This window comes from Rhinoderma darwinii, chromosome 9 (genome assembly GCF_050947455.1).
Source record: "Rhinoderma darwinii isolate aRhiDar2 chromosome 9, aRhiDar2.hap1, whole genome shotgun sequence".
In the NCBI taxonomy this organism is placed as follows: domain Eukaryota; kingdom Metazoa; phylum Chordata; class Amphibia; order Anura; family Rhinodermatidae; genus Rhinoderma; species Rhinoderma darwinii.
Window position 1 is genome coordinate 97,039,948 of NC_134695.1, and position 144,179 is coordinate 97,184,126.

General features: G+C 40.7%; 1 protein-coding gene and 1 long non-coding RNA gene across 2 annotated transcripts; one reads left to right on the forward strand and one right to left on the reverse strand.

Annotated features, from left to right (window-relative positions):
* Positions 1 to 2,378: 2,378 nt before the first annotated feature.
* CDH11 (cadherin 11) lies at positions 2,379 to 117,633 on the forward strand. The gene is made up of 12 exons (XM_075838640.1): positions 2,379 to 2,832; positions 76,971 to 77,353; positions 86,038 to 86,332; positions 87,896 to 88,015; positions 90,439 to 90,606; positions 90,710 to 90,897; positions 93,172 to 93,425; positions 103,472 to 103,605; positions 105,926 to 106,047; positions 107,066 to 107,186; positions 109,212 to 109,463; positions 116,335 to 117,633. The coding sequence occupies exons 2-12, from the start codon at positions 77,129 to 77,131 to the stop codon at positions 116,832 to 116,834; spliced, it is 2,379 nt and encodes a 792-aa protein (XP_075694755.1). The 5' UTR covers positions 2,379 to 2,832; positions 76,971 to 77,128; the 3' UTR covers positions 116,835 to 117,633.
* Positions 38,436 to 42,873, reverse strand: LOC142660520 (uncharacterized). The gene is made up of 3 exons (XR_012850504.1): positions 42,787 to 42,873; positions 40,103 to 40,343; positions 38,436 to 40,006 (listed from the first exon to the last, which is right to left on the reverse strand). It is a non-coding gene; the product is annotated as an uncharacterized LOC142660520 (long non-coding RNA).
* Positions 117,634 to 144,179: the final 26,546 nt, after the last annotated feature.

A 144,179-nucleotide genomic window follows, 5' to 3' on the forward strand; every position in this document is an offset into this window, starting at 1 on the left:
GACCCGCATCTATTCGATATTTATGGCATATCCGAGATAAGAATACCCCTTTAACCTCCTAAGGTTCAGCATTGGAGAAGGTAATAACTATCAGCTCCTTTGGAAGTAACTCTTCATTTGCCATTTTTACCACCACGGCATGTACATAGAACTTAAAGAGGCTCTGTCACCAGATTTTGCAACCCCTATCTCCTATTGCAGCAGATCGGCGCTGCAATGTAGATTACAGTAATGTTTTTATTTTTTAAAAACGAGCATTTTTGGCCAAGTTATGACCATTTTTGTATTTATGCAAATGAGGCTTGCAAAAGTCCAAGTGGGCGTGTTTAAAGTAAAAGTCCAACTGGGCGTGTATTATGTGCGTACATCGGGGCGTGTTTACTACTTTTACTAGCTGGGCGTTCTGACGAGAAGTATCATCCACTTCTCTTCAGAACGCCCAGCTTCTGGCAGTGCAGACACAGCCGTGTTCTCGAGAGATCACGCTGTGTCGTCACTCACAGGTCCTGCATCGTGTCGGCCACATCGGCACCAAAGGCTACAGTTGATTCTGCAGCAGCATCGGCGTTTGCAGGTAAGTCGATGTAGCTACTTACCTGCAAACGCTGATGCTGCTGCAGAATCAACTGTAGTCTCTGGTGCCGATGTGGCCGACACGATGCAGGACCTGGGGCAGGAAGTGAGTGACGTCACAGCGTGATCTCTTGAGAACACGGCTGTGTCTGCACTGCCAGAAGCTGGGCGTTCTGAAGAGAAGTGGATGATACTTCTCGTCAGAACGCCCAGCTAGTAAAAGTAGTAAAAACGCCCCGATGTACGCACATAATACACGCCCACTTGGACTTTTACTTTAAACACGCCCACTTGGACTTTTGCAAGCCTCATTTGCATAAATACAAAACTGGTCATAACTTGGCCAAAAATGCTCGTTTTTAAAAAATAAAAACGTTACTGTAATCTACATTGCAGCGCCGATCTGCTGCAATAGCAGATAGGGGCTGCAAAATCTGGTGACAGAGCCTCTTTAACCGGGGTCTGCATATTAGCTCATTGGTTAACACTGATTCATTGGGGTCCTGGGTTCAAATCCAAACCAGTGCAAAAGCTGCATGTAGTTTGTTTGGTCACCCAGCATTAGTATGTATCGGGGTTCTCTGGTTTTGTGCAGCACTAAAAAAAACATAGTAATAGGTTGTGTGTTTAATATAGGGCATTAAGATTGTGAGCTCTTCTGGGGAGTGCAACTGATGTGTTTGACGACAATCTCTGCACAACGCTGTGGAATATGTTGGTGCTATATGAGCAACAGGGAATAAATAAAGGACCTTATATCTGTATAGTACTGACCTACAGTCCTTGCTTTTGAACATTAGATTGTTAGCTCTGTGGGTCAGCAGATTGTAATATGGAACATAGAAAGAGATTCAACTGATTCAATAATAAATACAAATGTGTAAAACGCAACAGGATTTTCCCTGGCACAAATGTGTATACAAATGAAACCATTCCAATTAGGGGAACAATTCTTACATTTTATTATTCCATTTATAATTCATTATTTCTTTATTTATTTTCCTTTTATTTACTATCATTTTTAATGGACATTATTTTATTTCTTCTTATTATTATTATTATTATTTTATTTTGTTTTTATTTTATTTATTTATGAATTATTATTGTTTCTGTGTTATTATTTTATTTGTTATTTTATTTGTCTGAATTATTATTTTCATTTATTTTTACTTTATTTACTGTTATTTTATTTATTTTTATTTTATTTATTATTTCATTTTATATTTATGTATTATTATCATTATTTTGCATTGTAATTTGCCATTTCTGTTTATATTGTGAAATGCACAACAAACAAGATAAAAAAAAAACAAGCTATTTCTACTGATCTGCACTAGATCAGTTGCGTTTTTATGAATGGGAAGAAGCCATGATTAGCATATCTTGGACAGCCAGTATAAATCCACTAGCCCAAATAGTCTACTTGTCTATTGATCAGTGTACAGAGTCTCTAAACCCTGCACCTTCTCTTGGCTGCTGCTTCTCTGCATCCTCTGTGGTGTTAACCTGTCTTAGCCCAGCAGCAGCTCTTGAACTCAACACTTTATACAGTTTATTTGGCAGCCCCCCCCCACTCCTCTGCCTCCACCCCTCACTAACCCCCCCCCCCCCAACATTCAATCCCTACAAATGAATTCTCAATATATGCAAATCTAAAACCCCTTGGATGTAATAAAAGCAAACAGACATCCCACCCACAGTATATCCCCTTGGCGAAGATTGGCTCCCCAAGATGCCATTAACACCCCCCACCCCACCACTACCACCAGAGTTGAGGTGCTGCTCACATCCTGGGTGCTGCTCAGGGCTCCCCCTTTTCCTCCATAGGCTGCACAATTTGCTTTGCATCAATTCCATCTTTCCATCACTTTATCCATGATAGCATCATCAGTAAGTGAGATGCAGTGAGGGGGTTGAGGGTCACCTCTGATGGACACAACTCCTCATCTTCACAAGTCAGGAGAGAGGCTGTGAGACCCCTGCCTCTTGCAATTATTCATGTGATTCTGTTCTCACTGGCCCCCTCTCCTTCCCTCCGTCAGCAGCTTGCTCTCAGCCCTAGCCTTCCCCCTCCTTCTCTGTCTCTCTCTCTCTTTCTCTCTGTTGCATTCCTTGCCAGAAGCTCCAAGCTTCACTAGGATCTCCTTGCTGGGCTGGAGTGTACAGGACTTTAAGATGCTGTTGGGTGTCCACAACATCTCCATGTGACTGGGACCTTACAATTTCTTCTCTAGGGTGTCATCAGAAGAAGCCACCAAGGTAAGGACCTTCCACCCAGAAGGGATCTCTGTCTGTCTCCTTGTCTATTTGCATCTCTGTCCTCTTGCGAGTTGAGGGCTTCTTCAGGATACCACCGGGAATCTGGTGAAGCTGGCAGCTAGAGATGTGTTCACTCCTGGAGGAACTTATAAGCCAGGTTGGGCTAGGAGCAACTGTTTGTCCACCAAGCCATTCCTTAGAGCTCCTTGAGAACCTACAGTGGAGCTTTGGTACCTTCTCATTCCTACTTCCCAGAAAGAGGAGAGATCTTATGGCTGCTCTTGGGCATTTCGGTTCTAATCTCAAATTATGGCTGTGTTTTATTTCACTGGTTTCTCCTTATTTTTATTTCATGTATTTTTGGGCACGTCTTCACAATGTGGGCTATTTGGACCTTCTCATCCTTAAGGAGATGACTGAGTGGTATGAAATGTGCAGAAGAGGACATAACAGGGGATATTCTGGAGTATAAAAAACCCTTTTACATTATATTTGGCTCAGCTTTAACCAACCCTGTGCCAGGAGGCATTCCAGTGCATCTGCCTGATTGATGGTACCCAAATGATACCTCCTTTCTTCTGGCACAGGGTTAACAGCAATGCCTAGTTGCTTTTTCCCCTCTGCCTCAAAAAGGGTTAACATTGCTCCCTGTGGGATATTTCTTGGAAAATAAACTCTGCCAACTGCTGTACCCTGCACTGTGAAATGGTTAAATAGAGTTCTGCATCCTGAGCCTGCTTAACTCCTTGGCTGCCAGAGGGTCTGTGTAGACCCTGTTGACATAGAAGAGGTTAATTTCATTTACTATATGTGCATTTATGGGACTTGGATATGTGGTGGGGGGGGGGGGGGTTCCTGTTAAGCAGGGAGAGGCAGCTGCTCCATGCCAGGGCCCTTAGCCGGTTATCATTAACCATTTCATTGCCTGGCCCCATGGCATCTTAAGCCTTAACCATTCGCTAGACTGATAAGATCTTTCTTTGGTGAGAAGATGCAAACTACTTAACATCTCTCCTAAGATCTAGTGATATTTTTTTTTTTCTTGCATTGTACCCTAAATATTTAATTGAGAACACATTGTGTGGCTGTAGCAGGGGGCATCCTTAGGGTATCCTTATTAACAAACTCTTTGCAGTAGGGGAGCTTGACCCTTTAAAGAGAACAGAATGGTAGGGGATTCAGTGCACCTAATCCTGCTTAGGTATCAGAGAGATGCAAGGACTAAAGGATCCATCTGCATCTGAAGCCCCTCAGGGGTACAGAGTCTTGCGGATTCAGTGTCTGTGCCCCTCTGATTGCATTATATCCAGGCTAGCACATATCATTAGTGGTACATGGGCAGACCTGCATTGTGACCATATTTCCTGCTTGCATATCCTATCATATGATCAAGGCTGAAACTGTTGTGGAAACTGCATCTCCCATGAAGAATAGAATTTTCGTTTGAATTATTTAATCTTGGAACAGTTCAGTGGGAAAGAATAACAGATTGATGAAAGAGGAACAGTCCTCCATGCCCCCAGCCATGGCATATACCATCTTATATAATAAAGCCATACTATCTATAGACAGTCATGTCCCCCTATACCTCCCGATGTTCTCACTTGGCTCCTGTCAATATAATAACCTGGGTATTTAATTAAAGCAGACGAGTCCTCTATTAGCCACTATTAGAAAGTGTGTCTAAATCAATTCTTTTTTTTTTTTCCGCTGAGGACCTACAACACAAGTAGAAGATTATCGAGTGTCCTTGAATTTTTTCAAGACGGTGAAATTCCGGTCTTTATTTTGTCACCTCACTTAAAAGAACAAAACTAGTTTATGGTATTTTAAGACAGACTTAAATATGGGACTGTAGGCATAAAAACGGCACAGATGTAGCATAGTTGAGTTTGTCCGATGTAGCAGAACTGAGTACAACCGATCGTAGTGTATCCATGTGTTATCTGCAGTCTTACTTAAGCCTACATGTCCATCTTTTATATTCTCTTATCTAAAAGTTGTCAATATGTAGCCCCAAAAAGTTAAATGACTCACTCAGCACTGCTACATCTGCATCTTTCATTCAGAGTGAAATGAACGTGGCTTTGGAGTTATTGATGGACTTGATTCCCTTTTGGGAAAGAATCTCTGTGTATGTTCACGTCTGTAGTAGGAAACGATTGCGTAGTGTGCGCCGCCATAGGCCGTAACGTTGTACAACCTGTATAAGGCGCCTGCACAAAGCTCAAATTAGACCCAGATGTCAAGGCTTCTGCTGTTGAGAATTGTTAAGCATAGACTGAAGCATTCCTGATTATGCAGCAGGAATTTTTATTAGCAAAAAAAAAAAAAAAAAGATCTAATGATGCAAATTCTATAAGAGAAGAGGATACAATGTATTCATTTGTCTGTAACTTCATTGAACATTCCATTTAAATGCCCTTAAAGAGACAGTAACCCTAACGTTTCCAGCTTATAAAAGTGAAGATTATATAAAGAGTTGCTAATATCACTCCCACATACTCTATATACAGTATGTAAATGGAGGGATTTTTAGAACTGGAGACATGGGAGATAAATTAGTTTTAATAGGGGCAGCGATTCTTTAGGATCTCCGATCAGTCATCCAGTGCAGACAGTCTCTCTTCAGCCTGAAAAGGCTGATAACAGGAAACAATAGATGACATTCAACTGTACAGCAACAGAAGATAAGATAGACATTAAGGTTAGTGTCCCTTTAAAAATGAAGCAATTTTTATTTTAGATCATCTGGCCATGCAAGACCTTATGGAAGGAGATATTTTGCCGAGTATCCCGTCTCTGTAATGTTAAGAAGTGACATAGTCTTGAAAAAATGGGACAGAGAAACTGTAGCTTAAGTGGGACCCCGCTGTTAGTACCAGACACTGAAACTTCCACTTTTAAAAAGATTTTCTGAATTTATTTTCATCTTCCTGGTCTAAAACACTGATGGCACATTAAATATAAATCACTCGCTGTAGTCGTGTTTTTGATCATTTTTTATACAGCAGAATTTAGAGATGTTTGAAAAAAATAAATATATCTATCTAATGTGGTTATATCTTCCAGAATGACAAAATATTCAGATTTTTTTTTTTTTTAATCTTTTTCCTATAATTAAAAAAATTCCCAATAAATATGAGCCTTGAGTTGTCCTTTTTGGTCAGTCTGTTACATTTTGTCATAGTTATATCTGTTTCTTATAAAGCTGGGCAGAAATGAATATGGCCTCCACTACAGCTCCCAGAGGTGGGGAGATCACCTAGCTTTCCCTGACCCCTGAACAGCAGATCGGCCCCATATGGCAAGGATGGGTAGGGAAGAGGGTGGATGACTACATAAATAGGCAGATTTGCCTTTAAGGGTCTGAATGACAATCAATATGGCCGCTACAGCTACTACAACAAGAGTTGCCACCCTGTTCCCCTCAGGCCAATAAATGGCACTTTTTTGCCCCTGAATGGGACATTTTTGCTCCATCTCTCCCTTTGTTGCAAAAACTAGCCAGATTTATAGTTTTAGGAGTCTACAAAAGTTAGGTTGTCGACAAACTTTGTTGGAGCTGATGGGCATATAACATTTTCCAGTAAGAAATATAACAAAAACATAAAAAAAAAAAAATATATAAAAAATAGGGTAAATCAGAGGCTTATATTATAGGTTTTTTTTTTATGTCAAAGTGTATTTTAAGTTATGGTATAACATGTATATTTGGTTACTAAACCTGTTTGCATGTTATGGTGGAAGAGTAGGAAAACTTTTTTTAAAAACCTCTTTGTCTCAGCCGAAACCGAGCGTCTGTTGTTAATTACTGGGCTCGACCAATGAGGGCTGAGTTTAGGCTTCCCTACTGAACAATTGCGCTTAGGCCCCTACACAGCCATTGACAAGCTCCATGGGCCGTATATACAATGTAGCCTGTGTTTATCTGGTACCAGACTTATGAGTAAGGTTAAAGGCCAATGTGCCACAGGGAATATTGTTTCAGCGTTATTTAATAAGTCTGTTCGGAAACAAAAACATTGTGTACTGATGGATTTATGTGGAATTGTAGACTATGAGAGGATACGATTGTATTCAAATAATGGGAAAAAGTCGACCTTTTTCTACATTTAGGTAGATTTTTGGTTTTAGTTCCTTTTTTTATAGTTGGAATTTTTTGTAACTTTTTTGGTTAAGGGTGAATTCAAAAATACGCCACAAAATGCTCATTTAAAATGATATATCCTAGAGTCGTTTTCCTAAACGTGCAGCTTTTTTGTCATTTTTACATGTGGAATGATCATTGCGTATTCCGCTGCGAAGTTGCGTTGTGAATTTCAGTGCAAAATTTGAAATAACATTGATTTCTATAAAGAAATACTGAATCCAAAATCTTGGAGATTTTTTTTTTCCCAATAGGATTGCATGGAGTCGATTTCCGCAACAAAAATATGCAGTGTCTTTACGCCATGTGTGAGTTTGCCCAAATGGGGCCCTTTTGTGCCCTTTTTACCTACTAACTCCAATGGGGATAAAGTATAAAGCAAAACTTTTAGTGTTGTAGATGGATTTATATTCCCATTTATTTTAATCCTAGACCTGTTTCTTTAACATAAGACGCCCTCCCCCGTCCACTATCGCCCCTTTTGCCCCTTTGTGTGTGTGTTTATGGAGATATACTGAATGTTTGCCTTTACATATTTATTTTTCTTTCTATATTTTTTATACGTGTATACAATTTTGTTACTTTTTAACCCAGATTTTCCAGAAATTTCCTTTATTTTTAATGACTTACAGACCCCAGTGGTAAAAATAAAACTGCTTGAGCAGATGTAAATGGAAAACCCAGGACGTTTTAATCATCGTTTGGCACTTTGTGACACGCCGTTTGTGATTTGCTGCGTTCGGGCTTCATTTCCTGACTGGTTCGTTCACATTGATACCTTCAATATGCCAGATACAATGTCTTTTTCATCTGGAAATACTTCAGACTGAGCGGTAAGACTAAATTCCTGCCAGGCGTATTGTTTTCATGGCTGTCAGAGACCCTGGAAAATGCACAAGCAACCCCAGGCTGGGGGGAAGTGTGAGGGGTGCTGTGAGTAAAGAAAGGGGGGTGGGGAAGGTTAGGGGTTTATAGCTACAGTATTCCAACATCTGGAAGTGATTCCCCCGCAGGTCGTCTGGTGTTTTCATTCCTTTTCCATACGCACATCTTTTCACAATCTTCAGGCGCTTTCATATGATCCCCTCATTCCAAGGCTTAATGAAGGCCTCATGTTGTTTTGTGTGGAATATCTACAAACTTGTAGTATATCATTTGTATCTTCAGTGTTACAAAATAGCGCTGCAGTCCAATGCCTTACTGCTCGAATTTATAGCCTGAGAGGACATGGGTACACTACAACTCCCAAATGCAATGCTACGTCAACACAGTTATATAGGTTTCTTCTTTTTTTTTCATTGTCTATACAGACGTCCAGCTTTCAGAATAAAACTAGCGCTATGCCCTGGTGGCACAAAGAGAAATTTCATTCTGCCGTGACCCACAGGCTTGGCGTAGCATCCTTAAAGGGGAAGTCCACTTATATTCGCCTTTTGACATATTATTTAACGTTGGTGGAGGTCTGTCAGGAGGGACCCTGACTCATTTAGCATAAAAATAGACTGCAGTACTCACTAGCCCCATTGCTGCTGAGTGGAGATTTCCAAGTCTCGAGTTGTAGCTAGGTTTTCCTTTATCCAGGGCAAAGATTCAGTCCAATGCCTATGTCTAAATACCCTGGCAAAGGCCGACTGGCATGTTGACGCCCTCTTGCCTCCAGCACAAGGGGAACATGCCGAGACGGCCACCCCCCTCTTAGCTACTGAAAACTAGGACCAATGTTAGGAACAAATATCTAGACCCCAGATCTGTCTCCGACTATTACTAGTAGTAGTAGTAGTAGTAGTAGTAGTAGTAGTGGTAGCGGTAGCGGTAGCTGTAGTAGTAGTAGTAGTAGTAGTAGTAGTAGTAGTAGTGGTAGCGGTAGCGGTAGCAGTAGTAGTAGTAGTAGTAGTAGTAGTAGTAGTAGTAGTAGTAGTAGTAGTGGTAGCGGTAGCTGTAGTAGTAGTAGTAGTGGTGGCGGTAGCTGTAGTAGAAGTAGTGCTAGCGGTAGCTGTAGTAGTAGAAGTAGTAGTAGTGGCGGTAGCTGTAGTAGTAGTAGTAGTGGTGGTAGTAGTGGTAGCGGTAGTGGTGGTAATAGGGAATAGTGACAGTGGTTGTTGTAGTAGTGGTTGCTGTAGTAGTTGTAGTAGTGGTGGTGGTGGTGGTAGTAGTAGAAGTAGTAGTCGTAGTAGTAGTAGTGGTAGTAGTTGTTGTTGTGGTAGTAGTAGAAGTAGTAGTCGTAGTAGTAGTAGTCGTAGTAGTAGTAGTGGTAGTAGGTAATGGTAGCAGTGGTTGTAGTAGTAGTAGTAGTAGTAGTGGTAGTGATGGTGGTAGTAGTAGTAGTAGTAGTAGTAGTAGTAGTAGTCGTAGTAGTAGTAGTGGTAGTAGTAGTAGTAGTAGTAGTAGTGGTAGTAGGGAATGGTAGCAGCGTTTGTTGTAGTAGTAGTAGTAGTAGTAGTAGTGGTAGTAGTGGTAGTGATGGTGGTGGTAGTAGTAGTAGTAGTCGTAGTAGTAGTAGTAGTAGTAGTGGTAGTAGTGGTAGTGATGGTGGTGGTAGTAGTAGTAGTAGTAGTAGTAGTAGTAGTGGTAGTAGTAGTAGTAGTGGTAGTAGTGGTAGTAGTAGTAGTAGTGGTAGTAGGGAATGGTAGCAGTGGTTGTTGTTGTAGTAGTAGTAGTAGTAGTAGTAGTAGTGGTGGTGGTAGTGATGGTGGTGGTAGTAGTGGTAGCAGTAGTAGTAGTAGTAGTAGTAGTAGTAGTAGCAGTATTATTATTAGTAGTAGTAGTGGTAGTGGTAGTGGTAGTGATAGTGGTGGTAGTAGTAGTATTAGTGGTAGTGGTAGTGATGGTGGTAGTAGTGGTAGCGGTAGTAGTGGTAGTAGGGAATGGTAGCAGTGGTTGTTGTAGTAGTAGTAGTAGTGGTAGTAGTGGTAGTGATGGTGGTGGTAGTAGTAGTAGTAGTAGTAGTAGTAGTAGTGGTAGTAGTAGTAGTAGTAGAAGTAGTAGAAGTAGTAGTAGTAGTAGTGGTGGTAGTTGTGGTAGCAGTAGTAGTAGTAGTAGTAGTAGTAGTAGTAGCAGTAGTGGTAGTTGTAGTAGTAGTAGTAGTAGTAGTAGTAGCAGTAGTGGTAGTGATGGTGGTAGTAGTAGTAGTAGCAGTAGTGGTAGTTGTAGTAGTAGTAGTAGTAGTAGTAGTAGTAGTAGTAGCAGTAGTGGTAGTGATGGTGGTAGTAGTAGTAGTAGCAGTAGTGGTAGTGATGGTGGTAGTAGTAGTAGTAGTAGTAGTAGTAGTGGTAGTAGTAGTAGTAGTAGAAGTAGTAGAAGTAGTAGTAGTAGTAGTGGTGGTAGTTGTGGTAGCAGTAGTAGTAGTAGTAGTAGTAGTAGTAGTAGTAGCAGTAGTGGTAGTTGTAGTAGTAGTAGTAGTAGTAGTAGCAGTAGTGGTAGTGATGGTGGTAGTAGTAGTAGTAGCAGTAGTGGTAGTTGTAGTAGTAGTAGTAGTAGCAGTAGTGGTAGTGATGGTGGTAGTAGTAGTAGTAGCAGTAGTGGTAGTGATGGTGGTAGTAGTAGTAGTAGTAGTAGTAGCAGTAGTGGTAGTAGTAGTAGTAGTAGTAGTGGTAGCAATAGTAGTGGTAGGGAATAGTAGCAGTGGTTGTTGTTGTAGTGAATAGAAGTAGTGGTAGTTTAGTATGAACATAGTTTTTAATTTCATTTATATGTAATTTTCGTTTCGCTTTTAAATGCAGTCAAATTAATTTAATCCAGAATTAACTGGACTCAATAGGCTTCAGACTATTACAAATATTCTTGGTTATCGGACTGTAAAGCAAATAATACCTAAAGAAATACTCCAGACAAAATTGATAGACAATGTTATACGGGAGGGGTGTTGCATTACACAAGGATTCTTTCTTTGGTGTGATTTGAATTCTTGTGTCATGCTCCGCCCCCTTAGACCCTGCACTAGACATAACCCAATATATCAGTTTTCCCCAGAGTGCTCCTTTAATTACAGAACTACCAGTAAGTATGGCATCACACAAAGTAACATGCTATTTATCCCTTATCTTCTAATTGTTTATCTTTGACTTCTGTTACCTATGGAATTCCTGATTATCTTTCCGTTTGGTGCCAGACTGTGAAACTTTGTATACTATAGGATGCCGGACCAAAGGACATTCATGTATCTATGGATTCCTAAGCAGCGCCCGTCTGTAAATCAATCGTAGCAAAATGATAGCGTTTGACCGGTGCTACTATGATTGTAAAATATTACACTATTATCATTATCGCTCTAGGACATAAAGGGGCTCTATGCCTTGAACAATCTCAACTTCTTTGAAGGGTCTCTTGATAATAGGCTGACCACAAAGAGTCCCCGTGCTGGAACCTCCAGTGATCATCTGTTATTTGTGGAGAAATTTAGCAGTAAGTGTTCAATTTCCCTGCAGCACCACCACAGGGGAAATTAGGCATTACACATTGCCCATTCATATCAATGTGCTAATCTACATAACACAGAACAGGTCAGGTCCTCCAGAGCGACAGACGCTCTTTGTAACTGCTCCAAACTCAGTCCAAGAGGTGAGGATCTTAAAGAGGGGACCACTATTCAGAATTTTCTAATAGAGTATATGAAAATAGGTTTTCTAAACTGAACAACCCCTTTAAGGCTGGTAGCTCTCCAACTGTTGTAAAACTACAACTCCTATCATGTTCTGTCAGTCTACAGCTTTTAAGGCATGCTGGGTCTGGTAGTTTGAGCTCTGCAGCTGTATGATGTCACTTGTACGTGTAGCGATCGTGTTGTTGGTGTTCGCATTGTCTTTGTAGTCTTTCTATATCTGTACCGTACACTATGTTGCTGGTAATTAGAGCTGCAGGAGCGTGTGAGGTGTTGAGAACACAATTGGATTACAAACAAAAGTAGATTAGTCTTTGGCAATCTGTGTCTCTCCAAGTATTATGGAAATAACCCCCTCTGTGCTGGTAGAAAAAAGGAAGAGCATGTTGGGAGTTGTACCAATTGCTTTTTTTTCATTGTTGACCACTGACCTGCAATGAAGTGTTGTATGGGGTGTGTGAGCTATAACTTTATAGATGAACATGACAACTTTTGTGTTAAGGTCCTTTTACATGGCCCGATATGGACCGTGAAACGAGCGCCGATCAACGATTGATTGACACTCGTTTGCACCTTTCATAAGGAGCAATGATTGGTTATGTATGGGGACGAGCGATCGTTACTCCGATCACTCGTTCCCATACATTTCCATCATGTCGAGACCACACTTCTATGTATACACAGGGAGATGTGCTGCCGACAACGATAATATTTAGTGCCGCATAAACTATATGATCAGCCGATGAATGGGCCGCGCTCCCGTTCATCGGCTGATTGTTGCCCTGTTTACACAGAGCAATGATCGGGAACAATCCTTTATATGAGCGCTTATTTGCCCAATCATTGGCCCGTGTAAAAGTTCCTTTAGCCTGTTCCATAAAATGTCCATCTCTAGGGGCTAGAGGATCCTCTGGTGGACCCAGGTCTCTACATGATAATAGAGCACTGAGGTCCACCAAAGGACAATGCTATCTAAAGAAGTAAGTGGTCTGCTACAAAGACATTTTGTGCTAATTGCATATAGTCATTATTTATGATGTGACCTGTGGGTGATAACTGCGAGGGAAGACAGAGAGGAGTTGTAGTTTGCTACGACTACTACATGCAGGACAACCCGAACCAATAATGGGCTGTTTTGTAGCTGTGGCACCATCACATATTGGTAGTAGGGCTCCAGGTGGTACCCAATGCAACCCCAGGCGGTTGCTCCAATCACACATGTATGACTAATACAGTCAGGCCATGCTGGGAGTTGTAGTTTTGCAACAGTGGGAGAGCCATAGGCTGGAGAACACTGTGGTGGTGGTGGTGGTGGTGGTGGTGCATGTAGAGATATTGGTGTTGCTGCTTTTCCCATCCATCTCAGCTGCATTCTTTCCAGAAACCATTGATCGGAACAGAACGCTCTTCAAACTGGTCTGTACAATGGGATTATTGATTCCTATCCTGATCATAAGGACGCTTCACCCAACTACTCAGAGCAATGCAGGAGGAAGATTGAAGGAGCGAAGATTGGAAAAAAATACATCAGGCTACAGAATTGAGTTTACCAATGTAGCAGAGCTGACTTTATCAGATGTAGTAGTAATGAGTTTGTTATTTTGCCCAACTCATCATAGGGTATTTTACATAGGGAAGCCTATTTTCTTTACTTAGTGTCAAAATAAATTATGAATTAAAACTTCAGATCTGCCGTCATCTCTGTTTCTCCAATCATGCTAAGATCTATATAAAAAAAATAAATAAAGAAGACCTTTGCAATCTTCATTGGAACTGATGCTTGAAGGAGCACGGATGGAAAAAAATACAGCATGCTGCAGAATTGAGTTTGGCAATGTAGCTAGCCTGAGTTTGTCAGATGTAGCAGAGCTGGGTGTGTCAATGCAGTAGAGCTGAGTTTGGTATTTATCAAAACTCATCATGACATTACTGTTTTCCAGGTTCACGTGAAGGCCTCATGCACATCTGCGGGTGAATTGCGGTCCCATTCATCTCTATGGGCTCATGCTTTCCACGGCCCGTGCATTGCCCGGGAGTCTGGACCGCAAAAAGATAGGACATGTCCTATATAAGGCGCATTTAAGGGCTCATTGAAATGAACGTACATGGCCAGGTGCACAGCCCTACGGCCGTGTGCATGAGGGCTAATAGTTAAATGACAAATTCCGCTCAGCTTCATCTGTATATTTCTCCAATGACCAACTAATTGTTATAATCTGTGTAAATGACCCTTACAATCCACATAGGAATTGATGATCCCTTTATAAAATCCTATTAGTTCTCCATTATGTTCTCTTTAGTAACAACTGAAAGAGCCACAATATAATAAGAGGGTTCAACTTCAGCAGAATGCCCTAAGTTTCTGCAAGAACATCCTAAATCCTACTCAAGTGTAATTAACCAATGAAGGATTTCAATGAGATGACTTCAAGGAATCCTTACAATTTGGGGATGATGTCATAAACAAATTATTAGAGGTTTATGAGACAAAGAACCAGATATTTCAGGGGGTTCATGTTGTGAGATAAAGCTATAATGACTGTGTGACCCTCTAAATACATCTTGATGTAAAATTAGTTAACATGGGGGAGTGTATTAGGGGATATCCTATAATTTATGGGAGCAGCAAAATGGTGTTTATTTGTTAATGGAACACTCTAGACAAAACAAATACACTGTGTTATACCTAGTGCATGGCCTGAGGGGGCGGAGCATGACACAAGGATTGGGAGAACACCAAAGAGAACATTTTTGTGTCATGCTCCGCCCCCATCAGGCCCTGCATAAAGCATAACACAGTGCATAAGATTTTGCCTGGAGTGTTCCTTTAATTAAACATGTGTTTCGTATTGGTTCTCGGTGCAAAACGAAGGCTGAAAAGCAAACCTATAGATATTTTTATATTAGACCATTTCTAAAATACTGCCATTAAGGTGCAGATATCTATTTTAGTACTGACAACATTGGTTCCAAAAATTCACTCATTGATCATAGAAGGATAGTTAAAAGCAAATCTGAAATGTGAAAGGGAACCTGTCAGCATGGCAGATCCTTCTAAATGAGGAGACTGTAAGAAGTGCTGATAATGGTAAATGACAGGGTAGTAATGGTGGCTCGTTTCTTGTCAGTAATCTCTATTGAGTGTTGAGGATCGCCTAGTATACATAGGTAGCATGTAGTTCAAGTATTCTGTCATACCATACACCCCAACATTGCCTAATGCCCAAGAGGTGTCAATGAGGGGAGAGGATGCTCATCAGCACATGTAACAGCCTGGTTGGCACTTTGATGGGTTGAATAAGTGCATTTGCATCCACTAGCTAAGCATTAAGGCCAGAATCACACACACACAGTTTTGATGCCGTTTTTGGATCAGTTTTATGAGCCAAACACAGAAGTGGACACAAAAGAAAGGAGATGCATCAGTCTTCCCTTTATACCTTTCCTTCCTTTTGGATCCACTCCTGGCTTTGGCTCATAAAATTGAGCCAAAAACTCAAGGCAGACAGACCGACAGATAGACAGACTGATAGGATAGATAGATAGATAGATAGATAGATAGATAGATAGATAGATAGATAGATAGATAGACAGACAGACAGACAGACAGACAGACAGACAGACAGACAGACAGACAGACAGACAGACAGACAGACAGATAGATAGATAGATAGATAGATAGATAGATAGATAGACAGATATTGTCCCGATAGATAGATAGATAGATAGATAGATAGATAGATAGATAGATAGATAGATAGATAGATAGATAGATAGATAGATAGATAGATAGATAGACAGATATTGTCCCGATAGATAGATAGATAGATAGATAGATAGATAGATAGATAGATAGATAGATAGATAGATAGATAGATAGATAGATAGATAGATAGATAGATAGATAGATAGATAATGTCCAGATATATGAATAGATACATAGAAAAAAATTATAGAAAATTAAATAGATAGATGATAAATAGAGAGATAGATAGATAAAACACACACACACACATATATATAGATAGATAGATAGATAGATAGATAGATAGATAGATAGATAGATAGATAGATAGATAGATAGATAGATAGATAGATAGATAGATAGATAGATAGACAGACAGACAGACAGACAGACAGACAGACAGACAGACAGATAGATAGATAGATAGATAGATAGATAGATAGATAGATAGATAGATAGATACTTGAAAAAGGCTCCAGCATTTGAGCCGAAACAATGCACGAGGGCAATAAAGAAAATCACTTTTTCAACTTTGATTCGGAGTGCTGCCTACTTTGTGTATATATGGATTGAGTTGGGGACTCTGGTCGGATCCCTGCGGCGGCCCCCACTATACTCTTCACTGGTGCTGCTGGATGGTGGATTTATATTGTCCTTGTGAGAGACATTGCTGGTCTTGATCTTCCCCTATACATTTGTTTGCAGAGCGTCACATTGAGTAGTTCACTGGAGGGGAAAGAGTTAAATGTGTGTGGCTGAACATGAAAACTTCAATGAACATGAAGTAACTTAATAGCCGTCGATTATTCTTTTTGAACATAGGAGTAATCACTAGAGGGCAGTAATGTTCTTCCATAAATCTGGGCTAGTGGCCTCTGTGCATCTCAGGGCAGTATGAAAAGATGGTTTGTTACCTCCAGCAATGTACAAAGTCTCGGGGGAGGCAGAATTCAATCTAGCTGTGGTTCGGCCTAATGCTCAAGCAGTTTGTCAGGATTAACATCTTTCTAGTCAGTGGTTCCTCTTACCTGTAGCGTTATATTAGCACCTAGCTGTACGCTGCAAAGTTTTGGGGAATTGTACAACTTTAGGTAGTCTGTGGAGTTTGTCAGCTGGAGTTGGAGGCTACAAGAAAATGGCACTAGCGGCAGTGATTTCCAGAAATGTACTTATTATTTTCATCCATAGAGGAAAACTGGAGACGAGAAGTGCAGTAAATGAAAAATCATGAAAAAGAAACAATAAAGCAAAGTGTGGAATATGAGAAACCTTGTATGACTGATATAGAATTTGGCTTAAGCGTAGGTTCCCCTTAAATAAGTTAAAACGGATAGGGAGCTGCTTAAATATCAATTTCCTAATGTAGCGAAATACCAGATTGTCCGCTCCTGCTCTGCAAATCTGTAATCTGACTATAAGCTGCTGTTTACTCCAGCCTGTAGCATGTCAGTGCACTACAGACGGTCGTAAAACAGCCTTCTAATGGATTTGAAGTACTGGATTTGAAGTATTTGGAGTACTGGGGTGCTATCACCGAAATATAGGTATTCTAAAAGTTAACTTTTATTAGTTATAACTAATCTTTTGAGTCCTGGAATTTACAGTGTGCATTTATAATTTGTGATGGAACTAGTTGGCAAGTGTTTAATTCCACCGTAGCACCACCACAGGTGAAAAAAAGCATTACACCATTTGCATTGAAATCAATAGGGATCGGTGTAATTAATGGACATGCTGGGTCCTCCAAAACAAGAGAGGCTCTCTGCAGCCGCTCATTATTTTGGTCGCTAGCTAGGAGTCCATAGAAGGTGTAGGGAATGTTGAAAAACATAACTACATGATCAGACTAGTCTGTGACCACGGAGGCACATAGATCTGCATAGGAGCTGCAGACACAAAACTAGTTTTTTTCTTTTAAATCAAAACTATTTTCAAAATAAGTTTCTCCATTTATTTATTTGAGCTCACTGTGCATATTATCACTCTATATAGGTCTTACACACCTTGGTAGCATCACAAATAATTTTTGAAAGGTCAATTGGTCCATCAGATTGTTGAACTTTTTGACTGTCCTTCCTACTTGGACATATTTTTATCACAATCAGGCACGGGAGGCCCAAAAATGACACTGATATTTTTAGAGGACTTGTCCATTTTTTACTGTTTGTCCTTTTAACCCAAGTCTCTGCTATGACCTGAGTTGATTTGGTGATAGAAAGCGTTACAGCATCTACGTTTTTTTATGTGCCCCGTATGTTGTACAGGGAAATTTTATGAAGTGTAATTTAATTAAAGATATCTGGAAGAGCTGGTTACAAAAAGTTCAAGTTGCATATCATGGATACAGCTTGGTTTGATAGACTTTCCCTATTTAATGCGCCACCATAATGTATTAGGTCTTTAAGATTTCAGTCGTCTATCTAGAAATATCTCTTATTTATTATACCTTTAGATACTAGTGTAGCATTACATGATCAGGGCAGGCTTTTCTTCACCCTTGGCAAAGGTCCAATTTACCTCCTTCGTTCTGTATCTAAAAAGCCTGGCCATGACAGTGTGACTCGGTGGTGCCCCCTAGTGACACTCTACCAGGACACATGAAACAACAGCACCCCCCCCCCCCTTTCCTTTGGCCATGTTCTGAAAAGAAAAAAAATAATCATATACATTTTATTGGTAAAATTTTCATTTTTAGATGTAAAAAAATTCAATGATTAATCTGTAATCTGCACCATCAAAAGGGTTCTGTACCAGAGGCCTACAGTCTGAATAACCGTCGTGGCCTTTTGGGCACTGCCCTTTTTACTAACCTATAGACCACCCCTGCTTGTAGGTTGTATGCATATTTTCGGCTGCTTTCACCCTTCTGTAATGTTATACTGAACTCTCACTGGATCTTATCAGGACTTCTAATGAGACCAGGGCATTTATTTGGCAGATGGGGCCAAAATGAAGAACTCATTTAATATGTATGTACTTAAAATCCCCTGGGTTTATTTAAAGAAGCCTTTTAAATCTTCTGCCTCAATGAAATAAACATAAGAAAGGAATGGGTCATCTTTAGAAGGCCAAAGCTCTACCTGAAAGTGCTCCAGCCTCATATACAAATGTTATAAGGCAGAAGTCCTTGACGATGTAGAGTCATGACTGCTCTTAAGTTTTAGCCAGAGTTCTATACAATTGTCTAAAACTAGTCACATGACAGCTAGGACTCTACCGCATCTGCTCAAGTTGACCTATCCCAATTCTTCATGGGGGGTATGAACCTACAAAGCTATTCTTACACTTCATGTTAACCAACAAGGGAGTTAGGAATGACCCAAGGCTTGTGCCGCCATTACCTCCTACAAGAAATGTGTGTGGACAAACAAAAAGACCTTCTGTCCCATGATGGGAAGGTGTATTGGCAGGAACCATATTCCATGACTGGAGTGGTTATCAAGATTGCTCTTCTTATAAGCAAAAGTGTTAATAGTGAGGAGACTCACCTTGAGATTGTGAGCTCCTATGAACAAAGGGAAAACTGTAGCTCTCATCCCATTTCGGAGGAGAGCTATGTGGGCCACAAGGATATAAGGTGATCTGCAGGTGCAGATCATAGAGAACGTTATTTAGTTTTTATATAGAAACTTCCTCCCTGGCAAAGATGAACATGCCATAGAGATATCTTCTTCACCTGCTATGGGGCCCATGGAGAAGGATAACATCTACTCAACTTGGTCTATCCCCATTTTCCTTGAATGGAATGACCTTCTGAAGGTCCACCTCCTCTCCACGATAGCGTACAAAGAAGGAATGAGCCCAAGGGTCGTTGCCGCCCGTACCTCCTTCAAGGAATGGGTGTGCGGGCAAACAAGGAACCTTCTGTCTGAAATAGGTCTGAGGGTCATGCGTCCTTACATCCCACAAAGAATGAGTATAGGGGCAAACACGGGGCTTTCTGTGCCAGGATGGGTAGGTGTGGTGGCAGGAACCAGCATTCACGAAGGAAGAGTTAGAAAGATTGCCTATAATATACAGTTAGGTCCAGAATGATTTGGACAGTGACACAATCTTCATGATTTGGGCTCTGCTGCCACCACATTGGATTTGAAATGAAACAACTAAGATGCAATTGAAGTGTAGACTTTCAGGTTTAATTCAAGGGGTTGAACAGAAATATCCTGTGAAACGTTTAGGAATTGCAACCATTTTTCTACACAGCCGCCTCATTTCAGGGGCTCAAAAGTAAGTGGACAAATTAACATTACCATAAATAAAATAATTTTTTTAAAATACTTTGTAGAGAATCCTTTGCAGGCAATGACTGCCTGAAGTCTGGAACCCATGGACATCACCAAACTCTGGGTTTCCTCCTTTGTGATGCTTTGCTCGGCCTTTACTGCAGCGTCTTCAGTTGTTGCTTGTTTATGGGTCTTTCTGCCTTAACTTTTGTCTTAAGTAAGTGAAATGCAGCTTGATCGGGTTGAGATCTGGTGATTGACTTGGCCATTGCAGAATATTGCATGTTTTATAACTCCTGGGTTGATTTCGCAGGATGTTTTGGGTCATTGTCCATCTGTCCTGTGAAGCGACGTCCAATCAATCTTTCTGCATTTGGTTGAATCTGAGCAGAAAATAAATCCCTGAACACTTCAGAATTCATCCGGCTGCTTCTGTCTTCAGTCACATCAATAAACACTAGTGACCCAGTGCCTTTGGCAGCCATGCATGCCCATGCCATCACACTGCCCCCACCATGCCATCACACTGCCCCCACCATGTTTTACAGAGGATGTGGTGGATTTGGATCATGAGCCGTTCCAAGCCTTCTCCATACTTTCTTCCTCCCATCATTCTGGTACGGGTTGATCTTAGTTTCATGCGGTTCTAGAACTGGGCGGCTTCTTTACATGTTGTTTGGCAAAGTCTAATCCGGCCTTTATATTTGTGAGACTGATTAATGGTTTGCACCTTGTGATGAACCTTCTGTATTTGCACTCATGAAGTCGTCACTTTATAGTAGACTTAGATACTGATCCACCTACTTCCAGGAGAGTGTTCTTCACTTGGGTAGATGTTGTGTAGGGGTTTTCTTCACCATAGAAATGATTCTGTGATCATCCACCACTGTTGTCTTCCGTGGACGTCCAGGCCTTTTGAAGTACACGAGATCACCAGTGCTCTCTTTTTTTCAGGAATGTATCAAACTGTTGATTTGGCCACTCCTAACATTTGTGCGATCTCTCTGATGGATTTCTTAATTTTTTTCAGCCTAATGATGGTCTGTTTCACTTGCATTGAGAGCTTCTTTGACCTCATGTTGTGGGTTCACAGCAACAGCTTCCAAATGCAAATTCCACACCTGGAATCAACCCCAGACCTTTTACCTGCTTAATTGATGATGGATTAATGAGGGAATAGTCCATGCAGCCCCCATTAAATAGCTTTTGAGATAATTGTCCAATTACCTTTGGTCCCTTGAAAAAGAGGCAGCTACATATTAACCCCTTCCCGTCGTAAGGAACTTTCAGATTTTAATTTTCATTTTTTCCTCCCCACACTCCAAAAGCCATAACTTTTTCATTTTTCCGTCGATATAGTCATATGGGGGCTTTATTTTTGTGAGATGAGTTGTAGTTCTTCGTAGCACCATTTATTGTGCCATATAATGTAAAAATGTAAAAAAATTATTTGTGGGGTAGAAAATGAAAAAAACAGTGATTCCTCCATGGTTTCTTGCGCTTCGTTTTTACGGAATTCACTGTGCAATTAAAACAACATGTTAACTTTATTCTGCGGGTCAATACGATTACGGCGATACCAAATATATATAGTTTTTTTTGTATATTTTACTACTTTTACAACTAAAAAACTAAGTGTAAAAAATGTCATTTATTTTGTGTCGCCAAATTCCAGAGGCAGGGCTTAGTAGGAGCACAAAGATGGCAGACCCGGGGGCCTTCATTAGGCCCCCAGGCAGCTATAGCAACCATTACCACCCCACGATTGCATTGCTGGGAGCGCGATGAACTGCTAGAGGGGGTCACCCCCCTCTTTCTAACGATTAAAATTCTGCGCTCGCTACTGACCGCGGCATTTAACGGGTTAAACAAGCTCGTTACTGTGAAGCGTTGCCTGTAACATACAGCCGACACCCACATCATATGGAGCGGGTTCACTCCATGAGCCCGTTCCATACTTCTCCTACCCAGCTATGAGGTATGGATAGGTCAAATGTCGGGAAGGGGTAAAGCGCTGTAATTCCTAAACCCTTCCTCAAATTAGGATGTGAATAGCCTCAAATTAAAGCTGAGAGTCTGCACTTTAAGCCCCTATTGATTATATAACTGTATATTCAATATGTTTAGGTAAACAGCTAAAATGCCAAAACTTGTGTCACTGTCCAAATAATTCTGGACCTAAGGGTATGTGCACACACACTAATTATGTCCGTAATTGACGGACGTATTTCGGCCTCAAGTACCGGACCGACCACAGTGCAGGGAGCCGGGCTCCTAGCATCATACTTATGTACGATGCTAGGAGTCCCTGCTACTCCCTGGAACTGCTGTCCCGTACTGAAAACATGATTACAGTACGGGACAGTTGTCCTGCAGCGAGGCAGGGACTCCTAGCGTCGTACATAACTATGATGCTAGGAGCCCGGCTCCCTGCACTGTGTTCGGTCCGGGACTTGCGGCCGAAATACGTCCGTCAATTACGGACGTAATTAGTGTGTGTGCACATACCCTAACTGTAAGTGTTCATGATGCAGAGTCTTGTGAACTTCTATGAACAAAGGCGAAGCCGTTGCTCTCATTCCATTTCGGAGGACAGCTCGGTGGGCCACACGGATGTGAGGGGATCTGCAGGGGGCAGAACATAGAGAACATTATTTTGTTTCTATACAGAAGCTTCATTGCGCCTTTTTGTGTGAATGAAAGCAGTCGATCAACTGAATCAGCACAAGATTTTATCAAAGCTGTTAATAGTATTGTAATGAATTTGGAGATGAAGCGGAAGAAATCAATGCAGAGGAAGTATGTGGATGGGGGCTTTAAAAGGTGTCTGTTGGAGTATGACGGAGAATATGCATTCCTGCGAGGCACGCACTTAGCACAACCAGGGCACACGGCCTTCGCTGGAGATTGGTGGATGTGAAAAGTGCTTATTAAAGGACAAATCGAAGCTTTCATTTTCTACGGAATGGAAAGAGAAGGAGAAATGAGAGCGGGTGTGGACTCACATTACCACCCAGTAGGTTCGGATTTTAAAGTATATATACGTTGTTGTTTTTTATTAGACTTTGTTTAATTGGTACTGAATACTAAAATTTAAAAAAAACATCAAAAAGATAATGGAATTTTTCTATCACTTTTTTAGGGTAGGGCCACACGGAGCGGCCCTGACATGGTCGCAACGCGGCTAACAACCGCGCCGGCACCATGTTCGGTGCGGCTGTCAAACAGCCTGTTAGTGGCCGCATGTGAAGGCGGGTAAACCGTCCCTTTATGTGCAAAAACGTGCGGCCATGAATTAATACACCCTTTATGGCCGCACGATTTTGCAAATTACAACAACTTACCTCCTATTCATTCTCTATGGCAGCGCCGGAAAAAGCCGAACACTGCACTTGGCTATCTCCGGCGCTCCCATAGAGAATGAATGGAGCGGCGGTGCGCATGTCACCGGAATACCTCTTAACGAGGTATTTGTCAGCAGCTCCTACATGGTGCCGGCGCGGTTGTTGGCCACGTTGCGACCATGTCGGGCGGCTCCATGTGGCCTTACCCTTATTGTATCCTTGGCGTGGATGAACATACAATAGAAGTAGCTTTTTCAACTGCTGTGGGATCCATAGAGAAGGATAACCTCTACTCAACTTGGACTGTGCCTCTTCATTATGGGTGGTATTACCATAGTATGAACCCATAGGTACGAACCATAGTTTGAACGAAATAGAAACAAACCTGAGGGTTAAACTGTCCCTATTTCCTACATGGAATGGAAGTATTTTTTTGGGGATGGGGCAAACATGGGGCCTCCTGTCCCAGGATGAATAGGTGTGGTGGCAGAAACTAGCACTCATGATTGGAGGGATTATTTTGCTTAGGGTTTGACTACTCTATAGATTTTCTTCTAAGGCTGGGTTCACACACCCTATTTACGGACGTAATTCGCGCGTTTTAACCTCGAATTACGTCCGAAAATACGGCACCAAAGCGTCGACAAACATCTGCCCATTCATTTGAATGGGCTTTACGATGTTCTGTGCCGACGGTCATTTTTTTTCGTAATGGACGCAGCGAAAAGCGCCTGCACATGCCATTACATCTGAAATTCCGGAGCTGTTTTCTCCTAAAAACAGCTCCGTAATTTCAGGCGTATTGGACGTGTACATGTGAACATACCCTAAGGAGAAAACAGCACCGTAATTTCAGCCGTAATGGCATGTGCAGGCGTTTTTCACGGCGTCCATTACGGACGTAATTGGAGCTGTTTTTCCATGGAGTCCATGGAAAACGGCTCCAATTACGTCTCAAGAAGTGACAGGCACTTCTTTGACGCGGGCGTCTTTTTTATGCGCCATCTTTTGACAGCGGCGCGTAAAAAAAATGACCGTCGGCACAGAACATCGTAAAGCCCATTCAAATGAATGGGCAGATGTTTGCCGACGCTTTGGTGCCATATTTTCGGATGTAATTCAAGGTTAAAACGCCCAAATTACGTCCGTAAATAGGGTGTGTGAACCCAGCCTAATACTTTACAGAAATTTTAGACTTTGATAGAAAATAGCGATGTGTTTTTTTTGGTTTTGTTTTTGTAGCGGTAACATCTATTTTTCCATTTGTGTCAACCACCGGTTTTCCTACAATCTAACTTTAGGGTATTTAAATAATACATGCCATAAAACCATGAATGGTGGATGTCCAACCACTGGGAGCCCCATGATTTTAAGACACAGTGGCCTCATGTAACGACGGTATCCTAATGGGACAACCCCTTTCTATGTTCTTTTCATCTCTCAATTTCACTTGAAAAACATTTATCAAAACAAAGGGTTAAAATACAAGGATTGAGTGAATTTATTTATATTACTATATTGGAGATCCCCTTTAAGAATATTCACATTTCATACTGTGTTTTGTAACTGCTTAGATAAATTTGAAACTTGAAGGATCACTCCACACTTTGTTATCTCTAGAGCGGTGCCTGAAGGGGCGGTGCATGACTTATGGTGTTATTTTAATCCGTGTGTCATGCTCCGCCCCCTCAGGCCCTGCCCTAGACATAACACAGTGTATCAGTTTTTCCTGGAGTGTTCCGTTAAAGATAATTTCTACCTAAAATGAAACAGTTTCCAGTCAATATAAGCCTACTTTTCAATCATGCTGTTATAAATTGTGTTCAGGGCATTTTCAGATCAGCTTTCGGTTTCCGTCAGACCTTTCCATCGGACGAACCCATCAACGGAAAGATAAACGGAAACCATAGCTTCCGTTTGCATTACCATTGATTCTGCTAATGGCTTCCGTTTGTCTCCGTTCCATAAGGTTTCCGTTTTTTTGACGGAATCAATAGAGCAGTCGACTGCGCGATTGATTCGTTCAAAAAAACAGAAATCTTACGGAACGGAGACAAATGGAAACCATTTGCAACGGAAGCATTACCATTGAAATCAATGGTAATGCAAACGGAAGCTATGGTTTCCTTTTTCCTTTCCGTTGATGGGTTCCTCCGACTAAAAGGTCTGACGGAATTCATCAACGGAAACCTAACACTGATGTGAACAGGCCCTTCGTTTTGGGAAACTTGGGTGACCACCAATAAGGCCTTCATTATGGCTCCACCAGAGGAGTTACTACGATCGTTCGCCCCCGTACATTTCCATAAAGTCGGCAGCACAGAGTTTACACTGGGAGATGTGCTGCCGACTAGCGGCCATTTTATTGGCCGCATTAGCGAGAAGATCAGACGTTCATCGGCTGATCGTTGCCCTGTTTACACAGGTTAATGATCGGGAATGAGCGTGTGTGCTGCCGCATAGTGTCACTGTATGGTACTGCATTACTGAGATTTACTTCACTAGAAACATACCACCATAATACACAGGGGCATAACTACAGGGGGGGGGGGGCAGAGGGTGCAGTCCTACCCAGGCTGTGGAGCCTGAGGAGGTCCAAAAAGACCCTCTGCCCTATAAAAGTAAAACACTATGATGAATAAATTGTAATATTGTGGGACCCTATAATCCAGGTTTTGCATTATAGCTCAGTAGCCTTTGGTAATACAGCATCCAATGGGACATGCCATATGAATATAGCCGAAAAAAACCTCTGTAGGCCTCCATACAGCCCTGTATTATGGAGGTATTACAATCGTCATAGAGCGTCCGATGGAGAACGCCTCCATTTAACTGCCCCTGTAGGACATTGTAGATATATACGGAGGTACAGTTTGGCCCTGTAGACATTAGACTAATGTATATCTATTGGTTATTAAGAGCCAAGCACATTCAAAAGTGATGTCACTCGTCTTTAGAAATCTCTGCGCTTAGTCTTTACAATCCAATTATTTCCACCATTACAAGTAATCCTGGGGGGGGTTTATACATAGCGCCGTATTGGACGCCTATTTATCACTTTTAGTGAGTGTTTACAGGGAATATGTGCAATACATAGCAAGTCAGCAAATACCGGGCTGCAAATAATCCAATAATAAAGCTAAATGCAATAATGTATTCAGGGTCTACTGACAACAAAAATATATGGTGCTACCCCTCCCCCACCGTAAACACCTACAATTAGCTACCCCACACTTCCATCAGGAGATACGGAGAAGAGATCCTTTGTTTTCTTCTATTACCAGAAGCCCCATTTAGCAAGTTTTTATTAATAGTTGTGTGTTTAGATTGGGGACCCAAATAAAATTAGCAATTAAAATGACTGCGGATAATAAAACGTAGCCACTCTCTCAGGCAGATCAGCTGTTTATTTCCGATGTTATCCCACTTTATTTACCACTATACTTTATATCAGTCACATTTTGTGTGATACTTTTGCGGCAGGTGTAGCAGAGCTGATTATGCAAATTGGTACAGCACATGGGAATATGTGTCATTGTGATTTTCCATAGGACTTCAAGAAAATCGATGGCGCTATTTTAAAGGTGTTGTCTCACAAAATGTATTCCTGTTAATACGCCCTATTAGGGCATATAAATGTAATAAAGGGGTCCCCTGCTTGGGACCCTCTTCTATGAGCCAGATTGAAAAGCAGCTGACAAATAGCGGCTCTCATTCTGATTAATTTGAGCTTTCTATGTATTATATTGGCGGACATAGCTGGTATGTAATACTACATTTCACCTGTAGTGGCCACTGCAGGGAGGGATATAGCTGATGGGAACTTCTTCAGGCAAAGTCGGCTGTTTGCAGGGGTATGAGAATCCGAAACCGCGTCGATCGCATGGTGGCTTCAATTAGAAAGGAGTTGTCTTTATGAAACAATCCGTTAAACTGCGTGACGACGCAGGACAAGTACGTTGGTACTGAGCAGCAGGCAGTTACTGCATGAGGATGAATATACTCATCCTGCTGATCGTGCAGCCACAGCAAGTGTGCCCATGCCATCAGGAGAGGGGCAGAGGCTGTAATACAAAGTCAGGGCCCTTTTTTACCGGCGTAGGTCAGAGGAACCTCAAATCTCTGCTGTCTTAGGCGTCATGCACACGACCATAGTTTTGCGCCCATATGCTATCCGCAAAAGCGAAACCGCAATTGTGGATAGTATAAAACACATGGGCCAATGCACACGAGCCCGGATTTCCGGCAAAAAAAATAAGACATGTCGTTACACGGTCCGGGCTCATTGAAATGAATGAACATCTTGTGTGTGCACGGCCCGCGGATGACACTCCGTTGCCCGTCCATGCCGTCATCACGGACCGTGCACACATCTACAGCCACGATCAACGCTGATTGTGGCATTCAAAGGGAGAGACTAAGGGAGGGACCCTTGATTACATCCTAGGGAATCCCTGTGACACGATGGAAGCCCATATCTAGTTTCGGCAGACAGCTCACGATCCATTAAAGGACCCCAGGACTGGCTGACCATATTCCCCTGTTGTTAGCGCTTACTAGTGTATGAGCTAACAACTGTCTGGGTACTATCAGTACACAGACTAAGGGGGGATTCACAAGAGCGTGTATTCGGTCCGTGCGGGCCGCGTGGTTTTCACGCGGCACGCATGGACCAATACAAGTCTATGGGGCAGTACAGACAGTCCGTGCTTTTTGCGCAGCGTTTGTCTGCTGCGCAAAAAGCGCGACAGGTTCAATAACTCTGCGTATTTCGCGCATCACGCACACATTGAGGTCAATGGGTGCGTGAAAACCACGCAGGTTGCACGGAAGCACTTCCGTGCAAACCGACTGAAACAGCGCACCAGCTGTCAAAAGGATGACCACGTGCTTTTCTGTTTCCGAACATCCAAACGGAGTGTCTTTGCGATGAGCGAAGCCGGACAAGCGAACCGAACTTCACCGGGTTCGGCCGAACTCGTTTTGGCCGAACCCGGCAAAAAAATTATCGGTGCGCGACGTCAGGAGATAGTCACTGTCCATGGTGCTGAAAGAGTTAAACTGTTTCAGCACCATGGACAGTGACTTCCGATCCCAATATACATGAACCTGTAGAAAAAAAAACGAAGTTCTGACTTACCGATAACTCCCGGCTTCTTCCTCCAGTCCGACCTCCCGGGATGCCAATTCAGTCCAAGTGACAGCTGCAGCCAATCACAGGCCAAGCACAGGCTGCAGCGGTCACATGCACTTGCGCGTCATCCAGGGAGGTGGGGCCCGATGTCGAGAGGAGCGTCACCAAGGACGCGTCACCAAGGACGCGTCACCAAGGCAACGGCCGGGAAGTTCTCGGTAAGTACGAACTTTTTCTTTTTTTTCAACAGGTTTTTCGATATTGTGTTGGGCATTCACTGTCGAGGGTGCTGAAAGAGTTAGCTCTTTCAGCACCTTGGACAGTGACCGGCGTCGACTAGCCTCATCTCTATGATGCCGGCTGCGCGAAAATCACGCAGCCGCGCATCAGACACGGATGACACACGCAGCTGTCAAATGGTTTTTGCGCGCGCAAAACGCAGAGGTGTTTGCGCGCGCAAAAACGCAACGTCCGTCTGTATCTCCCCTAATGTAGTGGCATATAGATACAATATGTGCCAATATATTATAATTTAAAAAAATTGCTCAAATGAAAAAAAAATCCTTATAGGACTAAAAAAAAGTAAAATAAATTTTAAAAAAGTAATGTAAAAACAAAATCGGTAAAAAAACCACAATTAGGCATTTTTTTTTTACAATAAAGAGAAATATAAGTCCCAAAACATAAAAAAAATATATATTTGTTATTGTCACGTAACAACCTGTACAATAAATGTATTTCATCATTTATGATCAGTGTATGTCGTAAAAAAAAGAGATAAAAACTGCAGTCAAATTTTTTTTGTATCTTTGCCAAATATTTATTTCAATTAAACGCTAACGTATATGCACCATAAAATTACACGCAAAAAACTAATTCTCATACAGCTACATTGATAAAAAAAAAAAGAAATATTCAGAAAAATTCTGATGGCAGGAATGCAAAGAATTTTTTTTTTTTGCCTGGTTCTTAAGGGGTTAAAGAATTACAGCAGAGACATCACCAGTAACACACAGTAAATGTAGAGGCATCTCTGAGTTTAGATGATGCAAAAGATTTGCCTGCAGTCCTATGGAAATACACAATTACTATTGTGATGTTACATTGAGTTGTGCTGTATGACAAACTCAGCTCTACTACATCCGTGTCTGATTGAGGGTCAGTTGGGGTTGGTAACGTCAATCTTCACATCCTGCAGCCCGTGGTCACTAGACACAGTCAATGTACCATGATGTTCTTTCGGCCAAGGCCTTGAGCATTTAGAATTGTCACCAATTCTCTTTGAAAACCTAAAATTTTCCAGAACGCAGAACTTTTTAATGAGAACTCGGAGGCACTTTCTTTGCACTAATGAAGGGAAACATTTCATTGGTTGTGTCAGATCTTCCATTAAAAGAATCCTCCAGGCCTGTACTTCTTAAACATAGTGACAGTCTCACTGTAACTTATACGGCTGTAAACTGTCTGTTAACCTCCCCAATTTCATTGCCCTGACACCTAGAGGGCATAATGTAATCAAAAACTCTTCTCGCTGCTTTGACGCACAATGAAGTCTTAACTGCTGGGGATATGAAGTGTAGCAGCATTTGATCTACTCTGGGAGTCATTATTTTTATAATACAAGTTCTGTACAGGCATTAGTTGCCTTTCATTTCTGGAAATGTTGATGATTGATAGAAAGGGTTGACAACTTTCTGGATGTAGCAGAGCTAAATTTGTCATTTAACTTTTCTGAGGCTGCATTGTTTGAGCATTGATATTTACCAGCAGTCCTATGTCAAACTAAAGAATATACATTGTGTTATTATGAGGAACTGGTGTCCTAATATAAAGGGGTCTGTCTCTATGACAGCTTCCGTTTAAAGGAACACTCCAGGCGCAACACACAGTGTATCAGTCTTGTCTCGGTGTGTTCCTTTAAGGACAATCTTGAGATTTAGTCTAGTGGTGTTATTTTATAATGTAGTTTCACCAAACCTATAAGGAAATTGCTTAAATTAAAATCATTGTCATAGCTAAATAATCACATATGTGAATTGTCACCCAGCTTTCCCAGACTCCTGCACAACAAATTTGCCTAGTTACACAAATAAACACCCCCCTCCCATCTGCATGTTACTTCATAACTGGGCGGATTTGTCATTCAGGACTCTAGGAAAGATGAGTAACAATTTCTTTCACATCTGTAATGGGGTCATATTTGTTGTCACCCATCTTTCCCAGACTCCTGAGCCACAAATTTGCCTAGTTACAAAAATAAACATCCCAGGTCGGCGTATCACTTTATAACTGGGCGGATTTGTCATTCAGGACTCTAGGAAAGATGAGTAACAATTTCTTTCACATCTGTAATGGGGTCATATTTGTTGTCACCCATCTTTCCCAGACTCCTGAGCCACAAATTTGCCTAGTTACAAAAATAAACATCCCAGGTCAGCGTATCACTTTATAACTGATTTGCCATTCAGGACTCTGGGAAAGTTGAGTGACAATTAATATAACAGCTATTATAGGGTCATATTAGTTGTCACCCAGCTTTCCCAGTAGACTAGAAATAACTTAAGGACTCCGCATAGACACCTAAATCCTATTGGTTCTCTCCTGTCACGTGACCGCTGCTGCTGCCTGTATTTTAAATACTTGTCACACTCATCAACCTGCAAGGAATTTCTGTAATATCAGATAATTTTTGAATCAAAATGAAGAAATGAGTTTGCAGGAATAATGACTCTCGTAACACAGCTGCCGAGTGTTTTGCTGCTGAGATGTGACATGGAACGGGCATTGCCACCTCTCTTTTGAGGTGTAGATGAAGGTCACGCAAGGTGGCGGATGCAGTAATTACCCATTATCCAGGGGTCCGCAAGGCCATACTCTGTACTAAAGATGTGGAACAGATTGTCACATACATCACATTACTAGCTGCACTCCTATCATCCTGTACATCTTCACTGCAAGATATCTTTTAAACAGGCATAGAATAAAACGTCCTATTTTCTTCGATTATTACACACTGATGTAGTAGAGCTGAGTTTGTTATTTGGCACAACATGGAAAATCGGAATAATCTTATCACAGTGCAAAACAAAAACAGTTTAAATGAAGCTCAACTTCTTCTGTAGGGAGATGTAGCAGAGTTGAGTTTTGTTGGAATGTGACAGAAAACCGACACAATCAAGGGGAGGTACATGCAAATTTCATGCATATGTTGTCCTTGGTCAGATTCGAACCCTGGATCCCAGAGTTTCCATTGGATTTCTTGTATATCTACTTCTCACAAAACTCTGCTTTCCACAAACAGTCAAATTTAGCAAAATTGCAGCCAATTTTAATGAAAAGACAAAACTTATTAGTAAATGAGTCCACAATGAGAGTTGTAGTCCCAACACAATCTACTTTCAGCTAAGCGCATGTTGAATTATTGGAGGATAAAAATGTAAGGTCATGAGTAAGAGTTTTTAGATTTGTGAATTTTAAAATGTGAACGATAAAAATAGAGCAGAGACGCTCACCAAGAAAATTCCAATATTTTTGGATTGGTTCTATCTATCTATCTATCTATCTATCTATCTATCTATCTATCTATCTATCTATCTATCTATCTATCTATCTCTCTCTCATATCTATCTATCTGTCTGTCTGTCTATCTGTCTATCTGTCTGTCTGTCTGTCTGTCTGTCTATCTATCTATCTATCTATCTATCTATCTATCTATCTATCTATCTATCTATCTATCTATCTATCTATCTATCTATCTATCTATCTATCTATCTATCTATCTCTCTCTCTCTCATATCTATCTATCTATCTATCTATCTATCTATCTATCTATCTATCTATCTATCTATCTATCTATCTATCTATCTATCTATCTATCTATCTATCTATCTATCTATCTATCTATCTATCTATCTATCTATCTCTCTCTCATATCTATCTATCTATCTATCTATCTATCTATCTATCTATCTATCTATCTATCTATCTATCTATCTATCTATCTATCTATCTATCTATCTATCTATCTATCTATCTATCTATCTATCTGTCTGTCTGTCTGTCTGTCTGTCTGTCTGTCTGTCTGTCTGTCTATCTATCTATCTATCTATCTATCTATGGATGAGGCGAGATGTTTACCAAGAACATACTAATATTTTTGGTTGATTCTGGCAATAACAACACTTTTTGGAAATAGTGGTGTAGCTAAGGATCTGTAAAATTCATAATATTTAAAAATGGGGAAGGTATAGAAAATACTCTAGATTGGTAAGGGCTGTTCAAATCCCCCATAGAGGTTATGAGAGACAAGAAAGGGGTAAGAAAGTATGGCCAGTAGGGGCAAAACCAGATTATTATTTTTTTCAACAAGGGTTTGAACCCTTCAAAACTGTCTTGGATAAAGAGAGTGGAAGCCAGGCCAGAAGTAACATACACAATGAAGTTTATATAGTCTGTGGACGACCACCTTCTCAGCCCATGTTCTATAAACTTTCTGTCTAAAATAAACTCTGCAGATGGTTCTCTTAGACTAAACAATTTTAGGAGAGGTCATGGTTGGGTGAGCATGAAGACTGTCCTCGAGTAAGGTGGTCTGCACAGAGATGAGTCTGGGAGTCTAATTCCGCTGTCATCTTCTTTCTCTCTAAATTACCAAGAGCCATTGAATGAAAGGTAGAGCTGAGACTGTTATCTTATCCACAGACACAGTCCTCATCCTGCGCCTCGTCAAATGGTGGCTCTAGATTCCCTGTGACACTTTTCTTTGAGAGAATCCTCCGTCTGCCGCGTTTCGCAGATTTTTATAGAAACCCTTTTCAAATTGAATTTAAAAAGTGCAGAGCAAAAATCTTCCTCTTAGTTTGTGGCCACTTGATTGCACTCTCTGCTGCGGGAGAAATATGTGCATATATATAAATTCAGACAGGAAGACTGAATACTGTGTGTGGTCTCATCAGTCCTGAGGTCTTAGGTGACTTCATGTAGAAGTCATTGTAGCCCCTGCCACCAGCTAACGCATTTCAATTTCAGGTTTTTAGGTTTTGTCTTAAGTTAACTGTTTGATGTATTTTGGGCAATGTATGGTATTCACTAAGGAGTTTTGCTTTAATTACTTGAAACACGCAGAGGTAGGGACTTTGTACTTATTTCTAATGACACGCCCCTGCTTAGATAAAAGAGCATGATAGAGATAAGAAAATGAGTCACATGGGGACATGGACTAATGCAGGCAATGTATAGTATTCACTAAAGACTTTTGCTTTAATTACTTGTTACATGCAGAGGTAGGAACGTTATACTTATTTCTAATGACACGCCCATGCTTAGATAAAAGAAAGTGATAGAGTTAAGAAAATGAGTCACATGGGGACATGGACTAATACAGGCAATATATGATATCGACTAAGTAGTTTTTCTTTAATTACTCGTTAGATGCAGAGGTAGGGACTTTGTACTTATTTCTAATGACACGCCCCTGCTTAGATAAAAGAGAGTGATATAGATAATAAAATTAGCCCAATGGGGACATGGACTAATACAGGCAATATATGGTATCGACTAAGTCGTTTTTCTTCAATTACTTGTTACATGCAGAGGTAGGGACTTTGTACTTATTTCAAATGACACACCCCTGCTTAGATAAAAGAGAGCAATAGAGAAAGGAAAATTAGCTGAATGGGGACATGGACTAATGCAGGCAATGTATAGTATTCACTAAAGACTTTTGATTTAATTACTTGTTACATGCAGAGGTAGGAACGTTATACTTATTTCTAATGACACACCCCTGCTTAAATAAAAGAGGGCAATTGAGATAGGAAATGTAGCCCCATGGGGACATGGACTAATGCAGGCAATATATGGTTTTGGCTAGATAGTTTGATTTACTTACTTAATTTTTACATACAGGGGAGGGGGAGCTGGTCTTCCTCAGGGTACGCCCCTGCTTAGATTAAATGTCTTCCTATGTAATTAGGCCTAGTGTATAAAAGCATATTAGAGATAGAGAAATTAACCCCCTGGGGACAGAGACTAAAGCAGGGAAACGTAAGGCATTAACTAAATATGTTTGATTTACTTACATGCAGAGGAGGGAGGGGGGCTTGTCCTCCTCGTGGCACACCCCTGCTTAAAATCTCCTTATGAAACTGGCTTTAGCATTGTGCATAGTGCATTAGAGAGAAAGGAAAATTACCGAGGAGTCTACAAAATGGACTAAATGCCCCAAAGCAAAAATCAGAATGAGGCCTCTGTCTTGTTTTTGGTTTGCACCCCTTGCATCCTTGCACAGTAGGGACCGCTGCTTGTCAGGTTTCTTTATTGCCATCACTTCTAATACAAAAAGGCAGTTTGAAGCTTAGACCAACACCCCCACTTTTTTTTGTTAGTACCACTGTGTCTATGTAGAGGAACATCCTTGTATAGCATGACATTGCCCATAGGGATAGGGATAGGTGTCAAACCGCTTCCCTCACCATTGGCCCTATAGCAAATATAGGGAAAATGTGTACATTAGTAGTGGTAAAAGCAAAATTTGTATACAGCGCTGCATAATATGTTGGCGCCATATAAATAATGTGCTATAAATACAGTACAGGGGTGAGCGAGGAGTTTTACTACTTTTTTTTCTCATTTTCTATGATTGATTTGGCCTTTCTACAGAGTTCATCACAGCTTGAAAGTGACACAGAAACATGGAAAGTGGCATATTTTATTTTTCGATACTTTAAAATAAGAAAACTGCTGGTAAAATGTTTGTGTACGAGGCTCTATTCCTGCCCTGCTCCCCTTAGATTTACATGCTCTAAAACTGAGCAGAAAGGATTCAAGTCCCCAGAGTTTGACACATAGAAAGGATGTGAAACAAGCAAAAGCGTTCAATCCAGAATCACTTCACCATTTATTTTCACCGCCATGTTTATTGCAAGAAGGTGAAGGATCACTAAATATTGACTGCAATCATCTCCTGGTAGAAGAGAGCGAGCATTAAAGATTTATCATTCAACAAAAGATCCTCATGTGTTATTATTAACAGTTCTGGAACCAAACGCTTTGTAAACATTAAACAAAGTCATCCATCTATCTATCTATCTATCTATCTATCTATCTATCTATCTATCTATCTATCTATCTATCTATCTATCTATCTATCTATCTATCTATCTATCTATCTCATATCTATCTATCTATCTATCTATCTATCTATCTATCTATCTATCTATCTATCTATCTATCTATCTATCTATCTATCTATCTATCTATCTATCTATCTATCTATCTATCTATCTCATATCTATCTATCTATCTATCTATCTATCTATCTATCTATCTATCTATCTATCTATCTATCTATCTATCTATCTATCTATCTATCTGTCTGTCTGTCTGTCTGTCTGTCTGTCTGTCTGTCTGTCTATCTATCTATCTATCTATCTATCTATCTATCTATCTATCTATCTATCTATCTATCTATCTATCTATCTATCTATCTATCTATCTATCTATCTATCTATCTATCATCTATCTATCTATCATCTATCTATCTATCATCTATCTATCTATCTATCTATCTATCTATCTATCTATCTATCTATCTATCTATCTATCTATCTATCTATCTATCTATCTATCTATCTATCTATCTATCTATCTATCTATCTCATATCTATCTATCTATCTATCTATCTATCTATCTATCTATCTATCTATCTATCTGTCTGTCTGTCTGTCTGTCTGTCTGTCTGTCTGTCTGTCTGTCTGTCTATCTATCTATCTATCTATCTATCTATCTATCTATCTATCTATCATCTATCTATCTATCTATCTATCTATCTATCTATCTATCTATCTATCTATCTATCTATCTATCTATCTATCTATCTATCTATCTCATATCTATCTATCTATCTGTCTGTCTGTCTGTCTGTCTGTCTGTCTGTCTATCTATCTATCTATCTATCTATCTATCTATCTATCTATCTATCTATCTATCTATCTATCTATCTATCTATCTATCTATCATCTATCTATTTCTAGACCATGTATCAGATACAAAAGCTTAGAAATGCAAATTCCCTGAGTAGACTATGCTATCCTAGGTCTCTATTCGAAAGACTGACATAAAGTAATATGTCTTTAATATTTTTCTACTATTTTAGCCTTGATTCCTGCCAGTAATTCCGAGGGATAATGGATTAATGAACATTATTAAATTTGAGTCATCCATTAGTACCTCATGGACATGTTACCAATATGTTTCCATTTCTGTCTTGAAACCACTTTAGCATTTGATGCCTGTGGAACATTATATCTATAGGGAAGCAAATTAATAATACAAAAATATACAGCAAGTAATGGAAAACCACCAGGACCACAAGGATCTGTATGATGTGCATCACAATATTGATCACATGCCAATGTATTAACTATAATAGATATTTTTTAAATAACCCACAAAGACCCTAAAGTATTAATTTGTCAGTAGCTTGGCCTAAGTACAGCTCAGGAGGATTGCGTTCAGCCAGCTTCTGCAGTGGGGTTGAAAACTATATTAAAAAATTATAAACCAGAGATGTGGCCCCTGAGCAGTAATGGCTATGGGCCCCTTACCGGCCTCCATAAATATAATATACATGACGCAAGCTAACACAACATAAACTTTAATGCAACAGACTGCAGAATACAAAATCTGTAATAGCACTGCACCCCTAATCTTCCTTTTGGCTCCTCAGACATCAGGGAACGGTTGTGACCGCTGCCTCTGCACCCCCTATAGTTACACCCCTGAGCATATGATATTCTCTTTGCTATGAGAGAATGGAAGGACTGTGTGTGATAGAATTTGCTTCCAGTCAATAGAAATCCTCGTACAAGTTCTACCTGATCTAATACATTGGGGCAGATAATGTGATTGCCCATTGACCGTGTCGTAAAACGAGCCAACATTTTTGCTAATGTCGCATCAATTTTTACAAATGCTTGCAATCCACTAGACACTGGGGTGTGGCTAAGCTAGAAGGGGTGTGGCTTAAAAGTGCCAAAATTTGGTGCAAATAAGTGAAACAAGAGTATAAGGATAAGTAAGTGCCTACCATGTCTAATAAGATGCACCAAATTTATCATATAGCGTGCACAACTCTGAAAAATGTGGCGCGTCTTCCGACTGCCTGGTCTAAGTTTAGTCTCTCTAAATGTTTTACAGTTTTATTAAATTTGCCACATTGACCCCATCCAAAAATTTGTGCATGGTTGGCGTCAGCACGAGGCAAACTGGCAGATGTAAAGGTCCACTGGGCTTGGGTGGCCCTGGTAGCGAGCGCTGTTCTTGTCATGTCAAATATGGGCTTGAGAGGGGGTCTTTGTGACTGCTACCCAAGGGTCTACATACACCTTGAACTGGCCCTTTGTGTGTGTGTGTGTGTGTGTGTGTGTGTGTGTGTGTGTGTGTGTGTGTGTGTGTGTGTTATTTTCTGTCTTTTTTCTGCTCTGTCAGCTATTTGCTAAACATAGACAGTATAAGTAAGGTCCCCTATTACTGTAATAATAATAATATTAAAGGGTAACTAAACGTTCATCATAGCGCTCCGACAGCTTAAACAGCAATAGTGTTAAAGGCTCTTCTGTGACCCTTATTGATGCCGTATAAGCCATTGAAAAACTCTGTACCTTAAAGTAAATGTCCACCCTGAAGTATAATTTTGTTTTTCTTTAATCTAAAAAGGTTCAAAACTTCTTAACATATCTTTATAGCGGTTGGATCCCCATTTTTTGGATAAAGAGCTCTAAATCTTTCACATAAACACAGAGGTAAATCTGACCACCTTCAGCCGCCACTAGAGGGAGCTGAGCTTACTGCATACTGTTATACCTTAAACTCAATTGTAAATCAGTATGCAATATGCTCCTAGGCTCCCTCTAGTGGGGGCTTCAGGTAGTCAGAATGTTATCTTTCTAATCTAAATCTATGTAGGGGATTTGGAGCTCTGTGTCTTGTCCTTCGCTTCTTCCTAACATTATACTCACTCACGCACACGGACAGATTTCCGCACGTTTTTTACGTGCCTAAATCTGTCACGCTCGTGTCAATGTAGTCTTAGTGTAAGAACTTGGATTTGGATTTAAGAATCCTCGAGTCCAATAAGCAAGCAAGTGATTTAATGGGAAGGAAAACATTTCCTTGACATTCTGGTTATGATGCTGGAGAGAAGGGAAACTCAGCTGTAAGTGCTTTGAGATAAGGCACAAGCCTGCGCTATTACCACGGAGGGAGGAATTGATTAACAGTACCACACTTCATTAACATTGCTGTTTCTCAATCATAATAATTGTGCCTCTTTCTGAAAACATCGAGTGTAACTGGTTTTATTTCAAGCAAATCAATCTAATGTGTTGAAATTTACATAATTCCCCCTCATTGCATTTATCAGACGGCATACTTTTAGATTACATTGTCTGCATAATCTGTAATCAAAGTGTTAAGAGCACAAAGTTTATTCATTTGCTTCAGCTTGTGGTGCGATATTAACATAATATGCTGCAGTTTCCACTTTTTATCCTGTGCCCATTATGCCACTTTAATATGACCCTTTTGTGTGGCAATCACTATAGTATATTTCAATAAACCACCCAAGCCTCTTATGTTAGGTATATACCTGCTATTTGCTTATGTGCAAGAAATTGTGGGTCCATAATTTCTCCAACAGGGTAATTTGGCAGCAAATAGCATAATATAAGGGTAAAGTTGAGCAGTGGAAATCAGGAATATAGAAAAAATAATAAAGGCTTTGTCATTTCCAGATACTCTATTAAGGAATTGTAATTTAAGTGGTGCCCATGACCCTAATATTATTAGTAAGGGCAGAAAATGTCTACCAAGGGGATGGCATACTCTGGAGGACCTGACATTACATGAATGGTTTATTGATCAGATTGGTGGGCAGCATGCAATGCTTCATTTCCCCTGTGGTGGCGCTGCAGAAGAATTGTACACTTGCTACTAGGATCCCTAGCAGATTACAGATGGGTCCCAACAGAGAGATACTTAGCAATCCAAAATCTAGGGATCCTTCTAACAAAAAGGGATTTGTCATCCCCCTTTAAATAATCAGCAAGTCCCTTTAAATACAGAATTCATCGGCAAAGTTGTCGAATGTCAGAGTTATATTTGCAAACTTCAACCAATATCTCTACATGCACCACACCACACCAGCGGTCTCTTACCTGTAGCTCTCTATCTATTGCGAGACTACAACTCCCAGCATATGCGAGATGTAGTTTTCTTGTTGTATTCTTGATATTACTTTGAAATTAAAACCCTAATAAAACCAATACTCTCCGTGTAAAATATATATATTGTTACTCCTTGTGTCTTCTACCTTAAATATTTCTATCTTGACTTTACAATTGGGTAGTTTTCTAGCAGAAGCTTAAGACAACAAGGTACAGTGCATGGTCTACATGATCTAGCCTTGCAAGTGGGTATGACTCAGGTTGAATGTACTGAAGGGGTTACCAATTTTTGGTGCGGCAAAACAAATTCTGTTCAGTGGAAAAAAAGAACAATGCTGTTGGAAAAGTTCCATGAAATGAAATAATAACAGAAGCAGAACAGATGTTGAAGGGTGTTAGAAGGTTTCCTTTAAAGGGGCACTCAGAGCGAAACTCAGGGGCGGAGGGGGCAGTGCATGGCACTTTTGAATAGTTTGAGTCCCTGTGTCATGTTCTGCCCCCTCAGAGACATCACGCCTAACAGTCTATTAGTTTTTCCCGAAGTGTTCCTCTAAGTGTGGTCAAGTGGATATCAACTCATGACAAGCTTATGGAGAGTGTTACGCCAGAATACCTTGTCTTCAGTTCTTCTCAATGGTGCGGTTGTGATTTCTGTGATGTATCCTTTCATCTTCTCACTGGTCCTCCTTTTTTCCTCCACATTTTTTCAAGTATAATTGACTTTTCCAATGAGTTGAGGCTTGTCATAATGTGTCCTAAATAAGATAAAGTGTTTTTAGGCTCAAGAAAGACAGGCCATCATCCTTTTCCCCCACCCCGTATCGCCTGTTACCACCTCAATGATTCCTTACCAATGTGTTCTACACTCGTGGTCTGGTTGCTCAACATGGTTAGATGAAATCCTGGCGAGAGCTTCATCTTCAATTATTATACGCTCTACTCTCTTCTCACTTTACCCCAGAATAGACCATGTTTTGTCTTCAACACAAGGTCAAGTCTGCTTTGGGCGGGTCTCTTGTGTTTCATGTAGAGGTTAGACTTGACTTGGTCAATTATCCATTTGGCCATCTTCATGGTCATAGCATCAAACATCTGCCAAGATATACCATAGTAGCACAAACATGATCATGGTAGACATTGATGTCTGTCTTACGGACATGTCAATCCTAAGCTTCTATACCTTTAACGAAAAAACGACTGTGAGTATTTGAAACTCACATTTTGCCTTCCACAAGTCGGAGTGGCACAATTGCATTTCATCTAAGTTCTGAGCATTTTGCCTGAAGATTTCTCTAGTGTCTTGGGACAATTTTGATGTTTGAATAAGGTGAACTATATCAAAATTGGCACTTGTGTTTCCTGCAAAGACGAGCAGAATATTATGAGTTGGTTGCGATAACAAGGCGAAGCTTCTCGAAGAAACTCTATTATATGGTTAAAACATTGAGTGTCCTGAATATTGCAACTTTCCGTGTCTTCCAGCTCTATCAAATTCTAAACAATATTATCTGGAATTATGATGACAGTATCTAGCTATTAGTGAGGTGAGAATAAGCCTAAGGTAGCCATATACCTTAGATGGCTGTCGGCTGACTGCTCATTTGGCCGACAGCTATTGTGGGAGAGTCCGAAGACTCAAAATCGGTGGGTTCGGCCGATGTTCATGTAATGTGTATGGGCACCTCTACAATATACAAATAAAGCTGGCCATAGACGTAAGATGGCAGGCCTGTCATACATGAAGACTCAATGCATGGGTGTGAATATTTATTCATTGTAAGTGTTGGGGGGTGTTGTCTTGTTATATCAGTAGAACTAGTAGCCATTGGCCATTTGGGTTCCTATTGTGATATTTGCTCTCACAGCTTCCATGGCTATCTTTATGTACATTTTATTATACCTAAGATAACAGAGATTAGGTATGGATATCGGCAAACACCACTGGGCAAGAAGTAAATTAGAAATCCTTGCCAAAGCGTGAAGAAGGTTTCATATTACTTTAATGGTGTTTTTAGTCTGTAAAGTTATTTAAAAAAAGTATGTAAACCTTTGAGGGCATTTAAAAAAAGAAATAAAAAAACAGATTAGTCAGTGTGTTTAGTGTAACTTTGTATTCAGTCCTTATTAAAAAGTCATTTTACTTTTGGAGATACAGCTGTTCTTTATTGTCAATACAGAACAGCTGTATCACTCGTTTTAAACTGAATCCGTCAGTCCCGCGGACCTGACAGGTTCAGTGTCGACGGGTTCATATCTAATAGATCGCAACTAAGTTATGAACACAGACACGCAGGACCCGCCCGAGGACCAGATGTCCACTATGATTTATACAATTTTACTGTCGGAAATAAAAAATAAATTTGAGGGACCGCTGTGGCCCACCCACTTTTAGGAAATTAGACCCCTTACCGCAAGGTGCGGAGGACAGTGTAAATGCATTTTTGCAACTTTTCTACACCAGAGAACAGGGTTGATAAATTTTACCCATAATATACTGTAATCCTTTTTTTTTATTCTCATGACCCAAGGGTTGAAATCACTTTTTTCACACTTGATACGATTAACAGAACCTTTGTAAGTACTAACAAAATCTATCCAGGGATCACACATTGGAACTTAGCTGATAAGATGTGAAATCCAATTATCAGGAGACCTGAAGATATTTTTTTTTCCTACAAAACATCATTCTGAGCTTTCTTCTACAAGTCTAAGGAAGAAAGCCAAGCACTTATAGAATGGCGCTAGTCCTTTCCCACCATGACTTACAATGGAGCATAGTCTTCAAATTCTCTTTCACCGGAGAGGAGCTTCTCACATGGTCATAGTTAACCCCATTCGAAGCAATATACTTTCTATGACCTGGGAAGCGGAAGAAATATGAGTGTCAGCTACTGTATGTGCACATTTTTTGGCTCCCAAAAATATTTTTTACTACTGAAATTGAAGGGTTGCAGTGGCAGCTTAGATTTGGAAAATCTGAGTTGTCCCACTTTTTTTTTGAATGGTTTGGAGCAGCACCGTGGCTCAACACCCATTGATTAACATTGTTGCCTTGCAGAACTGGGGCGCTGGGTTAAGATCCCACCAAGGAGAATATGTTCATGGAGTTTGTATGTTCTCCAGTGCTTGTGTGGGTTTCATCAGGGTACTCCAGTTCCCTACCACACTCCAAAAATACCCATAGATTTGTGAATCAATGACGTTCCCGCTCTTATATCCACATCAAAGTCATCTTCTGACATGTCCCTATGAAATTAACCTTTTGAAGCCACTACAATAAGGCCAACAAGATATCTTGCTCTTTGCAGGGGGGTGACCCAAACAGCTTCAGATTTTGGCAATTTTTGGTTTCATGTACAATACGGGCAGTTGACAGCTGCCTGCACCCACCACATCGTGCCGAAAATAATAGAAAAGTGACATGAGTGTAGTATTTCCTACATGCACCATGAAGCCCTCAAACAACTTTTATTCTCCATCCAGTCCAAATGATATCCCTGAGGACAAAGCTTCAGAAAGAACGTCTTAGACTTACCATACATATTTTTATACTCGGAAAAGAAGCTCAAAAACAAGACCTCTTCAGCTTCATTGCGCATTACGAGCCAAGTAAACTTTCGCCCTGTGCAGACAGACTGAGTGGAATACACAGACTAGGTTAGAAACCAGTCTTGACACTGGCTTGGGTCATGCTCCGAATACCGAGTGGGTAGTGCATTGATTCACAGGAATGCCATTTGAATTAAAGTTCCTCGGCTCTTCAAGACAGAAGTCTATTAAAATTCTCCCTCACCCTCTTCATTGAGTCAGTCAACTTGTCTGCACACTTTCCAGTACCGTTAGGTTCTTATATTTGCTAAATGATACTCAATAGTCATAGCATTATAGACTACCAGAGACCAGCATGGTATAATTTAGGCAATAATTTCCAGCCCACTTTGGCAGATAAGAGGTTAAACAAGGAACCTGGGATAACACCTGTTAAAAGACATCACAGCTGCGGTACGGGAGGTGTTGCTAAGCAACTTCCGAAATTTACAAGGCAGCCTGCCTAGCTGAGGGAATATAAAAGTTCTCCGAGTGACTACAGGAAACTCTTTTTATTTGACTGCAGATTTGATACCATTGGGGGTGTATTATTATTATGCAGCTATTTATACCATTCCAAAGTGATGTGTGCTTACATGGCTGGCAGCACGGAGATGAATGGCTTTGAAATGTACTGAAGACCCATCAGAAGGGAGGATTGGGGAATGCAACTGGAATGAGGATTTGTGTTCGTATGCAAATGTCTCCCCAAAGATTGCCATTTGTATCGTCTTTATTCTGTGGGTGATGCGTGCCGGTCTTAATACGCAGTTGGATTAGAGGTCATGGAAGGTCATATCCTTGACATATAGGAATCTAGTTATTAATTGTTGTCATCTGATTATAAAACATCTTTCTTACATTTATTAAGTTATTATATACCGTGTATACTAAAAGGAGCAGCTGATTAAACAGAATCAATAGTTAAGTCCCCTCCCAAAATGAAAATTGCTAATTTGATTGATAGAGCTGTGTCTCCTGACCTTACTTCTACTTTAGGTGTCCTAGATCAGTGTTTCTCAATGTCCCTAAGCCAAGTACCCCTAAAAAAAGGACATCATAGTAGCACTAAGGCTATACACATACTGTAATGTCCGTGGCTGCGTGCTGTCAGCTCCAATCCCCTCCTGACAGCCGCAGCCACGAGTCGGCAAGTGCTGGCCCCAGCCTCCTCCTCAGGAGACGCCAGCGCCCGCTTCCACTCACCTCAGCCGGATACGGCCCAGTGGGTCCACAGACCCTTCGTGACACATACATTGTGCTGCCTATTATAAGTGCAGCATGAGCACAGTGTGAGTGCCCTCTAGAGGTAAGGTGTGTATCCCTGGGGTACACGTACCACAAGTGGAGATCCCAGGTTCTAGATAGCCCATACAGCCTTTCCGATGTTGGTGCTTGGGAAGTTTTGGTGGCACATCTTCTCTACTACCTCTGTCAAAGGACTGGCAGTTCTGCGGGTTCATGTTATGCTATACAGGATTCACATTACTACTAAATCTGGAGAAGAAAGGTTTATGCTCTGAAGCATGGAGGATCACCAGTAGGTCATTTTGATATGGGGTCAATTTCTCTTTGTGGAGACTTCGTAGAGACTATGATAGAATATAAACAAGGATCATTCATGGAAATAATAATAAATAATTTTCTGAAATATCATAAAGATGACATACAGATAATGATGGTGTGGGTCAACGAGCATGGACTCACTGTTATAGATGTAGGGTCCTTCTGAGAAAGTCTGAACCTGTTTGGAACCCCTTGTTGGAGATATAGACTAACGGGTTTGTTCCATGTTCTTCAGTAATTCTACCATGGAGACCACTCTGCTTGTTTATATGCAGTGCTATGGAAGAGGTATGGTTGATTCATTGAATGACTTCCAAGAGGTCTGGATGCCTTTCTTGATAGCCATAATATTACAAGTTAGCGCTAGTAGATGCTGTAGACGGGTTGTTGATCTATGGATATATTGGTAATTCCTTCCCCCTAATTTAAGGCAATTAGCAACTATCTTGTTGAGGTTATTTTGCCCTCCTTGGGATCAACACTCTACGACAATGGTCTGCACCTTACAGCTTTCCAGAGGTTGCAAAAAGTCCATCAAGTTTAACTTATTATTCCACAGTAGTGATGTACAATGTTTGACTTTCCAGCTGTTGTGAGACTACAACTCATGGCATGTTAGGAGTTGTATGTAATGGTGGGGGGGGTAGGGAAACGGACAAGTGAGCCCTAATCTACCCGCCACTCTGTCCCTGCCTACTTGCAACGACCCGCCCTAGGCGACGGGGTACAACTGGGCGGCGGTCCCTGCGCTCAGTAAGTGCATGACAAACACGACAAACAAACAAGGGAATACAAGCAAGGGGAATGGGGAGTTGCTCGCGGAAACACCGTGAGCAACAGAGTAGTGAACGAGCCGAGTCAAGCCAGGAGAGTGCGAGGTACAAAGCGAAAAGCAGAAGAGTAGTCGGTAAGCCGGGGTCTGTATGGAGCAGGATCAGAAAGTAGCAGGAGCTGTAGCTGGGCCAGGAAACCTCAAGGAAAGAATTCACAAGCACAGATGGACAGGAAGAGCAGGCTTAAATAGACCGAGGGCGGGAGCTAGCTGAGTCTGGCCAGGTTGCGATAGGCTCTCCCACTCCTAAGCCTGCCAGCCTGAGTGGAGGAAGCTGGTGTCTGTCTCAGGGATGTACACTCAGGTGTAGACTGATTAATTCTGGGAATTAACCCCGAAGCAGTGCCTGGCAGATCCTTTACAGTACCCCCCCTTTTATGAGGGGCCACCGGACCCTTTCTAAGTGGACCTGGCTTACTGGGGAAACGCAGGTGGAACCTCCTGACCAATACCCCAGCGTGAACATCCCGGGCGGGTACCCAAGTCCTCTCCTCGGGCCCGTATCCTCTCCAATGGACCAGGTACTGGAGGGAGCCTTGGACCATCTTGCTGTCCACGATCCTGGCCACCTCAAATTCCACCCCCTCAGGGGTGAGGACGGGAACAGGAGGTTTCCTCGAGGGGGCCAAGGACGGGGAGCAGCGTTTCAGGAGGGAGGCATGAAACACGTTGTGTATACGAAAAGACGGGGGTAACTCCAGCCGGAAAGAGACAGGACTGAGGACCTCAATGACCTTATACGGCCCAATAAACCGGGGAGCAAACTTTTTGGACGGAACCTTGAGACGCAAGTTCCTGGATGACAACCACACCAGATCCCCGACCACAAACAGGGGGTTAGCAGAACGTCTTCTATCGGCCTGAGCCTTCTGTATGCTCTGGGACGCCTCTAGGTTCTTCTGAACCTGGGCCCAGACTGTGCACAGATCCCGATGAACGACCTCCACCTCGGGATTGTTGGAACAACCAGGTGAAACGGAGGAGAACCGTGGATTAAACCCAAAATTACAGAAAAAGGGAGAGACCCCTGACGAGTTACTGACCCGGTTATTAAGGGAAAATTCGGCGAGGGGAATGAAAGAAACCCAATCAAATTGACAGTCAGAGACAAAACATCTTAAGTATTGTTCTAGAGACTGATTAGTCCTCTCCGTTTGGCCATTGGTTTCAGGATGGAAAGCAGAGGAGAAGGACAGATCAATCCCCAACTTATTACAGAAGGCTCTCCAAAACAATGAAACAAATTGTACCCCCCTGTCAGAAACAATATTGACGGGGACCCCATGGAGACGCAGGATGTGTTTGATAAACAAGGTAGCCAACGTCTTGGCGTTGGGTAGTTTCTTGAGGGGCACAAAGTGGCACATTTTACTGAAGCGGTCTACCACCACCCACACCACCGACTTGCCTTGGGATGGAGGCAAATCGGTGATAAAATCCATGGAGATATGTGTCCAAGGTCTCTGGGGAATGGGCAACGAACGCAGTAAGCCCGCTGGTCGGGACCTGGGAGTCTTGGACCTGGCACAAACCTCACAGGCGGCGACGTAGGCCTTAACGTCTTTAGACAAACCAGGCCACCAATAATTTCTGGTAATGAGGTGTTTGGTACCCAGGATGCCTGGATGGCCAGATAGTGCGGAGTCGTGATTTTCCCTAAGTACCCTTAGCCGGAATTGCAGGGGAACAAACAGCTTGTTCTCAGGAAGGTTCCCAGGAGCTGAACCTTGATCAGCAGCAATTTCAGAGACTAAATCGGACTCGATAGAGGAAATGACTATACCTGGAGGCAAAATACAAACAGGATCTTCCTCCGAAGGAGGGCTGGCCATGAAGCTACGCGACAGTGCATCCGCCTTAATATTTTTAGACCCGGCCCTATAGGTAACCAAAAAATTGAATCTGGTAAAGAATAGTGCCCACCGAGCTTGTCTCGGGTTTAGCCTCCGGGCAGATTCTAGGAAAACCAGATTCTTGTGGTCGGTAAGGACCGTTACCTGGTGCCTAGCCCCCTCCAGGAAGTGGCGCCACTCTTCAAATGCCCATTTAATGGCTAAAAGTTCGCGGTTGCCAATATCATAGTTACACTCCGTGGGCGAAAACTTCCTAGAAAAGTAAGCACAGGGGCGGAGATGGGTGAGGGAGCTGGTACCCTGGGACAAGACGGCCCCCACTCCCACCTCGGACGCGTCAACCTCCACAATAAATGGCTCCCTTTGGTTGGGCTGAACCAGCACGGGGGCCGAGATAAAGCACTTCTTGAGGGTCTCAAAAGCCTGGACGGCCTCAGGGGGCCAATGGAGGACATCAGCACCCTTGCGAGTGAGGTCCGTAAGAGGCTTAGCGACGACCGAGAAGTTAGCAATAAATCTCCTGTAATAGTTAGCGAACCCCAAAAAACACTGTAGCGCTTTCAGGGAGGCAGGTTGGACCCATTCAGCCACAGCCTGAACCTTGGCAGGGTCCATGCGGAATTCATGAGGAGTGAGGATTTGACCTAAAAATGGTATCTCCTGTACCCCAAATACACATTTTTCGATTTTGGCAAACAGTTTGTTTTCTCGAAGGACCTGGAGCACTTTCCTGACATGCTCTATGTGGGAGGACCAGTCCCTGGAAAACACCAATATGTCATCAAGGTACACTACAAGAAATATCCCCAGGTAATTTCTCAAAATCTCATTTATGAAGTTCTGGAAGACCGCAGGGGCATTGCACAACCCAAAGGGCATGACGAGGTATTCGAAATGGCCTTCGGGCGTGTTAAACGCAGTCTTCCACTCATCCCCCTCTTTGATGCGAATAAGGTTATACGCCCCCCGTAGATCCAATTTAGAGAACCATTGGGCCCCCTGAACCTGATTAAAGAGATCAGGAATCAAAGGAAGGGGATACTGGTTCCTTACCGTGACCTTATTCAGGCCACGGTAGTCAATGCATGGCCTAAGACCCCCATCCTTCTTCCCTACGAAGAAGAAGCCAGCACCTACCGGAGAAGAAGAGGGACGAATGTAACCCTTGGCCAGGGATTCCTGGATATACTCCCTCATGGCTTCACGTTCGGGACAAGAAAGGTTAAATATCCTACCCTTAGGAAGCTTAGCTCCTGGTACCAATTCGATAGCGCAATCGTATTCTCTATGAGGCGGTAATACTTCGGAGGCCTCTTTAGAGAAAACATCAGCGAAGTCCTGAACAAACTCGGGTAGCGTATTCACCTCCTTAGGGGGAGAAATAGAATTAACAGAAAAACATGACGTACAACATTCATTACCCCATTTGGTTAGCTCCCCAGTATTCCAGTCAAACGTAGGATTATGCAACTGCAACCAGGGAAGACCTAGAACCAAATCGTACGATAATCCCTGCATCAAAAGTACAGAGCATTGCTCCAAATGCATGGAGCCAACAAGGAGTTCAAAAACAGGGGTATGCTGTGTAAAATAACCATTAGCAAGAGGAGTGGAGTCGATACCCACTACCGGAACAGGTTTAGGCAAATCAATCAGAGGCATAGCGAGAGACATAGCAAATTCCACAGACATGATATTAGTAGAGGACCCTGAATCCACGAAGGCACTGCCGGTAGCAGACCTACCACCAAAAGAGACCTGAAAGGGAAGCAATATCTTAGTACGTTTCATATTTACGGGAAATACCTGTGCGCCCAAGTGACCTCCCCGATGATCACTTAGACGCGGGAGCTCTCTGACAGCATTCTTACGCTTGGGACAGTTGTTTACTTGATGCTTGACATCCCCACAGTAGAAGCAGAGACCATTCTTCCTGCGGAATTCTCTACGTTGTTGAGGGGACACGGAGGCCCCGAGTTGCATAGGTATTTCTGAGTCTTTAGGGGAGAAACGAAGCAACGGGACTTCGGGAGGCATCATGGGGGAGTCGGAGGAAAAAACACATAAACGTTCACGTTGTCGTTCCCTGAGACGTCGGTCAAGTCGTACCACTAAAGCCATAACCTGGTCTAAGGAGTCAGAAGAGGGATAACTAACTAGCAGGTCTTTCAGGGCATTCGACAGACCCAACCTAAACTGGCACCTTAAGGCAGGGTCATTCCACCGAGAAGCTACGCACCACTTCCTAAAGTCAGAGCAATACTCCTCAACAGGTCTCTTACCCTGACGTAAGGTCACCAGCTGACTCTCGGCAAAGGCAGTTCTGTCAGTCTCGTCATAAATAAGTCCGAGGGCAGAAAAGAAACAATCAACGGAGCAAAGTTCAGGGGCGCCAGGAGCCAAGGAGAAGGCCCACTCTTGGGGCCCTTCCTGGAGCCGGGACATAATTATACCCACCCGCTGGCTCTCAGAACCTGAGGAGTGAGGCTTTAAGCGAAAGTAAAGCCTACAACTCTCCCGAAAGGAGAGAAAAGCCCTCCGGTCACCTGAGAACCGGTCGGGCAACTTGAGGTGGGGTTCAAGGGGTGCGGTGAGGGGAACTACCAAGGTAGCATCAGGCTGGTTGACCCTCTGAGCCAGGGCCTGGACCTGTAGGGAGAGACCCTGCATTTGCTGAGCCAGGGTTTCACGGGGTTCCATAATGGTGTCAGGGACCAGGGTAGACTAGGTATAGGGCTTGTGAATTTGTAATGGTGGGGGGGGGTAGGGAAACGGACAAGTGAGCCCTAATCTACCCGCCACTCTGTCCCTGCCTACTTGCAACGACCCGCCCTAGGCGACGGGGTACAACTGGGCGGCGGTCCCTGCGCTCAGTAAGTGCATGACAAACACGACAAACAAACAAGGGAATACAAGCAAGGGGAATGGGGAGTTGCTCGCGGAAACACCGTGAGCAACAGAGTAGTGAACGAGCCGAGTCAAGCCAGGAGAGTGCGAGGTACAAAGCGAAAAGCAGAAGAGTAGTCGGTAAGCCGGGGTCTGTATGGAGCAGGATCAGAAAGTAGCAGGAGCTGTAGCTGGGCCAGGAAACCTCAAGGAAAGAATTCACAAGCACAGATGGACAGGAAGAGCAGGCTTAAATAGACCGAGGGCGGGAGCTAGCTGAGTCTGGCCAGGTTGCGATAGGCTCTCCCACTCCTAAGCCTGCCAGCCTGAGTGGAGGAAGCTGGTGTCTGTCTCAGGGATGTACACTCAGGTGTAGACTGATTAATTCTGGGAATTAACCCCGAAGCAGTGCCTGGCAGATCCTTTACATTGTAGTTTCACAACAGCTGGAAAGCCATAAGTTGTACAATACTTCTTTGCAATAATCGGTGAAGCTTGATGGACTTTTTGCAGCCTTAGCTCGTCCATGGATGTAAACAAGCACAGGTAGCTTCTGTCTGTAAGATCTGGTCTCAGGAACCAGATTACGGAAAATTTGTCACGTTCTCTATTCAATAAACTTTAAATCCCTGTAAATGATTGAACATTTTCTTGACGATAAGGCTCAGCATGTAAAGGAGGACAATAAAGAATGGATGCCTTGTCTGTTGGATGGATATGTTACATGTGGGTAGGAAAATACTTGTATTATTCCATCTATTAACTGTGCTATCAGATGTCCTCTTTTTTTCCAGGACATGTCCTCCTTTTACAATGTTAAGTGGTTGTCCTGAAGGGATTGCTGCAGTTTTGTCCTGGTTTTCCTTTGTTCCAGAAAGGATCAATTTGATATTCGTCTAGTACCTTCTTTTCCTTGTATGGACTAATGGTCATTTTTACATATATTTCTATACAGAAAAAGGAGGTGATCTGTTGTAATCTTATTATTTATTATGTGCTACGCTATCACCTTTATTTGTTCTTGCTTGCACCTAAATCTCCCGCAATGTGCTATATAAATGTCCTATATAGCTAATTTATCAAATTCCTTACTTATTAAGAAGTAAAGGGACCCCATAATAACGATTATAATGGGGCTTTACCATCCTAATAAACTGGAACGGGAAGATTTGGTGCTTATTTGCCCCCGCCCTCATTTTCATTTTAATTCCCCACACCCTTGCTTGTAGGACCCATGGAGCGGGGATCTCTGCACAGGTTCTAATCATTTATTAAAAACAGCCAATTTAGCCTGGGCCCCCCTCTCCAAGGGCCCCACACCAACTGCATGATCTGCTTCTGTTGTACGTATTTTTACAGTTGAAAACATTGGGAAGGCTACTCTCACCAGTCAATTCATCATTCTGAAAAACTGAAAATGTAATTGTAGCTGTAGTCAAACCCCATATCTTCCACCCTTCCATGTCACTCTCACATGGCATAAAGGAAAAATCCCGACACTGGTGGTCACTGGGGCTCTTCAGACAGTCGCTCTTCAAGGTTTTAAAAAAACAAAGACAAAAATTTGGGGTCTTTATTCCTTATCCATTATAGCAATGAACTAGACTCCATGAGCATGACATGGGGGAGCAGAATATTAATATCAGTCACATCTAAATTCTCAGGTTTTGAGTGGAATTAGGGTTTAAAGGGATAAGAAGGTTCCTCCAATAAGCTGATCATAGTGGGTCCCATCGCTAGGACCAACAGCGATCAGCTGTAATCTGTTGAGTTCATGACATCAAGTATTCATTTTTCCTGCAGTGCCACCACAGGGCAAATGAAGCATTACACAGTTTCCACTTAGGCCATTCAGGTAATGGATGTTTTAGGTCCTCCAGAGTGATAGACCCGCTTTGTAGGTGTTCTCCACTCTCTGGCTAATAGATGAGGGTCCTGAACATGGGACTTCTATTAGGACCGAATTTCCTAAAAGGGTATTTGTATTAGAAGGTTTTAGTACCAGGAAATGACAAATCTTTGTGATTCATTTGCAGATAGTTTATATGTGCCACAAATTTGTTGTAACTAATTATGTTTCTGAAGTTGTCACAGGAATTTTTATTTTTTTATAGTCTCATTTCTGGGAAACTTAATTTTGTTCCATTTAAAATTATTTCTGAATTCTAAGTTCCTATTCTTTGTCAGAATAACTTGTCACACAGCTTTATGAGATTGAAAATCTAAATAACAGGCGTCATACATGTCACTCGCTTTCCATAATTTAGCAGGTTAAATGACAGGTCTCAGGGGGACCGATAAGTTAACAGAAACATGTTGTTATGAAAAAAGTAAAATTTCCCTTTACTGACTTTAATATCATTCAGTATAAAAAAAAATATATGTATTTTCCTTTATTTATATGGTGCTGACATATTCCACAGTGCTGTACACAAAGTCCACATTCATGTTGGTGGGGCTTACCATTTAATTTCCCTATGTCAAACATGCACACTTTAGGACCATGTAACCTATGAGTATGTTTTTGGAGCATACTTGCCAACCCGTGTGGATTATCAAAGTCTCCTAAAAAAAGGAGACGAGCTCCCAGGTAGGTCAGTCAAGTCTCCCGGAGAACCAGGAGCGGTCAGTCACCAAGAGATGATAGAGCTCAGTGCCCGGAGATGGAGTGAAATGTGAGCGACTACTTGATTGGTTAGATATCAGTAGCTGGAGGAGGACACGGTTTATGGGGGCTTTCTCTGCCTGGGGCATGGCTTATTACGGTAGGCTGGTACTTTTTATGGGGGCTCTCCGGTGCTACATGTGGGGTCAGACTGGCACTGTTTATGGTGCTTTTTGTGTCTGATTCTGTTTATGGGGCCACTCTCTTACTGCCACTGTCTATAGTGGTACTTTTGAATGACACTGTTTATAAGGGCACTCTCTTACTGCCACTGTCTATAGTGGGACTTTTTGATAGATACTGTTTGTGGGGTCATTTGATTCCTGGGGCACTGCTTATAGGGGCTCTCTCTGCCGGGGACACTGCTTATTATGGCATGCTGGTACTGTTTATGCTGGGGATCTCTGGTACTACATGCCACTCTCTTACTGCCACTGTCTATAGTGATACTTTTCGACTGCCACTGTTTATGGGGGCATTCTCTGCCTGGAGATCTTGTCATTAGGATTTCTCTGCCTGGGGCACTGCTTATTAGGGCAAACTGGTACTGTTTATGGGGGTTCTCTGGTACTAAATGTGGGGTTAGTCTCTGACTGGCCCTGTTTATGTGGGCTTTTTCCGGCTGATGCTGTTTGTGGAGTCACTCTTTTACTGCCACTGCCTATAGGGGACTTTTTGACTGACACTGCTTATGGAGGCACTATTGCCACTCTCTCTAGTGGGACTTTTTTACTTTTTTGAAACCTAAGCAAGCAGGGAGAATATACAAACTCCATGCAGATAATGCCAGGCATGAATCCTATAGGTCTTAACGCAGGTAGTCAACAAATTGTAACCAATGAGAGCCCCTCAAAATCGCAGTCATCTTTCTGATCTAAAATGTAATTTTAGTTCAGGGACAATCCCTTTAAATGACATTTTGAGCTCTGCTACATCTACACCATATTTCTTCGTTTGTACAGCATTATGTTAGCTCTATATATACAAAAAGCTATAAAGAAATCACATATTATCCTGGCCATAGACGGTTAATATATTGCTAATTGCACCATCATCCTAACGTGACTGGCATGACCCAAACAAGGTTTCAGTTTCCTGTGAAAAGTTTCCTCTGCAGAAAATGATTTACAAGTGATTGACGGAAGTTTTTCGTAGGTGCTTTATGTAATCAAATAGCGCAACCAGGAGGAGAAATCTATTCCATTGATTTCGGCCCTAGGTGCATAATTTAATAGAAGTTTACTGGAAGTTTGCTGCCTGAATTCGTATTAATATGGGCATAAGTGGTCTTTTACAGTAAATGTCCTCTCCTTCTCCCCCTTGATGGATAGATAGGTATCACCTATTTGTATCTATTTTCCACATTGGGATTTCTATTAAGGTCTTTATGAGGCCGCGGCGATCCTATCCTCCGCAGAGAGTGATCTCGTCTATGAGATTTAGTTTAATTTGCACGCAATTTGCTTCCTATCTCTTGGGATACTGAGGTGCCCCTGGCATACAGCATGTAATAAAGGTTAATAGAATGATTATATATCCTATGTGATAACGAGATATCTTCTATTACTGGAAGAGGAGTGCAATGCGGCCAAAACATATCCGGGAATATACAAATGACCTCTTCAAAATTACTTGTATTAATTGTAGGACTTTACAAAATGAACCGCACCCCCCCCCCCTCTTATTGGCAATTATAAAATCCTCATCTTCCAACACCCATATTCCTGGTATAACAACTCGCACACGGTGATGGTGCCAATCTTTCTACCATTAAGTGGGCTCTGTAGTTTTGGTTGGTGTTGCTGCCCCCAATACGCATACAACCAAGGCAACGTGTCCATGGAGTTTGTATGTTCGGCGCTTGTTTTTGTGGTTTTCCTTCATCACTGTAAAATACACGATTCAGTGAAATAGTTTACTGTACAGATGTAGTCATCTTTATCTTGACTTTTAATGCATTAAATACACAGTGGGGCTAAGTTCACACGGGGCGGATATGCTGCATAAAAGCACGCAGCGTATCCGCCCTGTGCGCCGCAGGGAATTCTGGGTGAAAAACCACACCAAACTGTGTTCGCTGCGGAAAACTGCAGCACTTAGCCGGCCTGGTAGTAGGCCGGCCTCCCGGGATGATGTTTCATCCCAGGAGACCGCTTATGATTGGCTGCAGTGGTCACATGGAATGGTTGGTCAGTGTCATACCCTCCTCTGTACAACGCCCACTTGGTCAAAAGTAAAAACACGCCCAGTTGTCTATTAAGAAATGAATTAGCATAAATCTAAAATTGCTCATAACTTGCTCAAAAATGATCGTTTTTCAAAATAAAAACCACTGTTGTTATCTACATTACAGCGCCGATCAGATTATGTAGGAGACAGGGCATTTATAATCTGGTGACAGAGCCTCTTTAAAGCAACTTTTGGACAACCCCTTTAAATTATTGGGTGCGTTTGAAACTTGACGGCTCATAGTGACAATCGGAGGGAGTGGCAGTCTTAAATGCAGCAGGAATTATATGGAAATGGTTTGCTCTCCTCTCCCACTGAGTATTAGGCAATTTTGGGTGTATTCGCATGATGCAGTAGCAGCTCAACACAAATACGCATCAATACTACACCACAAAAGACATGTGGGTAATACATCTGGTTTTGTAGAAGTTTTTCCAGAATCAATTGTAGTTTTTACATGAGGTTTTCTTAGTTTGTGGCCATTCATCTTGGAGAGAAAAGTTTGAGACAAAATCCATTCTATAGGACTTGATTTTAATGGACCTCCATACTATAAGAGCTGATCGTGAAGCCTCCGCGCACGATGAACAACACATCATTGAGGGACCTTCCACATGGTTGTCCAAACAAAATAATCCAATTTATTACTGTATTGGATAAATAGGATTGTGTTAAATCTTATACTATATGTGAATACGGCATTAAAAGGGCAGAAGCACTTCCCATGGGTTCCAACCTTATGGACTCCCTCGTGGCATGTATACAGTGCTCTCATATAGCACATACTACCTATAAGGGTCGATGTACAGTATTTTCATATATTCGACACTATCTTTTGGTCTCTCGATTGCACGTGCACCCGCTAGATCGTCTCTACTACATTAGAGGGGTTTGTAGTGGTGGCTGATACCCTTTAAAGAGCACTAATTGTCATCATCCTATTGGTGCCATAATTAGAAATACTTTTACATAAATATGATTCATCCTCTTCATCTACAGTTACCTGTTCGGCTGCTATGGGGCCCTTGGAGAACTACCTAGACGCGGTCCCATTATTTCCTTTGCTATAAGTTGGCGAGAACCATACAGGACCCCCCTCACCAGAAGAACTGTTAACAATCAAAGGGATGGGGAATTAGCCAAGGGGTCATAGAAAGGGTATGGAGGGGGAACCAACACCAGTCCTTTCTGTCCTGGGTGGCAATACCCAGCCCAATACTAAGGGGATCAGATTGATCTTAGTTATGGAGCCCCCACTTTTCTGTGTACGCCACTTCATAGACCATTTCACCCCTCACCATTACCTGATCCTGGGGCGGCCACAGAAAACTAAAGGGCCCTGTGAAAAAACAGCATGTGGACCCCCCTTTCACCAGCATGCCTGAAAATTAAATCTTCTCATCAATAATGACTGATAAAAAACGTTGTTGTCATCTCTCTGGAAAAAAAACAAGAGTCCTAATTTCCCTTGCAGCGATAGATAACATCCCAGGTGGTCTAGGGTAGTGAAGGGGTTAATAATAATATCCCTGGTGGTAGTGTAGAGCTTAAAGGGGTTGTTCGGGCACGGGTGCAGTTTTTCATACTGATGTCCTATCCACAGGATGGGTCATAAGTATATGATAGGTAGGGGTCCAACCCCAGGACCCCGAACTGATCAGCAGTTCTTGCTGCGTCTGGGCACCGGATGTTATGCAGTGGCCGGTGTCGGAAGCAAACGGCACCGTACAATGTATAGCGGCCCTGCTGCAGAATTACAGCTCTGCTCATGTTCAGTTGAATAGGATTGCAGCAAGGCCGCTATACTGTGACCGGAGCCATCTGCTTACAGCATGGACATCCGTGGCAGGAGGAACAGATGAACGGTGTGGGGTGCGAGTGTCGGACCCCCACCAATCATATACTGATGACCTATTATGTCGATAGGTCATCAGTATGAAAAAATGCCCCGTGCCCGGACAAACTCTGTAATAATAACATCCCTGGTGGTCTAGTGTAGTAAGGGGATTAATAATAACATCCCTGGTGGTCTAGGGTAGTAAGGGGATTAATAATAACATCCCTGGTGGTCTAGGGTAGTAAGGGGATTAATAATAACATCCCTGGTGGTCTAGGGTAGTAAGGGGATTAATAATAACATCCCTGGTGGTCTAGGGTAGTAAGGGGATTAATAATAACATCCCTGGTGGTCTAGGGTAGTAAGGGGATTAATAATAACATCCCTGGTGGTCTAGGGTAGTAAAGCGATTAATAATATTATCATAGAGTCTCTGTGGTTGGCTGACTGGGATGATGTGGCCTTTGTATAATCTATGAGAGACCCATGAAGAATGTGAGGAAGAGGAGGCACAAGTTGTAAACCCCCCAGTGACCAGAGTGGACCCCCACCCTCTTCTGGGCCCTTGTGCAGCTGATCCCAGACTATATGTCCACCCCTGACCTGATCTTTAGAAATGTTTCAGCCATTAAGATAGATGTGCAATGCAGAAAATGATTACATCTTTCCATTTCTCGCACTGAATGGGCATTGCCTGATATCCATGGTTTTCCTTTAACAACCCTTGGCAAAATTCCTCCATTCCCATTTAAGAACATGCAGGCGGTGGATATTTCAATCGAACACAATTGGAGCTTTAGTATTAGCTGTAATCTTCGCTGCCGTCCCCATATCTTCTAATGACCGCTGACTGTATCTCTTCATCTCGTACAAGAAGCTTCGCTTTGTCGGAGTTGCAGATCAGGTGCGGGGTTCGCTCCATAGACACCTGTAATTCTAACTTCTCCATTTGCAACCGCTGACCTCTTCATGGCAGCGACCACATTAACTCTTCTATGAATGAGATGTTAAGCAGCATTCACACAGGGATTGGGATCGCTGTTACTGTGGTGAGTTGACCTTGTCTCCACCCGCGGTGCACTGAACAGATGAGAAATGTTGCTGATCACTGATGCTGCCTTAGGAGAAAGGAGAAATAGGCAGAAGGACAAAAGGACATTTATCATAGTAAAAGCAGGTGTACATGCTCTACACAACACTCATTATTCAACAGCGCCCCTTACAAAGTGCAGAAATAATATATGTGCTGCATACGGATGTAGCAGAGCTGAATAAGCCATTTAACTCTTTGAGGTTGCATTGTGATAGTTTACAAAATATTTAAAGTTTTACTACAGTGAATGCAAAACCACAGATAATCTGATTATTGACAAACCCAGCTCTGCTATATATTTATAGTTCTCACCCTTCTAATGGGAGATGAGAAGAAGGGATGAGTACATGTAGCATGCACAGTATGACATGACCAGTGTTACATCTCCGGGTGTCTGGGAAGGAACCAGTGCCATCGGGTCCCCTTGACTCCAAGGTTCCCAGCCTTGTATCCACCCCATCCCACTATAGAAGGGAGGCGAGTCCATTGCCTCAGGCGGCATCCTTCCGTGACAGCAGATGGGAAGTTATGTTGTCTGTTCCCCCACCAAATCTGGCTATAGACATTAGATGGTTAGTGGCCAAACCAGCACACTCCCCTATTAACGTGCCCACTTGGCTCAGCCAAATAAAGTTATTTCTATGGAGCTAAGAATATGACTGCCAGAACCCGCGCCAATTAACTTTTGGAAAGAACAGAATTAAATGGGTTGAAATGTAACATGTCTGATCCCTGTTTCTTCTAAGGAGAGACGTTGTGACTGTCTCAATAGACATGTGCTGTCCAGCAAGATTGGTCAGTAAAGACCTAGAAAGACCTCCTTGTTCTGTAGTAATAGGGTGGCACTCAAGGGTGGCACTCTCATGGTTTGCCGTATGCATCACATGTACCAATTCTTTCTTTTTTCAATTTTTGGAGTAGGGAGACCCCTTAACTTCCTGTCTCAAGCAACAAAATGGTAAATTTTTCTATTACAGACAAGTTCTAGTTAACTGCAATACCCTCAGTAGCCACTTGTCATTGCTGCTTAGGTTGTAGTACAGCCAGGTTTTATGTGCCATTGCATGGGGTATCGCTATAGAGGGTGCAGAGGTAATGTTTGCACCCAGGCCCTTGTACCTGAGGGCCCCAAAGACCCCCCTGCCTCATAAGACGACACCAATATTATAAATGGCACTTGATAGTTGGGCGGGAGGGAACGCAAAAGACCTTATAGTTCTGTAAAGATAGAGCGGCACTTAAGAGTGGCACTCTCATGGCTTGCGTTTGCATCACATGTACCCATCCTTCCTTATCTTCAATTTTTGGAGAATGAAGACCCCCTCAACTTAATGTCTCAGGCAAGAAAACGGTCATCTGTTCTAGTACAGACAAGTTCAAGTCAACTGCAATACCCTCAGTAGCCACTTGTCATTGCTGCTTGGGTTGTAGTATAGTCAGATTTCCTTTGCCATCGCCCGTGGGGCATAGCAATAGAGGGTACAGGGGTAGCAGTTGCACCCAGGTCCTGGCACCTGAATGGGCCCAAGGACCCTTTTACCACATAAGACGACACCAGTATTAAATGGCACTTGATAGTTTGGTGGGGGGGGGGGGGTCCTATTACCGATTTTGCATTGGGGCTCAGAACCACCTCTGTGCCACCTTCTTGTAAGCAACTCATAACATCTATTCACTGGGCATTTTTTCGATATGATAAAACTTTTTTACAACGTTAATATTTTTCACACACCTCCATAGGTGATGATTAAGACGAAATTCAGTTTGCTGAACCTCGCAATCACATTAAGATTTCACGTCTTCACCCGAAGGAGACACTTTCATTTCCTGCTAATGAGTAGGGACATCCGTAGCCACAAGGTATCTTTAAATATAATCACGGCTTAGTAAATAATTCCTCGCAGGTGATATTTTTAGGTGCAGGGCTGATTTTATTGCAGGCGCTAATAGTCGGTAACGTCGCGTCCGCTACATTGTATTCAAAAAGAGAGGATTATGATTGCAGAAATGACACGTTGACATGAAGTATAATGCAGAATGCTGCTGACTGGGATAGAATAACAAGACAAATACAAGATACAAATGATTATTGTTGCTACTGTAAGGGACACATTTGTCTTGCAGGATGATCATTTAGTAAATGACAGGTAATGAATCTTTAGCTCCTGTAATGGAGTCATTGAGATAACGGCTTTACAGCAGACTCCTCACATTTGGAGATTTCTGACAGATTTGGGTCTGGTTGTTCAAGCTGAAGATTACAGGCGGCAGATCAATTACACACAATAATATATCACTTTTTATCAGAACCCGGCTGCAGATTTGTATGTGTCTACAAGAAAACAATGAAATTGCTGAGGTATTTGTATGTTCTGTTCTTCTACAACCTCTAAAAATAACCTAGGAGGGACCAAAGTTTACCATTGGAATGTTAAAAGCAGCACAGAGGATTTCAGATACACTAAAAGTAAGATGTTTTTATGCTGGCCTATTTGAAATAGAAAACTAATACTAATATTTAGATATTATTCAATGGTGCTGTCCTCTTTTGAATAAGGATTACAATGAGGAAGGCCCCATAGCAAAATAAAAACAAGTTCTTGATAGATAGATAGATAGATAGATAGATAGATAGATAGATAGATAGATAGATAGATAGATAGATAGATAGATAGATAGATAGATGATAGATAGATAGATAGATAGATAGATAGATAGATAGATAGATAGATAGATAGATAGATAGATAGATAGACAGACAGACCATCTATTTATCTATCTATCTATCTATCTATCTATCTATCTATCTATCTATCTATCTATCTATCTATCTATCTATCTATCTATCTATCTATCTATCTATCTATCTATCTCATATCTATCTATCTATCTATCTATCTCATATCTATCTATCTCATATCTATCTCCTATCTATCTATCTATCTATCTATCTATCTATCTATCTATCTATCTATCTATCTATCTATCTATCTATCTATCTATCTATCTATCTATCTATCTATCTATCTATCTATCTATCTAATATCTATCTATCTATCTCATATCTATCTATCTATCTATCTATCTATCTATCTATCTATCTATCTATCTATCTATCTATCTATCTATCTATCTATCTATCTATCTATCTATCTATCTATCTATCTATCTATCTATCTATCTATCTAATATCTATCTATCTATCTATCTCATATCTATCTATCTATCTATCTATCTATCTATCTATCTATCTATCTATCTATCTATCTATCTATCTATCTATCTATCTATCTATCTATCTATCTATCTATCTATCTATCTATCATCTATCTATCTATCTATCTCCTTCAGTGCAGTTTGTTACCACTAGATAATGTCTATATACCTGCTCAGCCTTATACAGACCCTCGGATTTACCTGAATCCTGCCCTCACATGTGCCCCAATATCAGATGTTTTAATAAAAGAAAGCTCATGTTCAATACACCGGACACCGGCATGGCTGGACTGGAGATCTTATTCAGAGGTCAAGCTTATGTGGACCTGACTTATCCAGGGTAGTCCATTCTCTCCGTAGATCATATAATGGCAGGTATCTATGCAGTCCGGCTTTTTCATATGGATTTATATGAGGACAATAAAGGATATTTTGTAAGTGAAGCAGATAAGCTCTTTGATGGACAAGGACAGTTTTGTTCAACACAACAATTCTATTGTCCGTTTCTCTAGTTGTTGAGTGTGGGCAGCGCCGGATTTGCGGTGACGTTACAATGAGTCTTTCAGTTGCAGGTCTAAGAAGCTGTGAGATTTTCGGTCCTCTGCTTTTCAGGCCCAGTAATCTTTTTATCGTACAAGTACAATGCAGGATTCAGCTGCTGTTTGGCGCATAAGACTATCCACTAAACATCATTTACTCTGAAATAATAGCCACCATTACCATGTGCTTTAAAAACTAGCGAGCAACACCGAACGAAAGGCCAAGGGTGTCACTGGAAATTAGGCCGCTGTGAAGATACGGCTCACTTACTGAGCAGAAAAGACTTCCATGAGTTTAGGGTAACGTGTCCCCTGTCACCGCTATTCAAATACATTTCAATAAGTCGAGTTTGCAAATAAAATTATCCATAGTTGAGTCTGTAAGAACATGGGGGCTTTCAGTTACTATTATTCTCCTTAAGTATTTACTTAAAGACCACCCCCCTCCCCTAAAACTCTTACAAGTACATACAAATCTTGAGTGGTCTTCTTCTGTAAAACTGTTACAAATTCTACTCAGTCATTCCAAGTTTGGTGACACCAATATGGCCGCCATGACAGTTTCCTAGAGTTGTCAAATCTGCCTAGTTAGGGCATGGCCAGACGTGGCGGAATTGCTCTGGAATTCCGCTGCGGCCAGTCCGCTGCGGAAATCCGCAGCGGACATTTTCTCCATTGCTTTCCACTGCTTTTTAGTTAGGTTCGTGCACATGTTGCGGAAAACTCCGCTGCGGACCATAGGCTGCGGTGCGGATTTTGGTGTCCGCAGCATACACTGGCTGTTGCGGATGTGTAGCGGACTTGTTGCGGACTCATTGCGGAATTTCTCCATTGACTTCAATGGGGATTCAAAATTCCGCAATGAAATCCGCAGATGTTATGTGTGTTGCGTTGCGGATTGGTCTTACGAACATGATATTTCTTCATTCTGGCTGGACCTATGTATTTCTAGGTCTATATCCAGACTGAGGCCCCATGCACACTAACGTAAAAATGCCCGTAATCACGGGCCCTTATTAGGGCAGGCCCATAGAAGTCAATGGGGCTCCCGTAATTACGGGTGACTACGTGTGTGCACCCGTAATTACGGGAGCATTGCTAGGTGACGTCAGGAGATAGTCACTGTCCAGAGTGCTGAAAGAGTTAAACGATCGGCAGTCCGGCCTCCCGGGATGACGTTTCAGTCCATGTGACGGCTGCAACCAATCACAGGCCAATCACAGGACTGCCGCGTCATCCAGGGAGGTCGGGCTGGATGTCGAAAGAGGGACGCGTCACCAAGACAACGGCCGGGTAAGCATGAATTTCTTTTACTTTTACTAGGGAAAGGGCTTTCCCTTCTCTCTATCCTGCACTAATAGAGAGAAGGGAAGTACTCTTCACCTGAAGACGCAACAGCTAATCCGCATCAATTTCCTGCCCATTTTAGGCAAAGCCGCAACAGAATCTGCAACGCACAGTATGTGCGGCATTGATGTGGACAGTGTCGGCAGAAACACGCCACGTCTGGCCATGCCCTTATAGGGTAAGGTCCCCATTGCCGCCATCATTTGGCAGATTTCCCATTCAGATGCTTTGGAAAGTGGTAGCTTTTTCAGGAGCAGTAATGGAGACCATAATGGTCCAACTTTGTCCCCATTACAAAATTACAAGCCTTGCGGTCCTTTCCATACAAGGAGACCATCCAAGGCAATTGTCTTTTACAGAAGGTGTTTTTTGGGGGGGTCGGATGTTAGGGCAGAATGATTGTATACTTTATAATATCAATTTAGAATTTTAGGGAATTTGATAAGTTGTCTATCCCCAGAATTCTTTGTTTCTTGGCTGTGCCAACGTCAACCATCTACCTTGGTGGATGTTTTTCCAATAAGGTCCACACATGTTGTTCGTCCACTAGTATATTGTCTACATATTCTAAGAGAGTATACATAGAAGTGATCCACCATCTTTTTGGGTGCTGTCTGGTTCATAAATTGGGATCCAAAGCCGGGGACCCCTTCTATCACGTCCATATTCCCTAATGGGTCATGTGGACATGGGTTATCTTCGTAGACAATCCCTGTAAAGACGAAAATCACCGAAGATTACGTTTTTTCTTAAAGAAGATGTCCAGTTCTGCAGCAGATTTCTCTGTCCTAGATTCATCTCTTGCTGAATATCAGGGTATAATATCGACCCTCTATTGACTCCCACTCCCCCTGTTCATGGATTATTTCATGGACAGTGTTTAGGGTAAAGTGTTTAGACAGCGATGTCCTAATATACCAGCAAGTTCTTTTACCAAAATTTACTTTTGAAAGCAATGTCTTTTTTTGCAGAACTTTGATTTTTGCTCAGATGAAAGAGATGACATTTGATACGCCTGAAAGGTAAACTTCAAAGGGAGTCTGATAATTTTGCTAATAGTATTTTACCTGTGGTATATATGGGATAAAATGCCTGATAAGTGCAAGGAAACAAACTAGGGTGTCAGCCAAAAATTATTTGTAATCAAGGGCAGTGTCGGATAAGAGTTTCTTGATCAGAGCAAGGCCTATTCTCCATCAATACAAAACATGTGCACATCCATTTTTAATTGACCAGTAAGGTCCTATAGTTTATGTGTGAATCAAACCATAAGACATAGGCCCTTGTGGCAGGTGATTGGCTCCAAAATCAACATAAAAAGGTACTTTTTGGGGTTCATTATTTTTTGTCAGAGTCCGGCCCGCCGGGAAGATCCTCTGGCTCTCTGGTGGCCCTGTCCAAACCAGATCAAGATATTGCAGACCATAACTGAATTCCTTGGGGCTATTTTTGGGCCAATGGAGAGCAGCTCAGTTTGGACTCACCCCAGTTTGGCATGGGAGGTATAAACTTTCACAGGGCTCCTTCCACTCACAGGTATAGGAGCATAAGAAAAAATACACTCATGTTTCAAGTAATGGGAAGGACTGGACCAGCACCTTCAATCTTAGGTGGAGGAGAAGGCTTTTTTGGGTGAGCCATCAAAAGAGCACTGTCTGTTATGATATATTTAAGGGGATGAGAAGGTTGGAGATTCTTTCGCTCTGTTAGGTGATCCAACGAACAGTTCTTCTCGCCTACAGCTGCAGTGTTGTGGGGGGGTTGTCAGACGTCAGGCTTTCTCTAAGTCACTTCTAGTCTTGCTCTACAAGTTTCGGGGAAGTCCTCCAGACATTTTATTGTAGACTGGAATTGCCCTCTAAACCTACTGTTTGTTTTTTCTTGAAGGGTCAATAACCTAACAATAATGTTGAATTTTTTCGCAGTATTTTTTTATAGTGTGTTCTAGCCCTAAAACTAAATCTGGAAGTCTCGTTTTCTGAAAATATCACTTTTTCCATAAACGCCTTTAAGCCGTTTTCTCATTTCTAAATTTTAATTACAGCTTAACACGAACACCTGTAAGGACTGAACAGCAACACATTTCCAATGACTTGTCACCTTTTTGTTCGAGGAGACAGAAAGTGTAGGAACACCTTGGTGTGTACTTGTGTCTTAATATCACGTTCATCAACCTTCTTCATGTTGCAGACTGTCAGAGCAGGTGTATTTATACTGACGTCATGTCACAGGTCATGTGACACTGCACAGAGCGAGACCTTATTCAACTAATTATGAGATTTATTCAAATATTGTGTTTGACCAGACCTCATTTAAGGGTTTTATTGTAAAGGGGGTGAAGACAAATGCAAGTCAAAACTTTTTTTTTTAATTTTTTTTAACAAAGTATTATTTTTTTAATTTCACGGCAACAATTTGAACTATTTTGTCAGGTCCATAAAAACCACATTGTAATGCAAAAAAACCCAGGAAAAACACATTTGCATTGTAGCTTCCATAGAGGTTGTCACAGCTTTCAGAGACTTCGCATCCACATAGGAGCAAGAAAAAATCAGCTGCTTACTACCAGAAACAGCGCCACTCTTATCCATACTCTGTAGGCTAGATGTGGTATTGTAGCATTCAGCTAAACTGCAATACCAGACACAGCCATAGACAAGAGTGGCGCTGTGTCTAAAAAAAAAAAAATCCCTTTTGTTCAGTCCCTTTAGTCTAATCTCATTACCCCTTTAAGGTTCCTATTGGTGATTTTTTTTTTTGTCTTATATTTTTTGAGGGTAGGTTTAGAAGAGGTTCTGAGGCGGCCGGCACAGGTAATTTTTAAACTCCCCCTGCCTTGCATTTATTTTATTGCCAATACTGCAGTCTAAAAAGATGATAACCTTTGCCGGTTAGTGCACTGTGGGGAGAGCACTGGAATTAAGATGAGCTAGAGAGCATTGATCTGTGTAGAGGAATACAGAATACAGGTGCGCTTTTATGCAAATCCCCCGAGTCAAATATCTCAAAAACGCCAATACTAAAAATAGCAATTGAAAAATCTTCCGCAATTTCAGCCACTCCCTGCATCACAATATACATTCTGACATTCATCTTCTGGAGAGGTGCCACGATGCTCCTCTAGAAAAAGAATTGCTGCACGCAAAGATGTTTTGGGGTCATTGCTATGGATTTTAGACGCTTTTTATTATGTGTGTGCAAAGCGATTACAAACTGCATGATTGACAGGTTATCAGGACACCACAACCGGTTCCCAGAATGCTTTCTGAACCACATGTATGGGTTATATATAGCAAGAGCGCAGATCAATAATGGAACCAGGGTTTAAAGTGCTATAAATAAATTTTAACATTTGCAGTATATTTTTACATTTTTTATTTATATTTACAGGAATTATTAATTAAATTTTTATTTTTGTCATTTTTACATTTTTATAATATCATTTTATTATTATAATGTCATTTTTTCCATTTAATTTTTTTATCTATTGATATTAATATTTACGTGTACAATGAACACATTTATTATTATAATATAATTTACATTTTATCATTTAATTCCAATCATTTCAATCATTTTTTTATTTCTTTGTTTATTTCCGTGTATAAATTATGTATTCATTTTTATAATTTAATTAAATATATTAATTCCGAGATGATATTAAATGATAATCTTCCCGTTTATAAAAATTACACTATATTTGGATTTTCATCTATTATTTTTTCTCATACAACCACTTTAATTCTCTTTATTGGTGTCTCTATTTTTTGTGGTGTAATACTTTTCTTAACCACATTTATGGTCCATGTGGAAATCTTACCTAATATGCACCAAGCAGAGACAATATTTTATCGTGTAGGCATAAATTCATGGACTGTTCCCTTAATGGGGTTTTCCCATCTTGGACATTTATGCCATAGTATACTGTCTTATAACTGCGGGTGCTACCTCTGGGACTTACACCTATCTCTAGAACGGCCCCCTGTCTCCCATTCTACTTTGTCTGGCGCTCGCTGGGAGTTACAGAAATAGCATAGCACTGCAAGCTGTGCTGTTTCTGGAACTCAGGAGCTATGAAAACAGCATAGTTTGCCGTGCCACACTGTTTCTGTCATTCCCATTCACTCCTATGAGAGTTACATAAACAGCGTAGCTCAGCGAGCTCGGTTGTTTCCATACTACCGACCACCTCGTCAATCAGTGACGGGGGAGCAGAATGGTGGTCAGGTGGTCAGGGGGTCCAATTCTAGAAATAGACGCGGGTCCCAGAGGTGGAACCCACATCTATCGGAAATTTATGGCATATTCTGTGGAAAACAGTGCTATACCTGTCCACAGGTTGTGTGTGGTATTGCAGCTCTGTCGCATTCACTTTAAAGGAGCTCAGCTGCAATACCAGACACAACCAATGGACAGGTGTGGCACTATTTCTGAAAGATTACAGACATCTTTTTCTAATCCTGTACCACCCCTTTAAGGCATGCATGGCTTTAAAATGTTTGTCTTCTGTAATGACGGGGGTAGGGAAACGGACAAGTGGGCCCTAATCTACCCGCCACTCTGTCCCTGCCTACTTGCAACGACCCGCCCTAGGCGACGGGGTACAACTGGGCAGCGGTCCCTACGCTCAGTAAGTGCACGAGACAAACAGACAAGGGAACACAAAGCAAAGGGAAAGGAGCAGTTGCCCACGGCAACACCGTGAGCAACAAGAGTGGTGAACGAGTCAAGTCAAACCAGGAGTGCACGAGGTACCAAAGGCAGAGCAGGAGAGTAGTCAGAAAGCCAGGGTCAGTATGAAGCAGGGACAAAAGTACAAGAAGCTGCAGCAGGGCCAGGAAAACAAACGAGAAGAATCACAAGCAAGGAGGAACAGGAAAGGCAGGTATAAATAGAGGGCGGGAGCTAGCTCTGTCTGGCCAGGCTGTGATAGGTTCTCCCAGTCCTAAGCCTGCCATCCTGAGTGGTGGAAGATGGAGTCAGTCTCAGAGACATAGACTCAGGTGCAGACTGATTACCTATGGGCGTATACATAGAAGTTGTGCCTGGCAGATCCTTTACATCTTCTTTTGTAAAATAAAGCAGAAAATTGAGGTGCACTCTCTTAACATGTAGCACCCTCTGCAGCCTTCTTCTCTTCTCCCCCTGGGTAATACAGCACTGTGGGGTATATAATTAGCATATCAATCTACATAATTTACATACACAGTGTTCAGTGTATTGCTATGTAAATGCCTCCTTTAGCAGGAGCCCCACCACCAGGGCCGCCAATAGTCACAGGACTACAGAGCCTTTAAATAAATATGGCCCTGGTGATACCCAATAATACTGCAATGCAGAGACATAGCATGGTTTTCCTTCTACTGGGGCAAAGATTTAGTTTGCAGTACAGTATCTAGATACCCTGGAAAAGAGAGAGTGGCTTGTTGGTGCCCCCTCCTGGAACCCAGAATCCAGGGCACATGTACCGCGAGGACCCCTAGCTACGCCCCTGTTCAAGTCGACTATGGTATTCATCCCGTCAAAACGACGGAACCCTTGACAAACGCAAACCATTGACACCGGATCCGTCACCATTGAAATCAATGGTGATGGAAACAGAAACCTTTGGTTTCAGTTTGTATCAGTCAGGGCTCCGTTCCGACAGAATGCTCCGACGGAACGTCGGAACGGAGTCCTGACGCAGATGTGAACAAAGCCTAAAGTGTCACCTTTGTAGACGGGCTCACATTAGGTAAAGTGCTGAGTTAATGTTATTTCTCTACTGACGGTGTGGGAGATATTCGAATGTAACTCGTAACTACCAATTAGAAATTAGTTCTCATCTCTATCCGCCATGTTGATAGCGAGCGTCTGATTGGAGGCTTCGGGTTACTGCTCATTTACTGTACATTTTAATGTGAACGATGAGCAATGTTCTCCTGAAAAATAATTAATTTCAAAGCAGAAAAATATTTGGAAATAGCTATTTCGTGTTTACGTGCTTATGTATTAGATTTATGGGAAACATTTGCCTGTTTTGTTAGAATTAATCCAAAAATGTAATGAAAGGTTTAAACTCGTGTAAGTCACACAAAGGCAATTAAATCGGCATTGTTAATGGCGGGGGCATGCCACAGTCATTTCAATAGGCTGCGATTTCGAAAGACGTCTTTGCTAAACATGGTGATTTTATGTGCATTTAGAGGGTGCTGTTCTCTTCTGTGACTTTGTTTAATATGGTGAATTTAATGGGCATTTCAAGGGCACTGATCCCTTAATATGTGTCTGCAAAGTATGATGATTTTAATGAGTTCTTAAAGCCTGCTGCTGTATTTGGTAGAGAGTAACTCATTTAATTAATTCCATGCCATAGGACCATGGTCGGACTGGTGCACCGGAGTATGCTAAGGTAGACCCATGGGATATGTCATAAATATCTCATAGTAGGGGGTCCGACCTTTTGGACCCGCACCTATTAGAAGAATGTGGGTTCAGTGTCCCCTGTATAACCATAGAAGTCAGTCCATGCTAGCCGCAAGGAGGAAAAGGGGACAGCTGGCGGCACTTAAGCGCGGCATTGTTTTACAACGGATTCAAAGATGGCGTGAAAAAATAGGTCCACAAACAATCGCTGAGTGAATACAGATATAGTTTACTTAAAGAGGTTGTCCAGGCACGGCAACTAATGACCTATCCACAGGATATGATCGGTGGGGGTCCAACACACGGACGCTGCACCGATCAGCTGCTGCAGCTGCCTCCAGGCGCCGGATGTTTGGCAGGGTATGCAGTATTCGGAGCCAGAAGCAGATGTACACTGCAACTGCGGTGCTGCAGAACTGCAACTGCTAAGTCCATCTGCTTCCGGCATAGACATCCAGTGCACCGGAGGCAGCAAGAGTAGCTGATCGGTACGGGGTCTGGGTGCTGGAACCCCACCGATCATGTACTGATGACCTATTGAGGATAGGTCATCAGTTGTCCGTGCCTGGACAACCCCTTTAAGTGCAAAAGATACAAAGAAGTAAGTAAACAGACAAAACATAAAAGCAGCTGAGTATTCACCTGGCTTATCTGGGGAGAGACCGCTATTCTGTAACACCCAGAAGTTCCAATGAGAGAAGCGCAGGGGTCCTGGATACTTCCGCTCCCGGTGAGCTCTGCTTTCTTTCTCTATCCAATGACCGTTTCTAGATACACAACCCATGGCAAATCCTCAGATTCTAAAAGTTTGAAGACTACCCAGTCTATTCTTACGCATGAGTGCTCTGAGCTCCTACTCTTGGGACTTTCTAACGTCCTTGTTTGTTTCCGGTACTCCCCTGGTATATCTTTGCAACAACATTACCTCGAAGTGGTAGAACCAACAAAAAAAATAACTTCTCGTTTCCACCTAACTTCTCCTCCTCAATCCAACTGCTGCTGGCATCTACAACTAAACGGAGCAGAACCCCCATTCTCCAGATAGGTGGAGTCTTTCATTGGAATGTACATTTTAATTGTTGCAAATTCAGTCGTTTCTTAGTTATCTGATTATCCGATCCTACAAAAAATTAACCAATACAGCTGCCATTACATCTGACACCCAGGTAGGAGGTTGAGTGTCTTGTTAGCATTCCCCCTGGCACCCAGCACCAGGGGCACATGCCGCCCCAACCCCAGGACTACACACAGACTTTGATCATGTAACAGCTTCAGTATCAATATTCATGTTTACAGCAACCAAATATACATTTTCTTTTAATTTTCCCTTATCAGCTGGATAATATTTCGTATTTGCTAAGAAGTGTTCAAAATTCACGGAGATTTGGGGGTTAAATGTATTTTGGTCGTAGACGTTCCTTCATTGGTCACAGCTAACATATTGTATATAGCCCTTCTCTGGATTCTGTTGAGTGTTGGCTGGTTCTCGCTGTTAGGTTTTAATTGTTTTCGATACTTTGGCATATTGTAATAACAGCTTGAAATTAGATTGTGATCCGGAGCCTCCGAAACCTCAGAATTCTGAACGCAGATGTGAATTTGACTTGATAGGAAGGTCTCAATCCTGTGTTTATTATAAGTGATATGTGTTATTATTAGTGTTATAATCATATATGTATTTTTAGATTTTTATGTTTATATTGTTATTATTATTGTATTACACTTAAAAAACATCCGTAAATATGTTTTCTCACCAGGACAACCTATTTCTATATGCCCTCTTAGACATATCCCTGTTTGGACCCCCCTTTTTTAGACAGATTGGATAGCCACTAAGAAAAATCTCCACCCGCTCTGGTGAACGTGACCTGTCCATGTATTATATTTGACATTTGATATTCATGTAAAGGTCTGGCAGGTCACACTACATTTCCCCTGCTAAATACTACATGTCAGGAGAGTTGGTAGGCTATAAAGATTTCTGCGCGCTGGCAGAGGGGGAGGAGTCAGATACAATTGAATGTGGTGATCGCTGCTGCCAAGAGATCGGTGGCACCTGGCATAGGGCCCCTGGTGCAAGGTAATAGCAGCACCACTGCTGTATGCCCAACTTGATCACAGCTGATGGCCTTCGGTTTCTGAAGCCCGATCCAAATTGTCAGCCAATCTAAAGGGCTCCTAGTGATCAGCTGAACGGCATCATTTTTTTTAATGAGACATACACTTTAAAATGTACAGCGCCCATGTCGTAATTTTCCTGAATCATCTTAAAGGCAACAGACTTAAAGGAATACTCCAGAAAAACTGATACACTATGTTATACCTAGGGCCTGAAGCGGTGGTCCGTGACTTCTAGCTTTGTTGTTCTTTGAATCCCTGTGTCACGCTCCGCCCCTTCAGTCCCTGCACTAGGCATAACTAGTATTTAAAAATACTTTGGTTTGTGTTTTGTGTTTTTTTATTAATAATTTTTAGCTGTTTCATTTCATTTTCTCCATTCATATCTATAGCTGATTTCAGAAATTCTGGTAGTTGCCCTTGGAAACAGACAGACGTTTATCTCCACCCCATTGTCAGACATGTGACATAGATTAGATCTAGCTGTTTAGGTGCCATCTGAGCTCCCACAGTTGTATGGGCCATAGAAATATGGCACCTGGTGGCCCCATACTACCCGCTCAGGCCCACCCTAGTGACTGTTACCCCCTGGAGGATATTCTTCTAGCAATGTACATAGATTTCTAAATCGAATGAGTTATAAATAAATATATACTGCATATGATCTATGCGTAATACATTTTATGCTGGGTTTGTCTCCAGCAAAGGTGGCACGGCTAGAAATGAACTGGTCTGAGGTTAAGATCATTCAGTACATTTAAGACTTGGTGGGAGGACAAGCAGAAAATTAATTGTAAAATCGTGAACAAGACGACGGCAATTTGTATCAATCTGACATCTGATGAGGAGCTGCATTTGCAAGGGATTTTTTTAATATATTTTTTCACATAAAAATGATAACAACTTGTTGTGTTGTGTGGAATTGAGAAAGTCCTTTAACTCCGCACTTGCTTAATGTACACAGCCCATTCTGTGATGAAGATGTATTCTAATTCTTGTCTACCGTAACATTTTTTTAATTCGGCAGTAACCGGCCCTAATAAAGAACAGATTATCAAATAATCTGGATTATCAGATAGCAAGGGGGGAGGGGGGCACTAAATAAAATGCTAACATAAATAATGGGACTTACACTGTTCATTGTTTTTATCAGAGTAGTCTCAGATTGTCCGGGAGTTTGTACTGAAAACGGATGCGAGACTATCAGGATTTATGTGGACTATCAAATGCCGAGAGAGGGCCTTTACCATGATGCGTTTATCGTGCATGGGTCAAGTAGGCATCCAATTGAATGAGAATTCACTGGTGGGAGTGCCACATAATCTTTATTCTACTTAAAGAAAAGACCCAGAAAAGGTGGCACAAGGTTAAGGGGCATCTGAAGTTGGCAGCAGATGGTGAAGAGTGGGATTGCTGCTGCATACATATTGGTGGTTGATTTAGGCACTTTTTGCAACGGTTGTTATTATTGGGCACTGTATGGCATTATTTGGGCACTGCATAGTAATATTATTTAGGCAATCACTTTACAGGACAGTAATTTGGGCACTGTATGGCACTATTATTTGTGTACATTGTGGAAATTTTGCTCAGGCATTGTATTACTGTATGTGGTATTATTTTGGCATCATGTAGAACTTTTATTGGGCACTGTATAGCAGTATTATTCGAGTACTTTATGGTGGTATTTGGGCCCTGTATACCACTTTTATTAAGCATTGTATAGAAATGTTATTTCAATACTTTATAGGGTATGATTCTGACACTGCAGGATAGTATATAGGCACTGTATAGCACTTATATTGGGCACTGTACGACACTTATATTGGGCACTGTACGACACTTATATTGGGCACTGTATAGCACTTATATTGGGCACTGTATGATATTATTTGAGCACTGCATGGTAATATTATTAAGGTAATCTTTGTACACTACTGTAAATTGGGCACTGTATGGCACTACTATTTGTGTACTTTATGGAAGTATTGTTCAGGTACTGTATTAATGTATGCAGTATTATTTAGGCATCTTATTGGGCACTGTATAGCAGTATTATTTTAGTGCTTTATTTGTGTTATTTAGGCCTTGTATAACACTTTTATTAAGCATTGTATAGCAATGTTATTTTAGTACTTTATGGGAAATTATTTAGACACGGTATGATCATATTTACACACTCTATAGCACTTTTATTGGGTAACGTATGGCATTATTTGGGCACTGCATGGTAATATTATTAAGGCAATCACTGTACAGCACTGGTAATTAGGCACCATGTAGCACTTTATTGGGCATTTTATAGCAGTAATATTTGAGTACTTTATGGTGGTATTTAGTCTCCGCATACCACTTTTATTAAGCATTGTATATCATTGTGATTTCACTACTTAATGGGGTAGTATTTAGACACTTTCTGATAGAATTTGGGTGTGGGCACTGTATGGCGCTTTTATTTAGATATTTTATAGTGGTATTATTTAGGCACTGCATGTATTATTTGGGTACTGTACATCACTTTCATTGGACACTGTATGTAGGTGTTATTTGGGTACTTTAAGAGGGCATTATCTTAACTTTTTATTGGGCACTGTATAGTAGTGTTTTTTAAGCAGTATTGTGATATTATGCCAATGTTATTTCAGTGTTGATAAGCTGTAGAGCACTGTGTGGCAATGTCTATGAGCACTGTAAGGCAAGGGGATTATTTTTTGGAGCTAATATCCATTCTCGTTCTTCTCGAGGGGGCACACAATGTTTGCTTAGGGACCTCAATATATGTTAATTATGCCCCAGCATACATATACATACTTGGCTATGATTATTATACTAGTCATCACAGGCACATGTATCAGCAACACTTACTTTCAGCAGTTTATTCATAATAAGTTCATTGGCATGCTTGTTTTTCACTACATTAAAGACTGATGAAAGGAAATGGGATCCATGTGTTCAGCCGACCCTCTTAGTGACACTCGGCATGTCTCAGTTTTAACACTCGGCCCATTAGCGGCTTCATAAAGTGTAAATGTCTTGTTTATGGAGCTGCGTTCATATATTGTGTTGCTTGTGAAGCTCAGCGAGCACCGGGGCTCTACATTTATTTGATGTACAAATAAGAAAAAAAAATGGAAATGCATGCAGATATGTGAATTTGCATGGAGAAGTGTCTAATCATAATCTCGGGAGACCCTCTAGTTGCTTCATACCAAGAATTGCTTGTCAATCACCCATTAAAGAATTCTTCAAATGAAATATTTCCATCCATTTACTTTCTACTGACAAATTCTTCATTTAAAGGGGAACCCTGGATTTTGCTCGGCTCATATTATTATATGAAATTTATCATTTGATACAGCAACATTGAAACTCAGACCTATTTTTATGGAAACTCAGATCTATTTTGCAAAGATAAAAAATTCTTCATTTAAAAAAAAATCCTTAAAATATGGAGCTCCCCTTTAAGTAGATATTGTAATTTTTTCAAACCTAGTTTATTTTCCTAAATATTTTCGTAATGTTTTCATGTTTTTTTTTTTTTTTACCAAGACTACGCTTTAAGTTAATGGTTGATGTGTTAAGATTGACTTAGTGTCCTTTTAGGTCATTGTGTGATTGTGGGAGGTGGGGATTGACTGCTTGATCGGCTGCGTGCAACCACAATATAATGCATGACAGTCCACTTGTTGCGTTTAAAGGCTGACTATTTTGTACAATATTTATCTGGAATGTCCATGAGGTCCGAGAACCCCATCCTTAGCTAAAATGCTTTACTACCCATAAATATATAAAGGTGCAAATGGGAGCAATAATAATAATCTGTGAATAGCGCTGGAAAATATACGAAAATATAGCGTCGAAAATATATGTTGGCGCTACATAAGATACAGGAAAGACAAAAATGACCTTTAATAAAATGTATACAAATGATGCAATAGAATAGTCGACCCAATTACACAGTAAATAATAAAAAAAAGCATTTCAATAGAGAGCCTCTAGTGGTCATAAGTGTTGTTGCAGATTAGGCTATCTTCAATTTTTTGGGATAATATTTCCTGACCTAACTAGAAAACAGTTTTCTAATGATTTTTGTTTAACCCCTTCCCGAAATTTGACGTATCCATACGTCATAGCCGGGTAGGGGAAGTATGAAACGGGCTTACGGAGTGAACCCACTCCATACGATGCGGGTGTTGTCTGTATGTTACAGCCGACACTTCACAGTAACGAGCGGGATCGCACTAATTTAACACATTAAATGCCGTGGTCAATAGTGACCGCAGCATTTAAATCATTAGAAAGAGGGGGTGAACCCCTCTAGCAGCTTATCGCGCTCCTTGCAATGCAATCGCGGGGTGGGGATGGTTGCTATGGCTGCCTGGGGACCTAATGAAGGCACCCAGGTCCGCCATCTTTGTGCTCCTACTAAGCCCTGCCTCTGGCCTGTCAGAAAGATGATATACTGCAATACATTGTATTGCAGTATATAGTGCAAGTGATCCAATGGTTGCTGGTTGAAGTCCCCTTGGGGAACTAATTAAAAAAAGTAAAAATTAGCAAAAAAATGTTTTTTTTAATGTAAAAAAATTAAAAAATATGAAACGTTCAAAAAGAAAACCTTTTCCCATTTTGCTCCTAGAGCATAGTAAAAAAATAAAATAAATGAACATAATTGGTATCGCCGCATCCGTAAAAGTCTGAACTATTACAATATATCATTATTTAACCCACACGGTAAACTCTGTAAAAAAAAAAATGTCAACGCCAGAATCGCTATTTTTTGGTCACCTCATCTCCCACAAAAAATAGAATAAAAACTGATCAAATGTCGCACATACCCCAAAATTGTATCACTATAAACAACAGCATATCCGGCAAAAAATAAGCCCTCATACCACTGAATCGACGGAAAAATTATGGCTCTCGGAATTTGGCGACACAAAATAAATTAAATTTTTTACACTTAGTTTTTTACTTGTATAAGTAGTAAAATATAGAAAAAACTTTATATATTTGGTATCGCCGTAATCGTATTGACCCGCAGAATAAAGTTACATGTTGTTTTAATTGCACAGTGAATTCCGTAAAAACGAAGCGCGAAATACAATAGAGGCATTGCTGTTTTTTTCATTTCCTACCCCACAAATATTTTATCCCCATTTCCTAGTACATTATATGGCACAATAAATGGCGCTATGAAACCTACAACTGGTTCTGCAAAAAATCAAGCCCTCATAGGACTATATAGACGGGAAAATACAAAAGTTATCGCTTTTGGAAAGTGGGGAGGAAAAAACTAAAATGAAAATCTGAAAGTTGTTTACGACGGGAAGGGGTTAATGTTTCTATTTTGTGATGTTGAAGATTATCAGATTCAGTGGCAAATTTTATGTTGGTCCAAGGAAAATGGTTACATAAGATTTTCTTTCAGACGCTATATTGCAGCTCAACCCCATTCAATATTATTAATAACTTTTTTAACAAGAGTATTATTTTTTTATAATATTGATTTATAATATTTACATGTCTTTTTTCCTTTTTTCAGAACCAGTAAAGGACAATTGGAAAGAACAGAGAAGCACGTTATGGATAAGACCTTTGAGATGACATTTACGTGTTGGATTTGCTACTAACCTGTGGTTTTGCACTTTCCCGAGTGGCTTAGAATAGGGGACAAGGACTGTTGAACCAATACTACCAAAAATGAAGGACTTTTGTTTACATGGCATTCTGTTATGCCTGGGCATCGCATACTGTAGTCATGTCACATCCACACGAAGAAGCAGTAAATTAAGGCAATCATTTCATGGTCACCATGAAAAGGGCAAAGAAGGACAAGTCTTACATAGGTCCAAGAGAGGATGGGTATGGAATCAGTTTTTTGTAATCGAGGAATACACCGGACCGGATCCTGTGCTCGTTGGACGGGTAAGAACATTTCTTGATTTAGAGATATTACACTGGTACCTGGCACATTATCAATGGTCCGGTATTAGAAAAAGCAGTTCTGCACTACACCCTTTATTCTCCAGTTGTCACTGTTTTGCTTTAATAGATTTGTGTTGTTAGGCACAGGTCTGGAGATGCAGAGACGTAAGGCCTTGTTCACACGGCGCTGAAAAAAACGATGTGTAAACGTGTCAGAAACGCTAGCCTTTTTGCAAAGCGCTTTTTAAAATACAGACTTTTTGATGTGTTTTTTTACCCATTTTTGATGTCTTTGAGAAGCTTAAACCTTCATTTTTTACGCATTTTTGATGCATTTTTTGGCATGTAAAACGCGGCAAAAAAAGCGTCAAATACGCTCCTTGTGAACATGACCTTACTTGAAGCTTTAGGGCCCCAATCCAAAATATGTAATGGGTTCTTATCTATGACATGTCAATGACAATGCTGTTATCTTCTCATGGGGCAGAGTGGCAATTGGGTCCCCTCACGGTTAAGGTGCAACTTTTGCACCCCCTATACTTTTTTAAGGTGGATCTCAATACATTTTTAAGTGAATGAGCCTGACTGAAAGGAGACGGCCCGACTGCCCCCTGAAGGTCCCACAGATACGTTGGCTTTTTACTTGTCAGATCATCAGTTTCATCCTTTGTCTGCCTGATACTTATATCCCCACCTATAACATTTTTAATATAAAAGTCAAGGATGATTGATAGCTGTCTTATCTCTTACGTCACCGTAATACATGTTTGCATTCACCCTAAATCTCCAGAATTTTTCTTCTGCAGAGGAGCCAAGACATGTTCTAGTGCCCGCCCAGAGAAATGGCAAATGTGGTTTGTGCCCTTTACCTAGCATTGTCTTGGTTGACAGATCCTCAATATTATAACATTTCATCATTTTTTTAAAATATTTTATTATATTATTAACATGTGGATTTATTTTATATTATATTTATATGTTATTCATACATTTATAATTTACTAATACATGTCCATTAAATGTGTAGAGTTAAACGGGTGGTACAGTTTAGAAAACACATTTGCACATACCCTATTAGTGAATTCTGAGTTCCCTTGGGGGGGGGGGGGGGTCCTGTGTTCAGGATCCTCCTCATCTCTTGGCCAGAATGGAGAGCTGTTACAAAGAGCGTCACTCACTATGGAGGACCTGTCCTGCTTTACAACCCATTGATTTGAAAAGAACCAATGTAATGCTTAACTTCCCCTGTGGTGGCGCTGCAGGAAAATGAGACACTTACTGCCAGGTTTTCACCACAGATTACAGATGATCGCTGAGGGTCATAGCAGGGGGGAAATTTTGATCAGTTTATTGTCAAGGTACTCTTCTAGCAAGCACGGTTTATCCAAAGTAGAGATCCCCTTTAATTGTGTAGTGATAAAAATAAGAGGGTTTTAGATAAGTTTTTCGATTTACAAGTACTTTACTGTCACGTTCACCTCTCAGTGTTAACCACTTGTCACTGACTAGGTTATTGTTTATAGCTTGCAGTAGGTAGTTTGTTTTATTTGGTGAAAAGGTCAAGAGGTAAAACATAGTGACTAATTCAAGGCACATGAAAGGTGTTGTTGTTGTGGTTGTTGTTGTTGTTGTTGTTGTTGTTGTTCATTCATTATCTATCATTTATTTTATGTTGTGCTTTTCAGAGAGGCACAATATATACTTACCAAAAAACATTTATTGACATACAGTAATACATAATGAGTTACAGTCTAGAATGTTGGATAATCAATCTATACAGAGCAGAAACATATTCTTTTTTTCTAATTGTACTTTTTTTTTCTATTTTCTGTACATGGTTATAGGGGTAGAGATCTTGTCTAAACTGCTGTTGATTGCATTTATGGATATGCTTTACAGCAGCCACATGGACCATAGGAAACAATAGTCTTGAGCTGACCCATTGACTTCTATGAGAGAGTGTAGTGAGCATGCTCTGTGACCTGTGCAGGGCGGGGTAGGAGGGTAGCTATGTCCATCACCTATTGTCAATGCTGAATCCTGTGTTATCTATGGGGGTGTGTAGTTTCAATGATGCCCATTCCATCATTCAAGAATTTGGGATTGGTCTGCGAAGAATTACATGTCTGTACCATAATGACTCATTCACACGACCGTAGCTTTGTGCACGGCCTGTAATTGCGGCACGGACGGTCGCGGAGTGTCATCCGCGGGCCGCCGGCAAATCACGGACCGCGCACACATTGATTTCTATGAGGCTGGACTGCAAATGCGGCCCGTAATAAGACGTCCTATCTTTTTGCTGTCCCGGCTCCCAGGAAGTGCACGGACCGTGGAAACCACAGTCATGTGCATGGGCCCATAGCAATGGATGGGTCCACAATTCACCTGCAGATGTTCAGGTGAATTGTAGATGCAAAAACGTGTGCATGATGCCTAGGGGTAAGTTCACACGTAGCATAAATACTGTGGATTTTACGGAACAAATTTTGTTGAAGAAAATCCACAGTACAATGCAGTAGCAGCAAAGTGGGATGAGATTTGAATAAATCTCATCCACACGCTGCGTAAGTGATAAGCGGAAAAAATGCTCAGAAATTAACCTGCGGTGCAGTTTTTTATTCCTGCAGCATGTCCATTATATTTGCGTAATCGCTGCTAATGTGTTGCGGATTTTCCCCATTGAATTCATTAGGGAGGTAAAACCCGCAACAAATAGCAGATGTTGCATTTTTTTGTGGCGGAAAAGCAGTGATTCCGACGCAAAAAACGCAACTTAAAAAAAAAAAATCTTATACTTACCCAGAGTTCCGTGCTTCTTCGACCAAGCCGGCCTCCTGGGATGACGTTTCATCCCATGTGACCGCTGCAGCCAATCACGTATTTTTACGCACTGCATTTGCCCTGTGTGAACGTAGCCTGAGGGTATGTGCACACGTAGTGAGTGACCAAAAACGTCTGAAAATACGGAGCTGTTTCCAAGGGAAAACAGCCCCTGATTTTCAGACGTTTTTTGAGCAACTCGCGTTTTTCGCGGCGTTTTTGCAGCGTTTTTTACGTCCGTTTTTTAAGCTGTTTTCATTGGAGTCTATGAGAAAACGGCTCCGAAAACGTCCCAAGAAGTGTCCTGCACTTCTTTGACGAGGCAGTCATTTTACGCGTCGTCGTTTGACAGCTGTCAAACGACGATGCGTAAATGACAGGTCGTCGGCACAGTACGTCGGCAAACCCATTCAAATGAATGGGCAGATGTTTGCCGACGTATTGGAGCCGTATTTTCAGGCGTAAAACGAGGCATAATACGCCTCGTTTACGTCTGAAAATAGGTCGTGTGAACCCAGCCTAAGGCCCTGTTCACACGGAGTTTTTTGCAGGAGGAAAATTCCTCCTGTAAAAACTGACCCTGGAGGTTTTCATGTTTGATGTGGTTTTTGACGTGGTTTTTGACGTGGTTTTTGACGTGGTTTTTGAGGCGGTTTTCCAGGCGGTTTTTCAGGCTGTTTTTGCCGAGGTTTTCACACGCATGAGGCTGGGTTCACACAACCATGTTACGTCCATAATGTACGGAACGTATTTCGGCCGGAAGACCCGGACCGAAGACAGTGCAGGGAGCCGGGCTCCTAGCATCATAGTGATGTACGACACTAGGAGTCCCTGCCTCTGCGTGGAACTACTGTCCCGTACTGTAATCATGATTACAGTACGGGACAGTTGTCCTGCAGCGAGGCAGGGACTCCTAGCGTCGTACATCACTATGATGCTAGGAGCCCGGCTCCCTGCACTGTCTTCGGTCCGGGTCTTCCGGCTGAAATACGTTCCGTACATTACAGACGTAACATGGTCGTGTGAACCCAGCCTGACAGCCTTCTGTCAACGGATCTGTCACCATTGAAATGAATGGTGATGCAAACGGAACTTACTTCACACTTGCCTTTCCGTTGAGGGGTTCCCCTGACTGAAAGCACCGACGGAACCCCTCAGCAGAAACCACGCTGATGTGAACAGGCCCACATTAAAAAAAACATTGTTTTCTGTTTGCATCATCATTGACTTCAATGCTGATGGATCCGTTGCTAATGGGATTCCCTACACTGCGGTATTGGTTCAGTCGAAACGACAGAACCCTTTGCACAACGGGGACAAACAGAAACCATTAGCAACGGATCTGTCACCACTTCACACTTGCCTTTCCGTTGAGGGGTTCCCCTGACTGAAAGCACCGACGGAACCCCTCAGCGGAAACCACGCTGATGTGAACAGGCCCACATTAAAAAAAAAAAAGTATACTTACTTCTTGAATCAATTTCCCAACATCAATGTCCATTCGGTGGTACACCTCTGCTGTCGTCATTTCTGTTCCTGAAATGTTAAAAAAAAATAAAAAAGAGATGACATCCATGAACAACTGCATAACAAAATTAAAAAATTAAAAATAAAAAAATTGAAAAAAAAAATCTAAAAAAAAAATCAGAAAAAAAAATTAAAAAAAAAATTCTAAAAAAAAAAATGCACAGCTCCATACATGTATAGCATGTATGGAACATAGGAGCAAGTGCACTTACTTGTATTTGGATGCAGGACTTCGGTTTTCTGTATCCCTGAGTTCTGTCCACGATGTTTTTCAGCCTCCACGAGCAGACAGGAAATGACAGCCCCTTTCTGGGCTGGACTAGCAGCAGGAGACTGCAAGAAACTCCTCCAAAACTCTCGGCAATATACTCGTCAGAAAACACCTCACTAGTTCGAGGTGTTTTTTGACGTGTCCCCATTGCTTTCAATGCGGTTTTGGACGCGGAAACCGCATCAAGAAGGGTCATGTCCCTTCTTTTTGCCGCGAGGCGTTTTTTTTACTCGCGGTAAAAAAACGCCTCCGTCTCCCATTGAAATCAATGGGAGTCATTTTGGGTCGTTTTTGGCGCGTTTTCCGACGCGTTTTCCGCGTCAAAAAACGTGTCAAAAAACTCCGTGTGAACAGGGCCTAAGAGTAACAGAGGGTCAGCTAAGGTCATTCTCATTCTCCCGTCTTCATAGTAACCGCAATGATAGAATTTCTATTTGTCTTCAAAATGGATCAAAAACATTTACATATTAATTCATCTTTATAACATAATGTGTGTGGGATATTCTCATGGATATATATTTCAGAAGCACTGATCAATTAGTCTCAGTTTTAATAACTTACAGACGGATAATTTCAATGGATACAAGAGACTGTCGGATTTGTTTGTGCTAACAACTATGATTACTCAGATAATGTGCGTATTTCCCATACAAGACCTCGCACAGCCTCCCGCAGGGCCGGAGGAAATAGATTGAATCATTTATACTACGTTCAACCGTCCCATACTGCTTTATTTCTGAATTTTGATTGTTTTGGTGGTTACTCTCAGTTGGGTGTCAATAAGGAGTTTATCAGTGAAATCATCTCTGTATTCGGCCAGTCGGTGCTTATTTGGGATGTGCATGTTTTATAAGCAGGAGTGCTCTATACGGAAAAAAAATCTGTTTGTTAAAATGTCATTTTTTGGTGATGGTGTAATTCATTCTTTATTAGGGAAATGTAAGGGTGTGTGTGCCCTTGCGGCTACTATGGGGTACCGAAGAGAAGGGGGCCCAATTTAGGTTTGTCTCGTCTCCATTTGAATGGCTGGGGAGAACCTGCATAGTTATTTCCACAGGTGATTTATGAAAATGGGATGAGGGTACTAGCACCTCCTGTCCTTGGTGGTTAGGAGTGTGGTGGTGCCAATCAGCACTTGTAAAGGGCCCTATTTTTATCTTTGCTTTGACGCCAATGGACGCATGTTTGTCTAAAGTCCCAATTTTTAATCACAGAAGCTTTTTTATAATGGGAAGGACATAGTAGCATGGACGTAACTATAGTCGGAGCAGCCATAGTAGCTGCTCTATGGCCCAGAGGTTAAGGGGAACCCACTCACATGCAAGGGGAATAACAAGTCATTGGCTTCCTGCTATCTATCCCTACTCTGATATATGACGTTATTATCCATTCCTTTGAATTCTTGCTACTTATGCTGCTGTTTCAGTTTCCTCTCACTAGGTGGTGGGGGCCCATCTTAGTTTGCAATGAGGCCCTATAAATTCGAGGTACAAACACCCCTGCATAGGAGATGTGATAGTGGTTAGATATGAGCAGCCTATTTCAAGGGGCTGACTTCCCACATCACCAGGGCAGCCCAATTGGTGCCGGGGAAGTAAAGTATTGAACCCAAACCATTAAAAATGAATTTGCGTTGATATATTAAACAGATTTCACTGGTCCTCCATGGTTGTCATTGCTCCGCTCTCAGCTAGAGGAGGTATTCGAATGGGAGACTCTATCTTTTTATTTATACATACTCTAATAGGGCAGATAGAGGTTTTTCAAGGAGGCCTTGTCTTTTTATTATGTCTAAATGCAAGTACAGTAGAGTAAAATTCCTTTAATCTGGCTACCAATAATCCAGAACTTTTCATAGTCCTTTTTTCTGAATTTAACTCAATGATTATCTGGAATTTCACAAAACCAGAAGCAAAAGTCTAAGCAAAGTTGACCAATTGTGAGAGTCCTCTGATTATTAAATATAGTGGTAGTAGTATCTCTTATATCTATGTCTTATTTTACTTTTTGCTGTCTTCCTGGAGGTCTTGTAAGTACATTTTATATACTTTTCTATGACTGTCCACTCATGCAGAAAATTTATTAGTCCCACACCTGCCAGGTCCCTTTAATGCCAGATTAAAGGAATTTTATTTAAACACCACTGGGGGATATAGCAACGGGTTGTAAAGAATTAGTAAACCATGACTGCTTTCTTTCACAAACAGCGCCATACCTGTCCACAGGTTGAGTGTGGTATTGCAGCTCATCCCTATTAGCTTTAATGTAGATGAGCTGCAATACCAGACACAACCAATGGGCCTGTGTGGCGCTGTTTCTGAGAAGAAAGAAGTCTTTTTTTTTAACCTGTACAACCCCTTTAATTCCTGGGCTCACTATTACTGTAGGAATATGAATGTACATTGTGCAGACCACTAGGAGAATATGAGGATACGTTTGTTTGTAAATTTTAGATATAAATATTTTTTATACATTTTGCTTTCTTTGCTGTATGGCAGTATAAGTTGTTTTGTTTTATATTTTGACTAGTTGAAAAAATGTGTAGCCTTTTATGATTAAAGGAATATCACTATAGCTTGTCTTAATGAAAAATTACAGGCAAAACTGATATACTCTGTAACGTCTGGTGAACTGGTAATATAGAGGGCTGAGGGGGGGGGGTGTCTTTTGGGTTTGATGCAGCTTCCCTGCTACCCACCAATCAGTTGTCTGTAGTCATCATCCTATCCCATCATCCTATTTATAGATAACCTACTGAATAGCCAAGTTGTAGTCTATGGGCTCAAATACACAGATGTATTATGGGAATCTGTGGACTCATACTGTAACTCCGATGCCTCCGATTTTATATGGAGACATTTTTTCACATATAGAATTCATGAGAAAAGGAATGTTCCGTCACATGACATGTTATAGAGTTTTGCTCTCCTGAGGCATTGGCTCACATTTACTAATGCTGTCCAATAGTTATAAATTGTAAACTTAGATCAGGCAGTCACAAAGTGTGCCAACTTTATAATAATCCTGCACGATAAATTTGTCGTATCTTACACGACCCGTTAGACACCTTTTTCTTCCTTACACCACCTTTGATTTGGCACCAGAATTCTATGAGGGTTTTTTTCAGCGCTTAAGCCACACCCCTTCCCATAACACACGCCCCTTCACTCTAAACCACACCTCTTGTCATGGCACTTTAAAAAAAGGGTCTAGGAAGGTACAAACATCAGAATTGGGCCAACATGTGACAAAATGTGCCAATTTGCACCAAATGTGGTGCCTTTTTCGCACATTCTAGACCCAACACAGTAGTAAATCTGCTCCATTGCTTCTAGAAGAGAATATGGTGTTGTATAGAGGCACCATATGGTGGCACATGGAGTGATTTTGGCTTCGTAATATGGAATCAATACCGGCTTTATGCACACAGACCTACGTGGCTTACTCATGGCAACTGAAGGGAATGTTAAGCTTTTTTGGTTGCCTTCCGTATACCTGGGCAGTTCTATAGATAATAAGACTGACTCTAATAATAAGTTAATTGCCATGGGAGCAGTTTCCTGATCTACTTTTTAAAATATTTTCAAACAGGCTCTTCATTTAACAGATTAAATGTTCAAGAACTACTATGGAGCTTCTCCACCAAAATGTAAATTGTACAAATATATGGTGAATGTGCCAATAAAAGATAGGAAAATATGTGATTTATTTGTTGCCTAGCCCCCTCGCCCCCCCCCCCCCCAAGTACAGTGGCAATTCTGCCATGAGCTGAAAACTTGAGTAATCTGAGATATATCGGTTGCTAGGGACATGTTTCTTGACGACTCCATTGAAAAGATTATGGTTGTTATGCAGTATATGCTTAGCAACCAGTCTGTCTCACATGACTTGACTTAAAACTGGATTGACACTGTGCTGGCATTAGAAAAGGGTAAATATGGATAGATCTGCCATTTATTGATATCATATTATTAAATAAATTCTAGAACACATTTGACACATTTACCGAATTTCACATTACAAAAATGAGGTGTTTTACTAATTTTTATCCATTTTTGTACAGCTTCATTCAGATGTCGATTCTGGGGATGGGAAGATTAAGTACATACTCTCAGGGGAAGGAGCTGGGACCATTTTCGTTATTGATGACAAATCAGGGAACATTCACGCAACAAAGACCTTGGACCGAGAAGAAAGAGCTCAGTACACATTAATGGCACAAGCAGTTGACCGAGAAACGAATAAACCTCTGGAACCACCTTCAGAATTTATTGTGAAAGTCCAAGACATCAACGATAATCCTCCAGAATTCTCACACGAAAACTATCACGCAGATGTGCCAGAGATGTCCAGTGTGGGTATGTACAATCCCCAAAACCTTCTGCCCTATCTATATGAGAATATGTGTCCCTCATTTACCATTTCATACATGGATGCCCCTATTTCAGTAGAACATGTATAAGCCTTAGGCCTCATGCACACGACCGTAAAAACACCCGTTATTGCGGGTCGTAACGACGACCCGCAATAACGGGCGCATAGACTTCTGTTAGCCACGGGTACCTTCCCGTTTTCTCACGGGAAGGTGCCCGTGCCGTTAAAAAAATAGAACATGTTCTATTTTTTCATTTTGCGGGTCGTGCTCCTATACTTTATAATGGGAGCACGGCTCGCAAAAGCTGCCGGCTGCCCGTGGCCGGCCGTGCCCGGCCGTGCTTGTAATTACGAGTCGTAATTACGAGCACGGTCGTGTGCATGAGGCCTTAGGTCTTCTTCAAGTATTTGAGCTTTCAGTATACAGTATGTTCATTGAACTAGCACATTGCCAACAAGAGCGGCTCTCCATTCTGGTTCATAGTGGGGGTCCCAAGAAATGGAGCCCACTTTTTAATATCCATATGCCCTAATTGGGGTTGTTTTTTTTAGGCAGTTCCTTTAATGAAGAATCAATATGCCTTAGTCGAAAACACCACTGTTAATACATGGAATTAATCGGCATAAAAAATTGAATAACTTTGTAAATTACAGCCTGAATTATACTGCAGAGCTGAATTCACAATTCTGCTACAGATTTGTTGTCCTTCCCCCCTCAACAGGGGGGCTCTTGGGCTAGGGGGGACAGTTCGTTTTTTGAACAGATCAATCAGATTTCCATACAATACCTGATGTAAAGACTGCCGTTCCCAAAATGCAAATCAACAGAGTAAGATTTGTGCCAGGAATGATGAAAGATTTTAGCTCTGAATTCCTCCTGAATGGTGAGTGCAGCTCTGGAGTATATAATACAGGCTGTAACTCAGGAGCATGACAAGATAAGTAATGTAATGTATGTACACAGTGACTCCACCAGCAGAATAGTGAGTACAGCTCTGAAGTATAATACAGGATGTAACTCAGGATCATTACAGGAAAAAATAATGTCATGTTTTTCAGTGACAACGGGTCAGGATCCAGCTGTTATCCATCACATCTATGTTCATAACTTAGACGTGATCGATAACAGGTGGATCCTCCAGGACCTGCTGTCACCGAAGCCACCAGTCCCTGATGGATTAATTTCAGCGCATGATACGGCTTCTATGTATACCGGATAGATAAAATCTGTATCTCAAAATGTTAATTTTTCTTTAAATTAATAACTAATCAAAAGTTGCATTAAACACCATAATACATTGTTTTATTTAAAAAAAAAAAAAAAAAAGTGTCGCAAAGGTTTACAAAGCCTTTAAGAGCAATGTACTGTACCTCCCACAGATCGAGTTTTAAAAATCTAGGCCGAATGTTGCAGCCACTAGAGGGTCAGTTTGCATGCAGTTCCTATGCAGACCAATAGTATTATGTATATATATATATATATATATATACCACAACTGTATTCATAGAAAGCACAATCTAAAAATTATTATTTTTTTTTCCTATAGGTACGTCAGTATTAAAGGTATCGGCATCAGATGCAGATGATCCCACTTATGGTAACAGCGCAAAGCTTGTCTATAGTATTCTTGAGGGGCAACCATATTTTTCAGTGGAAGCACAAACAGGTAAATTAACCACTTCCTGACCAGAGGCTTTACCCCCCTTCCTGACTGACCCATTTTCCAGTTTTAGCCATGTTCCAATTTAAAAGCAAATTGTTCTTCTATAAGGGTATGTGCACACGATAACGGCACTTACGTCTGAAATTACGGAGCTGTTTCAGGAGAAAATTAAACGTAATTGCATGTACTAGTGTTTTGCGGGGCGTCTTTTACGGACGTAATTTGGGGCTGTTCTTCATTGGAGTCAATGAAAAACGGCTCCAATTACGTCCCAAGAAGTGTCCTGCACTTCTTTGACGAGGCTGTTATTTTACGCACCGTCTTTTGACAGCGACGCGTAAAATGACAGGTCGTCGGCACAGTACATCGGCAAACCCATTGAAAGTAATGGGCAGATATTTGCCGACGTACTGGAGCCGTCTTTTCAGGCGTAATTCGAGGCGTAAAATGCCTCCATTATGCCTGAAAATAGGTCGTGTGAACCCAGCCTTACTCTTCCCACCTACTTGTATTTGGTCTTGTTTTTCTCAGAACATATTGGGCTTCCATATTGTGTAAAAAAATAAGTGATATATTTTACTTTTTGAAAAATGTAAAAGGATAAAAGGGAAATCAATTTAAATTTTTTTTTTAATATATGATTTTAGGTGATGTTTTTGACATCTGGTGCATGGCACTGGTTAAATACCTGAATACAAATTTGGCAACTTCTGCCGACTCCGGCGGTACTAAATGTGTGCGCATTTCTTACATGCTGGGCGCAAGGCGGAGCTTACAGTGAATGGTTCGAAAACTGGTTTTTGAAGATCAAATTTTCCAAAGCTGATACCATAGCGATCTCCAAAGTCGCCTATCTATCTATCTATCTATCTATCTATCTATCTATCTATCTATCTATCTATCTATCTATCTCTCTCTCATGTAGCCCCAGCCCAAACCTATATTATATATCAATATATATATATAAATATATATATATATATATATATATATATATATATATATATATATATATAAAAATATATATATATAAATATATATATATATATATAATATATATATGAGATAGATAGATAGATAGATAGATAGATAGATAGATAGATAGATAGATAGATAGATGGACCGACAGGAAGATGCATAAATACCTAAATGTGTTGCATCATTTTGAATAGTTTGTAGTTTTAGCTACGAATTTATTTTATATTTATAAAAAAAAAAGAAAATAAATGAAATTACCCCAAACCAAGAAATTTGCTTTTAAACATTTCCCATTCTACTCTAGAGCAAAAATGAAAGTTGCACCTTAGGAGTATTTGACGATTGGTCCTCTGTACACTAATAATAGCGGCGTGCTCAATCTAGGCCACTCTTTTCTCATTGCATTAAGTACTACCTACAATGGAGCCCACACTGGAAATCTTTTGTAGCGGCTGAACAAAATGTGTTGGTGCATTAGTTCTGTCAGTAAGTTTGTCGCTTGTTACCATGACGATATGAGCTCAAAATAATAGTATGGGTCAGTGTAAAATTTTTAAGATTACCCACTTTTCCATTATGTACAAAGCTTTCAAATATCTAATCTGTAAGTGGACTGAACCAAAAATTTAGATTTTCTTTTATATTATTTTTGACAGTTTTATAGAATAACATTGTATTTTTTTATATTACTACTCAACTGAATAAAAGTAAACAAGGATAAAATAAATTATCGGGCCAAAAGTATGTAAATGACCTAAGTGATGCAACAGCGGATAGGCGATTTTTGCACTCCAGGTTCTTCGGTACGCGACGGCACAGTCAGTAAGTTTGTCTGGTCCACCGCTACGTGACCGAGCTGTTGTTACTCCTAGACGCTTCCACTGCATAATAATAGCACTTACAGGTGACCGGGGCAGATCTAGCAGATTAGAAATTTGATTAATTCACTTATGGCAACGGAGGCACCCTATGGGCAGTGCCACGTCTGAAGTCACTCAGTTCTTCAGTGCGAGCCATACTACTAGCAATGTTTGTCTATGGAGATTGCATGGCTGTGTGCTTGATTTTATATATCTGTTTGCAATGGTGTGGCTGAAAAACCTGAACTTAATATTTAGTAGAAGTGTCTACATACTTTTGGTCATATTGTGTCTGTGTATATATATAAAACATTTTTTTTATGTTTTGTTATGCTGTATTTTCCCCCCGTCAATTAAATTACTATATTGTTTGGGGAAAATGATAAAAAAAAGAAATGTAAAAAATATATAAAATAATATATTTGTTATTTTATATTATTATTATGTTTATTAATATTATTATTATTACGATTATTAGATTGTATTTTTTTTATTATTATTATTATTATTATTATTATTGTTAATATTATCATTTCCACTTTTTATTTTATACACATAAACATTTAATTTGAATTCATCTTACCTCAGGGACCATAAGGACTGCACTACCAAACATGGACAGAGAGGCCAAGGAGCAATATCATGTTGTGATTCAAGCAAAGGACATGGGAGGACACATGGGAGGACTCTCAGGGACCACCAAAGTGACAATAACTCTGACAGACGTCAATGACAACCCGCCAAAGTTTCCTCAAAGTGAGTGGACATAAAATAATTTCATACGATTATGAAGGTAGAGCTTTTGTTATAGTTTTGTTGTATGGATCTCTCTATTTATTTCCACAATTTATATACATAGGTGCATACCCCATGTCCGTGTCAGAGGCAGCTGTTCCAGGAGATGAAGTTGGACGATTAAAAGCCAAAGATCCCGACTTGGGAGAAAACGGGGAAATAAAATATCGCATCGTTGATGGTGACGGGGCTGAAGTTTTTGAAATCACAGCAGATTATCACACCCAGGAGGGAGTTGTAAAACTTAAAAAGGTAAAACATTATGTTGTGTTTCCATGAAGTAGGTGCCGTATTATCAGAAATTCTGGATCGGTCTGACATTAGTTGATTGCATTACACGTGTTATTTTCTATTTAGTGACTGCTCCTTTTTATGTAATACACTTAGGCCGTTTTCAGACAGGGCGGATATGCTGCGTAAAAGTAAACAGTGTATCTGCCCTGCAATCCTCAGGGAATTCCGGACAAAAAACCTCACCAAATCAGTTAAAAAAAAAAAAAGCTTATACTTACCCCGTTCTCCGACGTCAGGATAACACATCCCTCTGTTGTCCGTGCAGCCCGACCTTCTGGGATGACGTTTCATCCCATGTGACCGCTGCAGCCTGTGATTGGCTGCTGCATCACATGGGATGAAACGTCATCCCAGGAGGCCAACTTGGATGACAACAGAGGGATATGTCGCAATTACGGAGAACGGGTTAAAGAAGCTCTGTCACCAGATTATAAGCGCCCTATCTCCTACACAATCTGATCGGCGCTGTAATGTAGATAACAGCAGTGGTTTTTATTTTGAAAAACAATCATTTTTGAGCAAGTTATGAGCAATTTTAGATTTATGCTATTTTGTTTCTTAATAGACAACTGGGCGTGTTTTTACTTTTGACCAAGTGGGCGTTGTACAGAGAAGTGTATGACGCTGACCAATCAGTGACCAATCAGCGCCATATACTTCTCATTGTTCCAGCCCAGCTTCTTTCACTGCACAATCACGCTGGGCTGGAACAATGAGAAGTTTATGACGCTGATTGGTCACTGATTGGTCACTGATTGGTCAGCGTCATACACTCCTCTGTACAACACCCAGTTGGTCAAAAGTAAAAACACGCCCAGTCGTCTATTAAGAAACTAATTAGCATAAATCGAAAATTGTTCATAACTTGAATCGTTTTTCAAAATAAAAACCACTGCTGTTCTCTACATTACAGCGCCGATCAGATTATGTAGGAGATAGGGCACTTATAATCTGGTGACAGAGCCTCTCTAAGTATAAGCTTTTTTTTCTGAGTTACGATTTTTGAGATAAAATCGCAGCTTTTCGGCCGCAAACATGCCCATGATTGAACACCACTTTGTAGTTTTTGATCTATATAGTCCCAAAATTTTGTGTGCTAAAGAAGACCTGTTACTAGGTCATCAACTCAAAACAGCATATTTGACCTAAATCCCCCTGTCTCCCTGATTCCAGCGCCATTTTTTTTTGTTCCCGGACCCCCACTTTCCTGAGATATGGCCGCTCATTGTATTGGCACCCGATATGCAAATTCACTGTTGTTATCCAGCAGGCTGTGGACTACAGTGATTCTACTGGGATAGAGCCAGCTTCACATCCTCTGACACTTTCCAACCAGCGCAAGGCAACTTCAGACCGTTCAGGCCCAGCATAATTTTGCGAGAACAATCTTATCTCGCGAGACCCTGCTGGGTGACGACTTTAAAGCGGGTCTGAAGCTGCCTCATGCAGAATATACAGTGTGAGAGGCTGAGAAGTTGGCTCCACCTTGGAAGACTCTATGCAGTTCCCACCCTGTTGGCTAACTACAGTAATTTTGCATATCAGGCTTCAAAATAATAGGGGAGATCTCAGGAACAGGGGAGCCGTGGAATCAGGGGGAAAGTGGGATTCAGGTCAGATATGCATTTTTTATTTTTATGACCTAGAGAGAAAAAATAGAATGGTATCATTTCATTATATGTCCATACAGAGGATGGGGAGCACTGAATTGGAAAAAAAAAAGTGGACAGTCACATTAAACAACTTGCTTAAACATTTTTGGAGAATTGGAGGAAATCAACTTGTAGAATTTGCAGGTGCTACCTGGTCACAATATAATGTGTAAGGCTCTGTTCACATGGAGTTTTTTGCCACGGAAATCGTGTCGGAAACCACAGCAAAAAACGGCCGAAATCGCCTCCCATTGATTTCAATGGGAGGCGGAGGCGTTTTTTTTTTACCCGCGAGTGGAAAAAAAACGCTCGCTGGAAAATGAAGTAACATGCCCTTTCTTTGGGCGTTTCCATCTCTGACCTCCCATTGACATCAAAGGGAGGCAGAGAAAGTGTTTTTCGCGGCAAACGGCGTGCAGGCAGGTCAAAATCTGATTTTTCTTCTGCCTGCAAAAAACCCTGTGTAAACAGTGCCTAACTTTCCATCATTATGTCTTACTGATATAATTCCCACTTCGGAGTATTGGAGAACACATTGACTACATGACTTCTCTCATGATTTATCTTTCTTTTGTTGCAGACAGTAGACTATGAAACCAAGAAGTTCTATAGTATGAAAGTGGAGGCTGCTAATGTCTACCTAGACCCAAGGTTTCTTAGTAGAGGACCATTCAAGGACACTGCAACAGTGAAGATCTCCATAGAAGATGCAGATGAGCCACCAATATTTTTGGAACCGAGCTACACGTTAGAAGTGTATGAGAATGCACCTCCTGACACCGTAGTTGGAAGAGTTCATGCCAAGGATCCGGACGCAGCAAACACTCAAATAAGGTGAACGTCATGGGGTTTTTACAAAAAATTTTGGTATTATTTATTTTTTTCTTGAAAATATCTATAGCTAAATCTAAATTACATTCTTCAGATTTCTCAATTATGTAAAGGACCATAGAATGGACAAAATCTGTGACTATTGTTAGTGGTTACAGTTGGTTTAGCCATGAGTTAAATGGTTTAGACCAACTGGACATGAATGTTTCTAAATCCAACCACCGTATACTATTAAGAAGCGATCCTGAGAGGGCGAGCTGTTTTTTTTAGTTGTTCTCCACTATCGCTAAACGAGGGAGAAACCTGAGTGGAGGATCCCCTTATATGACATCCACATGCCTAAACAGGACATATGGACAGAGGTTCTCTAGACTGTTCAATCCCTTTGGTAGACTGTATTTTGTCATATTGATACAACTTACATTGTTCACCATGTAGGCAGCTCCATCATCCATCCAGCCTTTGCTTGTGTAGCCCTTGTGTAGCTAGTTACTTTGTTACAAGAAGCTACATGGCTTGATTATGGCATGGGCAAAAGGGGCAAATGCCCTTGGGGGTTTACCACTTAAGGGTACGTTCAGACTGAGTTTTTTGCAGGCAGATGTTGACCTGCCTGCACTTTCTTTGACGCGTTTTTTGCTGCGTCTCTCGCCTGAGGCCATTGAGTGCCGCGGGCATAAAACGCCTCAAAAAACGCTTTCTCTGGCTCCCAATAATTCCAATGGGAGCTCAGAGATGGAAAAGTGGGAAGAAAGAAGAGCATGTCGCTTTTTTTTCCCGCTCTGTCTCCCATTGAAATCAATAGGAGACAATTTGGGGCATTTTTTGATGTGGTTTCCGCATCAAAAACAGCGCCAAACAACTCTGTGTGAACTGGGCCTAAGGGTTTTTACGACCCGACCTTGATCTCAGGCAGTCTACATTAAAATTTCTCCCTATAAGTTCCTCACATTTAGTTGTGGCAATATTTGCTCCTATTTGAAAGTGGAGTGAAGCATGCTTAGGCATTATTTGGCCATAATGGACATATGTCTTTTTTCAACCGTATTAACTATTTAACTATGTAAGAATCTATGAGAACTATATTTTTTGCCTTTTTTGGCATTGGTCTTATTCAGGCAGTGTAATGTACAGTTATAGCAGTACAACTCATCATTTTTCTCTTTCCTAAGAAAAATCATTGATCTGGCTGTGGGACAAAGCCATTTTTTGATTTTTGTTTTCCACTCCCCGCATTCCAAGAGCCATAACTTTTTTTATTTTTCTGTCAATAGAGTGGTGTGAGGGCTTATTTTGCGGGAGGAGTTGTAGTTTAGTTTGGCGGCATTTATAGTTCCATATAATGTACTATTTTCAACGCCTCAGATGCTGCGGTCGCGATTGACCACAGCATTTGAGGGGTTAAACAGCCAGGAGCAGCACACCCTCTGCATATGGAGCACGCTCAGCGTGTGAGCGCGCTTCATACATCACCCCCTGCACCTGGACGTAATGGCACGTCACGGTGCACAAAGGGGTTAAAGAGTCTCCTGACATGTCTGTTATAGTAAATTCTCCTAATTCCCATGAAATAACAATTCTACGTTGTACTGATCCCTTGGTATTCCTCTTAGAAATGTATTAATAAGTTGACCACTGGGTGTTAGTTGTGGGTGTGTCCTTACACAGACTGATAATGTCCAATCAGGGCTCACAGAGTGAGAATGTGGAGGGACACGCCCCTTTGATTAGGGGAATAGTAACACCCAGTTGTCAATTTATTCATACATTTTTAGGAGGAATAACAGTGGAACAGCGCAATGTAGAGTTCTAAGAAAAGATGCTCCAGAATTGTTACTTCATGGGAAATGAAAGTATTTACTAAAATAGACGAGAGGTGACATGTCCTCTTTAAATGGTGGTCACCCAAACAGTAAGTCATGTGGTTGATGGGCAATATAAACTTACACACCCTACAAAAACAGTAGGAAGGGATGCCCTGAAAGGAAAAAAAAAGCGAGATTCTGCAATGGTACATATGACTAATCATACTATGTGTATAAAGTCAATGAAGTGGAGTTAAACTTTAAATACAGTAAAATAGTAAAAATACTTAAGGTCCTATTCCACGGGCCAATTATCGGGCAAATGGGCATTCATATGAATGCTCGTTCCCTATCATAAACAGGACAACGATCAGCCAATGAATGAGCAAGCGCTCGTATAGTTTATGTAGCATTAAATATTACTGTTGTCGGCATCACATTTTGGTGTGTAAACAGGCTGTCGACATGATGGAAATGTATCGGGAGGAGCGATTGTAGTAATGATCGCACATCCCCATACATAACCAAGCATTGCGAAAGGAGCAAACCAGTGCCAATCAACCAGCTGTCTCATTGATCGGCGCTTGTTTACACCGCCAGGTCGGGCCGGGTAATAGGACCCTTACACACATCTCCTTAGATGACATACACATGACACTCTGCCGTGTATTTGTGCCGGTAACAATATTTTTTTGTAACATGAAGTAAAGGCTGGGGGCTGAATGTAATTGCAGAACTGAATCATTAAAACACAGTTGCCACCATGAATAAATAACATGCGCGCCCAGACAAAAGCAAGATGCGTCTCCTGAAGATCTTCTGTCTCTGAAGCCAATGTATTTTGCACGGTACTTAAATCTTAAACCGCTTAGTTAATGTAAACACTCAGTCACAAGATTGTTAAGCTGGTATCATTTAGTTAGAGCTTACAATGAAAATGAAAGGTACTTAATGTCCCATTGAGATTATACAGGACTGCCAACATGAACTACATTACATTACATCTCTCAAATTGATGCTGTTAACCTCGGATCTGACACCGTAGACAGAGTGACGGGGTTATGGATTGGTGAACCCAACTCTTGTTTCATTAATGGATCCCTTGGTGAATATGGAGCCTTGTAAGGTTGCCTGGTTATTGATAATCAGGAGCAGAGGTTGATTATCCAATTACATTTATTGACGTAGAGACCAATAAGCCGTATGTGTTGTGTTTACAAAAATCATTAAAAACACATCAATTGAACTGCATTACACCCCCATCGCCCCAAGGGCGGCTTTAATAGAAGTTTACCATACACAGAGGTTTCAAGCACAACATATATCTATGGCTACAATGGCAGAGCACGTGGTGTTCTCACTTTGTAATATAATTCATGTTAACATTTGGTTCCCAAATACTTATTTTGGGGACTACGGTTTTAAGACCAATATATGAACACAATCCTAAAAAGGATTTCCATGTAGTCTTTTTTATTTTAAGAAATCTATCTTCTCCTGTAGTTACAGTACTAGAATTGGAGGGTGTTAACTCAGTGAACATGCTCCTGTCAGTACATTGGCTGTTCACTGGCTTCCAGTATATTGTCTGTTTACTCTCTCATTACTAACTACGGATATGCAGAGGTGCCAAAATAATGGTTCACATATGGAAGACATATAAAAAGCAAAGTTATGGCTCTTTTACACCAGCCGATAAGCGGCCGGGGCAGCGAGCTCCAATCATCGAGTCATCCTTGATCGGCGCTTGCTTGCTCCTGTCACACGGAGCTATGGATGGGGACGAGCGGTCGTTTCTCCGATGGCTCGTCCCCATACATTATCATCATGTCGGCAGCGCGTCTCCCTATTTGTGCTGCCGACAACGATAATATTTTACTTTTTTAAAACGATACGATCAGCAGATGATTGGGCGTTTGCTCGTTCATCTGCTGATCGTTCCCCTGTTTACACAGAGCAATGATCGCCAACGAGCGTTATATGAACGCTCGTCTGCCCGATAATCGCCCAGTGTAAAACCCCCTTTAGTCAGCAACTCCTAACAAATGTAAATCTGCTGTGACTGCAATGCAAAAGCAAACAAACACAAAGATGCAGCAGTGCACTGCGGGCGCTAAGATACGTGAAAACATTGAATTTTTCAATTATTGTGTCATGTATTATTGCTTTATGTTAAATGTGAGGCACATTTTGATTAAATTGTATGAGCCCACCTGCCACAGCGAGGCAACCTCATTCAGATGAAGATGTGAACATATAAAGGTGTAATGCTCTCAATTTTTTTTCACACTCACATTATCATTGTCCTTTTCTATATGGAATCCTTGGAAATTATTATTCTAGCTCAAATACTGATCAACAGTACGGCGCTGGAAAGAGCAAGTTCCAGAGAGCTGTATTGTAATGGCGCTGACATTGCGTGGGCAAAGAAAATGTGTCCACGTGATCAGGAGTGGGAGTACAGCTGCCAATCATAACCGCACTCCTCTGATCTCCGCAGCTTAACTCCTTCTATGCCACGGTCATTCTGACCGTGGCATAAAACAGGCAGAGCAGAAGAGGGGATGCCCTTTGTAAGTATTCCCCGTGATGGGTCTCTGCCCAGTGTCTCTTAAAGAACCCTAGGACTGTCTTTTAGTACAGCAAGTTGCTAGGGAAAACTTGTAAATTGAATAAACACTTGGTAATATACTGGTATAAATGCTAACATATTACAAAGTGAACAGAAAAGATCAAGAAAAAGATCTTTTCACAGGATAGGTGATCATTTTCTGATCACTTGGGGCCCCACCACTTACTTCCCCTCATCTTTTGGGTTCCTTTGACAGTGGAGATGGTCTCCGCTCAGTGGGCCCCATAGTGGCCCCATAGTAGCTGCTATGCCTTCTATGCTGAGGTTGACACCATTTAAAATAAGTCAAAGAGCCTCCTTGAGGTTTTTTTTATGGAGGTGGTGGTGGGATCACTTTAAAACGATGGTTTTGTTGAACTTTTTCCTGTGTGTTAATATTTAGATACATACATCTTCTGCAGTTCATCCTCTGTATGTTTTGCTAGGACAATTTCCAGTATTGTAGACTACAGAATACCAGGGAATGGTATTTTTGTACTATTTTTGTCTTCAGTGATTATTCAATAGGTCATAAAATAAAGTCCTGTTTGTTCTCAAAATACATCACGTAAACGCAACTGCAAAAAAAAGTCTAGGGTTTAGATGACATACAACAAAACTGTGAAATGTGCTCTGGTCACAAAAGTAAAAATTCCCAGACTTCAATAGCAACTAAAGTATCAGAGAAGAATTCAGGAACATGACTTTAAACTTAAGTTCTTCAGTCTTCTAGATGATAAAATATAGTCCCTCAAAAGAAAAAAGTCAAGGAGGAAAATAAAAAAAATTAAAGAGGTATTCCCATCTTATAAGGCGATGGCATATTGCTTGGATCAGCCATCACTTTATGATCGGTGTAGTCCAACCTCTAAGACCCCAACGATCCTGAGAATGAAGGGGGTCGCAGCGCTGATTAGGGACTGTTACCCCATCAATATTTTTCCCAGCATAGCAGTACCCGGCTTTGCGGGAAACTTCGAGGAAGCCCCATTACTGCAGTGTCCGGGAGCAGCGCTGTGTAGCGAAAACTTAGAAGAGGACTTAGCGCTAAATCAGTCCTGAGTGCCCTTCCTTCTCAGGATCGGTAGGAGTCCCAGAGGTCAGACCCCCACTGATCATAAAGTGATGTCACATCCTAGTGCTATGATATCATGTTATAAGATGGGAATAACCCTTTAAAGGAAGAAAATAACCTCTCTGAAGACTTTAACTCATTACACCAGATTTTCCTGTAATTTTATATTTTTTCATATCCTCTGTATATTGCCCCTTGTCTTTTGAGAGGACCACCTTCAGAAGACCATTTTTGAAGAAATGTTGAATGGTCATTTCAAGAGATATCACTCACATTTTTGTAGGAAGGCTCACTCAGGCTAGTAATATGGTGTCTTGACAATGAAACATACATTTGGGGGCATTTTTATAGCACATGGCCACATCTGTACTTGGTTATGTTTAATGAAACATTAAATTTTTAAGGTAGATGCTCTTCAAGAAGCCTGGTGGAACAGTGGACAGTATTGTCTACCTTGGCCTTTTTTATAAGTTGAAACATAGAAATATTGAAGGATAGTTAAGACAGTAGAAAAGTTCTTTAAAGTGGTCTTCCCATAAACAACATTGATCTCCTATCCACATAATATGTGCTAAATGTCTGATCACTGGGGGTCCGATTGCTGGGAATCCTACCGAAACGCTTTCTATGGGACTGACGGAGATAGCCGAGCGCTGTCAATCCCATAGACAGTGAATAAATGGGTAGTGCGCATGCCCGGCTATTCAATTCACACTTCTCGTGATCAGTGGGGGTTCCAGTGGTCGGACTCCCAGTGATCAGACATTTGTCACCTATCCTGTGGATAGGTGATAAATGTTTATAGGGAAACCTCTTTAAGGGGGTTGTATGAGATTAGACAAAAGGCCTGCTTCCTTTAACAGTACCACTCTTGTCCATTGTTTGTGTCTGGTATTGCAGCTCAAGTGAGTGAGGCTAAGCTGCAATACCAGATACAACCCATTCACAATCGTGGCGCTGTTTCTGGGGGAAAAAAAGACCCACTTTTTCTAATCTCAGACAACCCCTTTAAAGAATACAGACAGCACATAATTTAGTAGAGTAATATGATTAAGTTCACATATTAAAATTTGACCTTTAGTCATGGGATGTAGTTTTAGACTTTTAGTTTTGTTTGTTTGCTTGGGCAATTTCATTTATTTTTCTGAACTGTGAGTTTGTCAGTAACAAATCTCTCCAGCCTGTTGGCGGTGTCTTCTGTGGGTGTAAACAGCCCTTTATTAATGTTTTCATTTGTTTGCAGCCTAATAAATGACAGAACCCCATACCTTGGCCATAAAATCAATTTCCGCAAGAAGGTCCTCTATATATTTTTCTGACATTCCAGTGCCTGGGAGATATTCTTTTCCCTTGAGTTTTAGTTTAAGTATTCAGGACACCATTGCCATTGCCTATAGCTTTGTCATAATCTTGCTGTGCTTAATATTGCTGAACACATTACAATTATAAAAGTCCTACAATGCGGACTTGAGAAACTTATCCCACCACTCTTAAAGCTTATGTTTTATTAGTGGATACAGCACTCAAAAACCCTAATTAAGTTTTTATTACCTTCAAATTACCTTGAAGGGAATTTCTATGAATTCAAAGCTGTTAAACATTTAGGTGTCCTGCGGAAATAACGTTTTCTTTGAGTAACTTTACGTCAGTTTTGTCCTTTTTTCCGGCACCCACTATTCACAGTGGGTGCCGCTTGTTGTACTTTTGCACTTCCTTGGTCTGGATTTGTCGGTAGCTCAGCCGAGAGCCCCAAAACTACATTTCGCACAGTTTAATGTTCTCTGCTACCCCTCCACCTCCCGGCTCGTTCAGAATCTGTGCCCTCCACCGTGGTGATGTCCCGAGGCGGGCTCAAGAGCTGGCTATCACTGCGATAGTGTATGTACCGCGCATAGACAGTGAGCACTTGTGCCCACCCATGTACGTGATGTCAGCGTTGACGTGCCGTACATTGTGGAGGAAAATAACCCAGGAAATATCACATGAAGCATGTGCAGCACGTGATTTTAAGTCTCATAACAAAAGTGAGAATGGGGTCACTTGTCTACTAATGGAGCTTTTCAAAATGAGACTACATTACAAACTTTGAGATTAGTGTTTTGTTTTTTTTACTGCTTATAAAACACAAGTTAGTCTCGGAAAATCCCTTTAAATTATATATATTTTCCCACTTTTTGAAAATAAATGTTCAAATAGATGTTCAAGTTTTGTTAAAGATTAGTAGGGGTTCATTTCTTGGAACCCAACCTATTGTGCCTGAAGTTGGTCTCAGTATTCTGCCAAGTACCTAGACGCTAACTTGGAATATACACCATGGTTGGTGATTAAGCCCCTAACCCCCCCCCCCACCTTCTTAAAAAATCATAATGTCTTGGTTTTCCACAGCTCCAGGAGTCATTGATCTTGTCAAGGCAGGTGGGGGTCTTAGTCTTGCTAGGCAGAGCATGCCCACTCTTGTAACGCTGTTTATTGCATAATGAGATTCTCAGACTTTATGTACAGGTGGACCACACTCATATGTCTTTTAGACAAATACATCATTTATAAGAGTATAAAGTACCAAAATTAAAGTTAGCCATAGATATAAGAATGGTTCCGCAATATAACAGGGGCATACATGAACAGAAATTTGCCACAATATGAATGATTTTCCCAAGAAAATTGGATTTGTAGAATTATTCTGCTCCACGTGCATTTATCTCAAAGGCTAGGAAAGCAACGTTTACCACTAATATCATAGAAAAATTTCTGAAAACAACAATACGTTTTCCATTGATGGAGTAGAATTCTATCAGCCAACAACCCGTCAGTAGGTTATGTAAGTTGAACTGGTTTACTGACCTGAATAGCACTGGCTCCCTGTTTCCAGAGCTGTTTTTTTTTTCTTCTCCTGGAACCCCCCTTTCCAGAGATGTTGTGTTGGCTCGCTGTAGTTAGCCAACAGGGTGTGAACTATCCTCATCCGCATCAGAGGCAGGGAAACTAGCTCCACCCCATTGGCTTACTACAGCAAAAAACAACAGTGGGCCATATCTCTGAAACGGTGGTCCAGGAAAAAAGAAAAACAGCGCTAGAATCAGAGACAGCGCTATTCAGGTCGATTAACCAGTTCAACTTATATGACCTAGTGACAGGTTCTCTTTAAGGCTGTATGTGGTTATGTTTAAGTGGTCACGTGGTATTTTTTCCACTTTACCAAGGAGGTGCTCAGCTTATTAGTTATATGTGTGAGAGAGCAGCAACCATTGATTTTAGCCGTGAATCTGTGAAGAGAACTAAAAAAATATCTGTTGGTAAATCTTGAGAACCCATTTTGACCACCATTGCCACGCATGCTTCTCTAAAATCGAACCCCTTCTGTTTGACTGGTGGTCTTGCCACCCTCTACTTAAGGGTTATTTCCACGAACGGGATAATCGGCTTTGTGACGATCGTTTTTTTAACAGCTGTCACATGTCTGTATTAAAATTAATGCACTTCTACGATGCTATTCACACGGCCGTTTTTTTAACGGACCATGTAAAAATAGGACATGTCCTATTTTTGTCCGTGTTCACGGATCCCTCAATAGACTTAAGTCTTTGAGGGATCTGTGAACTCAGGTCCCACACGGGTGCAAATTTGACACCTGTTCTTGCGCATAAGGCCTTATTCAGAGTGTAATGCTTTTTAGGCTGGAAATACACCTCTAGCTTTTCTTGAAGACCTTGGTGCAGATTTTGAGGCATGTTTTTTAACCAAAGCCAGATGTCCTTCAAAAGGAAGGAGAAATATAAAGGAAGAACATTTACTACTCCTTCCTCTTGGATCTACTTCTGAGAATTAAAAAAATTGCATTAAAAATACACCAAAATCTGCAATGTGTGTATCAAGCGTTAGGGCTCATTCAGACGAGTGTATATGTAGTCCATGTGACGGCCATTAAAACAACGGCCGTCACACGGACTCATGTATTTCAATGGGGCCGTTCACACAACCGTTCACACACGAGCGTGTGAAGGGTCCGTGAAAAAATAGGACATGTCCTATTTTTTGGTGCTTCACGCATCCCGCCATAGACTCTAGTTTATTGGGAGATGCGTGATAATGTGTCCCGAACGTGGCCAACCTCAGACGTGAAAAAATTTAGTTTTTCACGTCCGAGGTTGGCCACGTTTGTGTAAATGTAGCCTTATGTAGCCTTTATTTAGAGCAAGTGCCATAAGATGATCATTCATGTAACTGCTGAGCATCCTGGGAGATAGAACATCAAGTACAACAACAGTTCATTGACTTGTCTGCACTATATAATATTAGGCATTACATTTTTTTTCTCTTTTTCATTAATAGCAAAGAAAGCAGATCCTGATGTAGCAAAATGTTCCCTACATGCAGACATGAATAAATGATGAAGCTAAATTTCCTTTTAAAAGTTGTTTGATAGATTCCATTAATATTCTGATTTTGCCATGCGTGCTGCCGGGAAACGACTCCCGAATGAATCTTTAATATCTAACACTTGAGCATCAGGCTGCTTAGTAATTTTCTTGTCTAATTACTCTGCGATCATCCTCTTTAGGTATTCAATCGATCGACACACTGACCTTGACAGATATTTCAACATCCAAGAGGATGGTGTCATCAAAACCACGAAGCCTTTGGATAGAGAGGAAACCGCTTGGCAAAACATCTCCGTAATAGCAACAGAAGCCTGTACGTATTCCCTGGATGGAGTGAATTTGTTATCTAAGACCCTTTCAGAAAGCAATGCAAAGCGTTGAGATGTTTCCTACATACTCAGTCTGGAAGACATCACTCATAGAAGAGATGAACGCATTGATTAGCTTGAATCGATCCGCGGAGTCGTCTGACCTTACTTGGTTTTGTTGTTTGTGTATATGAGACTCATATCTGGGTTCTGCATTCCATTGTGGATCACTAGGATAATGATTGATGCCCTACAAGTTTTAATGGTCCTTTTATGTACATTTGCATACACATATCACACTATGTCAAGATATATATTTAAGACAATTATTATTTAAGACATTTTTAAAGCTTCCAGGATGACAATTCAGGGGCTCTGTAGGCACAAGGGCCAACCACATCTTAAATAGAAAATCGCATTGCTTCCTTATACTGTATATCTACTAGTTTGAAAGTTAAAGGGATTATCCACTACTGAGCAACTGATGACCTATCCACCGCAATTCACTTGAATAGGAGCAGAGCTGCAGTACGGTAGCTCGCCACTATTCAGTGGTCGGAGCTAACTGCTTCAAGCATGTATGTCCAGTGCTCATAGGCAGCCGGAGCGGCTTAGCGGTGGCGGACTCCACAGATCATGTACTAATGACCTATACAGTGGATAGTTCATCTGTTGTCCAGTAGTGGACAACCCCTTTAAGTACTGTTAATGATCTCCATGGGTCAGAAGTACAGAGACAATGGCACACCATTGAGGGACTTGCTAGAAAGTAACACTGTCATGAGCCCCTTACTCTCGACAAACTAGCTGTTACAAAGAGGGGCCCAAAAACCTATTCTTGCACAAGGTCCTATGCTGTCTATAATTACCCATGTGATGATTAGGTCCCATTACGTTGCTCCCATTCATATTACGAAAACTCCAGACGTACATGCTAAACATGTCCATAATCCTCCATTAGACAGACGGAGGTCAAAAGAGAGTCCTATTGGCCTCCGTCCGGGTGGTATATGTCAATATACTTTTTTTTTTTTAATGTGTGGAATGACGTCAGATACATTTTATTAACATGGGAGCCAACAGGTGACATATTCCACTGTATAACATTTGTCACTGTCATTGTGTACTATATACGCCATGGGCTTTGCAATAGCTTTTTATGACATATATATTAAACAGATACCATAATATTCTATGGGTGATCAATACCTGTGATGGGTGCCTAACAGTGGCAACCATCACCATTAGACTATAAAGGTTTCTGTTTAACACGTACGTCAGGATAATTGTCGTGAGAGCTCATGACATGTACGTTTAACGTATACCATTATAGTCTATAGTTTAACATGAGAGCCTACAGGTGATATATGCCATTGTTAGGCGTCCGTCACAGCCTATGTTTAACATATACGTTAGGAAATTTTCCCGATGTAAACTTTAAATATGTTTCAAAAATGTGATGTGAATGGGGCAAAAAGGGCCTTTTACATAGGATGATGTACTTACGATCGATCGTCCGTACTTACGATCGTCCGTACTTACTATCAATCGTCCGTTCCCGATTATTGCCCAGTGTGAACTTGCCCTGCGGTCAAACGCTAAAATATTCAAATACGGGCATCAAAATTATCATCTGTTGGTAGCACATTCCCTTGTGTAAACAGGTGATGGCTACTGCCAATAATGCAAAGTGCATGAGAGAGGGTGGAGCGAACGATCACGTAAACGATCACTAAGTATTCCTTGCTGGCTTAATGTCTGCCCAGAGCTTTTTTTTTTATGATTTCCATTGTGGAAAGTGTATACTTTACACCAGGCTCTGTACGGTAATTTAGGAAAAACTGCCAATTGCATTACAGGATCTCAGCTAAGCTGCTAGGGATCTGTCACCTGTTTCCGATTCTGACCAGCAGAACTGTGAATTCAGCTGTGGACTACATTACCGGCTGTGACTCAACGAATATAATTTACAAATGACTCAACTTTTCATGTAGAGTTCTTCTATATATTATATAAACTGTACAATAGCGTTAAAAGGTGTACGTACTCTTTAAAGAAACTCTTGCTTGGCATTTCTCACCTTTGTTCATAGAGGCACCTTTCATAGATAAATATATTTCACCAGTGTAATTTGGTTTGTGATACTCAGCTTTAATACATTGCTGTAACAATCTCTGCTCCATCTGTGTTTATAGAATACAATAGCATGGGAGGTAGCTACAGTTATTCGTCTAAACACCAATATTGCTTGTACATAAAGCAATTATTCGCTTATGAGGTATCTCTTGAAAATCAGATGAGTAACCCCCCTTTTTTCATACACAGCTAACATTGGTCTTTCAAATAGCGTCCCTGTGACTATCAAAATTTTGGACAGGAATGACAATGCTCCAGAATTTCCTAAGCCCTATGAAGCATCTGTATGTGAAAATGCACACGTGAACAAGGTATTTTCTATTTGCTAAATTATTATGTTTACTTTGTCGTATCAATGTCATTTTAAAAACCTTTAAAGAGCTTGCCCAGTTTAGACAATCCTTTTTGATTGAAGGTTGTTGACAAGTGTTCGATTTCCCTGCAGCTCCACCACAGGGGAAAATAAGCATTACACCGTTCCTATTAAAATCAATGGGCATACAGTAAAATTCACGGATGTGCCAGGTCCTCTAAAACAAAAGATACTCTTTGTTACTGCTTTTTGCTTTCTTCCTTTTAAAGATGTATTTAAATTTAGATTGGTAAAGAAATTTCTGTAGCAAAATGGGGTTATTAAGTGTGAGGTTTGTTGGTGTCTTCTTGAAAAATAAGATGCAAATCCAAAGTCAGTAATGTATCCTCTAAATTCATACACTTGAAGAACAAACCCTTCTTTCTGAGCACTAATAGAGGAGTAATAGACATAAAAATGTTGTCCAATAGTATTATAGATTTTTTTTTGCTCTATTGCTCTATTGTGTTGATCTACCATGTAGTGGCAGGCACATCTTGATATGTGACAACTAAACTATTTCAGAAGATGAATGTGTGACCCTTCTAAATATGTTAGTGAGGTAAAGTGTTCACATTGAGATACTCCAGAAGACCAAGTATGAGAGTAAGGAGAAAAAAATAGACTTCTTTATCAGCCCCAAAGGTTAACATTAGTTACGTTCTTTTAAAGGGGGTGTACGGGATTAGAAAAAACATGGCTTCTTTCTTCCATAACATTGCCACACCTGTCCATGGCTTATATCTAGTGTTTCGGCTTCATTGCAGTGAGTGGGGATGAATAGCAATACTACACTCAACCTGCGGACATGTGTGGCACTGTTTTTGGAATAAAATCCTGTTTTTAGAATTTTGTAGAAAACATTTAGGAAGAATAAATGGTAAATCCCATTGGTGGCATCTACAGCTTGTTGAGAAAAAGAATAAGAATGAATTATTAAGTTGAATTGAAAATATATTTTTATTTCTACTCCACAGAAATTTTTCACAGTAACGGCTGTAGATAAAGATGATACTGCAAACGGGCCTCGATTCTTCTTCAGTTTTCCAAAAGAAATTGTACATTCACATGCAAATTTTTCCATAAGAGATCAGAAAGGTTTGTACATGTGTCATGTCCCAATACCCAATATAATCCAGTAGATAAAAAGTTTTCCTCTAAAACGGTATTTCCCAAACAGTGGCCGTTGAGTCGCATGTGGCTCTCTGGACAATTCCACCGCCTCCCTAAAGTAATTGTCCAACATTAGAAAAAAGGGTGTACTTTTTTGAGGAACAGCACCAATCTTGTCCGTGGGCTGTACCTGGTATTGCATCTCAGCACCATTTAAGTGAAAGAGCCTGAGCTGAAATACCTGATACAACCCCTAGACAAGAGTAGTGCTGTTTATGGAAAAATATTAGACACTTTTTTCAAATCCAACCCGTTTACCTGTTAACTACAGCTCATACTAATGTGTACCCATGACCGAAAGGGAGGAGAGTATTCCTGAATGTTGTCCTCAGGCCCAGTACCATGTCACTGGCAGTTGACACCAGCCAAAACCTCAGGGGCTCATGATAAGGGCCCTTATCATAAGGGGTGCCTGTCACTAGGACATTAAATCTCAGTGGAGCCTAGAGGCTTGGAGAAATCCACTATTACCGGTCCCTCCTGGCCCTAACCGTTTCTGTGCTGGTTATGGCTACGCTATGTATATTTGGCTACTCACAGTATATTATGAAATTATGTGCAATTTCCGAATATACTAGTATACGTACACTTAATGCTTTGTTCACACTGATATCAGAAAACCAGCAGAAGGTACTAGGAAGTTCTTCTTAAAATAATATTATTCCTAGATCGCTCTTTTGGGATCTGTTCTCATTGTCTAAGAAATTGGACTATACGGTACCAACTATACATGGTCCAATTTATCACACTGAAAATAGATGTGTCAAGACAAAATATGCTATTCCACTCCTCCGGAGACCTGAATAGGAGATTAAAGTGGATCTATCAGTCTTCTATCTGAGGGGAGAATAGGATAGAGTGGTAAATTCCGAGCTTAGAAATATATAGCTTTCTATAGTTTCATCAGTATTTTTATTTGAAAAGCTATTGAATGCTGCCAAGACTTATAGAGAATGCTTGTGAGTCTTTCTCCTCCCACCCACACAGGTTGTGTGACAACATTCCCTGCATACACCAATCAGGCTGTGTGGGTGTGGCCGCAGGACTCACAGGCTTACTCTATGACTCCTGGCAGCAATTAGACAATTTTTTTCAGTGAAAATACTGACTGTAACCATAAAAACCTATATATCCCTGAACTCGGAATCTCTTCCTCTATCTAATGATGTCACCACATAAGGCTTTTACAGATCCGTTTTAAAAATTTCAGATAGATAGATAGATAGATAGATATATATGAGATAGATAGATATGAGATAGATAGATAGATATGAGATAGATAGATAGATAGATAGATAGATAGATATGAGATAGATAGATAGATAGATAGATAGATAGATAGATAGATAGATAGATAGATAGATAGATAGATAGATAGATAGATAGATAGATAGATAGATAGATAGATATGAGATAGATAGATAGATAGATAGATAGATAGATAGATAGATAGATAGATAGATAGATAGATAGATAGATAGATAGATAGATAGATAGATAGATAGATAGATAGATAGATAGATAGATATGAGAGATAGATAGATAGATAGATAGATAGATAGATAGATAGATAGATAGATAGATAGATAGATAGATAGATAGATAGATAGATAGATAGATAGATAGATAGATAGATAGATAGATATGAGATAGATAGATAGATAGATATGAGATAGATAGATAGATATGAGATAGATAGATAGATATGAGATAGATAGATGATAGATAGATAGATAGATAGATAGATAGATAGATAGATACATGACTGCCACGATTTATTGGTGATGATGTTTACCCCGATAAGCTTTAGAATTTGTAATTATACGAGGGTATACAGCTTGGGCCCCCTGCATGACAAATATCACCTGGAGATTTGATATCATTTTATGCCACCATAACAGCCAATGAATATATATAAATGGTCTCTTACTATTCTTTTACATTGCACAGATAACACAGCGGATATTCATGTTGGACGAACGTCTTTTAGTCGCCAGAAACAAAAAATGCACTTGCTTCCTATTGTGATCAGTGACGGTGGATCCCCCCAGATGAGCAGCACTAACACCCTCACCATCCGCATATGTAGCTGTAGCAGTGACGAGACCATCCTCTCCTGCAACGATGAACCTCTATCTCTCAATGCAGGGCTCAGCACGGGGGCACTGATTGCCATTCTTGCTTGCATTGTCATTTTATTAGGTGAGTCTATTTTGGATATTATATTTCCGTTTTTGTTCGAATGATTGGTTTCATGACAGGAGAAGTAACGACACCGATATTCAGATGTAGCAGACCTAAATTTATCATTTAAAGGAATTTTTCCATTTTTTGTTAATAAAACATTATCCATTGAATAATAAAATAGATGCAAACTTCTAATATACTTAGTGTTTCAATTCCTCACCATTTCCAAGATCTCTCCTTACTGTCAGTGAATAGAATTATTTTTTTAGTTTGAAAACCTGTCCTGATCACTGTTCATTTTTACAGAACTCCTGTGATAGTTGGAATCTGAATGCTGAATACTTAAGAATGTTTCCATTCACTTTTAGCAAGCAAAAATCTTGAAAATGGGGATTTATTGAAACATTGTTAGAAAGTTGTGGAACTTTATTTAAATTAAGCTGATAGATAATTCTAGATAGATACTAGATAAATAGATAGAGAGATAGATAGTAAATATGAGATAAATAGATAGATAGATAGATAGATAGATAGATAGATAGATAGATAGATAGATAGATAGATAGATAGATAGATAGATAGATAGATAGATAGATAGATAGATAGATGATAGATTTTTTTTTTGTCTTGCACTCCTCCCATTCTGACCTGGCTGATTTTAATTAGTTTAATGCTGGTTCCTACCATCCCCGGATATATGTAGGCTTAGTCCGAGTTCTGGGTGTATGTGCAGCGTAGGTTCCCACCTCAGAGGTCGCCTTGTTGTGTGAGGTGGGCTTATACAATTTGTGCGCTAAGAACATCACTATTGTAAGTAGATTTAGATAGATAGATAGATAGATAGATAGATAGATAGATAGATAGATAGATAGATAGATAGATAGATAGATAGATAGATAGATAGATAGATAATGGAGGGATAGATAGATAGATAATGGAGGGATAGATAGATAGATAGATAGATAGATAGATAGATAGATAGATAGATAGATAGATAGATAATGGAGGGATAGATAGATAGATAGATAGATAGATAGATAGATAGATAGATAGATAGATAGATAGATAGATAGATAGATAGATAATGGAGGGATAGATAGATAGATAGATAGATAGATAGATAGATAGATAGATAGATAGATAGATAGATAGATAGATAGATAGATAATGGAGGGATAGATAAATAGATAATGGAGGGATAGATAGATAGATAGATAGATAGATAGATAGATAGATAGATAGATAGATAGATAGATAGATAGATAGATAGATAGATAGATAGATAGATAGATAGATAGATAGATAATGGAGGGATAGATAGATAGATAGATAGATAGATAGATAGATAGATAGATAGATAGATAGATAGATAGATAGATAGATAATGGAGGGATAGATAGATAGATAGATAGATAGATAGATAGATAGATAGATAGATAGATAGATAGATAATGGAGGGATAGATAGATAGATAGATAGATAGATAGATAGATAGATAGACAGATAGATAGATACAGGGGCGTAACTAGGAAAGACAGGGCAAACTTTTGACTGGGCCCCCCCCCCCTCTGCTGGGTATTATACAGCCCCCCCTTGTAGATAGTGCCTCCCTATAGATTCCTGGTAAATTCACTGAAATGATTTATGAGTAAAACGTATAACTCTTATTTCATAACTCTCTAAAAACAGGGGTACAATCACCACTGTGAAAAGCCCCACCGTGTGTATTTAAAAACGTATTAAACAAACACTCCCAAGTCCTGATTCATTTGTGAACCCTCTATGACTGGGTGTACTTTAAAGATACCAATATGGAATCAGCGTTTAAACATTGGTGTAACAGTGGATAAGACCCTAAAACACACCGGAGCCTGCAGTTACCGCACCTAAATCTCCTAATGCTAAGGTACACATAAATACCACTGTCCCCTACGCAAAATTCCTCACTTAACCTGACCCTACGCGTTTCTATACTTATCATCAAGGGTCTGTAGCTTGGTCACTCTGGCCAGGATGCCAGCGATATTTCTTCAACAGCAGATATTCTGCTGTACACCACGGAAGCATGCACGCATAGATGTCAGCGGCATGCTTCACTACGGGACTCTGAGTTACTATAACACATTACTCCTCCCCCTGACCTCGGCGGCGCACTCCGAACCAGCCAATCACACTAACCCACCAAATTCGTGACGCCTGACCATGTGACTCCCGGCCGTCACCTGACATACCCGGAAGCAACATCGACAACATCAAACCGAACGTGCAGGTGCAGTGGGAGGCTGTAGGCGCATCTCCTTGCTGCACAAGAGCTCATTCTCATTAGGGATAGAGTATAACAATAATAAGTTTGGATAATTATTGCGGATCAGCTCAAAACCGCAACTAGACTGCCATAAATAAAGCACCTTCCCTGTAGATACATATTGTATAAATAAATGAGCGATATAATGTCAGCCACACTAGGAATTTTGAAACACTACTGAAAAAGAAGAACCATGCCTGTTGACATTGAATGGCATACTGCAAGTAGCTGTACAAGGACCGGGTTGAACGGCCATACACCCACCCCGAAAACCAACATGATATATATTCAGTCAGAATGTATATTTAGATAAAACAGGTATAATTTGTTTGCTCGTTTAGACCTTCAGGCTGTACACACGCCAGTCTATAAATCCATTGGGCCTCTTTGCGCAGAATGAGGTTGTCCCAGTCCCCTCCCCGCTTTGGAGGACGCACCAGTTCAATCACCTGAAATTTTAAACATTCTGCTCTGCCTTGATGTTTAGCATGTACATGTTTGGATATGGAAGTATCTCTCAAATTAATAACATCTCCAACATGTTCTCTAATCCGGCGCCGAAACTGCCGCACCGTTTTGCCCACATAATTCAGGGGGCATGGACATGTTATTAGGTAGACCACTCCTGCTGTTTTACAGTTCACAAAGTCTCGAATATCATACTCCACCTTCGTGGTAATACTTTTGAATTTTTTCCCACTCTGGATGAATTCACAAGCTTTACAACTGCCACATCTGTGTGTGCCCGGTATCTGCCTGTCCAGCCAAGTTCCTTCTTGTGTTATAGGGTCAAAACAACTCTGCATCACCCTATCCCTGATGTTTTTACCTCTCCGGAACGTTACTGAAGGCCATTGTGTTATCTGATCCGCCAAGTCTGCATCAGCACCTAGGATACGCCAGTACCTTTTTAAAATTTGCATGATCTCAGATTGTTTGGAGTCATAAGTACCTATGAGTCTCGTGACTCTTTCCTCTTTGGGTTGTCTAGGGACTAAAAGACTCTGCCTGTCTGCATCCCTCGCTCCCTCATAGGCCTTTCTAATTACCCCCTTGGGGAAGCCTCTCTCCTTTAATCTATTTGTGAGGTCTTGTGCCTGTATCTCAAAATCATCTATCGAGCTACAGTTCCGGCGTACTCTCATAAATTGGCCCCTGGGGATCCCTCGTTTGAGGGGATAAGGGTGGCAACTGTTCCATTGAAGGAAGCTATTAGTCGCTGTCTCCTTTCGGTGTACTTTGGTACGTATTGTGCCTTCCTTAGTTTTAATGATCTTAAGATCTAAGAAAGGTAATTCCTGATCACTGATTTCACATGTGAACCTTAGCCCTAGATCGTTAACATTAAGGGCTGCCACAAAAGTATTAAATTCCTCCACTGTGGAGTTCCAAAGCAACAACACGTCATCAATATATCTAATCCAGATGCCTATTGATGAAGTCCACTTAGCGAATTTATCCCCAAACACTACTGTCTCTTCCCACCAACCAAGAAATAAATTTGCATAGGTGGGAGCAGTCGGACTCCCCAGTGCTGTACCACGTTGCTGGTGAAAAATGCGGTCTTCAAAGATAAATACATTTTTTTCTAACACAAAATGTAGCAATTGCAAAACAAGCAACCCTTCCAAGGCTTCCAGGCCTTCCAAATCAGATTCTTCTAAACCCATTTCCAGAAATTTTTTGTTTAAAAAACTTAATCCATTTTAATTTTCGAGCAAACAAATTCAAATCCTTTATCCAGGTAAATTAATCAAATTTCACTGTGGGGACAAATAAGAGCCCCTTCTCTAAAAGCATGATAAAGGTTCAGAGGTCGCCTTGTTGTGTGAGGTGGGCTTATACAATTTGTGCGCTAAGAACCTCACTATTGTAAGTAGATTTAGATAGATAGATAGATAGATAGATAGATAGATAGATAGATAGATAGATAGATAGATAGATAGATAGATAGATAGATAGATAGATAGATAGATAGATAGATAGATAGATAGATTCTAGATAGATAGATAGATAGATAGATAGATTCTAGATAGATAGATAGATAGATAGATAGATAGATAGATAGATAGATAGATAGATAGATAGATAATGGAGGGATAGATAGATAGATAGATAATGGAGGGATAGATAGATAGATAATGGAGGGATAGATAGATAGATAGATAGATAGATAGATAGATAGATAGATAGATAGATAGATAGATAGATAGATAGATAGATTCTAGATAGATAGATAGATAGATTCTAGATAGATAGATAGATAGATAGATAGATAGATAGATAGATAGATAGATAGATAGATAGATAGATAGATAGATAATGGAGGGATAGATAGATAGATAGATAGATAGATAGATAGATAGATAGATAATGGAGGGATAGATAGATAGATAGATAGATAGATAGATAGATAGATAGATAGATAGATAGATAGATAGATAATGGAGGGATAGATAGATAGATAGATAGATAGATAGATAGATAGATAGATAGATAGATAGATAGATAGATAGATAGATAGATAGATAGATAGATAGATAGATAGATAATGGAGGGATAGATAGATAGATAGATAGATAGATAGATAGATAGATAGATAGATAGATAGATAGATAGATAGATAGATAGATAGATAGATAGATAGATAGATAGATAGATACAGGGGTGTAACTAGGAAAGACTGGGCAAACTTTTGACTGGGGCCCCCCCTCTGCTGGGTATCATACAACCCCCCTTTGTAGATAGTGCCTCCCTATAGATTCCACCACACAGCGCCCCCTATAGATAGCGCCATACACAGCCCCCTGTAGATAACGTCTTACAGCCCCAAATCCCCTCTGTAGATAACGCCATACAGCCCCCTGTAGATAACGCCATACAGCCCCCCTGTAGATAACGCCATACAGCCCCCTGTAGATAATGCCCAACAGCCCCCCTGTAGATAACGCCATACAGACCCCCCCTGTAGATAACACCTTACAGAACCCCCCTGTAGATAATGCCATATAGACCCCCCTGTAGATAACGCTATATAGCCCCCCCCAAAAAAAAAGGCCTATAGTTTGTCCTACAGAAGACATGCATCCCCTATCCATAGGACAGGGGATACATGTGTGATCGCTGGCAGCGATAAGGAGAACGGGGGACCAAAAGTCCCCCGAAGTTCTCCATGACAAACCTCGGACTTCTGGCGTCTGCGCAGTTCAATAAAAATGAAAGGAGCGCTGGTCACGCATGCGCACAAGCGCGACCCGTGTGCAAGTAATTTCCATGGAGCTGCAGACAGACCCCGGAAGTCCGAGGTTTGTAATGGAGAACTTCGGGGGACTTTCGGTCCCCCGTTCGCCTTATCGCTGGGCGTCCCAGCGATTCCAGATGTATCCCCTGTCCTGTGGATAGGGGATGCATGTCTTATGTAGGAACAACCCCTTCAGTGGCGTCGCGCTGTATTAGCCATAGCAGCTGCTAGCGGAGCCTCCGGCCATGGGGTGGGGGGGGCTCGTGCCGGCGGGTGGCATGGGCCGCCTCATGCTGCGGGCCCTGTAGCAGCCGCTATTGCTGCTATAGCGGTAGTTACGCCACTGGATAGATAGATAGATAGATAGATAGATAGATAGATAGATAGATAGATAGATAGATAGATAGATAGATAGATAGATAGATAGATAGATAGATAGATAGATAGATAGATATGAGATAGATAGATAGATAGATAGATAGATAGATAGATAGATAGATAGATAGATAGATAGATAGATAGATAGATAGATAGATATGAGATAGATATGAGATAGATAAGATATAGATAGATATGAGATAGATATGAGATAGATAGATAGATAGATAGATAGATAGATAGATAGATAGATAGATAGATAGATAGATAGATAGATAGATAGATAGATAGATAGATAGATAGATAGATAGATAGATAGATATCTTCAAGATGGACAGAATTTATATTTATATAAAGCTGGAAATCTTTTTTAACACTTTGGGATTGGAAAATATATTAGACTTAGGCGTCATGCTGTGTTATAGCTCCTTATAACCTCCAAGTTGTATTAAGCCATGATAAGGCACGCATAGATTTTAATGGGGCCCTACTTGTACCTCAGTATGCCTCCAATTTCATATGGAGGCATACAGAGTTGGCATGCTCCATCAGATGCCGTATTATGGAGTTATTCGACCCTAGAAACATTGCTTCTAGGAGAAAAGAACATAATAACACGTTACTGCACCGCGCACCATATAGAAGAACACTCCATGGTGGCTCGCTCTGCCGTGTGCATAAAGGCTTTCTTGAAAATTCATGTAAAACATTACAACTCTGCCACATCTTTTGGTCTCGATCTCCAAATGACCACTAAGGAGCTCTCATTTAGATGGCACATAAGTATATAATATAAATTACATTTCCGTGTTTTCAGCAGTCCATTATACATATTGTGTCTTCCATTCATTATTTATTGTTGCCAAATAGTTTTTATAATCCCCAGAGTTTATCGATTACCTTCCCAAAAAGATCATTTCACATAGCAAAAAAAAATTATACATCTTCTTCTCTTCCTGCAGTGATCGTGGTTCTGTTCGTAGCCCTGCGAAGAGAGAAGAAGGAACCCCTCATTGTCTTCGAAGAAGAAGACATTCGTGAGAATATAATAACTTACGATGATGAAGGTGGAGGCGAGGAGGACACTGAAGCCTTTGACATTGCTACTTTACAAAATCCTGATGGGATTAATGGGTTTATTCCACGTAAAGATATAAAACCTGAGTATCAATACTCTCCGCGAGATTTTGGAATAAGACAAGTTCCCAACAGTGTTGATGTTGACGATTTCATTAACACAAGGATACATGAAGCTGACAGTGACCCAACAGCACCGCCCTATGATTCCATTCAAATCTATGGATACGAAGGGCGAGGTTCTGTAGCAGGGTCCCTCAGCTCTTTAGAGTCGGCCTCTACAGATTCAGATATGGACTACGATTATCTACAGAACTGGGGACCTCGATTTAAGAAACTAGCGGACTTATATGGTTCCAAAGACACTTACGAAGACGATTCTTAACGATAAAGTACTAAACTTGGCCTTAAGAACTATATAATGTTCTCAAAAATCCAGAGAAAACATTAACAGGTATTTTTTTTAAAGGAAAGAAAAATTAAATAAAAGGCTTCTTCGACCTCTAATGGTTTACAGACGGAATTCCTTCCAAGGACCTTAGAAGTGGTGGTGAATACTGTGAAAACCCTACAACCTGTGTTGAAGTTATCAGTCACCTGGGACAGAACCACTTGTAAAGTGCAGCCGATTAGGGAAAGAATAAAGCAGGAAACACTTGATTCTAAGGGGAGATATTTTACAGTATTGTAACGTAACCATCCCGACCTACGTCAAATAAAGCTTCCACAAATAAGAATAATGGATAACAGTTTTGAGCTGTAACGTCGCCTTAAACTATGGACACTTTATATGTAGTGCATTTTTAAACTTGAAAAGAAAAAAAAAAATACAAAAAAACAATATAATATTCAGCCAGCTTCAACTCATATAATGTATGTACAGTAAAATGTACAATTATAATGTCTCTTGAGCATCAGACTTGTTACTGCTGATTCTTGTAAATCTTTTTTGCTTATAATCCCGTCTTAAAACTAATACGTGCCAGAATCGCACCCCTATTTCTATGTCATTTTTAATGTATCTATTTGTACAATTTTAAAATTCTTATTTTAGTATACATACAAAATATCAGTATTCTGACATGTTACGGCATCACACTTATATTTTATGAACATCGTACTGTTGCTTTAATATGTGCTTCAATATAAGAAGCAAACTTTGAAATAAAATTGACTTTTTTTTATTTCCGTTTGTGATTTGTAGGTGTTTTCTACAGAATTTGTAGTTTGTTTTTTGTTTTTTTTATGTATTCTTTCTTTTTTAGAAAAAAAAAAATTCTGTTTAGTATCCTGCCACTCTAATACATAGACTATTACTACTTTTATTATTTTATTTTAATTTTATATTCTTTGTTCTTTAGATGTTATTTTTATGTCTAGTATCATACTTTTGTTTTCTTATCCTAATTTTTTTTTTACTTTTTTATTTAGTATTAAGGCATTCTAATACTTTTGTTTCCTTATTCTTAATTTTTCAGACTTGTTTTGTTTAGTAATATGACACTCTAATACTTAGACTAATACTAATTTTATCTATATATATATATATATATATATATATATATATATATATATTTTTAGTTAAATTATTTTTCTGCTTTGTATCATGGCACTCTTTAAATAATAGTATTTTCATTTATCAACTTAGACTAATACTACTCTATTATTGGATTTAAATACATTTTTTAACCAAAATGTCAAAAAGTTACACCAATAATATTAACAGGATTAGGCCCCATGCACACGACCGTAAAAAAAAACTCTGTAATTGCGGACGGCAATACGGTCTGCAATTACAGATCCACCCGGTTCTATTGGCCGTGGACACCTTTTCGTACTGCTACGGATGGTGTCCGTGCCGTAGAACCGTGCTGGGAATTATGGAGCATGTCCTACTTCGTATAGGAGCAAGACACAAAAATGGGGCCCGCGGCCGTCGGCGGCCAGCCGCGCCCCCAATAGCGGTCCGTGATTACGGGCACGGCTGTGTGCATGAGGCCTTCGAGAGGTTACAGTTGTTTCTACGAGCCACTCTTAAGAGTTCAACAACCCAGCTTACCAATATAGCATCTACTAGAACAGTGCTTCCCAGACCTATCTTCAAGAAACCCATCAGGCCATATCTTGAGGCTTTCCTTATTGTTGCACAGGTGATTAAGGTGGTATTACTATATTAGTTATTAGCACATGTGTTTTCTCATTGGAAAGTTTTCTAGATATGACCTGTTTGAATTACTTTAGGGCAGATTTGGGAAACACTACATCAGACCATTGATCTCCAACCTGTGGCTCTCCACATGTTGAAAAACTACAACTTCCAGCTTGCCCTGACAACCCTGGGAGTTGTAATTTTGCAACAGCTATGGAGTCACAGTTTTGAGATCACCGCTCTAGAGAGAGTTGTTCATGACTTTACAGTGTAAGAGGTCAAAGCCTTTATGATCGGTTTTGTGGAGCTGAAGGGACGTCTTATGTTCAGCTTCATTGGATGATCAGAGAAGACTCTTCTATCCAGTCCTTTGAAGGTCAAAACAATATGTCCACCAGCTCCAAAAAATGTGAAATGCCCTACAGGGTGCACGTTTTCAAAAACAACACAAATAGGTTCCCATTGGAGAGAGTCATTCCTCCCCAGGACTATACTCCTTCCTTGCGGGCGCTCCGCACTCTGGAGTGACATGTGGATGCCTAGGAGTAAGAAGGAGCACTCTCAACATCTCATCATCTTGTTACAGTACTATGTAAGAATCCTGCCAGGAGAAATTATAGCACAGGGGATGAATTGTTGTGTACTGAACTCAATGCACAAGGGTAAAGAGAAAAATAACAACTAGATATCTACTTTAAAAGCAATGACTGTCATAAAGGACATTGCCATTAAATTAAAAAGTAAATCAAACTCTGTCGTATACCTGTCGCTTTATTAGCTGTGGTTTTCCTATGCTGATGTTTTTCATTTTCTGATGTTCATGAGGTCCTCCTCACAAATAGGTCAATGAAATTATTTTTATCTATTTGTTTTATTAATGAAAATAAATGAGAGGTTGTCACGACTCCACCCATACTACTATCATGCTTATAAAATGTAAGGCAAGCAGCACTGTGTGATCAGCAATAATGGTTGGGTGCAAGTCTCGGGGAACTGGCGTGGCTGAATAAAGATATGACCATTTACCAAAGTGGAGTCCTACCGGTCTTCTTCTTTTCTTGCACTAAACCGTAAAGATGTTTTCCTATATTAGCACAGTTCAATTAGGAATGTAGTAAAGGTTCCTAGAAAAGAACCCCTTACAAATCTGCTATGATGGACATATTTATACGTTCAAAATACAAGGAAAGGCAGATACCCCTTTAGGGTATGTTCCCACTCGGCGGATTAGCTGCAGGTTTTCCGCAACAGATTTAGTTGCGGAAAATCCGCAGTGTATTACAGTAGCAGCAAAGTGGAGTAGATCTGAATAAATCCCATCCCCACACAGAAGAAAAAATCTGCTGAGAAAACGTTTATAAAATGACCTGCGGTGCATGACAACCCCCGTGGGGTAAGTATTGTTTTTTGTTTTTTACTTTTCCAACTCTGTTTTCTGCAGCGGATATTCCGCCCGAAAAACTGCACCACAATTTGGTGCATCTTTTCAGCCGGAATTCCCTAAAAGTTCTAGGACGTATACGCTGTGCAGTTTTACGCAGCATATCCGCCCTGTGCGCACATACTCATAAGGTCCTGACCTGTCGTACTAATTACATGCCCAATTAAAGGGTGATTTTAATTAATTAATGAGTTTAATTAATGAGTTTAACCATTGGCCACTTTCACACAAGCCTCAGTTTCTGAACAGCAGTTTCTACTTTAATATATGTATCCTTACATTTAGGCAATAAGGGACTCAAAACGTTCCATAGGGGGTTAATATGGTATAATTACAATGCTCTCTGCTGTATAGTTATAGAGCTCCTTATAGCTTTTTTTTAATGTGTACTTTTGGTTTTACATGATATGTTTAATATGGAATTAATATGTATATCTTCCCTGAAGCTGGCAACATTTCTACTATTTCTGCAATTTTTCCTATAGATATAAACAATATTTTTACGCCTACTGAGCAGATTCAGGTCCATTTTTTTTTTGTTCTGTAGTTATTGCACTGCTATCTGCAAACATACGCCTCTGTTTACACTGGCATTTTTGGTTTCCCATCTCCATTTTGGTAATGTTGACAGAAAGAATAGCGTCGTCTACATCACTGTTTTTGCTGTAAAAAATACTGGAACCCTGATGAAAACCTGACAAACCCCATTAAAATTAATGGTATTAATTTGAAGACAGATCCTACATACGTAGCTGTCATGGCACTGTAGTAATCCGTAGTCTTGATGTCAGTGTGAATAGAGCTTAAAAATGTGCATCCCTAGATAAAATCATTGAAGTATTGGTTTTACCATATTTCTCAAATATTTTCACACCCCCCCCCCCCCTGTCCAAACAGTCTTTCTAGGTCAAGTGAAGAACGTCTAGCTGGTCGAGGCCATCACTGGCGATATCCACCTTCTGAATGTATTTAATCTTGAGCACATATTCGTCTGCGAGCTCCAATGAGTGTATATTATTTAACAGTATATTCCAGCTATACTGAGAACCTAATGCCCCCTCCTTACCCTCCATCTGGATTTTTCATTCAGCATGTGATGTATTGAATATGAGCTCTTGGGGAGTTATTTTAAGTCAAGTTCCCGAAATAACACAATGTAAGAACATGTCATAAAGTGTAAAATATTGTGGCTAAATAAAGCCTGTTTTAACAAAGATGGAGACAAAATGTCAGTGTTAAAAATGTTATTGAAAAAGTCATTTGAGGCAACGTTTTTTTTTTTAAATGTGTCAGCAGAAAATGAATACAATCTATTTTTACATTTACATTTCAGCAAGTGAAAATTGTGTTTGTTTTTGTAGAACAGTGTTCACTTTATAAACAATTCTCAAGCTTTCAACCAAATAATACCATGTCATGTAATACCATACAATTCAATACCATGTCATATAATACCATATTACCATATAATACCATGTCATATAATACCATATAAGGGTATGTTCACACGCTGAGAGGCAGTTACGTGTGAAAAGACAGACTGTTAACAGCTGCCTCGTTTCACACGTAAAAGCTCCTCCTCGTAATTTACGAGGCGTCTGAGACGCTCGTAAACCTTGAGCCGTGCTTCATTGATTTCAATGAAGAACGGCTCAAATTACGTGGCAAAGAAGTGCCCTGCATATAATGTATATAAGTGTCCTGCACTTCTTTGCCGAGGCAGTAAATTTACGGGTCGTCGTTTGACAGCTGTCAAACGACGACTCGTAAATAACAGGTCGTCTGCACAGTACGTCGGCAAACCCATTCAAATGAATGGGCAGATGTTTGCCGACGTATTGTAGCCCTATTTTCAGACGTAAAACGAGGCATAATACGCCTCGTATACGGCTGAAATTTGGCCGTGTGAACATACCCTTACCATATAGTACCATGCCATATAATACCATACAATTCAATACCATGTCATATAATACCATATTACCATATAGTACCATGTCATATAATACCATACAATTCAATACCATGTCATATAATACCATATTACCATATTGTACCATGACATATAATACCATGTCATATACCATATTACCATATAGTACCATGCCATATAATACCATGTCATATACCATATTACCATATAGTACCATGACATACAATACCATGTCATACAATACCATACAATTCAATACCATGTCATATAATACCATATTACCATATAGTACCATGTCATATAATACCATACAATTCAATACCATGTCATATAATACCATATTACCATATAGTACCATGCCATATAATACCATGTCATATAATACCATATTACCATATAGTACCATGCCATATAATACCATGTCATATAATACCATATTACCATATAGTACCATGCCATACAATACCATGTCATATAATACCATACAATTCAATACCATGTCATATAATACCATATTACCATATAGTACCATGCCATATAATACCATGTCATACTATACCATACAATTCAATACCATGTCATATAATACCATATTACCATATAGTACCATGCCATACAATACCATGTCATACAATACCATACAATTCAATACCATTTCATATAATACCATATTACCATATAGTGCCATGTCATATAATACCATACAATTCAATACCATGTCATATAATACCATATTAACATATAGTACCATGCCATATAATACCATGTCATATAATACCATACCATATTACTATCCCATGAACTACCATACCGTACTATACCATAGCATCTAATACCATACCGTTCTATATCTTATCATAGTTACATAGGTTGAAAAAAAAACACAGGTCCATCAAGTTCAACCTTTCTGAATAATTTACCTGTCATTCAATGCTTGATTAATTATAACCCTCAATGCCATTTGTCAGTAAATAATAATCTTGTCTTTTTTTAAATGCTGGCGTACTATCTGCCATTACTACCTTTTCGGGTAGGTCATTCCATAGTTTGACTACTCTAACTGTAAATAACCCTTTCCTATATTGATGTCTGAAACGTTTTTCTTTTACACACATAGAGTGCCCCCTGGTCCTTTGTAAAGTCCTTGGAAAGAACAGACTATGTGCTAGTTCTCTGTATTGACCACACATACATTTATACATGTTAATAAGATCCCCTCTAAGGCGTCTTTTTCCCAAGCTGAACAAGTCCAATTTCTCTAGACTTTCCTTGTAAGCGACACCTCCCATCCCATTTAATAGTCTAGTCGCCCGCCTTTGAGCACTCTCCAGTTCTCCAGTTCTCCTATATCCTTTTTACAATGTGGAGCCAAAAACTGAATTCCATATTCAAGATGTGTCCTTACAAGGGATTTATAAAGGGGTAATATGACATTTAAATAACAGGTTTTTATATCTCTTTTTATACACCTTAAAATGCTTTTGCAGCTGCTGCTTGACATTGAGTGCTGCTGCTTAGCTTATTTGTAACCAGAAAATCCAGGTTGTTCTCTTGTTCCGTTATCCCCAGTTTTATTCTATTTAATGTATATGCATATAATCACAATCTATATTACTTTGTCATACTATATTAGCAAACCATGTAATGTCATACCCTACTATATCTCCAAACCATAATACACCATTCCATATATACCATAGACTATACCAAATTACCATGCCATATAACACCATACCATACCAAACCATACTATACTATAAACATACCATATAATACCATAGCATACTACCATACAATACAATTCTATACCATGTCATATAATACCGTACCATATTACTATACAACACCATATGATACCACAAATATATGTATATGTCAAATATCACTTTTCACTTTGCTCTCTCCAGGGCAAGCTTTTCTGAAATGATTCATTAGTAGAGGGAGCTGTCTTGGACTAAGTGAGTCCCTCTCTCATTAAAGCCAAGCTGGATCTTGGACAGCTTCCCATGCCCATAGGAAAACCCTCATCATGGGAAATTAATGTGGACTGGAAAGTGGGTGCATCAATGTGTGGGAAAATTGTAAACGGACGAGAGCCCTCCCTTTAAGGACCTCCCTACAACTCAAATTTAGTCTAAGTTAATTTGAGTCTACCAGAAAACTCTAAACCTAATTTACCTAGGAACCATAGCCAGTTTCTCACATCTTCCTTCTGGCTTCTTCTAAGTTGTCCACTTGACAATAGGAAGGGACAGGACATATTACTTCAAAACAGTTCCCTGCTTTTTCCTTCAAAGCAATAACAATCCATATGGCATTGTCTAGGATAGACCTGTAGATATTGCTGAACTCCTGGTCCCCTGCTACTTGTTGTCAAGAGGACAACTGACAAAATAATCAAGAAGGCTTTAAGCTCGCTTCTGTGAGAAGTAGTGGGTTGGAGAACAAACCTTGAGGGGTTTAAAGATCTAGAGGACAATTATAGACAAGAGTTAAGTGAGCAATATTCCAGGAGCCAGTGGAAGGGCTTATGGCTGTATGCAGACAGTGGCGCCTGACACTCTTATGTTGCACTCATGGGTTTTTGAGGTTGACCAGTTGGAGGGTAGACAAATCAAAGTATGTGACAAGTTGTCTTGGCTAAATGTTTCCAGTTTCCTAGCTAGGTGATATTGATTGAAGCACTGTAGAGCTTTACTCATGTTCTAAGGTTAACCAGTAGAACAGGTATAAGGGTCAACGCTAGACCCAATCATCCAGTCATAAAACCTGTGCAGAACATTCATGAATAGAGTTGGAGTTATCAACCCTTGGAGTGCCCAAGGTGAGTCATGATCAAGATTTATCGAATGTCTGGTTGAACATCTGAAAAAGGTTGGAAATTATTGTAACTTTTTTGTATAACTCTAAGTCCACTTCATGTCTGAAGTTCTTCCCATATTCATTCCATATACCAGCTATTATTTCACTAGTTAGTGAAAACTTTAGTCTCTTAGTCAATAAAATGTAGCAAATTTCATATTTAAAGACATAATACTTTTATCTTATATCATATAATTGTAATGGCAGGAAGGAGGTGAAGGGAAAGTGAGCCCTAATCTACCCACCGCCCTGTCCCTGCCTACTTGCAACGACCCGCCCTAGGCGACGGGGTACAACTGGGCGGCGGTCCCTACGCTGTCTAAGTGCACGGGAGAACAAACAGGGAACACGCAAGGGAAGGGGCAGTAGCCCACGGAACGCCGCGAGGAAACGGAGCGGTGAATGAGTTGTCAGGACCAGGATGAAGTGGAGTATACCCAAGTGAGCACGGAGGAGGAAGCAAGCCGGAGGCAAAGCAAAGCGGGTTAAGCAGAACAGCAGCAAGGCAGAAGCACGGCAGAAGCAGGCTGGAGCAAGCAGCAGTGGGGCCAGGAATCCAAAAGAATTACAAGCACTGAGGAGGAGAACACAGCAGGTAATAAAGGACAGGGGGCGGAGCTAACTCCGACTGACCAGGCCGCGATAGGCTCTCCCACTCCTGAGCCTGCCACCCTGGTTGGTGGGAGATGGTGTCAGTCGAACAGGTCTGGCCTCAGGTGTGGATTGATTAATCCCAGGAGTATACCTAGATGTAGTACCTGGCAGATCCCTAACAATAATATTATACATTTAATAATATATACTATGATATTCATATATCAGTAAATTAAAATTGCTCATACACTCAACAGACTTCTTTAAAAAATAAAATAAATTATATATACAGTATGTATATGTGTATATATATATATATATAAATATATATATATATATACACAAAAATTAGAGCCCAGAAGCAGCACTCAAATAGCAAAAAATTTGAATTTATTTACCCAACAAAGCAACGTTTCACTTCCTCCATGGAAGCATTTTCAAGCCGCTTGAAAATGCTTCCATGGAGGAAGTGAAACGTTGCTTTGTTGGGTAAATAAATTCCCATTTTTTGCTATTTGAGTGCTGCTTCTGGGCTCTAATTTTTGTATATTCATGAGGAGCGCGTCACTCAATTATTTGAAGCTAGCACCAGCCGTTTTTGGTATTTACACTGTGCTGCTCCTACTATTTGCTTGATTTTATATATATATATATATATATATATATATATATATATATATATATATATATGTAATGATGGGGGTAGGGAAACAGACAAGTGAGCCCTAATCTACCCGCCACTCAGTCCCTGCCTACTTGCAATGACCCGCCCTAGGCGACGGGGTACAACTGGGCGACGGTCCCTATGCTCAGTAAGTGCACGACAGACAAACAGACAAGGGTACACTAAGCTAAGGGAAATGGGGCAGTTGCCCACGGCAACACCGTGAGCAACAAGAGTGGTGAACGAGCCGAGTCAAACCAGGAGTGTACGAGGTACCAAACGCAGAGCAGGAGAGTAGTGAACAAGCCGAGTCAAACCAGGAGTGTACGAGTTACCAAACGCAGAGCAGGAGAGTAGTCAGTAAGCCAGGGTCATATGAAGCAGGGTCAAATAGTTCAGAAGCTGCAGCAGGGCCAGGAAACCAACAGAGAAGAATCACAAGCAAGGAGGAACAGGAAAGGCAGGTATAAATAGACAGAGGGCGGGAGCTAGCTCCGTCTGGCCAGGCTGTGATAGGCACTCCTAAGCCTGCCATCCTGAGTGGTGGAAGATGGAGTCAGTCTCACAGACATAGAAGCAGGTGCAGACTGATTACCTATGGGCGTGGATACAGAAGCTGTGCCTGGCAGATCCTTTACAATATATATATGTGTATATATATATATATATATATATATATATATATATATAAAATCACAGACTTATGTCAGAAGTAACGGCGCTCACATACGCTTTCAAATCCTGAGGAACGAAAATGCTTTCTCCGTGGTTTTGGATCTGGAGAGGTCAGCGTGTCTAGCCTTTGTTGAGTGCGGATTAAAAATGATTTTGATACTTGGGAAAGGATTACTGGTTGTGAAATATTCGGAAATCCTTTAAGAGAAGTTTAAATTCCCAGTTAAGTGAGAGGTTAGAATTTTGCAGCAAGAGTAGAAACAAGAAATGAAAATCAAAAATATTTCTTCGTCCATATAATAAAAAATTGAGAGAATTATCTACCTTTAAGAGTATTTTTTTTTTTACTATATGAATTACAAGTAATGTATAGGGCACATCCAACTAAAACAAAAACATTACAAGTAATTACCTTCCTGAGCTTTCCTTGAGCTTTTTTCTTACCAATTGAATTTTAGCTATTTTTTGCCTCTTTATTTTCCAAAGCTGATCTATGATATAATGCCGTTACGATTCCCATTATGGTTGTCACCCAAGTCTCCTCGACTCCCAAATGGCAAATCTACTTAGTTATGCATTAATATAGGTCCAGGCATTGCTTCATAACTAGGTAGATCTTCCATTGAGGAGGCTCAGCTACTGGAGGCCATTAACTGTTATAATTTTTTGGAAAGCAGAGAGCTTCCAGTTCACATCTGATGATACACGAAACTGTATGCAATAGTGATTTATTTTACTTGCATATTCTGTCTTAGTAACCTACAATAAAACATTAATAGTAATATAGACCATAGAACCATCAAACCTAGAACCGATGTATTAACTAAACACTTCATTTAACAATACAATATACTGTATGGAAATGTCAGTAAGCTATAATGGGGTGATATGAATAGCCCAGATATGGAGTGCCTAGATAAGTCCTTACCAGATGTACAGTACATTTTCTCTTCGATGTACGAATGCATACAAAATGAACACTGTATAAAAGAACATCAAACCTGGTCACTACCATCGATGTTCAAGAGATCAATTTATTTTTGCACTAATGGAATAAATTTAGATTTGATTTTACTTGCCTTTACATATTTATTTCAAGTGGCTTCAATTAAAGCTGATGCATTGGCCATATTTTGTATTTATTCTTTTATTTAGTTGTCAGATACGCAGCAACTGAAATTTTGTGTAAGAAACTTCAAAAAGTTAATTTAAAAAAAATTCACAGCACATATTGACAAGACGATGAGTGATGTGGATTTTACAGTTTTGTATATCCACTTGAGCACCATCACATTTGGGGTAAGGCCACACGGAGCGGACCTGACACTGTCGCAACGTGGCTAACAATCGCGCTGGCGCCATGTTCGGTGTCGCTGTCAAATAGCCTGTTAGTGGCCGCACGTTAATGCGGGTAAAACGTCCCTTTATCTGCAAAATCTTGTGCCCATGAATTAACACACCCTTTATGGGCGCAGAATTTTGCAGGTTACAACAAGTTACACCCTATCGGTAGGGTAAGGGGTAACTTGCTGATCGGTGGGTGTCCGACAGCTTGGACCCCCACCGTTTACGAGAACAGCGAGCCTGAAGTTGCCCAAACCCCAAGTTTGAACCGAGTGTCAGGTCGCTCATGTGCACTACCGCTCCATTCATTCAATATGGCAGCGCCGGAAAAAGGCCGAACACTACACTTGGCTATCTCCGGCACTCCAATAGAGACTGAATGGAGCAGCAGTGTGCATGAGCGACCTGCCGCTCGGTTCAAACTTGGGGTTTGGGCAACTTCGGGCTCCCCGTTCTCGTAAACGGTGGGGGTCCGAGCTGTCAGACACCTACCGATCAGCAAGTTACCCCTTACCCTACGGATAGGGGGAACTTGTAACCGGAATACTACTTAACACGGTATTTGACAGCCACGCCTAACAAAGTGCCAGCGCGGTAGTTGGCCGAACACTGCACTTGGCTATCTCCGGCACTCCAATAGAGACTGAATGGAGCAGCAGTGTGCATGAGCAACCTGCCGCTCGGTTCAAACTTGGGGTTTGGGCAACTTCGGGCTCCCCGTTCTTGTAAACGGTGGGGGTCCGAGCTGTCAGACACCTACCGATCAGCAAGTTAGCCCTTACCCAACGGATAGGGGGGAACTTGTAACCGGAATACTACTTAACACGGTATTTGACAGCCACGCTTAACAAAGTGCCAGCGCGGTAGTTGGCCGCTCCGCGACCGTATCAGGGCCGCTCCGTGTGGCTTTAACTCTTACCTTCTGCTATCCCCAAGCGCTAAAGTAGTTAGGACTGCAATACATCAAGCCCAGCAGCTGGAATTATACTGAAACAGAATGAGTAGATGTCTAAATTTTATAATAAAATTCTACATTCATCATTACACATAAAGAACATATCAGGAGTAATAATCTTAGTAATAGTAATAGTCTTTTTCTGGACTTTGTGAGCTCTGGTTAGGCTAGGCCCCGTTATAAACTTTTGTCCATCAAAGGAGCCTCTGGTCCTTTACTGGGCCAGATCAACCCTACTTTTATAAAAAGAAACAAAGAAAACCTCTACCAGCATAGACTATTTCTTCCATCAATAATCGCCCTTCTCCTCAAACTTTCTTAGAGTACCTTGGCCAAAAATACATTTCCTGTGCTTAAAAACTAGATGTACTTTCAGAAATTTAGGAACATGACCATGAACTATTAGAACCATATTCAAAATGCACAATGGCAATATTTGTGTTCAACCCTTAAGTGCCCAAAAAGCTGCACTAATATCAGTATTTTCTTAAAAATAATGCACAAAAAAAATACAGAGATGGATTTGTGGGGATGTTACATTTGACCAGAGAAAAGTTAACGGCTTACAAATGTAACTTCCACAGTAAGTAGGTAAGTAAATAAAAAAGTACATCTTGACCTTAATCAGTGTTCAATAAGGATAACTGCTCTAAGAAACTTTTAGCTAAAATATAAAAAAAAAAAAACAACATATTTTGTGGTTAGAATAAGACAATAATGATGAGTAATAAAAAGTTTTCTTATAAATATAGTCTTGGCTCGCTGGTTTATGTTGTAGCTTTAATTTTTTACCTTCTTCTAAAACTTCTAAAAAAAAAACTTATAAAAATAGCTTCAAAAATAAATGTGCTTGATTTTGTCTACAAAGATGAAAAAAAAGTTAACATTTTTTAAATGTTTTACCCTCCTTTGTTTTTTTTCATTTTTTTTCATTTTTCTGGTGCAAGAAAGTAGAACTGTCCTTATTAATATAAAATAATAATAATAATAATAATAATAATAATATTAATATGAAAACATGAGTGAATGTTTTTTTCCCTCCTACAAATGTTTTTGCTCTATACTATAATCCACTGCTTGCCCAGTTGTTGGAATAGTGCAGGTTTTTTTTTCAATATTATAAGAGGAATATAGAGGAATATGCTCTTACAATGGTTTGGGATTATCTCAGGAGAAGCTGTACGTCTTTTGTGAGAAAAATTATGTAGGTATAGAGAGATAGGCATATATTCTGCCTCCCTGTCTTCTAATGTATACAAATTAGGTACAGATAGTGCTGCCTCTCTGTCACCTACTGTGAATGAAATAGGTATAGATAGTGCTGCCTCCCTGTCACCTACTGTGAATGAATTAGGTATAGATAGCACTGCCTCCCTTTCACCTACTGTGAATGAAATAGGTATAGATAGTACTGCCTCCCTGTCACCTACTGTGAATGAATTAGGTATAGATAGCACTGCCTCCCTGTCACCTACTGTGAATGAAATAGGTATATATAGTACTGCCTCCCTGCCACCTACTGTGAATGAATCAGGTTTAGATAGCACTGCCTCCCTTTCACCTACTGTGAATGAAATAGGTATAGATAGTACTGCCTCCCTGTCACCTACTGTGAATGAATTAGGTATAGATAGCACTGCCTCCCTTTCACCTACTGTGAATGAAATAGGTATAGATAGTACTGCCTCCCTGTCACCTACTGTGAATGAATTAGGTATAGATAGCACTGCCTCCCTGTCACCTACTGTGAATGAAATAAGTATATATAGTACTGCCTCCCTGCCACCTACTGTGAATGAATCAGGTTTAGATAGCACTGCGTCCCTGTCACCTACTGTGAATGAAATAGGTATAAATAGTACTGCCTCCCTGTCACCTACTGTGAATGAAATAGGTATAGATAGTACTGCCTCCCTGTCACCTACTGTGAATGAATTAGGTATAGATAGCACTGCCTCCCTTTCACCTACTGTGAATGAAATAGGTATAGATAGTACTGCCTCCCTGTCACCTACTGTGAATGAATTAGGTATAGATAGCACTGCCTCCCTGTCACCTACTGTGAATGAAATAGGTATATATAGTACTGCCTCCCTGCCACCTACTGTGAATGAATCAGGTTTAGATAGCACTGTGTCCCTGTCACCTACTGTGAATGAAATAGGTATAAATAGTACTGCCTCCCTGTCACCTACTGTGAATGAATTAGGTATAGATAGCACTGCCTCCCTGTCACCTACTGTGAATGAAATAGGTATATATAGTACTGCCTCCCTGCCACCTACTGTGAATGAATCAGGTTTAGATAGCACTGCGTCCCTGTCACCTACTGTGAATGAATTAGGTATAAATAGTACTGCCTCCCTGTCACCTACTGTGAATGAATCAGGTATAGATAGTACTGCCTACCTGTCTCCACTTGTAAACAATGTAGGAAGATATATCGCTACTTCCCTGTCTTTACGTGTATGTAGGCACAGATAGTAGTGCATCCCTGTCTCCATCTGTAAATGATGTAGGTACAGATAGTAGTGCCTCCCTGCCTCTCCCTGTAAATTATATATGTACAGATAATACTGCCTCCCTGTCAATCATGTGGGTACAGATAGCACTGACTCTCTGTCTCTATTTGTAAATGATGTAGGTATTAATAGTACTGCCTCTTTGTATCTACCTGTAAGTCATGTAGGTACCAATAGTACTGCCTTCCTGTCCCTGATGTACAAAGAGTGCTGCCTCCCTATCTGTTCCTGTGTCATTCCGCAACCTCTCCACCCCATTCATACAACACAACACTAAGCATTGAAACATTTCCGACTGTAAATAAGATAAGATCATTATATATCAACATATTTATAATAAGAGGGAGGCTGGAGTTCCTCCTTAAAGGGAAGGTGTCATGAATTTTTTTTTTTTTATCATATTGCTTTTAGTATGATAAAAAAATAAAATGTATTTATTTGTGTTCATGTGTTCCACTTTTTACTTTTTTTTAATTTTTACTTCTCTATGGGGCTGCCATATTTTTTTTACATCTCTTTATGTATCGATTAACGACACATACAGAGATGGTATACGGCACATACATCCCCATAGAGAATGCAAACGGGAGCCGTTCCATTCACAAAAGCGTACGCCATCTGTGTGGGAATGGCACATGCGCCGCTCCCACACAGACCAAAACGAAGCTCGTTAGCAGAGCGAAATCCGGCGCCATTTTCATGTGGACCGGAAGCTGCTGACTTCCGGCCGCGGCTTCTGATCATATGTTCAAGGACACAAGGAATAGGAGCGGAGGCGGCAGCGGCGGCAGGGGCAGGTTAAGTTAAGTTTGTGTATGTGATGTGTATGTTTGTCTATGTGATGTGTGTATTATGTTCGTGTGTGTTCGTGTTATACTGTCTGATTAGCACTGTATCTAATCCTCCTTCAACACCTCCTTCTCCTGGCACTAGCCAGAATAAGGGAGGGGGGATTGTGTGAGGACACTAGAGCGAGTGTGTCTACCTCAAATTTCTCAGCATAAAGCAATGAGGTTGCTTTACCACATTGACCATACTGCAATTTTGGGAACTGCTACCTCTAGTGACCAGCACATGGGAATGTTATAAATTAGAATCTAATTTATAATATTTCCTGACTTGTGAAAAATTTTTTACATTTAAAACAATGTGTAATCACTTAAATAATAATTGTTTAACTAAAAGAAAAAAAAGAATTCTTGCGACACATTCCCTCTAAAGCGATTATCCAGTAGTGAGAATAACAATGCTATGCCAATATATATATAGGTGATACCTGCTGTTTATTTTCTTTAGTGCTTGCTGCTTGGTTGCTTTTTAGAGCTTCTACATTAGGGCAGAGCTGTGATCTCTGACTACAGCTTAGCCACAGTGCCTACAGGGAGTCTGAGGAAGTCTGAACTCCACCTCCTGTCTCATCATTGGTTTAGGTTGCTACTCTGTCCCTCCCCTCTGCATCTCCAACATCTTCAGATTAGCAGCTGTGTATAAACACCAGTACATTACACGACCAACAGGAGGTCTGTGCATGGAGAGCTGATTTTTATTACAGTATGGGCTGAATATAAAGAACTTATTACTACAACACCAAAAAGAAAAATAATATTATCAGTCAATTGTAACACATCTACTGAGGTAAATGAGTACAAGTAAAGGGGAACCTGGATGGTCTCTTTAAAGGGTGACTAAACGTTCAACAAACTTCTGACATGTCATAGTGACATGTCAGAAGTTTTGATCGGTGGCGGTCGGAGCACTGAAACCCCCACCAATCGCCAAAGGGAAGCAGCAGAAGTGCTTGTGTGAGCGCTGAGTCGCTTCGTTACTGTTGGACTTTATCCGGAAAGCCGATCTACCGGACTATGGGCTCATAAACTCATGAGCCCGTACTCCGCTACAATGATTTCCGGAAAAAGCCCTACAGAAACTAAGTGGCTGAGCGCTCACAGAAGCAATTCTGCCTCTTCCTTTTGGCAATTGGTGGGGGTCTCAGTGCTCCGACCACCACCGATCAAAACTTCTGAACTGTCACTATGACATCTTAGAAGTTTGTTGAACATTTAGTTACCCTTAAAGGTATTTTTTTTTTACGATGTGGCTTATACAGTATCAATAAGGGTCACGGAAGAGCCTTTAACACTATTGCTGTTTAAGCTGTCGGAGCGCTATGATGAAAAGCAACCATTTCACACCATGTGATATTTAACTACAAGCAAACAATAAAAGCGTGGAAAGGAAAAGAGAGAGACTTAAAAGATCAATACTTCATTCTCTATTGTACTGTTCTAGTCAGAGATGCTTTAAGTCTAACACTAAAACATTATTTGACACTGACTTGCATTACTCGAGAGGCAGAAAATAGCACCACTGAAGCTGACTGCAAAATTGTTCCCGATGATACATGCCATTGCTGGTGATATATTTCACATTAAATGTTAGATTGATGGAATCTATTGTATCCTTGTAGATTCCAACAATAAATTGAATATGGAAGCTAACATTTCCTTTATAGTGAAAGGTTTACATACCGTTATATAGTATTATATATAGTAACCCAGTCTTTAAGCCTTTTTATGCGCCTGGTATATGGATTGGCTTGAGTGTTACAAAATGATCTTTTGCGAGACGTTATCCGACTTCAGGGCACACGCTGAATCTAACCATTCTCTATGGAATTTTATGATGCTTTTAACCTTTGTCTTGATTTCTTAGCAGTGCACTCCCAGGAAGCTTTGTGCTGTCTCTTATCTACTCAATTCATAAAAGTGTTTCACCATCTCTTAGAATACTATTAAACCGAATATTCGTTCTGGCTTTTTAGTCATTTGCAGAGCACTCGGGAGTCGGAGCTAGAACTAAAAGAAGAGATTTATCTTTTATCAGAAATCATTTTGTTTCAAACACATAAAACACATAAAACACATAAAACACCCTGTTGAGCTTTTGTTTCTTTCGTTTCACCATACAGGTCTGAGGGCTATACAATTTCATTAAAGAAAAACGAACACTATTAATTTTAAGTAAAATTACTTGAAACACCTGCAATATAAGAGGAAGAAAAGAAGGAATGTAGACTACTGCAAAGAAAATAGTCCAGACCATGGGTCTATGTAGATTAAAGTAAAAAAGGAAATAATAATAGAAATAATAATAATAATAATAATAATAATAATAATAATAATAATAATAATAATAATAATAATAACATTATTATTAATAAGAAGAAGAAGAATAAAAATCCACATTAATTATTTTCACAATTTTACAATTAATTTTTTTGGTATGTTGGTATTATTATTAGGCCTAGTTCACACCGAGTTTTTTTTGCAGGCATAAAAAAATCTGATTTAAAATGCCATCATTTTTCACTTGCGGCCATTGAGGACCACAGGCAAAAAATGCAGCGAAAAACACTCGTAAATGAGCACCGCAGCTTTTTTCAATGGGAGGTCAGAAGCAGAACTGCGCCAATAAAGGACATGCCGCTTTTTTCCCCGTGAGCGGCTAAAAGCCACCCAGCAAGAAAAACAACACGGTTTCAGAGTCAAAATCAGTGCCAAAAAACTGTGAACTGGGTGTTATTATTTATATTATAATTATTTTGTCACAAGCGAACTACAGTTTGATAAAATCCTAATAATGAAAACGTTGGATGTTATTTTTATTAAATATAAAATTCTTTAACACTTGTCATATGATAAAACATCTAGGCTATGTTTGCACTCCATTTGCAGCATTTGCATTAAGGAAGCCAGGTAGTATGCATAGTAATAGGGTATTACAATAGTTTTTCACATTTTTGTGGACCTTAAGGGCGGGTTCACACATGGCGGAATTTCACTTAAATTCCGCTGCGGACACTCCGCAGCGTTAATCCGCAGCGGAGCCGTTTCTCCATTGACTTTCACTTTAATTTAGCAGTGTTCGTTTACACGATGCGTACAATTCCGCTGCGGAGCATAGGCTGCGGAGCGGAATTTGGTGTCCGCAGCATGCTCTGTCTGTTGCGGAGCAGTGGCGGACTGGTTGCGGACTCATGGCGGAATTTCTCCATTGACTTCAATGGAGAGTCAAAATTCTGCAATGAAGTCCGCAGATCTTATGTGTGCTGCGGAGCGTATTGTTTTTACTACCATGACATTTCTTCATTCTGGCTGGACCTATGTATTTCTAGGTCTACAGCCAGACTGAGGAAGTCAATGGGGCTCCCGTAATGACGGGAGCGTTGCTAGGAGACGTCTGTAAATAGTCACTGTCCAGGGTGCTGAAAGAGTTACGCGATCGGCAGTAACTGTTTCTGCACCCGGGACAGTGACTACCGATCTCAATATACATGTATCTGTAAAAAAAAAATATAAGTTCATACTTACCGAGAACTCCCTGCGTCTGTCTCCAGTCCGGCCTCCCAGGATGACGTTTCAGTGTAAGTGACGGCTGCAGCCAATCACAGGCCAAGCACAGGCTGCAGCGGTCACATGGACTGGTGCGTCATCCAGGGAGGTCGGGCCGGATGCCGAAAGAGGGACGCGTCACCAAGACAACGGGCGGTAAGTATGAATTTCTTTGACTTTCACTAGGGAAAGTGCTGTCCCTTCTCTCTATCCTGCACTGAATAGGGAGAAGAGAAGCACTTTTCCTGCAGTCCGCAGCGGCCAGTCCGCATCAATTTTCTGCACATTTTGTGCAGATCCGCTGCAGAATCTGCAACGCAGATTCTGTGCGGCATTGATGCGGACAGTTGCGGAGGAATTCCGCCATGTGTGGTCATGCCCTAAAGGGGTTTTCCAGTCCATAAAAATTGATGGCCTATCCTCTGGATAGGCCATCAGTAGCTTCCCCTTCATTCCAGGCACTGCTCGTACTGTGAATCACCCGCACACTTGTAGCGACGGTTCATAGTATTACAACCTTCTCCCATTCACTTCAATGGGAAAAGGCTGTAATACTGTGAAATGTCGCTACTGCTGTGTCGGCGATTCACAATATGAGCAGTGACTGGAATGAAGGGGAAGCAGGCCTCGTTTGAACGCTGAGGCCCCTTCAAAACAGCTGATCGCAGTGGGTCCCGCCAGTCGGACCCCGAGTGATCAGCTATTAATTGCCTATCCTGAGGATAGGCCAACAATTTTTAGGGACTGGTTAACCCATTTAAAGCGGGGGACTACGTTAAATGGCACATTTAAATATTTAATCTTTTTAAAAACGCCTTGTAAAAAGAAGTGCATGTCACTTCTTGAGCCGCTTTTGGAGCCGTTTTTCACTGACTCAATAGAAAAACAGCTTCAAAAACGGCCGTAAGAAACGCTGCAAAAAACACAAGTTGCTTAAAAAACGGCTGAAAATCAGGAGCTGTTTTCACTTGAAAACAGCTCTGTATTTTCAGCCGTTTTTTGTTAAGCGTGTGAACATACCCTTAGTTGTGAAGGTCCCAAATAGTAAATGCCTGGGGCAAATGCCCTTTTGCTGATGCCATAATCTGGCTGTGATGGGCTGTTTCATATAACCTCATGAATTCCGATAGGGCATCATGTTCTTACTAAAGTGTCTACTTTAAGGTTATGTATTTCTGTACAAAAATAGTTATACTATAATTTGTGGCTGAGCAATGAACCATCTGAACTGCTGGATCACAAAATTGATACATAACATAAAATCCATGTCCATTCATTATACAAAAATAGCATTAGTGTGGTGGCTAGTAATCCAAACCCATGAAACCAAACAAAGCCCGATAACACAGTGCCCAGAACTAAAATCAAATTTTAAAGTTTTTGCCATATGACTATAATTATGAGCACATTTACGCTTTCATGATTCAGCCTAACCTACAATAACAAAGATTTCTATATTAAATGACACATTAGTAACTTCAAACATTGTATACAAAGAAGAATGGAGTCATCATGTCCACAACCACAACTGTAAAAAGATTGATATCCTTTACAGGAAAACAACAACCTATCTTTATATTTTTTGGGTTGTAACTCAATTTTTCTTAGCTAAATTAAAAAATTCTGGGATCCTGCACCCACCACAAGGGGGAGCAGTGGAGCTTACTGTATACAAATCTATAATTAAAAAGTAGATCCACCTTGGATGATTAATTTGTTTAAATGCATAAAACTTTAAACAACTTTGCAAGCAGTCTCATTAAATAAAAAATAAATCAACTGTTTTGTATATAAAGCGCCTATGCAGACTTATGCGTTTCCATGGTTACAGACTACAAACAAAACCTGTGTAGTCCTATCCTATAGTTATATTCCCTTCCATCTGTCATCTTCTTCTTCCTAATGTACATTTGATAGGTTAGCAAGACGTAGGGAAGGATGAAAGGGAGTAACTTATGACTACGGGATCAAAGTGCACAGGGTTTGTTTATATAGTAAACATGGAAACACATAGGTCTGCATAAGAGCCGGAGACAGAAAACGGTAAAATATTTTAAATATGTCATTGGTTACAAAGGTTGATCTAATATTTCATGTCATAGCATATCCTTATCACAGAGTTCGGACTCATGCACAACTATCAAATGTTTTTTTCTGTTGTATTTATTCCGTATGCCTCGGTATAAAATTAGAGGCATACAGAGGTACAGATTCTACGGGTGCTGTATTATGACAGGAGGTTGTATAGAGCCACAAAACAGCCATTTGCATTAAGTCTTAGAGGGGTATTCTCATCTCATATATATAGCATATCTACAGTATATGTAATAAATGTCCGATAGGTACGGGTCCCACTTTTGGAACCTACAATTATGTGGTGTATAGGAGTCCCTGGACGGAGAATGCCAGGGGCCCCCCAGGCTATTGCCTGGGGGACACATGGTCGCACGGCCCCCATAAGTTGTTAATAAAATGTGTTTTTTGCTTGGTATGTTTTTTCTCTCCCCCCTTTCCCTCTTTTCTCCATTTGTTATTTTATATTAGAATGGTACTTACCATCCTGGTGTCCCCCGGGTAAGCTGTGCTGGTGGCACGAGCCGGTTTCCAGATGTTTCTGTCTCTGGGCAGTTTTGAGTTGGTCCCAGCTGATTGGACCTAGGTCAGCTGTGCAATTGCATGAGCAGGTTCTGGCAGATTCTATCTCCAGGCAGATTTGTTGAAGGCCAGCTGATTGGTCATTGATAAAATCCTAAAGGCGGGAAAATTGGACATAAAAGGAGCAGTTCATCGTGGTCAAGCAGCCAGTTTTGAAGATTGGACCGTCGCCCGCCCTCCCTCCCTATTGTTTTTTAATTCCTTCACGTCACGTTGTTTGTTAGAGTGGTTTGTCACCCAGCTAATGCTGGGCGGACTTGGTTTTTATTGGTCAAAATATTTATATTTTATTATTTATTCGATTATTTATGGTTATTCTCTTCTAATTATTTTATCTTAGGTTACCCTTAATAAACACCGTGGCCATTTTTATCCAAAGAAACTGTTGTCATGTTTTATTTCAGTTTGATTGAGTATTGTGGGGTTTGTGCTACCATGAATGGAGTGGAATGGAAAATGCAACTCCCACTTTTCACTTCTATAGGAGTTATAGAAATAGCTAGGCAAGCGGCGGTTGCCTCACCGGGCATAATGGCGGTTGAGAAACCTGCACCTATCAGACATATTTTGGCATAACCTGTGGACATGCCATAAATGACTGAGATGGAAATATCTTTATAAATGAAAAAATTATGGGTGTCTGCACCTACCGAAAGGGGGTGAAGTGGAGGTTACTGCCTATAAATGTATTATTAAAAGCTATGGCTACCTACACAACCATTTATTTTATTGTTCCAATGCTTTTAAAATAGAAAATGAAGCAACTTTGCCAATAATCTACATCGAAAATATCCTGTCGTTTTGTGTTCACAGCTCCTATGCAGACACATCATCTGGTCAAGCGTAAAAATAAAAAAAAATAATTACTCATAAGTCATTTCAAAATATATATAAAAAAGTATGATGGCGATCATGGGTTTGTAGCACAGAAAAGAAAGCAGTTCAGCTATTGAATGTGATCTATCGCATGTAAATCCGGAAAAGTGAAGAAATGATACTGACATTAATTAACCTTCGAATTCCCAAGCGCTAGATTTTTTTTTTGGTGCAAATTTAACTGAGAATTTTTCAATTTTGAACTTTTTCTTATGAATTGATATTTTTTAATGAAGGATTATCCTCCAGATAAAATCTGTATTGTGTCTATGTTATTAGTATGACGCATATTCTGTTGTTTGGTGTCGCAGCCATTTTGCCTCTTGTACGTTACAAGTAGCTCTTAGAAAATCTGTTTAATATCGGATAATGTTTTCAATTTATTTTTAGATTGTTTTTATTCCCAGGGGATAAGGTTTGTTGAAAATTAAGTACGCTGTTAGTCATTATATTGATCAATTAAACGGCAATTTCTGATATAAATTGTATTATTTTATTTTTTTCGTGACAGTACTTGACTGGTAGCTGAAAATGTCGTTAGCGGGCGTTGTTAATTTTTTTTTTATCTTGCTAGGGTCAGCGTGGGTAAATGGCTGAACGCATAGCTTTCTACTTAGGAGTTGAAATAAATCATTATCTTATGCTTTTTTCGTATACACTTATACCATTTATTTACCCATGATCTCATTTTATTTAACCCAAAATTAACGCATCACGGGGAAAGAACCGAAGGCCTCATTTATCAAAACTGTCTAACAGAAGAACTGGCTCTGTTGCCCATAGCAACCAATCAGAGCTCAGCTTTCATTTTACCAGAGCAGTTTAAGAAATGAAAGCTGAGCTCTGATTGGTTGATATGGACAGTTTTGATAAATTAGGCCCACATTTGTATCTGTTATATTGGGGTAGTGTCACCCAGGGCAGATGTATCTATAGGTACAGTAGGCTCAGCATGTTGTAATTTAGCATGCCTTAGGGCCCATTCACATGAGCGTGAATCTCGTCCGTGTGCTGCACATGGAAATCACGCACAGCAGATGGACCCATTGAATTTGTCATAATGATGATTAGGGCACTATAAGTGTACCCACATTGGGAGCAACTTTATTACATAACCCTGCTTCTGTCGCTAAGGCCATGATCGGAGCAGTGTTCAAGTCTTCATTGCTACAAACGAACATGATCGCAGCAGTGTTCAAGGGAGTAAGCCTCCATGTATGTGATCGCAGGTTCCAGCAGCTTACTTGTGTTATCATGGACACAGTCCCGGACCTAGCAGAAGTCTCCAGGGCTGTTTTTGTAAATTACTATTAGGGTATACTTGCATTATGCCCTAATCAGCATCAGTGTATATTTGTATACACAGGCACAATATATTGGCATATGAGCATTAAGGTCAACTTTATTACACAACCCTGCTCCTGCTGCAACGGCAAAAATCCGCACAAAGCTCCGATCCTGGCAGTTAACTTTTTTTTTTGCTGCGACCAAACATGATCATAGCAATGTACAAGGGATTACCTTGTATGGTGATCACAGGTCCCAGTGGCTTAATTGCGTTATCATGGGAACAGCCCAGGACCTAGCAGAAGTCCCATAGCTGTCTCTTGTAAATGACTTGTAAAGGCTGCGGTCGCAGACTGCCGCCTCCCCTTACCAGCTGGCGACCGCAGAGTCCTCTCATCCTGCCGACCTCTCCCTCCCCGGAGACGCCAGCACATGTGTCCATCCTGCCCTGCAGTGACCACTATGGTGCGTGTGCCAGCTCGTTCCCAGCCTTAAGAGGCCAGCGCGCGCACATGTAAAGAATTAACTTATCCCCAGATCAACCTGGACTATAAAAAGGGCCTTGCCCTTTTACTCCTTGCCTGAGCATTGTTGTGTATTCCCATGTTAGTTTTACAAATGATCCCTTAGTCGTATGCTGTATTTGTTCCTGTGCACTCTCTAGTGTTGGAGTCGTGTTGTGACGTCTGCTGTCTTACACTACATCTGGTGTCATCTGCCACGCCTGGTACCTCCTGCCACGTTTTGCATCACCTGTCATCAAAGTACCATCTGTGCCGCTGCTACTTTCGGGACTATTGTAGGTACCCTTGTGCTTGGACTTTGTATAGTCTTGGTACACTGTTGTTTGGCCAGCTGCTACTCTGCTACGGTGGTGTGCCCTAGTGGGTTTGCATACCCACAGATCGTGACATGACTATTAGGGCATACCTGTAGTTTGCTCTAATAAGCACCTGTGTATATGTGTATATGTTGGCATGCAGAAGAAAGCCCAAATAATGTTAATACAAAATCAAAGTGAAAAATTAAAGCTCCTACAAACTCCCCTACCTTGTTGTTGCCGCAGTCACGATTGAATGTTGCATCAATAACGTTAAACGACCAGGATTGGAGTTTTCTCCGATCCCAGCCATTGATAACAGCCGCAGGTGATCACGTGGGTACAAATGCTGTCCCTGCATGATCCTATTGCCTTAAATGTACAGGACTGAGCACTAAGGCTTAGCAGCCAGCACCGTACATATACGGACCGATGTCTATATAATATAAGCATTAGATCATCTGTCTGAAGGATGAAGGTTTGTATAATGGTGGGTGTGCGGGGCATTTGCACATTTTGATTTTTGATATTGGACCCTTCTCGTCTATATATGCCAATTATAATAACATATTATTATTTACTACCACTAATATCTATATATATTGACCATGAAATAAATTTTGAGATGACGCCAGAAGCATAAAAATATAAACTGCCTGTGTACGATATATTTAACAAAAGAGACCACACTCCTTCTTCAACCAAAAAGATAAAGGGAGGAAAACAATTAAAGGATCTTTTGTCAAGTTAATTAAATTCTACCATGTGTAGTAATCTCAGAGGGTTTGGTATACTAAAGGTACGGCAATGAATGCGCACATTCTTCTCCGTATAATCAGGAGCAGTGCGTCTGGTTACAGATGAAGCCTCTGCATGCTGATGGCTATTCCACGCTCATTTATTGTCAGATGAGGTGAACCCTTGAATTCTTTAGTCCTATTTAAAGTCAAGAGCATCAATAGGAATGTAAAGTGGAGCCATCTAAAGTGAATTAGACAAAACGGACAAAACCTAATATAATGGTTGACCAAAAGACAAGCGGTAATTCCACTATAAACTATATGTCTGAATAATCCCATTAATCTACAGCATCTGAAATGCGTCAGCCTATCATCTCTCATGTTCAAATACAGCCTAAAGGCACAATGTACCTTATGTATTAATATGATTTATTCCACATTATTCAACAAATGTTCAGTACAACCGATGAATATATAATTCATCCGGACTCATTTAGATATTTTATGTAATATTATAAGAATTGTTCACGCTACCTTTATTAAAGGGGTTGTAGAGGATTAGAAAAAACATGGCTGCTTTCTTCTAATATAGTGCCACACTTGTCCATGGGTTGTGTCTGGTATTGCAGTTCAGCTTCGTTGAAGTGAATGAGGTTGATCTGCAATACCACACACAACCTGTGGACAGGAGTGGTGCTGTATTTTAGAAGAAAGCAGCCGTGTTTTTCTATCCCTGTTCAACCCCTATAAATGTGACTGTGAAGGTCATTTATATTAATGAGGATGTCTGTGATTAAAAAAAGGTCTGTTTTTTTTGTTTGCCCCATAAACAGCACCCCTCTTGTTTATTGGCTGTGTCTGTTATTACAGCTCAACTTCATTCACTTGAATGAGGTTAGCTGCAATGCCAAATACAATACTTGGACAAGAGAATTGCATGCCAACTGTTTGTACTCCAATGCATTATAGCCGGCACAGGATTTATCTCAGGATAGCCCTGTAGGAATTTTAAAAGTGTTATATGAGATTATAAAAACATGGCTGCTTTCTTCCAGAAACAGCACCACTCTTGACCATGGACTGTGTCTAGTATTGCAGCTCAGCCCCATACACCTAAATGCTGCAATACCAGACATATCCTATGGACAAGAGTGGCACTGTTTAGCTCTTCTTTTGTGTCCACTCCTGGTTAAAAAAAATCTGCATCAAAACTGGGTGTGTGATCCTGGCTGTTGTGCCTGTGGTCGCTGACCGCCGGCACGTCCTACTTATCAGCAGCCGCGACCACAGGACACTCTCTTCATGCCGGCGTCTCCTTCCCCAGAGACGCCGGCACACGCAGCTGCATCTCCCCTTAAAGGGCCTGTGCGCGCACCAGTGCAAAGTTTCCCAGACAATCCCTAAACACCCTGGACTTTAAAAAGGACTCTTCCCTTTCTTTCCTTGCCTGAGCGTTGTTGTGTCTGCCCATGTTCGTTATTGCAAATGGTCTCTTAGTTGTATCCTATGTTCCCGTGTCCTGTATCCCTTATCCTGTATCCAGTAATTGCTTTTGTTCCAGTGCGAAGCCAAGTGTCATCTGTTCCAAGTGTCATCTGTGCCAATTGTCATCTATGTCAAGTATCATCTGTGCCAAGTGTCATCAGTGCCAAGTGTCTGCTACGTCGCGTGTCTGCCAAATCATCTACCCAGGTACTCTTGTCCTAGAGACTGTCATTGACTATGGTATGGTCAGCTGCTACTCTGCTAGGGCGGCCTAGTGTGTCCACATATCCCATAGCCGTGACACTGGCCTCATGGCTCTTAGTGTAAGACAAATCCT

Bases quoted from the DNA above. Each gene is read 5' to 3' on its own strand.
- CDH11 (XM_075838640.1), top strand. From the start codon at position 77,129: ATGAAGGACTTTTGTTTACATGGCATTCTGTTATGCCTGGGCATCGCA. The intron at 88,016-90,438 runs GTAAATTAACCA...ATCTTACCTCAG, and splicing joins TTCAGTGGAAGCACAAACAG to GGACCATAAGGACTGCACTA. The intron at 90,607-90,709 runs GTGAGTGGACAT...TTATATACATAG, and splicing joins CCCGCCAAAGTTTCCTCAAA to GTGCATACCCCATGTCCGTG.